The sequence below is a fragment of the Saccopteryx leptura genome, chromosome 4, assembly GCF_036850995.1.
Source record: "Saccopteryx leptura isolate mSacLep1 chromosome 4, mSacLep1_pri_phased_curated, whole genome shotgun sequence".
NCBI lineage: Eukaryota > Metazoa > Chordata > Mammalia > Chiroptera > Emballonuridae > Saccopteryx > Saccopteryx leptura.
Genome location: NC_089506.1, coordinates 198,278,482 through 198,422,660, shown reverse-complemented (window position 1 = coordinate 198,422,660; position 144,179 = coordinate 198,278,482). Strand labels below are relative to the sequence as shown.

The following is a 144,179-nucleotide window of genomic DNA, read 5'->3' as shown; positions in this document are numbered from 1 at the left end:
ACAGTAAAGTACAAAGTATCATTATTAATAAAAGTAGACAGAGATGACCATGAGTCAATAGTACTTTGCACTTCAATCACCTTCCAACAGAGCATCTCAAAGGGCTGGATATATCTGAACATCAAACTCGTTCATATATATCAGGAGGCCCCATAATTATTACTTCTCTTAAGACCTAAGTATGACTCTTACCAGGTCATAATCAGCAGCTATTTCCCAAATCACAGAGATATTGGATAGCTACTTTGGTCAGGAAACAGGTATTGCATTTAGCTTGTCATGACAAGTTCCTGGCCTACACAGCTGGAATATTGCAGAAATGTGTGTGTGAACGCTCATGAGCACACAGTGGGGCTGGCGGGGTTGAACTTGATAACGTCAGCAGGAAGCAGGCTGGTAGGAGAGACGTTAGTGTTCTGACCTTGTCCTTACTAGCTGTGTGATGCTAGAAAGTTAACAATACCATGGATCTCAGTTTTCTCTTCTGGAAAATGAAGATTATAATTCCTACCTAGAGTTATATTTGGATTAGACAAACCAATATGTGTAAAATATCCAGTACATAATAGATTCTGAGTAATATTTCCTCTAACTCCCTCTTAGTGACTACTTAATTTTAAAAATGTTATAATGACTATTGTTTTTGCAAGAATAATTTGTAATTATATAAATGAAGTCATATACAAAAGTACAAAGAAGAAATAATTATGAAATTTCCTATCACCAAGAAATAATTGGTTTAAACATTAGGTGATAACCATTTCATACCTCTTTCTGTACAAGTGTAGATAGATGAATGGATTAAAAATAACTTGACAGCCTGACTTGTGGTGGCGCAGTGGATAAAGCTTTGACCTGGAATGCTTAGGTCGCCAGTTCAAAACCCTGGGCTTGCTGATCAAGGCACATAGAGGAGTTGATGCTTCCTGCTCATCCCCCCTTCTCTCTTTCTCTCTCCTCTCTAAAATGAATAAATAAAATCTAAAAAAAAATAACTTTACAAATTGTATATGTATTTTAGTTTAAAAACACGTTAACTTTAATTTTGCTTAATATAACAGAAACTAATGAAACTAAAGTAGGATGAAAGATTTTCTGAACTCCAGATAAATGCTTATGTCAGTGATATTTGTTTTATCTTTTAAAAAAATGTTTATTTTCTTGATTTTAGAGAGAGAGAAATGGAAAGAGAAAGAGAGGACAGGAACATCGATCTATTCCTGTATGTGCCCTGACTGGGGATTGAACCGGCAACCTCTGCACTTCCAGAGGATGCTCTAACCCAGTGGTCCCCAACCCTTGGGCCGCGGACCGGTACTGGTCCGTGGGCCATCTGGTACCAGTCCGCAGAGAAAGAATAAATAACTTACATTATTTCCGTTTCATTTATATTTAAGTCTGAACGATGTTATTTTTTTTTGTTTTTGTTTTTGTTTTTGTTTTGTTTTGTTTTGTTTTGGTATTTTTCTGAAGTTGGAAACGGGGAGGCAGTCAGACAGACTCCTGCATGCGCCTGACCGGGATCCACCCGGCATGCCCACCAGGGAGTGATGCTCTGCCCATCTGGGGCATTGCTCTGTTGCAACCAGAGCCATTCTAGCGCCTGAGGCAGAGGCCATGGAGCCATCCTCAGCACCCGGGCCAACTTTGCTCCAATGGAGCCTTGACTTCGGGAGGGAAAGAGAGAGACAGAGAGGAAGGAGAGGGGGAGGGGTGGAGAAGCAGATGGGCACTTCTCCTGTGTGCCCTGGCCTGGAATCGAACCCGGGACTCCTGTACACCAGGCCAACGCTCTACCACTGAGCCAACCGACCAGGGCCTGAACGATGTTTTGTTTTTAAAAAATGACCAGATTCCCTCTGTTACATCCATCTAAGACTCATTCTTGACGCTTGTCTCAGTCACGTGATACATATATCCGTCCCACCCTAAAGGCCAGCCCGTGAAAATATTTTCTGACATTAAACCGGTCTGTGGCCCAAAAAAGGTTGGGGACCACTGCTCTAATCAACCAAGCTATCCAGCCAGGGCAATGTTTGTTTTTTTTTAAGATTCATTGAGGTTATAAAAAAGATAATAGAGAATATGATGATTCTTTTTCATCTGCAGTTTGCATTTTAGCTCACATGTGCTTTATTTCCTGAACTGGTGCATGTTTGAATTTCTGCTTAATGCTTTTAACTTGGATGACCTCAGAAAGGGTGGAATAGTCTTTTGTGTGTGTGTGTGACAGAGTTGGAGAGAGTCAGAAAGAGGAACAGATAAGGACAGACAGAAAAGAAGGGAAAAAGATGAGAAGCATTAATTCTTTGTTGTGGCCTCTTAGTTGTTCATTGAATGTTTTCTCATATTTGCCTTGACCTGGGGGCTACAGCAGAGTGAGTGACCCCTTGCTCAAACCTGTGACCTTGGGCTCAAGCCAGAGACCATGGGGTCATGTCTGTGATCCCACACTCAAGCCAGCGACCCCACGCTCAAGCCAGTGAGCCTGCACAAGCCAGCAACCTCGGGGTTTCAAACCTGGGTCCTCTGTGTCCCAGCCCAATGCTCTATCCACTGCGCCACCACCTGGTCAGGCAATGGTGCAATAGTCTTGACTGACTTTCCTTTTCTTCAGTTCTCCATTTGAGCTATGACTCTAGTAGCACCTGGCATTGGCTTTGGCTATGGAAAATTCTAAGGCTAGCTGAAGGGTCTTCTTGTGTAGGCCATGTTTTTCTGCCCAAAGACATGTGGGATGCTTTTTTTGTTTTTGAAGTTCAATAGATTAGCCAGGATTGGCTCTGGGCCAGTCATTCTATATTAACTTCTTCAGGTATATGGTGTGCCCTTTGATTGCTGATTACACTCTTCTAATATCTCTATATACTTTTCTTGTTTCACATTTTAGGTTTTCTGCCTCAGGGTCACCAGTTGACAATCTAGAGTTGGATCAGCTCTAATTTCCATAATTATTCATTTTTCAGGTGCTTTAATCTCTTTCTTTTATCTCCTGAGTTCACTATCTCAAGTATTTTCTCTGTTAATAATTTTTATATTTTATTTATTGATTTTAGAGGGGAGAGAGAGATAGAGAGATAGAAATAAATATATATAGAGAGGTGGGGGTGAGGAGCAGGAAGCATCAACTCATAGTTGCAAGCCCAGGGTTTCAAACTGGAGGCCTCAGCATTCCACGTCAACGCTTTATCCACTGCGCCAACACAGGTCAGGCTCCTCTGTTAATAATTTTTATTTTTGATCATGTTGGCTCTCTTCCTTGTTTCTAATTGATTAGATTTAAATGGTGGTATTTTGGGCCTTTTTTTGCTTCCTTATTTCTATAATCTCCCTTTTCATCTCATTCAGTGGTGTCATTTTCTTGTCCTCGTGCTCTTATTTCCTGATTCACTCAGAGTGCAAAGCACGGGTAGGGATATTTTCTTCTAACTTTGGGCTACATTTTCTTGCAAATGTGGGTCTAACTATTGTAGCATCTTCAGGATTAGTCCTCTTCTCTATCTACATCTTCTGGCGAAGTGATCTCTTCTACCGTTTGACTTTGAATGCCATGTATATGCTAATCACTGGCATATTCATTCTTTTACCCCATACCTATCTCTTGAACTTAAACTAAATTTTAACTGATTCCTTGATATTTCCACTTATATCTCTAATATGCATCTCAAAATCTATTGTACATGTCCTATATGAAATTCTTGCTTTTTGTCTGCCACCTCCCAGTTACCTATTTCTCCCTCAGTCTTCTCTATCAGAGTAAATGGCACCAGTACTCACCCTGTTACTCAAGCCTAAGGCCTCAAAGTCATCCATCCCCTCATGCCTGAAATATAATCCACAACCAAGTCCTGATATTTCTATCTTCCAAATGTGTGCTAGCATTCTGCCTATTACTCATCTCCTCTCTACTGTCCTTTCTTGCCTGGATACTGCACTGACTCACTGACTCCTAGCTGGCCTCCCTTCTTCTACTGTTGCCCTCCTATAATCTATTCTCCACTTGGGAACCAGGATATGGCCCTGACCGAACAGTTCAGTTGGTTGGAGTGTCATCCCAATGTGCAGAGTTGCAGGTTCAATTCCCAGTCAGGGCACATACAGGATTGGATGTATGTATGTTTCTGTTTCTCTCTCTTTCCCTTCCTCTCTCTAAAAATCAAGCAATTAAAAAAAAAAAAAAAAAAGAACCAGGATGTGATGTGGTTTAAAACATGCCTGCAGATTCTTCAACACTTCTGTCATCAAGAGATGGAATCCAGTTCCCCTTTCCTTGAATATGGACTTAGTCACATGCTTCTAAGAATAGAATGCCCATGACTTCCAAGGTTAGGTCATAAAAGGTGGTTGGCTTCCACCTGGCTCTTTTTCCTGGGATGGTTGCTCTTGGAATCCATTTACCATTTCTTAAGAGAGCTCAGATCATGTGGAGAGTTACGTGTAAGTGTTCCATCTGATAGCCTGAGCTGAGGTCCCAGCAGACAGCTGATATATATTAACCAGATATTTGAGTGAGAAAACCTGACTCCAGCCCTTGTCACTGTTTAAAGGCAGTAAGAGACCTTGAGCAAGAACCACCTAGCTGAGTCCAGTAAACCTCCAGAATTGTGAGAAGATTATGAGGTCTGTTGTTTTACACCACTAGGCTTAAGGTGGCTTGTTACACAGCAATAGATAATTGATATGAAGAATGATTTTCGCCTGATCTGGTGGTGGCGCAGTGGAGAGAGCGTCGGACTGGGATGCGGAAGGACCCAGGTTCGAGACCCCGAGGTCGCCAGCTTGAGTGCGGGCTCATCTGGTTTGAGCGAGGCTCACCAGCTTGGACCCAAGGTCGCTGGCTCCAGCAAGGGGTTGCTCGGTTTGCTAAGGCCCGCGGTCAAGGCACATGTGAGAAAGCAATCAATGAACAACTAAGGTGTTGCAACGCGCAATGAAAAACTAATGATTGATGCTTCTCATCTCTCTCCGTTCCTGTCTGTCTGTCCCTGTCTATCCCTCTCTCTGACTCACTCTCTGTCTCTGTAAAAAATAAATAAAAAAAAAAAAATGATTTTCAAACATAAACGATATTATGTCACTTCCCCATTGAGAACATTTCATGGTTTAGTATTAAGATTAAAATAAAACCAAATCCTAGCATGATCTGGGCTTGCCTGCCATCTTCTACTTTTTCTCTCTTGCTCATTGTGCTGCAGCCACATGGGCTTATTTTTCTGCTCTGGGAAACACCAAGTGTTTTCTCCTCTCAGGACCTTTGCACATGCTCTTCCCTGCATGAAATGGACTTCCCATACTTCTGCCATGGTTGGATCTTTCTTATCTTTCAGGCCTCAGCTCAAGCATTATCTCTTTAGAAGATTTCATTCTCATCCGGTCTGAAGGCAGAACGTATCCTCCTTCCCATCACATTACCCTGCTTCGTTCCCCTAGAGAAGAGACCACACTCACAAATGAGCTTGTTACTTTTTTTTTTTTTGTATTTTTCTAAAGCTGGAAACGGGGAGAGACAGACAGACTCCTGCATGCGCCCGACCGGGATCCACCCGGCACGCCCACCAGGGGCGATGCTCTGCCCACCAGGGGGCGATGCTCTGCCCCTCCGGGGCGTCGCTCCGTTGCGACCAGAGCCACTCCAGCACCCGGGGCCGAGGCCAAGGAGCCATCCCCAGCGACCGGGCCATCTTTGCTCCAATGGAGCCTCGGCTGCGGGAGGGGAAGAGAGAGACAGAGAGGAAGGAGAGGGGGAGGGGTGGAGAAGCAGATGGGCGCTTCTCCTGTGTGCCCTGGCCGGGAATCGAACCCGGGACCCCTGCACGCCAGGCCGACGCTCTACCACTGAGCCAACTGGCCAGGGCCTTGTTACTTATTTTTTAATTTTTTTTTAATTTTTTTTTTTTTTTTTTTTTTTACAGAGGCAGAGATAGACAGGGACAGACAGAAAGGAACGGAGAGAGATAAGAAGCATCAATCATTAATTTCTCGTTGCACGTTGCGACTTCTTAGTTGTTCATTGATTGCTTTCTCATATGTGCCTTGACCATGGGCCTTCAGCAGACCGAATAACCCCTTGCTGGAGCCAGTGACCTTGGGTCCAAGCCAGTGAGCTTTTTGCTCAAACCAGATGAGCCGGCGCTCAAGCTGGCAACCTTGGGGTCTCGAACCTGGATCCTTCTGCATCCCAGTCCGACTCTCTATCTACTGCACCACCGCCTGGTCAGGCTTGTTACTTATTTTTTTTAAATGGTTTTTCCTTCATCCCAAATTGGAACATAAGCTCCATATGGCAGGAGTCTCATCTTGTTCATTCTCAGAACTTAGTATGGTAGTTGGCACATAATAGGCACACAATAATTGTCTTTAGAATGAATGAACATCAAGGGAAGGAGATTTTGTGATTTACGACCTTTATATGGAAATCCTACCTAACTCTAAAATGTTCTATCTGATAGCATTTCCTATTATTGAATCTGAACTAATTAGAAAAACCTTTTGTTGGTTGTTCTCTCTCTTTTTTTTTTTTTTTTTTTTTCAGTGAGAAGAGGGGAAGCAGAGACAGACTCCTGCATGTGTCCTGACCAGGATCCACCCGGCAAGCCCATTACGGGGTGATGCTCTGTCCATCTTGGGCCTTTGCTCCGTTGCAACCAAAGCCATTTTTTAGCACCTGAGGCAGAGGCCATGGAGCTATCTTCAGCGCCTGGGGCCAACTTGCTCTAATCAAGCCTTGGCTGCAGGAGGGGAGGAGGAGGAGAGAGAGAGAGAGAGAGAGAGAGAGAGAGAAGCAGATGGATGCTTCTCCTGTGTGTCCTGAGCAGGAATCGAACCTGGGACTTCCACATGCCAGGCCGACACTCTACCACTGAGCCAACTGGCCAGGGGATTATTATCACTTTATCTACTCATTCATTCATCAAGTTCAAGCTTCCTTCTCCTAGAAAGTAGGGTAAACAAATAATAAACATTAAAGATATAATATAATGTTAGGATGTCATAAATCTATGGATTAAAGTAAAGCAAGGAAAGGGAATAAAGAGTGACAGGAGACTGTTAGATATGGAATGGCCTCTCCGAGGAGGTGACTTGAGCGGAGACCTGAATGAAATGAGAGTGTGAGCTCTGGGCAGATAGAGCATCTCTATCTGGTTAGAGCATCTCTCTGAAGCACAGAGGTTGCTGGTCTGATTCCTGGTAAGGGCACAGACAGGAACAGGCCAATGTTCCTCTCTCTCTCTCTCTCTCTCTCTCTCTCTCCCTTCCTCTCTCTCTAAAATCAATAAATAAAAATTTAAAGAAAGAAAGAAATGAGAGAGTTACATGGAGACACAAAGTGTCTTCTGGCAGAGAGATCTTCAAGTGTGAAATTCCCGAGAAGTGTGCCTGGTGTGTTTGAGAAGTAATGGGGAGGTCCGGATGGCCAGAGCCGGAGGGAGAGGCAGGAGGTGAAGTCAGAGGGATCACAGGTGCCAGTCAGTAAGAGTTTCTGAGATTCTAGCAAGGTCTTTGGTCTTTATTCTAAGAACGGTAGGAGGCTGCTGGAGGGCTGTGAACTGATCTTTACTTTAAAGGACATTTCAGCTGCTTATCAAGAAACTAGACATGAAGGGGTCAGAGAGGGAAGAGGACAACTAGTGAGGAGCCGTCACATCAACCGCTTCTGATCACTGCAGGCCAGAGTTTGGGCAGGTAAGGCCCAGCCCCAATCCTTTCATCTTCACAGTCAGTGCCTATGGAGGCTCAGTGGGGCTGGGCTCTGGAGGCTTCTTGGGAAATTGTTGGTTCCTCAAAATCAACATCTTGATTCATTCCCTTGATATTAGAGACAATGGCCAGTCTCTTCTTATTTGATTGCAAACAGAACAGAGTGTGTGTTGCTTAAGTGTTCACACAAACAGAAATCATTGTTACAGGCTCCCAGTAGATGTGTCTTAGTTGTGACTCAAAATAGCCCTTCAGCAGCAATGGGCTTCTAAATAATGAAAATTCCCCTAACACCTCGTGTCCCTACACTTTGAAAGGGAGGAAATAATAGGGAAGAGAGAAGGCCAGGAAATGAACCAGGCTCACCTACAAAAGCTCTAAGTCCCTTAAAATTGGTTTTACTTCTACTAATACATCTGAAGTGTTTTTTTTCAGTTTCTTTGAGTTATGTCTGTTTTTAAAAGTTCCCAAATGGTATTTAAATTGTCTTTCTTCCCAGTAAATTCAAACATTGAGTGTTCTGCCATTGAATGAAGCAAATACTGTATACCTGGGAAATCATTTTTATTTTTATTTATTTTTATTTATTTTAAACATTCTTTTTATTTATTTATTTTACAGAGACAGAGAGAGAGAGAGTCAGAGAGAGGGATAGATAGGGACAGACAGAGAGGAACGGAGAGAGATGAGAAGCGTCAATCATCAGTTTTTCCTTTGTGGCACTTTAGTTGTTCATTGACTGCTTTCTCATATGTGCCTTGACCGTGGGGCTACAGCAGACAGAGTAACCCCTTGCTCAAGCCATTGTCCTTGGGTGCAAGCTGGTGAGCTATTTTTCTTTTTTAAAACCAGATGAGCTCGCGCTCAAGCTGGTGACCTCGGGGTCTCGAACCTGGATTTTCCGCATCCCAGTCTGACGCTCTATCCACTGCGCCACCGCCTGGCCAGGCATGGGAAACCATTTCTAAATGATTGGATTATATAAATAGAAAAGAATGAACAAGACTGATGCCAAGGCAGAAAAGAGTGTCACTGTGGCTGTGCCCCTCTGCAACTTGCCCACCTCCTGAGTCCCTTCCTTCCCCAGGGCTCTCCCAACCTGCCTTGTGTGTGTGTGTGTGTGTGTGTGTGTGTGTGTGTGTGTGTGTGTGACAGAGACAGGGACAGAGACAGACAGGCAGCAGGAAGAGAGAGAGATGAGAAGCATCAATTCTTCTTTGCAGCACCTTAGTTGTTCATTGATTAGTTTCTCATATGTGCCTTGGCTGGGGGGCCACAGCAGACCGAGTGACCCCTTGCTCAAGCCAGCGACCTTGGGCTCAAGCTGGTGAGCCTTGCTCAAACCAGATGAGCCCGCGCTCAAGCTGGCGACCTCGGGGTTTCGAACCTGGGTCTTCCACATCTCAGTCCAACGCTCTATTCACTGCACCACCACCTGGTCAGGCTCTCCCAGCCTGCTTGATAAGCAAGTAGCACAGCGTGTAGGAGGGGTTACTGAATCAAATAGCCAACAAGCATTATTCTTGGTTCCATGGACTTCACTTGCTTTTCTCTAGTTTACTTATACAGTTCATTCAATGTGCATTGTCTGAGGGCTTCAGAATATCTAGACCAACTATTAAACACAATGATGTTGTTGGATCCTTAAAACAACTTCATTTTGTCATTGTGAAGACAGGCAGTCAGGGTGGGTAATTGTCTGATTGCCCACAATCGGGCAGCAAGCTGGAAACACAGGGCCCTGTCCTGACACTGGGGAAGAGTGTACTGACTGGCGGCATGGCAGCAGGCACCGTTCTTCCTCCATTGGGCAGCTCAGTGACTGGCACACCATGCACCATACCTGGGGACCTGGGAGCCTTCTTGGGTTCTCCCTTCACCCTTGCCACCACATCCACTTGCTCTCCAAGTCCTATTTGGTTGTAGATTTGAACCATTTCTCCTTCCTGCCTTCTCCTTTCCTTCATTCCCAGCATCATTGTTCAAATCTAGCTATGGTCACCTCTAGAGCACTGCCATAGTTCCTAGCTGGAGTCTTTTAAACTCACTGTTTAATCAAAGGTAGAGCTCTCTACAAAACAGCTAAATTTAGACATATGATAGTATTATCACACACTGCCTTTCAAACGATCCAGGTAGCATTCCTGTATGTCTAAAATGTGTAAGCATTTAATTATCATATGATCAGAAAAGGACACAATTTTATCCCAACATCATCATACATTAAATATATACAGATTTTGTATATCAAACATACCTTAATAAATAAAGTGAAGGAGGGGAGGATACAACTTAAAAACCAAAATATGTAGGTAGGCACCTTTTTCATTAACTTTAATCATTATTAACTTATTTCAACCATGGTCTCATTAGATCATAATGAAAATGATTCTTTGTTAATTATTGGATTTTCTTAGACCCCTTCCCCCAAAGCTATTGCTAACGCATTTTACTATCTCTAGAAGTGGAAAATCATTTTTCATTTCTAATTTGTTTAAGTTGCTCTCTGGCATATTTAGTTAAGCTTCCTTCTGGTTCACCAGAACAAAGGCATCCTGGGCTGCCCTGGAGTGAATGTTTGCATTGTCTGACTTTATTGTGTCCTAGTTCCACGGGGAAAATTCCAGAAGTGATGGGGGGGGGGGGGGGGCAGATTGTACTAGCTCACAGGCATGGATTTAGGAATATGACAGAGAGCCAAAACAGGGCTCGAAATCCTTTCTTGTGCAAAATACAATTGGAAGGAAAGCAGTAAAGCAAGAGTTTGATCCACCCTTCACTTTCTTGGGGATTTCCCCAGTTTTTGCTTCTATCTTCTTTTTCTCTTTCCTTCCCCTGTCTTTCTCTCCCCTCCTTTTTTTTTTGTATTCTGGAAACCATCGGGAATAAATATTAATCTTGTTTCCAGGGCCAATATTTTAATGGAGGAGAGTCCAATAAACACCATTTCTGATAAAAAAAAAAAAAAGGTTACCTGCTCAACTCTCAAATTGTCCCTCTCTTCACTCTCTATTTTCTCCTGTCCTCATCTCTCAGTATTGAATTTCACTGAATGCCTCTCTACACAACTTTTTTTTTTTACAGGGACAGAGAGAGTCAGTGAGAGGGATAGATAGGGACAGACAGACAGGAACGGAGAGAGACGAGAAGCATCAACCATCAGTTTCTCGTTGCGACACCTTAGTTGTTCATTGATTGCTTTCTCATATGTGCCTTGACCGCGGGCCTTCAGCAGACCGAGTAACCCCTTGCTTGAGCCAGCGACCTTGGGTCCAAGCTGGTGAGCCTTGCTCAAGCCAGATGAGTCCGCGCCCAAGCTGGCAACCTCAGGGTCTCGAACCTGGGTCCTCCGCATCCCAGTCCGACGCTCTATCCAGTGCGCCACCGTCTGGTCAGGCTCTACACAACTTTCTTCCTGTCACTTTTTGGTGTTTCCAATGTGCTGTCTTGCATTTCTGTGTTTTGCATTTTACATGTGGAACTAAAGTTGTTTCATTGAGGCTGAAGGAAAACATATAGGAAAGCAGACATTATTTCAACCTTCGCTAGCATTAGCATCAGATATGTATGTTTTGGGTTTATCCCCTTTCCTACGTGTTCTCGGCCCTTTGACCCGTTGTGACGTCTTATACAGAGTAGTAATCAGTAAACACTTTCCTCAGGCTTGAATGTTTTTCTTCTACTTCAAGAGTAAAGTAACATTTACTCCTTCTTGATGAGTCTGGTCTCTACGCAGCTAACCAGGAAAAGATGAGGAGTTTTTCTGTCACCTTAGGTATCTGGCAAAGGAGGATGGAGTGGAGCCAAGTCATCCCAGCCTTTGCCCTCAATTGCAAACAGAGTAGAGTGACTCTTAGTTCAGGAGTTTGCGCTGCTTAAGAGTTTGCACAAACACAAAGTTGAGAAATACTTGCTGGAGGGGGGTGCCAAAAGCAAAGGACAAACTGGTTGTTCCCTGATGTAGAGACACTACTGTGTTGGCTTTAGCTGTTCCTTACTGGACTGACCTAAGAGCTGCTCTTCTCTACTCGGTGAGTTACTCAGCTTCTTGTGTATCCAGTTCCTCATTTTTAAATTAGGGGTGAGAACACATTCCCTGATATCCTTTCATCTTGGCTGTTCCATGAGTTGAGTTAAAAAAATTGTTTTCTATAAGCACATACCCAAAATAGTACTATGTCCTCAAGGTAGACTTTACATATATCTCTATGATCTTGTAATCACCCAAAACGAGGAGGGAGCATTTGAGGAGGAGGCAGGGGTTCCCTTCTTCCTTCCTAGCTTCAGCCTAAGTTACCCTTTACAATCTTTTGTCTTTTGAAAGTAGAGTTGACTTTTATAAAGCCATTTGAATAAGTGAGTGGTCAAGCATGATCCCACAACTCTGGCTACAACAATTTCCTGGAGGGCGTGCTGTGAACTCGGAAGTGCTGGCTGCCAGTAACTGAGCCATAGTTCATAGTTCTTGCCAAATTCAGAACTGCATATGAAAATATCCTAATATTAAAGGAGGAAAGCACTAGGATCTTCTCTTCCTTTTAAACCGTTTTTATTGGTTCTGGAATTTTTAACTGATGAACTTTTAAAAAAAATTTCCCATTGATTTTGAGAGAAAGAGAGAATTGGGGTAGGGGAGCTGAGAGAAAGAGAGAGGAGGATTCATTTGTTGTTCCACTTAGTTGTGCATTCATTGATTGTGCCTATATATGCCCTGACCAGGGATCAAGCCCACAGCCTGGTGTTTCAGGAGGATGCTCTAACTGATTTTGCTAACTGGCCAGGGCCAGATTTTTGGGGGGGGCTGTGTGTGTGTGTTTAATTTATGTTGACATGGTTTTAAGTGTCCCACTCAATATAACACCGCATCATACAATCTTTGGTGTTTTATTTTTTCTTTTTCTTTTTTTTTCTTTTAGACAGAGAGAGTTAGAGAGAGGGACAGATAGGGACAGACAGACAGGAAGGAAGAGAGATGAGAAACATCAGTTCTTTGTTGTGGCTCCTTAGTTGTTCATTGATTGCTTTCTCATATGTGCCTTGACCATGGGCTACAGCAGACCGAGTGATCCCTTGCTTGAGCCAGTGACCTTGGGCTCAAGCTGGTGAGCCTTGCTCAAACCAGATGAGCCCACGCTCAAGCTGGCGACCTCGGGGTCTCGAACCTGGGTCCTCCACATCCCAGTCCGACACTCTATCCACTGCGCCACCGCCTGGTCAGGCTGATCTTTGGTGTTTTATATGTCAAAATATGTGGACTAATAATTGCAGAAACATTCTACATGTTCCAGGTTACTTTAAAAACTATATCAAATTTTTGGCCCTGGCCTGTTGGCTCAGTGGTAGAGCAGCGGCCTGGCGTGCAGGAGTCCCGGGTTCGATTCCCGGCCAGGGCACACAGGAGAAGCGCCCATCTGCTTCTACACCCCTTCCTCTCTCCTTCCTCTCTGTCTCTCTCTTCCTCTCCTGTAGCCAAGGCTCCACTGGAGCAAAGTTGGCCCAGGCGCTGAGGATGGCTCTGTGGCCTCTGCCTCAGGCGCTAGAGTGGCTCTGGTCGCAACAGAGCGATGCACCGGATGGGCAGAGCATCACCCCCTGGTGGGCGTGCCGAGTGGATCCCGGTTGGGCGCATGCGGGAGTCTATCTGACTGCCTCCCCGTTTCTGGCTTCGGAAAAATACAAAAACAACAAAAAAAACTACATCAAATTTTTATTTACAATTTAGTTTTTAGTTTTCATCAAAGCAGTTAACCATTATATGAAGAGAACAGGATCTTTTTTTTTTTTCCACCATTTTCCTAGGTTATAGGGTGCCTGTGTGGGCATGGGTGAATGTTGCAGGCTAATGTTTTGTAGTCCAGTATAAGAAGGATAACATTTCTAACCTTGTCATTGTGCAGATAGAATGAAAAGCCACTTTCATTGGTAGGGGGCTATTTGGGAATTCAGGCATCATTTGGGTGGCTGGATTTACAGGGGTTTTTCTTCTCAACCAGAAAAATTCTACAATTTCATGATTCTGTCCCTTTCCCTAGTTTCTGTACACCATCTGTGATAAGCAGCTGCTGACATGGCTCTCAATAATCCTGCCTTCTGGTATTCACTCCCTTGTATAATACCCTCCTCTTGAGTGTGGGTTGGACCTGGTGACTTGCTTCTAAAGAATAAAATACAAAAAAAAAAAAAAAGAATAAAATACAGCCATGCACCACTTAACAACAGATGTGCATCATTAGGTGATTCTTTTCGTTGTTTGAACATCATGGAATGTACTTATATAAACCTAGACAGTAGCCTGACCAGGCAGTGATGCAGTGGATAGAGCGTCAGACTGGTAGGCCAAGGACCCAGGTTCGAGACCCTGAGGTCACCAGCTTGAGCGCGGGCTCATCTGGTTTGAGCAAAAGCTCACCAGCTTGGACCCAAGGTTGCTGACTCGAGCAAGGGGTTACTCAGTCTGCTGAAGGTCCGCGGTCAAGGCACATATGAGAAAGCAATCAATGAACAACTAAGGTGTCGCAATGCGCAACAAAAAACTAATGATTGATGCTTCTCATCTCTCCGTTTCTGTCTCTCTGTCCCTCTCTCTGACTCTCTCTCTGTCTCTGAAAAAAAAAAAAAAACCTAGACAGTATAGGCTACTACACACCTGGGTTATATGGTATTGCCCCTAGGCTACAAGCCTTATATCATGTTACTGTACCAAACAACACAAGATTAATTCAAACACAAAAGAAGATGATGCAATGAAGAGGTGCAATAAACATGTATGAGGCTGCTGCTGGTGTAATATTTTACAGCAGACTTTTTTTTTTTAACGGGGAGGCAGTCAGACTCCCACATGCGCCCCACCGGGATCCACCCGGCACGCCCACCAGGGGGCGATGCTCTGCCCATCTGGGGCATTGCTCTGTTGCAACCAGAGCCATTCTAGTGCCTGAGGCAGAGGCCACAGAGCCATCCCCAACACCTGGGCCAACTTTGCTCCAGTGGAGCCTTGGCTGTGGGAGGGGAAGAGAGACAGAGAGGAAGGAGAGGGGGAGGGGTGGAGAAGCAGATGGGCGCCTCTCCTGTGTGCCCTGGCCGGGAATCGAACTGGGACTCCTGCACGCCAGGCTGACACTCTACCACTGAGCCAACCGGCCAGGGCCCAGCAGACTTTTTTTTAATAAGTAGAAAGGGTACACTCTAAGATAACGATAAAAATTGTAGTATGGTACCAGTAACATAGTCATTGTGCATTGCATAAAATTAATTGTATGTGCTATATACTTTTATAAGACTGGCAGTAAGTTTGTTTATACCAGCATCACCACAAATGCAATACGTAATGCCTGTGCCACAATGTCATGATGGCTACGATGTCCCTGGATGATGGGAATTTTTCAGCTGCATTATAATTTTATGGGACCACCATTGTCCCACAGTCTGTGGTTGACCAAAACATCATTATGCAGTGCATGACAGCACTCAAAGGTGATGTGATGTCACTTCCATAATTAGCTTATGAAAGATTGGACTTCCCTCTCATTCACTAGTACTCTCTCTCGCTGGCACTCCCTCCCATTCTGTCTGCTTGTTCACTCCGATGAAGCCAGCTGTTATATGGAGAGACTCAGAAGCAAGGATCTGAGGGTAGTCTCTGGGCAACAGCTATTTAGGAACTGAGACCCTTGGTCCAACAGCCAGTGAGGAAGTAAATCCTGCCAAAAGCACAGGTGAGAGCTTCCAAGCAGAGCTTCTGCGGTTGAACCTTCAGATAAGAATGCATGCACCGCTGGCTGACTCTGTGATGTAGCCCTGTGAGAAACCCTGAGACAGAGAACAGAGCTGAGTGGTGGATTTGTGGGAGTCTGGATTCTCAATTGAGAGAAACTGTTAGATCAGCAGTTCTCAACCTGTGGGTCGCGACCCCGGTGGGGTTGCCTAAAGCCATTGGAAAATACATAATGCATATCAGGTATTTACATTCCGAATCATAACTGTAGCAAAATTACACCACCAAAAGTAACCACCAAAATTATTTTTTGGTTTGGGGTCACTGCAACATGAGGAACTGTATTGCGGGGTCCCAGCATTAGAAAGGTTGAGAGGCCCTGGCTGGTTCGCTCAGTGGTAGAGCGTCGGCCTGGCGTGCGGAAGTCCCGGGTTTGATTCCCGGCCAGGGCACACAGGAGAAGCGCCCATCTGCTTCTCCACCCCTCCCCCTCTCCTTCCTCTCTGTCTCTCTCTTCCCCTCCCACAGCCAAGGCTCCAATGGAGCAAAGATGGCCCGGGCGCTGGGGATGGCTCCATGGCCTCTGCCTCAGGCGCTAGAGTGGCTCTGGTCACAACAGAGCGACGCCCCGGATGGGCAGAGCATCACCCCCTGTTGGGCATGCCGGGTGAATCCCGGTCGGGCACATGCAGGAGTCTGTCTGACTGCCTCCCCATTTCTAGCTTCAGAAAAATACAAAAAAAAAAAAAAAAAAAAAGGTTGAGAACCACTGTGTTAGATAATAACTATTGTTTTAAGCCACTAAAGGTTTTAAGGTTTGGGGATAATTTGTTACGCAGCAAGAAATAACCAATATATTACCAATATTGTCAATAACCCTCCCTCTCTTAACATTATTTTACCTACCATAACTTCTTTTAGTGTATCGAGTGGTAGGCTTACAGATTTCATTGTACTGAAAATTTTTATCAAAGGAGTTAGACTCAGTCATCTAGAAAGTTTCTTTCAGCTGTAAATTTTACAGTTAAATTAACCAGTCAATTACTTTGCCATTCTCTTGAAATAAGAAGGATTAATTTAATTGACTGCAGTTGCTGGTGCAAGACTGACTGGTTGGCGGTGCGGAGAGCGGATGGTGTGAGCCGACTCGAGCCATGTGTAGCCATGCCCCCCCTCAAGCTCCTTTGCTCCTCCACCCTCTGGAGCCTCACAGGGGCTCACTGTCAGCCCCCCTCTCCCATTCGGAGTGCGCCCTGACTCAAACATTGTTCTTATTGTGGTTTCTGTCATATAGCGTTATTAAAGATACTTCTGGGATTACTTTTTTGTTTCTTTTTCAAGAACATTTGAATTTATGGTAAGTTCCATGCCTCCTTTGAGGGCATTGAGACAAAGACAGGTTAAGAGGTCCAATCCTGGCCAGACCCTGGACTCCTCCCTCCGTATACCAGGGCATGCCTAATCTTGAAGTACCTTCACTGGGAAATGAACTTGAAGCCTCCCTTAGAATGGTGATGATGCTACCAGCACACCTTGAATCCCCTGACTTGGACATTTCATGCTGCTGCTGAAATTCTCTAGAACTGTATGAAAGTGATACTGTCAGCTTTAGACTAGTTTCCATCTTTCTTTTTCTTTCTATTTTCCCTACTTTCTTCCTCTCTTTATACCTCCTTATATCACCTGCTATAGGTAAAGGCATTAAAAGAGCTTTTAGGAAAAAGATTGATAGTGCTTAGTTAAAAATTTAAACAAACAATGAATTCCAGAATCCTTTCCCTCTCCTCCCCAGGCATTCTAATAAGCTTTGATGACCCCTGTTTAAAGGTTACAGTCTGTGGCCAGTGCCTGGCTAACTGGCTGTCTGGTATACAGTGGAGCTTGTTATGGAATAACAGGCTTCCTGGGGCTGCAGCAGCCTGTGAGTAAATGGAAGGCCATGTCAGTAGTCATGAAGATCCCAAATGTCTCTGGGTCTCACCCTCCCTCAGCTTGCTATCATAGGCTCTTCCCCCCTTGGAGGACATATTCTACTGGCATTCCTGAGAACTGGTAGGTTTGCTACCACAGAACATCTGTCATGTTCTTCCCTGCTCTGGCCTCTTTGAGTGACATCCACAGGCCTTACCCCTGCTGGGCCAGAGGATCCTGTAGATACTGGTGTCCCTGCTGAGAGCACTGTGCTCTGAAGCTTCTGGAGTTAAAAAAAATGCTTAAAGTGCCAGTATTAGTAAAGGGCCTGTGGGCAAGCATCACAATCAACTCTGGCTAACTAAAAGAGAAAAGGAATTCATTAAGAGAATATCGGATAGTTTGCAAAATTCCTGGATGGCCAAGGAAAACATGATGGAAAATTATAGACAGCAACAAAGGCCCAGTCCAATCTGCTCTGGTAAAGACACCTCTCCCTGGTTGGGCACCTGTCTTTCTCCCCCTGGCACCAGAACCCTATCACTGTCACCTTCAGAAACTAGACATAGATGCTGCCACTGCATCTACCCGTTCTAACACAAGGCCTGTGGGGCTGCCCACATTCTATCACCAACAGTGCTGGGAAGACCAAGTGTCTGGTGTTCTCAGCGTTTTCAGTAGGATGTGGGCTCTGTGGAGAGGTTTAGATCCTAGATACCTAGGAGAGAACCAGATGTCCACTGCAGTGGGGCTAGATCCCCTGATGCTGTTGATACGTTGAGTCCCAGCCCTATGAACCACACTGACCCTTGTGCATCAAAGTGCATGGTGTGGGCCCCAGTGCCCATAGAAGTCTGTGTGACAACTACTTCTTCAGCCTTCACTGCGGTCCCTACTTCCCCAGGGCTGAATCTGACTCTGGGTGAACTAGCTCTTCATGCCCCTCCTCACCTCCTTCAAAACACCTACTGAAATCTGTTCCTGGTGGGGCCATCTCATCTGTCCAGGGTAACAGTTCTTCCACCACATCGGAAGTCAAGGAAATCACGAAAACTCCCTCCCAAATACATGGCTACCTCCAGAACAGGAAAGTGATTGTGGGGGTTCGGGTTCTGATAAGTATGATAGGGCATCCTGGCAAGCAGGAGCTGGGACATAAATGTGTTCATATCTGTGCCTCAGAAACTCTCTTTGTCCTAAGTACCCATCTGCATCTACTGACTTAAATGGGGAAGCTTTGGGGGAAAACCAACTACAATCCTGTCTACTATTTAGAACTATGCGAATATGTAGAAAGGACTTGTCGAGATCCAGTGGAAGCAGACTGTGGAATCTACTATATTCCTAACAGTGCCTGCTGTGCTAGCCAGATGTTTAAATAGAACCAGGTGAGGCGAGAGGAGCAGGAGTACAGAAGGAACAGCAGTGGGTCCGATGTCAGAAGCCATCCGAGGAATGTTTTTGCTCCAGAAGAGAGACAATTGAAAAAATGATTTTATTACACATTTCATCACTTTGGGGCCCAGACACAGCCTCCACAGCTGAGCATAATACTGAGGGAGGGAGGCCTGACATGGTGGCACCGTAGATGGAGCGTCAACGTGGAATGCTGAGGTTGCTGGTTTAAAACCCCAGGCTTGCCTGGTCAAGGCACATATGGGATACTACGAGTTCATGCTTCCTGCTCCTTCACCCACCTTTCTCTCTCTTTCTCATCTCTCTAAAATCAACACATAAAATCTTTAAAAAAAAAACACTGAGGAAGGGAATTGTTTGATTTTTTTTTTTTTTTAATGAGAGAGAGAGAGACAGAGCTAAGGACACACGCAGAGAGAGGGACAGACAGACAGGAAGAGAGTGAGATGGGAAGCATCAATTCTTAGTTTGGCACTTTAGTTGTTCATTGATTGCTTCTCATATGTGCCTTGATCGGGGCGGGGGTGGGGGAGATCCAGCCAAGCCAGTGACCTTTGGGCTCAAGCCAGCGACTTTGGGGTCATATCTATGATCCCACATTCAAGCCGGTAACCCTGCGCTCCAGCCAGATGAGCCCGCCCTCAAGCCATTGACCTTGGGGTTTCTAACCTGGGTCAGGCTATTTTATTTGCTCTTCATAGACATTCATGGCTGGGGAACCAGCAGGACTTTGTAACAGCATGATACGCAACAGGTCAGCTCAGAAATGGCTCCTCTATAGAAATGCTGGTTTGCCTGCCTGGATTTGGGTTTGGTAGCAATAATTACGCTGAGGCAAATGGCAGAAGTGGATTGCAACTAGTCAATGTGGGAGCTACTCACTGGCATCTCTGAGAAACTGTGTAGACCAGCAGCTACATGGGCTTGGCTCAGCCAGCTGGGACACTAGCAATAGGGGACAATTTACAGACAGTGACAGTGATTCAGGGAAATAGAGGCCAGGGGCAGTGGTGTATTGGGGATCAGAGAAGCATTTTTGAGGACTTGTAGGGACCATGACTGCACAGTCTTGGTTAAGTGAGCAAAGAAAAGATTGATGATGATAATGGTGATAATAATAGCTAGTGTCTATGAAGCATGCCAGATACTATTCTAAGTGATTTCCATGTATTTATTCATGTAGTTCTCACTACAACCCTATTAGGTAGATATTATTATTATCCTCCTTTTACAGATGAGAAACTTAAGTTTGGATCGGTTGCGATGTGGCAGATTGCGGTTTCCAAAGATTGCTGCCATATCTCCTAACCCACATGTTATTCTGCAATGTGACCTTGATCTTCCTACCACTGAGAGATGAGTTCATTCCTTTCCACTTGCATCTGTGCAGGCTTCTGATTCTCTTGTAACCTATGGAATGTAGCAGAAATGAGGTAAGATGACTTTTAAGGCTAGTTCAGAAAAGAAAATGTGCTCTTTACTTTGTTTACTGGAATACTTATCCTGGAGCCCTGAGCTACCAGGGAAGAAGTCTGACAGCCCTGAGGCTGCCATGCTGGGAGAAAGCTCAAACTAAGCCACATAGAAGGACCACACAGCCTGACCAGGCGTGGCGCAGTGGATAGAGTGTTGGACTGGGATGTGGAGTACCCAGGTTCGAGACCCTGAGGTCACCAGCATGAGCGTGGGTTCACCTGGTTTGAGCAAAAGCTCACCAGCTTGGACCCAAGTTCGCCGGCTTGAGCAAGGGGTTACTTGGTCTGCTGAAGGTCCACGGTCAAGGCACATATGAGAAAGCAATCAATGAACAACTAAGGTGTCACAATGAAAAACTGGTGATTGATGCTTCTCATCTCTCTCCATCCCTGTCTGTCTGTCCCTGTCTGTCCCTCTCTCTGACACTCTCTCTCTGTCCCTGTAAAAAAAAAAAAAAAAAAAAAGAAGGACCACACAGAGAGGTCCTGAAACTACATGAAGAGGGAGAAAGAGGTACCCAGCCAGCCCACCTGTTCCATCCCTGTGCTGTTCCCATTCTAAGTGCTGTCTGATTTCAGCCACACGAGAGACACTGAACCAACCAAGCTCTTCCTAAACTTCAACCCACAGAAACCATGAGAAATGATAAAATGATTGTTGCTATTTGAAGTCAGTATATTTTGGCATAATTTGTAATGCAGCCATAGATAAGTAACAGGTAACTTGCCCATAGCTTGTATGTAGTGAAGCTGAGATTTGAACCATCAGTCTGGTGAAACAAAAGACAATACATGCACACATGAAGACACTTTTTTTTGACATCTCCAGATCTACCTGGGGAGGGACACTTGATTCTTGCATAATCATCCAGTGTTTAAAATTCAAAAGATTCAGTTATACCTTTAATATGATCTTGTTTATACCTATCAGCTGATGGGGTCTGCATTTTAAATTAGTTGTTAAGTGTTCTTCTAAATAACTACACAAATTAATCTGTTTCATAGAGTTATTAAAATATAGTCCAAAATTAAATTTTGGATAGCATTTACCCAATATGATTATTTTGGTTTTCAAACAGCAGTTTATTTTAAGACATTGCTTCTGGAACAATTTATTTTCACTGAATGCTGCATTTTTCTTTTACCCATAGAAACAAAGATTAAGATCACACAACTGTTAGCATTTATTGAGTACTTACTGTGTGCCAGGCACCACGTGTTTAACTCTCTCCAAAGCCTCTGAGGCAGGTACTATTTCCATCCCCATTTTATAAATGAAGATACTGAAGCAGAGGGAGGTTAAGTACCTTTCCAGGCAAATGCAGCTAGTGAAGAGGTAGAGTTGCATTTCCAACCCATGTTCTAAACCAATTGCCTCTCTGCCCTTAGTCTAGACCAATTCCTCTGATGCTCAAATGTACCTTCAGGCCCTGGCCGGTTGGCTCAGCAGTAGAGCGTCGGCCTGCCATGCGGGGGGCCCGGGTTCGATTCCCAGCCAGGGCACACAGGAGAAGCGCCCATTTGCTTCTCCACCTCCCCCCCTCCTTCCTCTCTGTCTCTCTCTTCCCCTCCCGCAGCCAAGGCTCCATTGGAGCAAAGATGGCCCGGGCACTGGGGATGGCTCCTTGGCCTCTGCCCCAGGCACTAGAGTGGCTCTGGTCGCGGCAGAGCGATGCCCCAGAGGGGCAGAGCATCGCCCCCTGGTGGGCAGAGCATCGCCCCTGGTGGGCGTGCCGGGTGGATCCCGGTTGGGCGCATGCGGGAGTCTGTCTGACTGTCTCTCCCCGTTTCCAGCTTCAGAAAAATACAAAAAAAAAAAATGTACCTTCATGCACTATGCTTTTGTGAAATGTATTTCTAATATAAAAGATCAGGCTTAGTTTGTGCTGTGTGCAACTCATGGCCAAAAGGTTGCTAGAAGAGACCTTGTTCCTAACACAGAGGCCTCTTCTACAAAATAATTCCTATGCCAGCAAGAAAAGGTCACCACTAAATTATGAAGGAAGGTAAAGCCTTTTGTTAATTATTTTTGAATAATTTATTCTTGGACATCCTGTCAGTTGTTGAGGTGTTCATAGAGTGTCTTGGGAAATCTCTAGGAAGTTTAAAAATAATCAAAAAAATAAATATTCATAGTAGCTATATTTGAAGACAAGTGTTTATTTTTTTAAAACATAGTCCTACTATGATGAGTTCAGCATCTTGGCAGGTAAAATATGTTTTACTTTAAGCAGAAAATATGCACATTGATTAGCTCAAAAGTGTTCTTGTTTTCATACAGTAAAGAAAATGTATGCAAGAAAAGGTGTGGTCTGACCTGTGGAGGCTCAGTGGATAAGGTGTTGACCTGGGATGCTGAGGTCACTGGTTGGAAACCTTGGCTGGTCAAGGTATATACAATATGCAACTATGAGTTGATGCTTCCTGCTCCTCCCCCTGCCTTTGTCTCCCTCCTTCTCTCTCTCTCTCTCCTCTCTAAAATTAATAAAATCTTTTTTTAAAAAAAGAAAAGGTATAGTGTGCAGAGAAAACAGGCATAGTTGGCATTTGGTTTCACTACCGGCAAGAGTGTAAAGCATGAGAAATTAACTTACTTCTTTATGGGTGGCATATAAGTCTCCACAGAGAATCTCAGAAATCCTTAGGGATGGAACCCCGTAAAGTCAGGACTTGCTGCAGTCACATCAACTGAGTATTCAAGATGATAGAATACAGGAGATATAGGGATATTTAGGTTAGCCAAGCAGGATGAAAAGTAGTCTGGAAATAGACATACAGAGGATGAAGATGTCCCAATCTGTCTCCTGCGAGGACTATAGAGAAAACATTGATTAGGGCATAGCTGGTTTCCAGGGGGAGACTAGGTTTGGTGAGTAAGAGAACCAGAGAGCTAGAAGGAAAGAAAGATGTTTCAGTTACTCTTGCTGCATAACATATAACCCCAAAAGGTTAGGGGCTTAAAACAACAATTTTTTTTCCCCATGGTTCTGGAAGTTGATTGAATTCAGCTAAGTGGTTTTCACTAAGGTCTGTCATGGTGTTGCCAAGACCAGGACTGGCGTTACCTCAAAGGCTTCTTCAGCCCCATGTCTGGCAACTGAAGTTGGCCGTCAACTGAGGCCAGACGGGTTGTTGGCTGGAAGATCTACGTGCCGCCTCTCAGAGTGGTATAAGCTTCCTCACAGCATGGCAGCCAAGTTCAAAGAGCAAGCATCCCAGGAAGATCACAGAATAGTGTAATTACCTTTTATGATCCAGCCTGGGAAGGTACAGAGCATCATTTCTGCCACAGTCACCAACCTTCATGGATGCAAGGGGAAGGAACATAGCCCCAACCTCTTCATGGGAACAGGGGCCAGTGAAGGAGAGCATGTGGGATGGGAGATCTTGTTGCAACCATCTTGGAAAAATGCAACCTTTCATAGAAGGTAAGTACAAAGATCAGAAGATTAGAGCTTAAGATTTCAGAAATCTGGCCCTTCAAAAGGATCACAGGGCTGCTCCTGTGGGCAGCTTATGTAGAATGGAAGCAAAGGTCATCAGAGTTGAGGAAGATATGAGATGGTGAGTCAGGGGAATTGCATGGCCATCTGCATGGACACTGACACACTCAGGAAAACAGAGGACTCAAGAGAGGTGGAATGAAGGCAGAGAGGGCAAAGGCTATTGTAAAACCTTTCTGAGTTTTTGCCTTTTGTTCTGGAATGGTGAAAAGACTAATCTCTGTAAGGAGGACTTCTCTTTTATTTGGGAAAAGATATTTGCTGTGGGCCCATTGTTTGTGCAGAGGTACTAGTAGTTGACATATCTTCAGTAGTCATTAATTAATTCACTCAAACTATACTTACTGAGTACCTACTCTGTGGTCAGGTCCTGTTCTAGATGATGGTATAGTAATTAACAAAGCAGACAAAGATCCCTGCCCTTGTGAGGCTTATATTCTGTGGGAGAAACAGAGATAAAAGAGATTTTTTGTGTGTGTGACAGAGACAGAGACAGAGAGAGGGACAGATAGGTACAGACAGGAAGGGAGAGAAATGAGAAGCATCAATTTTTTATTGCAGCACCTTAATTGTTCATTGATTGCTTTCTCATATGTTCCTTGACCGGAGGGCTACAGCAGACTGAGTGACCCCTTGTTCAAGCCAGCAACCTTGGGGTCAAGCTGGTGAGGTGTGCTCAAACCAGATGAGCCCATGTTCAAGCCGGCGACCTGGGTCTTCTGTGTCCCAGTCTGGTGCTCTATCCACTGCACCACTGCCTGGTCAAGCTAAAAGAGATTTTTTAAAACAACTATAATACATATTAAGTTAAATGGGGACAAATTCTAGTGGGAAAATCCAAATTCTCTGTGCATTTTATTTTTAAATTACAGTTGAAATACAATATTATATTAGTTTCAGATGTACAACCCAATAATTAGACATTTATGTAACTATGAAGTGTTCACCCTGATAAAACTAGCTCCCATCTGACACCATATATAGTTATTACAATATTAATGACTATTCCCTATGCTGTACTTTACATCCCCATGACTATTCTGTAACTACTAATTTATACTTCTTAATCCCTTCACCTTTTTCACCCATCCCCCCCCCCCACCTCACTCCCATCTGGCAACCATCAAAATGTTCTCTGTATCTATGAGTGTTTCTATTCTGCTTGTCCATTTATTTTGTCTTTCTTTGACCCATTTCATTTAGCATAACACCCTCTAGAACCATCCATGTTGTTGCAGATTTCATCCTTTTTTATGGCTGAGTCATATTCTATTGTATACATGCACCAGTTCTTTATCCATTCATCTACTGATGGACACCTAGGTTGCTTCCATATTTTGGCCATTGTAAATAATGTTGCAGTGAATATTACGATGTATATGTTTTTTCAATTTAGTGTTTTGGGTTTCTTTTGGATAAATATCCAGAAGTGGAATTGCTGGGTCCTTTTCTGGCTCTTGTTATAACCTTTCTTTTAAAGTCTGTAAGTATTGCTACCCTAGTTTCGTTGTTGTTATTTCCATTTTCTTGAAAGATCTTTTTCTATCCCTTTACTTTCAGTCTGTTTTTGATCTAAAGTGAATCTCTTGTAGACAGCATATGTAAAGATCTTGTTTTGTTATCCATTCAGCCACCCTATGTCTTTGGTGGGAGCATTTGACCCACTTGAATTTAAAGTAATTGCTGACAGATATGTATTTATTGTCATTTTATTATTCTAATTTTTAATTTATTTTTTTCTTCCTCTTAAAAAAACTCTTTAACATTCCTTGTAATACTGGTTTGGTGGTGATGAACTCCTTTAGTTTCTTCTTGCTTGAGAAGCTCTTTATCTATCCTTTGATTCTAAATGATAGTCTTGCTGAGTTGAGTAATCTTGGTTGTAGGTCCTAGTTTTTCATTGCTTTGGATATTTTGTGCCAATTCCTCCTGGCCTGAAATGTTTCTGTTGATAAATCAGCCTACAGTCTTATGGGAGCTCCCTTGTATGTAACTAACTGTTCTTCTCTTGCTGCTTTTAAGATTGTCTCTTTGTCTTTAACCTTTGACATTTTAATTGTGATGTGTCTTGGTGTGGGCCTTTTTGGGTTCATCTTGTTCGGGACTCTCTGTACTTCCTGGACTTGTATGTCTTTTTTGTTCACCAGGCTGGGGAAGTTTTCTGTCATTATTTCTTTAAATAGGTTTGTTTGTTTGTTTGTTTGTTATAGAGGCAGGGAGAGAGAGAGACAGAAACATCAAGCTGCTCCTGTGTGTGCCCTGACCCGGGAATCAAACCAGCAACTTCCACGCTCTGGGTGGATGCTCCAACCAACCAACCAAGTTATCCAGCCAGGTCTAAATAGGTATTTTTTTTGTTAGATTTTATTTATTGATTTTTGGATTGAGGGGAGAGAGAGAGAGAGAGAAAGAGAAAGGGGAAGAAGCAGGAAGCATCTACTCATAGTAGCTGCTTCCTATATGTGCCTTGACCAGGCAAACCTAAGGATTTGGACCAGCGACTTCGCATTCCGGGTCAACACTTTATCCACTGCTCCATCACAGGTGAGACTAAGTTTTTAATTCCTTGCTCTCTCTCTTCTCCTTTTGGTATCCCTATGATGTGGATGTTGTTACATTTGATGTTTTCCCAAGAGTCCTTTAAACTATCCTCATTTAAAAAAAATTATTCTTTCTTTTTGCTGTTCTGATTGGGTGTTTTCTGCTACCTTGTGCTCCAAATCACTGACTTGATCCTCTGCTTCAGCAAATCTGATGTTGATTCCTTCTAGGGTATTCTTCATTTCAGTTCTTGTATTCTTCATTGCTGACTGGCTCTTTTTTATGGTTTCTATATCTTTTTTAAAAAATCTTATTGCAGTTCTTATTAAGTTCCTAGAACATCCTTATAACTCATGAAATTTGTATCTGGTAGTTTTCTTGCTTCCATTTTATTTAATTATTTTTCTTGAGATTTTTCCTGTTCTTTCATTTGGGATATGTCTCTTTGCCTCCCCATTTTGGCTGCCTCTCTGAGTCTGTTTCTATATATTAGGTAGATCTGTTATGCTTCCTGCTGTTGATAGAGTGGCCATGTATTAGGTACCCTGTAGGGCCCAGTGGTGCAGCCTCCCCAGTCACTGGAGCTGCATGGGCTATGTGCACCTTCCTACTGTAGTTGAGCCTTGATTACTGTTGGCAAGTCAATGGGAGAGAGTGACTACCATGCTGATAAGCTATGAGTACTGGCTGTGACTCCAGCCGAGGGGCTGCTGTGCGGGGCTGACCCCACAGATTCCCTTCAGCAGGTCTCTGGTGCCCCCAGGTCCGCCTCTTGAGTGTGTCTCTCATGAAGGTAGTTGTGCAGTGCTTCCGGAATGATCTGAAGGGGGCTGAGGGGTGGGCTGGCTCTGTGCTTTCCAGGTGGTGAGGTCAGCAGCTGCCTGTGCCCTGCTTTGGGCTAATCTGCATGAGCTACAAAGTGATCTGCAGATGGCTGCTATTTGTCCTGGGCTTGGAGGTGTCCAGGAGAGGCCAAGCTGCAAACAGATTGTGGCTGCCACTAGTGCCTGGCCTAGAACTATTTAGCAAAAAGAATGGGGCATGCTGAGGCCAGATGCTGCTTTTCTTCTCTTTTATTTTTTATTGCTTTTTAGAGAGAGAAAGGAATGGAGAGAGGTAGAGATAGAGAGAGGGAGAGAACATTGACTTGTTGTTCCATTTATTCATGCCTTCATTGGTTGATTCTTGTATGTGCCCTAACTGGGGATCTAACCCACAACCTTGGCATGTTGAGACAATGCTCTAAGCAACTGAGCTACCTGGCCAGAGCCCAGACACTGCTTGTTTGAAGTTTGTGACCCTTTGAGAGAATTTAGGAAAGTCTGCAGCATGAGCCAAGGTAGCCCATTTATTTAGAAAAGCCACTGGAAGGGACTTGGGTGGGCCCAAATGGTGGTTGGGGTGGGGGTCTCAGGGAATCACCAGGGTAGGGCCAGTGATATTAGTCAAGTTGATGGAGGCTCAGCTAGGGTGTCTGCCTGCTCCCTTTGTGGGAGGGGGTAGGCTCAGCACAGAAACAAGGGATTCAGCTAGCCCTACTATCTGTCTGGGAGAAAGCTGCCCTTCTAGCCCTTTGCACCAATGCCAGACAATTCAGTTCCTTCCCATATGTCCCTGGCACCTTTAAAGCTGGTGCCTCAGTGCTGAAGCTCAGAGTGAGTGAGTCCATCAGCAAAGAAGTCTATGTGTGGGCCCTTTAAGAGGAACACCTGGGACCCTGGCTGGTGGCTCAGTGGATAGAGCGTCAGCCCAGCCTGTGGACATCCTGGGTTCAATTCCTGATCAAGACACACAGGAGAAGTAACTATTTGCCACTCTCCCCCTCCTCCTCCTCACCCTCTTCTGCTCCTGCAGCCAGTGGCTTGATTGGTTTGAGTGTGGCCCTAGGCACTGAGGATAGCTCCCTTAAAACTCATCAGCCTCAAGTGCTAAAAATAGCTTGGTACTACTTGAGCATCGGTCCTAAATGGGGTTGCTGGGTGGATTCCGGGGTGCATGCAGAAATCTGCCTTACTATCTCCCACTCTCTCACCTAAAAATATAAAAAGTAAATAAAAGAGGAACACTTGGGACTCCAGCAGCTTTTCATCTCGCTCAACCACAATCCCTCCTGATTTTCACAGTCAGAAGTTATGGGGAGTTCTCTTTCTGGCTCTGGAACCCTAGACTGGGGGGCCTGGTGTATTGCTAGGACTCTTTGCTCCTTGGAGGGACCTCTGTAGCCGAGATATTCTACCAGCCCCAATTTTTAATTACCACACCTTGGGGTGGGACCAGCCCATTCTGCCTTGCTGCCCCTCCTACCAGTCTCAAAGTGGTCGGTATGTCCATAGTTACAGGACTTCTGCCTAGTTAGATTTCAGGTGGTTCTCAATGATGGCTCTTCTGTAGTTTAGTTGTAATTTTGATGTGGTTGTGGTAGGATGCCAGTACTGCATTTACCTACTCTGTCATCTTGATCATAACTTAAATTCTCTGTGTATTTTAGCTCATATCACAGTAGTTGAGAGCAAGGATCTGAGGGCTAGACTGCTAGAGCTTAATCCCAGTTCTACAACTTACTGGCTATGTGATTTTTAGCAGGTTACTTAGCCTCTCTGAACCTCAGTTTCCTCATCTTTAAAACAGAAAATAATGGTTTTTCATCAAAAGTTCTTGTCAGGATTAAATGAGTTAACACAGATAAAGAACTTAGAACAGGATGACGAGGGACTTGAGGCCTGGTGGGGGAAGTCACAGGCTCTAGGGTTCCTGTGGGAGCCTTGGGACCAAACTTAGGTTGGTGAACAATCCATTCATTACATCTGGTAACAAACTGAGACTCCATGTCAAATTGAGAGATGGTTTCTCAGAGGGAAGCCACACATGCTGGTGGGAAGAGGGGTCACATTTGGGTTATAGGCCTGGGTATTAATCGAAGCTCTCCCTCTTATGGTAATTTGGCAAGTTACTTAACCCTCTGAGATTTATTTTTCTCCCATGAAAACTGGGGATAATGTTACCTACCTTGTATAGATCTTATAAAGTTTAAATATAACATACAATATCAAGAAGCTGATACAGTGTCTAATATGTAGACATGTGATGAGTGAATTGACTCTTCCCCTGGTGAGTGAGCAGGTCATTTGTGTATACTGCTCACAAAAATTAGGGGATATTTCAAAACGAAATGAAGCAATAAAATATCTCCTATTTTCTGTGAGCATTTTATATAGAATGGTCCACTCCTTGTGCAGTGTTTTAAAACGAGCATTTCCTCTGTACTGACAATAATGAAATAATACCAGAATTCGATATCCCTTGAATGAGAAAATGAAACATCTTTCTCCTCTTGATAGGACATTCTCTTTGAGTGGTGTTTTCTTGAAGGGCATTGGGAAGCCTGGATTTTCCCAGACTGCTAGAGAAAAATTTCTGGCCAGTGACTGCCACATCTCAAGGATCCTGCTGTATTTTTGTATAACCTTTTCCAAAACTTTGGCAGAAAATGTATAGTATTCTAACCCAGCAAAGCAAGTATAGGGTAATGAACAAGCTTATGGATATGTTTTTGGATATGGTTCTGGTATGGTGGATTAAGCCAACACAGAAAATACAGAGATACAAATAGAGAAATACCAGATAAAATATTCTAAGTAAAAAAGCTTAAACACACAGCTTAATTGGGCAGGAAGAAAAGCCATATGAGAGAGCTTAGAAGAGGATTCTCCAATTTTGAGATGCCTGCAAGCTTGCCAACACCTTGACTGCAGCTTGTGAGAGACCCTGAGCCAAAGGACCCAGCTAAATACCACTCAAATTCCTGACTCACAAGAACTGTGAGACAATAAGGGGTTTTGTTTTAGGTTGCTAATTTTGGGGCAATTTGTTACCCAACAATAGGTAACAAAAGGACAAGGATTACTAAAAATCATCAAATAAAGCTTCTGAAATATCTTTGAGAGCTGCAACCAGGTAGAAGCTAACCATCTCCAAGAATGGTTTGTTTCTTTCTTAGAGACAGAATAACACACATGTGTTTTCCTTTTAGTTTTGGCCACTAGGAAGCTCAGAGCCAAATTTATGGCTCAACTGTAATAATTATACAAGACCCAAGGTTTGCTTATGTGTGTTCTTCCTCCTGATTGGTCTTTTATTCTGACTTGTTTTGTTCTTCATCCTGATTTTTCAGTTCATTTTTATATTTTTCTATATTACATGAATAATGCTAAGCCATCTCAAAATCAGCTTACAGAGAAACAAAACATTCAAACATACTTAAAAAAAGTTGGGTTGACACCTGTTGAACAGGAGGTGTCCAGAGGTGTTGGTGGCTCAAGAATGGGCATTTGGCCAGGGTTAATTTGGCTTGGGTTACAAAATATCAAGTGATAGTAAAATAAATAAATAAATAGATAGATAGATAAATAAATAAATAAATAAAAAGAATGGCAATTAATCACCACACCCAAGGGGAGGAGCCAAGGGCCTACTAAGTTACCTATGGTAATATCTTTTGAAATTTATTCTTTGCACGGGGTCCCCCTAAGGCCCGCCCACGACACCCTGCTCTGCTCCTCCCCTTCCAGAGCCCCGCCCCTCTCGCCTTCTGGCCCCTCCTCTCCCCTCAGCCCGACTCTCTGCGCGCGCCGCGCCGCCTCTGTCTCCGCCTGCCGGCCCGGCCTCCCCGGCAGTTGCGCTCTCCGCTCCACCCTCCGTGCCCGCGCGCGCCTTACCCGCCTCGCGGGGATCCCTCCTTTCGGGGCGGTTGGGCCGCGCGCCTGTGGGGGCGGGGCCCAGAGGAGATGGTGGAGCCAATGGGGCACGGCGGCGGTGGCGGTGGTGGCGGCGGCCGCGGAGGCGGTGGTGGCGGCGGCGGCGGCTGGGTCGGGCCCCGACGGGCGGCGGCTGCTGAGGTGGAGGCGGAGGGAGGCGGCGGCGGCGAAGGAGGCGGCGGCGGCGGCGGCGGCGGCGGAGGGGGGAAGATGGCGGCGCCCGTCCTGCTGAGAGTGTCGGTGCCGCGGTGGGAGCGGGTGGCCCGGTATGCAGTGTGCGCCGCCGGGATCCTGCTCTCCATCTACGCCTACCACGTGGAGCGGGAGAAGGAGCGGGACCCGGAGCACCGGGCCCTCTGCGACCTGGGGCCCTGGGTGAAGTGCTCCGCCGCCCTTGCCTCCAGGTAGCCTGGCTGAGGGGAGCGGGCCGGGAACGGCCGAGCGGGGCGAGGGCGGAGGCTGGGGGTGGGGAGCGCGCGGCGGGAGCTCGGGCCTGGGGGTCGGGAGGAACGGGGCCGCGGAGGGACCCACGGTCGGGTCGTTGGGGCTGGGCGTGGGGGCGGCGGCCGGGGGCTCTAGTCCGGGGGGCGGCCCAAGACCAGGCCGCCGGGGCGGAGGTGGCGGGGCCGCGAGACCGGCTCGGAGGGATGAGGTGGCAGAGTGCTTCTGGGAGGCCGGAGCGGACCGGGAGCAGTTGGGCAGGCTGGGGCCGGGCTGGGAAGGAGCGAGAAGGGGGTTCGCGGAGGGTGGGTCCCGGGCGGCTTGACAGGTTTCCTGGTTCTTGCCACCTCTGGCGGGTCAGGGGTGTAGGACCCTGCCCTGGGGAGCCGAGAGGTCAGAGTCCACCCGTGGGATCGCTGCAGTCCGAGGCTGTGCGGCCGGCATGGGCTCAGGGCTTGCATTTCCCACTGTCTTCCCGGTGCTAGGACAGGTGTTTCCGTGGTCAGGCCTCTTTGTATTCTATAGCGCTAATGAGAATTTGCAGACTTCTTCAGACCGTGACATTTGCGGGCAAACACGAATTTGACCCTACTCTGGAAGAAGATACCAGCACTTAACATATCTGATTTCTTGGATTCCCCCTCGTATATTTCAGTGTGCCTGGCACGGGGAAATGGTCTAAGTTTGAGTCTAGTTTAAGCTTCGTTTAAGATTAGAAGTACACGCATTGTTAAACTGCAGGTATTGGTTCCTTTTGCTGATACTAGGTTTTTAAAAATGTAGTTGATTTATATTTTATTTGCATTAGATTTATTTAGGCAGACTACTTAAAAAAGGAATTTGCATCTTAAAAGTGGTTGCTTTTTTAATTCAGGGAGGTTCATTTTTATTTTAATTTTTTGTTTATTGATTTTAGTAAGAGAAAGGGACAGAGTGAGAGAGACAGGAACATAGATCTGTTCCGGTATGTGCCCTGACCAGAGATGGAACCAGCAACCTCTGTGCTTCCAGATGATGCTCTAATCAACTGAACTGTCCGGCCAGGGCTAGGAGGGTTCATTTTAAAAAGTAGCAAAAGTGAAAGAAATTATTTCAAAGTCGATAGGTTACAGTTTTAATGGAGACATACTATACCTAATATTTTGAGTTTAACAGTAGTCACCTTTGAACAGTTTCTTCCCCTCCTATTGATGTGTTAAATGCTAGGTAGATAGTATTGTATAAGCTTACTAGTTTTATTTTGACCTATATATTGGTGATTACATGAACAGGCTAGTATTGGAGTTTGCCTTGTGAGTATTTACAAACTTCATCTATTTAATGGAAATAACAGAAAATTGGAAATTAAAGTGGCTAGAGCCTGATTTATAGACCAGTTATCTTTTGGAAATGGGCAGAATAAATATTAAAAGCTTTTATTTTGTTAAAGTGAAAAAGACTTTAAATAAAAGCAGATTATTGAAGACCTCAAGTAGTTTTTTTAATTTGACCTAAGTATTGATTACCATTTAGCAGTAGTATTTTAAAATGTGACTACAGTATTTAGAAAAAGAATGTTTGAGCTGAGGTTTGAATGGAGTTGAAAATAAAGAATGAGAAAAGTAAACCAATGAAAAGAATCCTGAGGAAAGTCCTTTACCAGAATCCAGCGTTAATTCATGTGACTTGCTCAGTTTATTTTCATTTCTCAATCCTTAAGTGTCCTAATTCAAATAGAATGAAGTAGAGATTGAGATTGATGAGAGTCATGAGTGTGTGTGTTTGTGTGTATGTGTGTAAAGTCCTCTAGTATTTTGGGAGGCATCACTGCCTAAGGGAGTAGTTCTAAGACTTTTGGATTTCAGAAGAAATATATTTCCTTAAAATTGGAAGACTGTAATAGAGTCGGAGAGTTTTTTTTAACCTGCCAGATATAGCCAATAAAAACAGCACTAATAATCCACACCACTCTTTACTGTCACCATCTTTCATTTAAATAAAGGATATACATATATATATATATATATATATATATATATATATATATATATATATATATATATATGTGTGTGTGTGTGTGTGTGTGTATTATATATATAATTTTTTTTTTTTTTAGTGAGAGGAGGGGAGATAGTGAGACAAACACCTGCCTGTGCCCTGACCCGGATCTACCCAGCAGCCCTCTTTGGGGCCAATGCTTGAGAAAATCAAACTATTTTTAGTGCCTGAGGCTGATGTGCTTGGACCAGCCAAGCTATCCTCAGTGTCCTGGGCGACACTCAAACCAATCAAGCCACTGGCTATGGGAAGGGAAGAGGGAGAGAAGCAGATGGTTGCTTTTCTTGTGTGCCCTGACAGGGAATCGAACCTGTGATGTCCATACTCTGGATGGATGCTCTCTCCATTGAGCCTACCAGCCAGGGCCAAAAAAGCATATTTTAACTCAGTTTGAAAGAACAGAATCTCAGAATAAAAGCTTTTTAAATGGGATCATTTAGCTTTATTAAAAATTTTAGTTTCTTCTACTTATTAGAATTTTCATGTAGTAAATTAGTAAAAACTGGCAAACCTGCATCAGCCTGCCAGCCAACATGAAGTAACCCCTGGTGGACTCCTAGCTCAGCCACTAGTTAGACTGTGGTCTCAAGCTAGTCACCTATCTTCCTGGAGCTTCATTTTTTTTCATATGTTAAATGGGAGTATTTTTAAAATTTACTTTAGCAGATAGATCATAGGATTAAAGGTGATAATGGTATCAATACTTGGAAGAAAGTATGTACTCAATTAGTTATAACTATTAATCATAGATTAAAGGTGTTTTGTAGTTTATTTAATAAACACCATTAAATAATATACATTCTTGCTCATAGTCATTTATATATTTTAAATGAAAATTGTGTTAGTGTTTATTGCTCGTTTCATGATAGAGTATAAAGATTTAAAGTATCTTTAAAACTATTTTCAAAGTGTGATAGCCCTGGCCGGTTGGCTCAGTGGTAGAGCGTCGGCCTGGCGTGCAGAAGTCCCTGGTTCGATTCCCAGCCAGGGCACACAGGAGAGGCGCCCATCTGCTTCTCCACCCCTCCCCCTCTCCTTCCTCTCTGTCTCTCTCTTCCCCTCCCACAGCCGAGGCTCCATTGGAGCAAAGATGGCCCCGGCGCTACAGTGGCTCTGGTCGCGACAGAGCGATGCCCCGAATGGGCAGAACATCGCCCCCTGGTGGGCGTGCCGGGTGGATCCCGATCAGGCGCATGGCGGGAGTCTTGTCTGACTACCTCCCCATTTCCAGCTTCAGAAAAAAAAAAAAAAAAAAAAAAAGTGTGTCAAGAGAAACAAAATAATGTGAAGAATATTCTTCATAGGTAGTTCTAGTAAGTTACATTAGAAATCTTATAAGAAAGGTTTCTATGTAAAAGTAGTACAAATGATCTTAAAAGATGAATAGGCTTGACAATTCTACAGTTCTTAAAACTGTAAAAATAGTATTTGAAAACCATCAAGTACTTAAAAAGTTGCCTTATTTTGCAAAATGTTGGACTAGTATTTCTCACCTGTTTTTAAAAAAATTAATACCATATGTTTACTATTCACACCCCCCCCATTGAGATCAGATATTTTTAGAACTTGTCCAATTGCCCAAGGTGACACAGTTAATGGCAGGTTGAGGCTAGAAGCCTGGCTTCCAGAATATTATTTAGAGTCTCCCCCTGCTTCTATTTTTTCAGTTAAATTTTTATGTAGGTAATACATTCATTGCTTCAAATTCAAAAGATGCTAAAGCATATACAGTGAACAGTCTCCTTCATCCCCCTTTCCCCAGACATGCAGTTCTCCCTTTCCATAAGTAGCCATGCAACTTTCCAGAGCCGTTGTATGCATACACAAGTGTAAATATCATATTCTTCTCCCCATTTTAGAAACATAAAATTATATGTTCTGATCTGTACCTTATTTTTGCTAGCATTTCCATCACCATACTTTTAAGTATACTGCTCACAGGAATTAGAGGATATTTCAAAATGAATATGAAGCTATAAAATATCCCCTAATTTTGCCTGACCTGTGGTGGCGCAGTGGATAAAGCGCCGACCTGGAAATGCTGAGGTCGCCGGTTCGAAACCCTGGGCTTGCCTGGTCAAGGCACATATGGGAGTTGACGCTTCCAGCTCCTCCCCCCTTCTCTCTCTCTCTGTCCTCTCTCTCTCTTTCTCTGTCTCTCCCTCTCCTCTCTAAAATGAATAAATTAAAAAAAAAAAAAAAAGCCTGACCTGTGGTGGCGCAGTGGATAAAGCGTCGACCTGGAAATGCTGAGGTCGCCGGTTCAAAACCCTGGGCTTGCCTGGTCAAGGCACATATGGAAGTTGATGCTTCCAGCTCCTCCCTCCTTTCTCTCTCTCTCTCTCTCTCTCTGTTTCTCTCCCTCTCTCTCTCCTCTCTAAAAATGAATAAATAAAATTAAAAAAAAAAAAAAGCCTGACCAGGCGGTGGCGCAGTGGATAGAGCATTGGACTGGGATGCGGAGGACCCAGGTTCGAGACCCTGAGGTCGCCAGCTTGAGCGTGGGCTCATCTGGCTTGAGCAAAAGCCCATCAGCTTGAACCCAAGGTCCCTGGCTCCAGCAAGGGGTTACTCGGTCTACTGAAGGCTCGCGGTCAAGGCACTTATGAGAAAGCAATCAATGAACAACTAAGGTGTTGCAATGCACAATGAAAAAAAACCTAATGATTGATGCTTCTAATCTCTCTCCATTCCTGTCTGTCTGTCCCTGTCTCTGACTCACTCTCTGGCTCTGTAATAAAAATAAATAAATAAATAAAATAAAATATCCCCTAATTTTGCCTGACCAGGCGGTGGCGCAGTAGATAGAGCATCGGACTGGGATGCTGAGGACCCGGGTTCAAGACCCCGAGGTCGCCAGCTTGAGCGCGGGCTCATCTGGTTTGAGCAAGAGCTCACCAGCTTGGACCCAAGGTCGCTGGCTCAAGCAAGGGGTTACTCGGTCTGCTGAAGGCCCACGGTCAAGGCACATATGAGAAAGCAATCAATGAACAGCTAAGGTGTCGCAAAGTGCAACGGAAAAGTAATGATTGATGCTTCTCATCTCTTCGTTCCTGTCTGTCTGTCCCTGTCTATCCCTCACTCTGACTCTCTCTTTGTCTCTGTAAAATAAATAAATAAATAAAATATCCCCTAATTTTTGTGAGTAGTATACATACTACATTCATATTTGGTGGAATGTTAATAACTACTAGTATATAAAAGGAAACTTGTTCTAGTAGTTTTTTTTAATAACTACAAGAATTTTTAATTACTGTTGACATAAAATATATTAGTTTCATAGTTATTAGACACTTAACCTAATTTACAAAGTGATCACCCCAGTAAGTCTAGTACCCATATCTCCTCAACCCCCTTCCCTTCTGGCAACCATGTTTGTTCTCTGTATCTATGGGTCTGTTTCTGTTCCACTTGTTCCTTTATTTTGTTTTTCAGATTCCATATATAAGTGAAACATACGATATTTGTTTTTCTCTGATTTATTTCAACTGGGTCCATCTAAGTTGTAGCAGACGGCATGTTTTATTCTTTTTTATGGCTAAGTTACTTTCCATTGTGTATCTAAGGTAGGACAAAGTAGGTTTATAGTTGTATGTGAAACAGTTTATTTTTATGTTGTTATTTATTAGATAATTTTCCATTCGAACAACTGTAAACCTACTTTTGCCCTACCCTGTATGTACCACATTTGATTCCTGCCTGGCACTTGGGTTGCTTCCATATCCTGGCTATTGTAAGTAACGCTGCTGTGAACATCAGAGGGGCACATATCATTTTAATTATTTACTTATTTATTTATTCATTTTTAGAGAGGAGAGAGACAGAGAGGGAGAGAGGAGAGAGAGAGACAGAGAGAAGGGGGGAGGAGCTGGAAGCGTCAACTCCCATATGTGCCTTTGACCAGGCAAGCCCAGGGTTTCCAACCGGCGACCTCAGCATTTCCAGGTCGACGCTTTATCCACTGCGCCACCACAGGTCAGGCGGCACTTATCATTTTAAATTAGTGTTTTGGATTTCTTCGGATAAATTCCCAGAAGTGGAATTTCTAGGTCATATGATAGTTCCAGTTTTAATTTTTGAGGAACTTCCATGCTGCTTTTCCCAGCGGTTACACCAGTCTGTATTTCCACCAACAGTACACGAGGGTTTCCTTTTTTTTCATATCCTCACCAAGACTTTTTTAAAATCATGATAGCAATTCTGACAGATGTGAGGCAATATCTTTTGTAGTTTTAATCTGCATTTCCCTGATGATGAATATTGTTGATCATCTTCTCATATGTTTATTGGCCACCTTTGGAGAAATGTCTATTTAGGTCCTCTGCCCATTTTTAAATTGGATTTTTTTTGGTGTTATATGAGTTGCTTATATGTTTTGAATAATAACCCCCTTCCTTTATCAGTGTATCCTTGGCAAATATCTTCCTCCATTCAGTAGGTTGTTTTTTCATTTTGTTGCTTTTCTTTGCTGTGCAAAAACTCTTGAGTAGATATAGTCCTGTTTAGTTTTTCTTCTGTTTCCCATGTTGGAGGAGACATATTCACCAAAATGTTACTGGAGAGAGTTTTCTAGTAGTTAGTTTTGACTAAGATGAATTCAATAAGTAAGATATGGATTCTTATGTTATTGTTTCTTAGTATGGAAATTTCAGAAGCAGTATAAACTCAAAAAAGAGTTCAAGAGGAATAGAAAGATATCACAAAGAAGTGAATTGGACTGCCATGCATTAGAAATACCTGTTAGTACTTAATAATGCTTACTGTGTTCTAAATGCTTTACACATATTATTTGTCTTAATGGTGCTGTGAGGTACTTTTATCACCATTTTACAGATGAGAAAACTGAGTTACACAAAATGTAAATGAAACTTGATTTAGATAGTATAGTAGCAGGGGCCTGATTCACACCTAGGCGGTCTGCCTCAAGAGTCCAAGCTCTTTACCACTACTTTAAAGTCTATTTAGATCTAATATTGATACAGCAATATACATATTAGCCAAAATTTTTAAATATGCAAACATTGGTGCCATTCTTTTTTTACATCTGTATGCCAAAATGCTTGTATTGTATATAGCTTTTGTATGTTTAGAGCAATTTTAAAGCAAGGACATTATTATGAAGGCATGGTGTTCAAGAAGTAAGTTCCTTGAGTGTTTACCTTCTAAGACTAAATTTATGAAGATAATGGCATTTGTAACACTTAGAGAACAGATATATAATGGGGTGATTTATCAGGAAGACTTACCAGAATGCCAAGGGAAGAAAGGTAAAGTGGATCTAGATACGGAGTGGAGGGGAGTAATAAGTTAGTCTGTATTTGTATTAGAGTGGGGTAGCACTTTCCAGCAGAGGTGATGAGTCATGTGGACCTACTACAGGAAAATTGGGCCTGAGATGTGGTGCTGGCTAAATCACTATGCAGAACCAGGAATTAAAGAGGGATTCATTTCCTTGATGATTCAGAAGAGCTCTAGGGAACAGCATGAGGAAAAGCAGAACATGGTGGCCATTTGGGGGAATATCAAGTCATATTTGATACATATATATATTTTTTAGGTTTTATATATATATTATTTATTTTAGAGACAGAGAGAAGGGTGGGAGGAGCAGGAAGCATCAACTCCCATATGTGCCATAACCAGGCAAGCCCAGGGTTTCAAACTGGTGACCTCAGCGTATAGGTTGACACTTTATCCACTGTACCACCACAGGCTCAAGTGGTAATTTTTGGTTTTGTTTTTTAATTTTTTTTTTTTTTACCGAGACAGAGAGAGAGAGGGATAGATAGGGACAGACAGGAATGGAGAGAGATGAGAAGCATCAATCATCAGTTTTTTGTTGCGAGACCTTAGTTGTTCATTGATTGCTCTCTCATATGTGCCTTGACCGCGGGCCTTCAGCAGACAGAGAAACCCCTTGCTCGAGCCAGGGGTTACTCGGTGGTGAGCTTTTTATTTTTTTGCTCAAGCCAGATGAGCCCACACTCAAGCCGGTGACCTCGGGGGTCTTGAACCTGGGTCCTTCTGCATCCCAGTCTGATGCTCTATCCACTGTGCCACCGCCTGGTCAGGCTCAAGTGGTCATATTTGAATGTAGCACAGACCCATCTCTGTTGGGAAGGAACTGGGATCTATAGCTTGCCAAGAAAAATGCAGAATCAGGCATTCCTATAAGCCACATGTTCTTGTAAACAGATAAGATTTATAAGCACTGAACTTCTATACAGTATTTGTACGAAAGTGCACTAGACTTGTACTAGGTTATCAGTTTTTAAAATTTGTTCCCTAGAATCCTAGTTCTGTGGTGGTACAATAGGAATTTCTTAAGCATTTGGTTCACATTTTAACATTTAAAGTTTTAAAACACTGTAAGCATTTATATACACTCAAATGCATGTCATGCTAAATTTTAACGCATTAGAGACCATGGATTTGTACTGCTAGGCTCTCTTAAAGGAGTTATGCTAGGTGAAAAAAAAAAGCCAACCTAAAGTTTACATGAGATAACATTGCATTTATATAACATTGGAATGACAAAATAATAGAGATGGAGAACAGATCAGTGGTCCCCCGGAGTTAGGAATGGGGGGAGAGGAGATACAGTTTTGGAGATAATAGGAGGGAACCTTGTGGGGAGGGAACAGGTCTGTATCTCAATTGCAGTTACTGGACGTTACAAATATAAAATTTTGTAGAACTACACACAAACACATACAAGTACAAGTAACGTGAAATCTGAGTAAACTCTGGATTGCATAGGATCAGTTTTCTGGTTGATATTATTGTACTAGACTTATGCAAGATGTTACCATTGAGGAAGATTTATAATTGTAATTATAATTATTTTAAATTAAAAAGTCAAAAGGAAAATAAAACAATGTATTTAGAATATTGGAGGGAAATTAAGTAAAAGTTAAAATTACCCATAATGCCAACACCCAGGATAACAATTCTTAACAGAGTTTCTTGATTTTTTTGTGCATATACATAAATCTTAAACAATTCTACTGAAAAGAAAGATTGTAGCTTTATATCGGTACTTTAAAAATTCAGGCCAGTGCTTGTTTTCCAATGTAAAATCATATCATTACATTATTCAATAACATGCACGATATCCTGATGTCATGGTTTATATTTTAAGATTTTTTTTGTTTGTTTGTATTTTTCTGAAGTTGGAAACGGGGAGGCAGTCAGACTCCCGCATGCGCCCAACTGGGATCCACCTGGCATGCTCACCAGGGGGCGATGCTCTGCCCATCTGGGGTGTTGCTCTGTCGCAACTAGAGCCATTCTAGCGCCCCAGGCAGAGGCCATAGAACCATCCTCAGCGCCCGGGCCAACTTTTCTCCAATGGAGCCTTGGCTGTAGGAGGGGAAGAGAGAGACAGAGGAAGGAGAGGGGGAGGGGTGGAGAAGCAGATGGGCGTCTCTCCTGTGTGCCCTGGCCAGGAATCAAACCTGGGACTCCTGCACGCCAGTCCTACTCTTTACCACTGAGCCACCCGGCCAGGGCCTTAAGATTTTTTTTTTCTCCAGAATATATGTGATTACCAAGTATTCTCATTCCATAATGTTATTAGAAATTTAACTTAGTACTGTTCTACTTGACTATATTGGCACAGGTATAGTAATTATTAGATAGCATTAATGTACTATTTTTAAAAATCTTATTTGCAACTAATATGTGTGAATCAGGTTTTTCTTGATATTTTTGTGCAATCAAAACAAAATTAATTTGCCCAGTCAGCTGTTATTTAAAGTTTGTGTTCATCAGAAGAGCTTCATTGTAAATGCTATAAATTTGAGCTTTTAAAATACGCTAATAAAATAAAATACTGCTTTAATCTGTTTTTCATTTTTCAAATTCACATAAAATTTTACTTAGAAAAACGTTCTTTTGCAAAAAGAGTATTTAAAGTCATGTATTCTAATCTATGTTTCTTTTATTATTAATATTCATGTACATACAGTATTAGTATTAGCAAGGATGCTATTGTTGCTATTGTCTGATTGCAGTATTAACCTTTTTCAAAACAGTCATTGTGTAGTGCTCACAAAAATTAGGGTATATTTTATCACTTCATATGTAAGCAGTATATTTGAAAAGTAAAATAGTGGAAGATCCATGACAAAGTAGAAATTAAAGTTGAGTATACTCAACTCTACACTGTGTTTTAAGAGTTTTATTTATTTCCTCCTATGCTTTGTGGTAATAGCTAAGATCACAGTCTCTAGAGCAGGAGTACCTGGGTTGAAATCTTGGCTCTATTACTTGGTCTCTTTTGTCTCAGTTTCCTCCGTAAAGTGAGGAAAATAATAGTGTCTAATTCAGGATTACTGTGACTGTGAAATGTATCATTGCACCAACACCTGCAAACAATTTAGCACAACTCTTGTCTGTCACAAGAGTGAGTACTCATAAAACTTCTTATTTTAAAATGTGGTTGAGATTATACTGTATGTATTTTGTATCCTTTTCCCTTACAATTATTTCTCATGTCATGATTCTACCAGTAATGTAAGAGAATGCTAGCTGTCCTGTATCATTACTGCTTTTGGGCATTCTCGTTTTTTAGACCTTTACCATTTCATATATGAAAATGTCAGTCATCTCATTGTTTTGTTTTGCATTTTTGGTTTTCACATTTTTATTTATTATTTACTAAGTGAGAGGTGGGAGGCAGAGACAGACTCCTGCATGCGCCCTGGGATCCACACGGCAAGCCCCCTACAGAACCATGCTCTGCCCATCTGGGGTCGCTGCTCTGTTGCTCGGCAACCGATCTATTTTAGCACCTGAGGCAGGCCATGGAGCCATCCTCAGTTCCTGGAGCCAACTTGCTCAAACGATTCGAGCCATGGCTGTGGGAGAAGAAGAGAGAGAGAGAGAGAAAGAGAAAGGGGAGGGGGAGGAGTGGAGAAGCAGATGGTTGCTTCTCTTGTGTGCCTTGACTGGGAATGGAACCCAGGACTTCCACATGCTGGGCTGATGCTCTACTGCTGAGCAACCAACCACAGCTGGTTTTCACATTTTTATCTGTTTGCATTTCTTCTCTTGAGTCTTGCCTGTATATATCTTAGAATTTTTTATATTAATATAGACAAACGTTTTATATATTTAAATATATGAAGATCTTATTATATTTGTTAATATTTTTGCCATTTTAGTTGTTTTACTAATTTTATATATAGGTTTACTTTTTTATTATTAAGTGAGAGGCAGGGAGGCAAGAGAGACAGACTCCCATATGTGCCCCAATTGGTATCTACCTGGCAAGCTTTCTATGGGGCGATACTCTTTCTGCTCATCTGGTACCACTGCTCCATTGCTTGGCAACCAAGCTATTTTAGCTCCTGAGGTGAGGCCATGGTGCCATTATCAGTGCCTGGACCAACTTGCTCGAATGAGCCATGGCTGTGGGAGGCAGGGGGAGAGCTGGAGAAGCAAATGGTTACTTCTCTGTGTGCCCTGACCAAGAATCGAACCCGGGACTTCCACATGCCGGGCTAATGCTCTACCTCTGAGCCAACCGACTAAGGCCTAGGTTTTCTTAATATATAAAAATTAATTATTACTTTATTTATTTATTTATTTTTAATTTTTCTGAAGCTGGAAACGGGGAAAGACAGACAGACTCCCGCATGCGCCCGACCGGGATCCACCCAGCACGCCCACCAGGGGCACCGCTCTGCCCACCAGGGGGTGATGCTCTGCCCCTACGGGGCGTTGCTCTGCCGCGACCAGAGCCACTCTAGCGCCTGGGGCAGAGGCCAAGGAGCCATCCCCAGCGCCCAGGCCATCTTTGCTCCAATGGAGCCTTGGCTGCGGGAGGGGAAGAGAGAGACAGAGAGGAAGGAGGGGGGCGGTGGAGAAGCAAATGGGCGCCTCTCCTATGTGCCCTGGCCGGGAATCTAACCGGGTCCCCCGCACGCCAGGCCGACACTCTACCGCTGAGCCAACCGGCCAGGGCCTAATTATTACTTTTCTTTGTAATTTTTCCCCATAGGTTTTAAGTTTATAAAGCCATTTCTCATTCTGACATCAGATGAATGTATGTTTATAATTTCTTTTAGTTTTGAAGAAAAAATTAATAATCTAGAATGTAGTTATCTACATTAGACGAGTCTATAACCTTAATTTTTGTAGAGATGTATGTTTAATGAACATTTGTATTTTTTCTGGATGTTACCTGTTTATACCTTCATCTTTCCCTCTTCCAGGTTGTCATATTTTTTTCCTTATTGATTAGCAAGAAACTTTTAGCTATCACAGTAGTTAGTCCTCTGTTATAAGTATATGCTATACATATTTTCTCCTAGTTTCTCACTTGTCTTTTTTTTGTTTTTATTTTTTTTACAGAGACAGAGAGTCAGAGAGAGGGATAGACAGGGACAGACAGATAGGAACGGAGAGATGAGAAGCATCAATCATCAGTTTTTTGTTGCGCATTGTGACACCTTAGTTCAGGGGTCTCAAACTCAACTCAGCATGTGGGCCGCAGAGCAAGATCACAGCCGTTCCGCGGGCCGCATTAGGTCTACAAAAGGCAACTGTTACGCAACACTTTTCTCACTGCAGTTGAAAACAAAAAAAAATCAGTACAACAAGCACAATCCGGGCCGCATGCGGCCCGCGGGCCGCGAGTTTGAGACCCCTGCCTTAGTTGTTCACAACTTGATCGCTTTCTCATATGTGTCCTGACCGCGGGCCTCCAGCAGACCAAACAACCCCTTGCTAGAGCCAGTGACCTTGGGTCCAAGATGGTGAGCTTGGCTCAAACCAGATGAGCCCGCGCTCAAGCTGGCGACCTCGGGGTCTCGAACCTGGGTCCTCAGCATCCCAGTCCGTCGCTCTATCCACTGTGCCACCGCCTGGTCAGGCTTTCACTTGTCTTTTAATGTTATATTTTTATTCACATAGTTTAAACTTTACATGGTCCCATCTTTGTAGCTTTTGAGTTTTTAAATGTTTTGCAAAACCTACCATTCCAAGGCTTTATTTATTTATTTATTTATTTATTTTTATAACTCCTATTCCCTTTGAAATTTATTTAGCTCTTTTAATTTGTGTGGACTTTACTTTTGCTTCTGGCATGAGGTAGGGGTCTTACTTTTTTTCCTGAGTTAATAGGTTTTTGCCTATTTCCATTTATTGACTTGTCCATATTTTATTTATTTTTTTAAAGGTGTTATTTTTATTGATTTTAGAGAGAGAGAGGAGCAAGATCATCGTTGCTTCACTTTAGTTGTTCATTGATTGTTTCTCGTATATGCCTTGATGGGCAAGTCTGAGGCCTAGAACTGGCGGCCTCCACGTTCCAGGTCAACACCCTATCCACTGTGCCACCACAGATCAGGCCGTTGACTTGTCCACATTTTAAATGCCATAAGTATTTCCTCATATACCTAGGGCCTCTTTCTGGATTTTCAGTTCTCTTTCACTGATAATGTTTGTTTATATTTCCGCACAATTCCATTATCACGTCCCTTCTTGCCTGTAGCTTTTATATAGTAACTAATAGGGCAAATATTTCATTTTTTAAAAGATTTTGCTTATTGATTTTAGAGGGGAGAGAGAGAGGCAGGGTGGGAGGTGTGGGAAGCATCACCTTGCAATTACTTTTTTTTTTTTTTAATATTTTTCTGAAGTTGGAAACGGGGAGGCAGTCAGACAGACTCCTGCATGCGCCTGACCGGAACCCACCCGGCATGCCCACCAGGGGGCGTAGCTCTGCTGCAACCAGAGCCATTCTAGCACCTGAGGCAGCGGCCTTGGAGCCATCTCAGCACCTGGGCCAACTTTGCTCCAATGGAGCCTTGGCTGTGGGAGGGGAAGAGAGAGACAGGAAGGAGAGGGGGAGGGGTGGAGAAGCAAATGGGCGCTTCTCCTGTGTGCCATGGCCGGGAATCAAACCTGGGACTTCTGCACGCCAGGCCGACACTCTACCACTGAGCCAACTGGCCAGGGCCTACAATTACTTCTTTTTTTTTTGAAAGAAGAATTTTCTTTTTTTTTCTTTTTTTTGGTATTTTTCTGAATTTGAAAATGGGGAGGCAGTCAGACAGACTCCCGCATGCACCCGACCGGGATCCACCCGGCACGCCCACCAGGGGGAGATGCTCTGCCCATCTGGGGCGTTGCTCTGTTGCAACCAGAGCCATTCTAGCACCTGAGGCAGAGGCCATAGAGCCATCCTCAGCACCCGGGCCAACCTTGCTCCAATGGAGCCTTGGCTGTGGGAGGGGAAGAGAGAGACAGAGAAGAAGGAGAGGGGGAGGGGTGGAGAAGCAGATGGGCACCTCTCCTGTGTGCCCTGGCCGGGAATCGAACCCAGGACTCCTGCACGCCAGGCCGACGCTTTACCACTGAGCCAACCGGCCAGGGCTGATACAATTACTTCTTGTACATGCCTTGGCTGGGCAAGCCCAGGGTTTTGAACCAGCAACTCAGCATTCTAGGTTGACGCATTACCCACTGCACCACCACGGGTCAGGCTGATAAGGCAAATATTTTGATTTTGAAAGATTTCCAGGCTATTTTCTTGAATTTACTGTTTCAGGTGAATTTTTAAATTTAATAAGATCTAAAAGCATTCCATGAGACTCTGATTAGAATTACATTGAATTTATAGATACATGACTTTGGGAAGGAGGCAATCTTCACTCAAATTTTCCCATCAAGAAACAAAAATATTTTTCTATTTATTTTGGAGTTGCTGATCTGGTTCTATTTTAATCTAGCTGCCCAATGTAGTTCTGTTTTGTATGTGATTTATGTGGTGCTAGTCATTTTATGACAGTATTCCAGTTGGGGATCCGAGGAATATTAAAATTCTCTTCAGTCAGCAGCCACTATTTTCAAATCTGTAGGGCCCCTTAGGGAGTGGTTTGTATTAAATACTGTACCAACAAATGAAAAACCCAAATACTTTGCATTTTATTATTATTATTTTTTTTAATGTGAGAGGAGGGGAGGTAGAGAGACAGACTTCTGCATGCCAGCAGACCGGGATCCACCCGGAAGCCCAGTTTGGGGCCAATGCTCGAATCAGCTGAGCTATCCTCAACACCTGAGGCCAATGCACAGACCAGCGAGCTGTCCTCAGCTCCTGGGGCTGACACTCGAACCAGTGAGCCACTGGCTGCGAGAGGAAGAGAGAAAGGAGTAGAGGGAGGGGAAGAGAAGCAGATGGTCGCTTCTCATGTGTGTCCTTACCGGGGATTGAATGCGGGACTTCCATACGCCAGACCAATGCTCTATCCAATGAGCCAGCCAGTCAGGGCCAGCATTTTATTTTTAACTAGGACTTGGATACCAAACTTTTTTTAAAATTTATTTTGTTGACATGGTTTCAAGTATCCTACTCAATATAACACCATCTACACACTGCATTCTGCTCCTCCCACCTACCTCTTAATACAGGAAGCTAGAATGAGCCTAGTTCATGTGGAGATGCTCTTTTTAAATCCGGTTAAGCTTAATTTGTTTCAAACTGAACCAGGCCATGAGATAGACCCTCTACCTTCCCACTTCTCAAACTCGGCTAGATCGCTCTTTGTGATGTGAGCAAAGCCTGCTCTCACTCACTTCTATCAGTACTCAGGGCCATGTAACCAGAGAGAACCCATTTGCCTTGGCTGACTGCTGATCTGGCCTTGGTCACCTGCCTCCAGCCTTTTCTGCCCAAGTAGTAGGTTTGGCCCTGGCTCTCACTTGGACAAGAAAAAGCCCTGTCTTAAAGGCTTCCCATACCACTTTAGTCACAGGCAAGAAGCAGAAAAGTGAGACCGCACCTGTGTCCTGACCTTTTAATGGTGATTCTACCCAGTAGTACACAGGTCCAATTAATATTCTTAAATCTGTCTTTTTCCATCTGGGAGAAAGAAGAATGAGAGGGGCCTTGATTTCTCACTTCTCAAGATAACAAAAACTTTCGGCCATTTTCAGAAGCATTCTTTCTTGGGTTGTTAAGCTTGTCTCAAATCAACCAGAAAGAGGTGGAGTACAAACTGGCTTGCTGAGTATTGCACATAACCCATATCCTTTCTTAACTATGCATCGACCTGCAGTGAGTGACTTATTACTCATGATATGTATTCTTTCCTTGCTTAATGATTCATGACATATTCTTCTTTTCTCCTTTTTATTGAGTTTATTGGGGTGACACTAGTTAACAGAATTATACAGGTTTCAGGTGTACAGTTGCACAACACATCATCTGTACACTATTGTGTGTTCACCTCCTCAAGTCAAGTCCCCATCCATCACCATTTGTCCTCCCTAAGCCGCCCTCCACCTTGCACCACTCTCTCTCCCTCCAACTCATGACGAGTTTTTCATTTTCCTCCTCCCACTTAGTTCCTTCTCAGTTTTCTTTACTGGCTTATCCTCCTGTACCTGTCCATTAAATGTTGATGTATGCTCTCCTGTCAGCCTTCTTTCCTAAACAATTATATCCATGTCCATGGCTTCACTTACAGATGAATCCAAAATTTATATTCGAGCCTGGACCTCTCCTTTCAGCTTTAGTTCTGCTTATCTAATTGCCTCTTGGACATTTCTACTTGGATGTCTCAAAAGTACTATAAATTTAACATATTCAAGATGTTGTTTTTTATTTCAGTGAAAGGCAACCACCCAAGCAGTTGTGCAAGTCAGAAACCTGGGAGTTGTCCTTGGTGGTTTCTCCACCCTCCCCTCCCCCACCAAATCTAATCAGTCACCAGGTCCAATTACTTTTTTTAACCTTTTTTATTTGGATTTGTAGTATACATACAGAAAAGTCTTTGAACTTTGCATATTTTTTTGATGTAATAATTACAAAGCATAACCTTTGTAACCAACATTCAGGTCATCAAATACATGATTGTCAGGGTACCAGAAAGCCCTCCTTAAACTCTGTTCTCATTTTCCAGAGTAACCTCTGTCTTGGATTTTATGATAAACGCTTTCTTATTTTTCTACCTAAGGTTGCATCCAAACTTGGTACTTCACTTTTGCCTGCTTTTTCAGTGTTATATAAATGGAACCATATAGTTTTTATCCTTTACTCTGGCTGCTTTCACTATTTTGTGAAATTTATATTCATGTTTTATGGAGCTGTAGTTTGTCATTGTTGAATATTCTATTAAACAAATATGTCACAATTAATTTACTTACTCTTTTTTTTGGTTGGACATTTAAATTGTTTTTATTTTGCAGCAATTTTGAATAATGCTGCTCTGAACATTTTTGTGTGTCTTCAAGTTTTGTTGCTAATGCCGATTGTTTTCCAAAGTGGTGATATTATATAGTTTAGATTCTTCCCAGCAGTATATAAGAATTCCTGTTTTTATTTGCCTCTTTGCCAAGCCTGTTAAATTTTATTAACCATTCTAATATATATGTAATGGACATTTACATGTAATTGAGGTATATTTTCATGTACAATAAAATGCAAAAATCTTAAAATGTATAAGTTGAATACATTTTTACATGTACATATACCATTATTACCCAGATGAAGATATATTGGGTTGGCAAGAAAGTATTTTCTATGTATTGGGTTGTAATTGTTTTGAAGGACTTCTGTCAGTGTTATGGCATTTTCCTTTTGACATTTGATATCAGTCACATTTAGGTTACTTTAGAAGCAAGTTGTGTGTAATTTTGTTTATAGCTGTTAGTTTAGGGTAGGTTTTAACATGGAGTGCAGAAATAAACATTTTTGTCATATTTTACTTTTTATTTACATAAAGGAAGAAAGCTGCTGAGGCCCACAGAAAGATGTGTGTGAAGTTTTGGTGTTGATTGCATAACAGAATGCACATGTCAGAGTTGGTTTAAAAATTCTGTTCTGGTGATTTTTCACTCAAAGATGACCAAAGTTCTGGTCGACCTACTGAAGTTGATGATAAGCAAATCAAAGCCATAATTGAAGAGAAACATCATAACTGTCCGAGAGATTGCAGAGAGGTTAAATGTATCGCACACAACAATTGAAAGTCACTTAAAATGTCTTGGACTTGCTAAGAAGCTCGATATTTGGGTTCCACACGAATTGAAAGAGATTCACTTAACACAACGAATCAATATTTGCGATATGCATCTCAAGCGCAATGTAACCCACCCTTTTTTGAAAAGAATCATCACTGCTGATGAAAAATAGGTCATCTACAGTAACATCATTCAAAAACAATCATGGTCCAAGCGTGATGAACCAGCACAAACCACATCTAAAGCTGAATTGCATCTTTAGGTCATGCTGTCAATTTGGTGGGACTACAAAGGTGTGTATTTTGAGTTGCTTCCAAGAAACCAGATGATCAATTCAGATGTTTACTGTCAACAACTAAAGAAACTAGATAAAGGAATCAAAGAAAACAGCCAGAATTGGCAAATCGCCAAGGAATTGTGTTCCACCATGATAATGCAAAGCCTCATACATCTTTAGTAACTCATAGGAAATTATTGGAGCTTGGTTGGGAAGTGATGTCGCATCCCCCATACAGCCCTGACCTAGCACCATCTGATGACCATTTATTTTGAAGTTTGCAAAACTGGTAAAACTTTCACAAATGATGATGACCTTAAATCACAGTTTTTTGCTGATAAGGACCAAAATTTCTATGAATGTGGAATCATGAAGCTGCAAGAAAGATGGCAAAAGGTCACTGAACAAAATGGGAAATATATAATTGATTAAAGTTTATTTTTTAATCAATAAAAAAACCGAGTTTTATTTCACACTATAAAACCGAAATTACTTTCTTGCCAACCTAATAGAACATTTCGATCTCCCCAGAAAGTTCCGACGTGCTCCTTTTCAGTCAGGAGCTGGTATTCTGGCATACTGTTTTGACATCTGCAGCTGTAAACTTGTTTTACCTGTTCTTGAACTTCATGTAAATGGGCTCATAACAGCATTTGCTCTTTTGTGTCTGGCTTCTTTTGCCTAGCATAATGGTGTTTTGTTTTTTTGTTTTTGCATTTCATCCAAGTTGTTGGTTTTATCAGCTATTTCTTTTATTGCTTAGTTTCATTGTGTGGTTATTTTCTTATTATTTCTGGGGTTTGATTAAATTGAATCAAGCTGCTGTAAACAGTTTCATGCAAATACATATATGTATATATAAAGGGGTGGACAAAGGTAGATTTACACTTGTGAGTATGTGACACACAGTTTATTCTTTTGAGTTAGTAGAGCTATTGTGATAATCATAACTTGTATGTCTTTTCCATACAAACAACAAAACCTACTTTTGCCCACTCCTGTATATAATACTCATGTCTCTTGGATATGTATTGAGGAGTGGAGTTTTGGGTCATAGTGTAGGTGTTTAATTTTATTAGAAACTACAGAACAATTTCTCAGAATGGTTGTACTCTTTAACACTCCTCTTTGGTTTTAATTTGCATTTCCCTGTTTACTAGTGGGATTGAGCAGCTTTTTGTATATTTGTTGACCTTTGGATGTCTTCTCTTTGAAAGGTTTATTAAGGTCTCATTATAGTCTTTTGCTCATTTTTCTACCTGGTGTTTTGGCTTTATCTTATTCATTTGTATTGTAGACATCTTCTTTCACTGTGACCTGCCTTGTCTTTCCTTTTTTAAAAGATATTTTTTGATGGACAGAAATTCTTAATTTTTTAATTTTTTTTAGTAGGAGAGACAAAAAGGGAGAGAAATGAGAAGCATCAACTCATAGTTGTGATACTTTAGTTGTTCATAGATGGCTTCTCATATGTGCCTTGACTGTGGGGCTCAAGCCAGCAATCATGGGATCATGTCGATCCAATGCTCAAGTTGGCAACCCCATGCTCAAGCTGGTGAACTTCTGCTGAAGGTGGCTACCTCAGAGTTTAGAACCTGGGACCTTAGTGTCCCAGGTCAACTAGCCACTGCACCACTACCAGTCAGGCAGAAATTTTTATTTAATGACGGTAGATATGACCATCTTTATTTATTTATTTATTTTAGTGGGAAGCAGAGACAGACTCCTGCATGTTCTCTGACCGGGATTCACCTGGCAAGCCCACTAGGGGGTGATGCTCTGCCCATCTGGGGCCCTTGCTTTGCTGCAACTGGAGCCATTTTTTAGTGCCTGAGGCAGAGGCCATGGAGCCATTCTCAGTGCTCTGGGCCAGCTCGCTCTAATTGAACCTTAGCTGCAGGAAAGGAGGGGAAGAGAGAGAGAGAGAGAGAGCTCGCGCAGTGAGGGGGGAGGGGTGGAAAAGCACATGGGTGCTTCTGTACCCTAACCAAGAATCGAACCCAGGACTTGCACATGCCAGGCCAATGCTCTATCATTGAGCCAGCTGGCCAGGGCCAATCTTTTCCTTTATACTACATGTTGTATCCTGGTGATGAAGATATTTTGTATTATATGTGGAATTTTTAATGGTGTGAGACAGGTCAATTTACTTCTTTTTCCTATATGACTTCCAATTTATCCAATTGTTGTGACACCACCACTTATTGAAAGGACCATTCTCTCCTTCTCTGCAGAGTCACATTCAGTATATATCAGGTGCTTGTATATATACAAGGGTTTGTCTAGGCTCTCCCCATCCGTCTTTGTCCGTCCATGTGCCAGTGTACCGCTGTCTTAAGTACTCTTATTTCTGTAGTTCTCCTGGGATCATATCAGGTTCTGAGACCTTTTTAGTAGGTTTGAGGTCAAAACTATTTTCATCGTGATAAGATGTTATATGCCTTACTCTCATTCTTTCATGAGTGTTCAGTAGATTTTCCAGAGGCTGTGTGCATGACGTGATACTGAAACAGATTGCATGTAGAAGCAGATAAGAGAATCCAGCTGTCTCCTCTTTAGCTAGATGAAAAGAGATTTTTAAAAATGTAAAACAGTACCACTCTTCTAACTAAATTATTTTTGTTTTGAAAAATATTTATTCTTCTTAATAAATGTTAGCATGTATTAGGTTTCTTGTTATTTTTAAATGAATAAACTTCAAAATTTTCTGTTTTTAATCTGGAATGTTATAAATATAATAGATAAACTCACATAAACTAAAGCTCTTTAGAGTCTCAGTAATTTGTAGGATTGGAAATTACTCAAAACAAAAGTTTGAGAATTACTACTCTAGTTTTATAAATCTTGATATACAGTAAAAAATAAGTCTTGGTTATTTTTGACCCCTGGCATTTGCATATACATTTTAGAATCCATTTGTGAAGTCCCACAAGAACACCTGTTAGAATTTTGATTGAAATTGTATTGAAAAAGTTTAGGGGCCCTGGCCGATTGGCTCAGCAGTAGAGCGTCGGCCTGGCGTGCGGGGGACCCGGGTTTGATTCCCGGCCAGGGCACATAGGAGAAGCGCCCATTTGCTTCTCCACCCCCCCCCCCTTCCTCTCTGTCTCTCTCTTCCCCTCCCGCAGCCAAGGCTCCATTGGAGCAAAGATGGCCCGGGCGCTGGGGATGGCTCCTTGGCCTCTGCCCCAGGCGCTAGAGTGGCTCTGGTCACGGCAGAGCGACGCCCCGGAGGGGCAGAGCATCGCCCCCTGGTGGGCAGAGCATTGCCCCTGGTGGGCGTGCCAGGTGGATCCCAGTAGGGCGCATGCGGGAGTCTGTCTGACTGTCTCTCCCCATTTCCAGCTTCAGAAAAATACAAAAAAAAAGAAAAAAAAAGAAAAAAAGAAAAAGTTTAGGGATAATTAAAATCTTTATACAGATGAGTCTTCCAATTTATGAACATTATCTCTTCATATGTTTTAGTCTTTAATTTTTTCTCAATAGTGCTTTAATAAAGTTCTAAATACAGGTTTTGTACATCTTAATGGAAATTTTAAATAAAAAGTCTACATAGAAATTTAACAAGAAAATGAAGGATATTAAAAATATATTATGAAACTTTATTGAGGGACATGAAAGAATTGAATAATTGCTGAAACAGAATTTGTTCTTGGATATGGTAACTCAAATTAGAAAAATAAGTGTCCCCTCTAAATTGCCATATTTCATATTGTTAGATACACTTTTGCATTTTGTCATTTCTAAAAATTCAGATACGTCGTAAAATTTATGGCGTCTTCCTATCACTTCTGGCCATGTGGTAGTGGTGAAGAAATGTTAGGAATATAACCAATTGCACTTATTTTCCTTTCATGATAAGCCCAACTCATGTGATATAAAAACAAAATAGTATTTAAGTCTAACCAGGCATTGTCACAGTGGATAGAGCATTGGACTGGGATGCAGAGGACCCAGGTTTTTTTGTTGTTGTTGTTTTGTTTTTGTATTTTTCTGAAGTTGGAAACGGGGAGGCAGTCAGACAGACTCCCACATGCGCCCGACCGGGATCCACCCAGCACGCCCACCAGGGGGCGATGCTCTGCCCACCAGGGGGCGATGCTCTGCCCATCTGGGGCTTCGCTCTGCAGAACCAGAGCCATTCTAGCGCCTGAGGCAGAGGCCACAGAGCCATCCTCAGCACCCGGGCCAACTTTGCTCCAATGGAGCTTTGGCTGCAGGAGGGGAAGAGAGAGACAGAAAGGAACGAGAGGGGGAGGGGTGGAGAAGCAGATGGGCGCTTCTCCTGAGTGCCCTGACCGGGAATCAAACCCGGGACTCCCGCATGCCAGGCCGACGCTCTACCACTGAGCCAACCGGCCAGGGTGAGGACCCAGGTTTGAAACCCCGAGGTCGCCAGCTTGAGTTGCTGGCTTGTAGCCCAAGGTCACTGACTTGAACAAGGGTTCACTCGCTCTGCTGTAGTCCCCCTGTCAAGGCACTTAGGGGAAAGCCATCAATGAACAACTAAAGAGCCACAACAAAGACTTGGTGCTTCTCATCTCTCTCCCTTACTGCCTGTCCCTTTCTCTTTCTCTCTGTATCACACACACAAAAAAGGTATCTTGGGGTTGATAAAATTAGTATGTGAATTCAATGTTATCTCAATATCTTAGCAGACTTTTTTTTCTTGTATTTTCTGAAGTGAGAAGTGGGAGGCAGAGAGACAGACTCCTGCATGCACCTGACAGGGATCCACCCAGCATGCCCACTAGGAGGCGATGCTCTGCCCATCTGGGGAGTTGTTCTGTTGCAACCGGATCCATTCTAGTGCCAGAGGTGGAGGCCGTGGAGCCTTGGCTATGGGAGGGGAAGAGTGAGAGAGAAAGGAGAGGGGAAAGGTGGAGAAGTAGATGGGTGCTTCTCCTTTGTGCCCTGGCCAAGAATCAAACCTGGGACATCCACATGCCTGGCTGACGCTCTACCACTGAGCCAACCAGCTGGGGCTTCTCAGCAAGCTTTAAAAACTCTATTCTAACATTCATATGAAAGAATAAAAGTGGAATTTTTATGAAATTCAATATTTGTGAAGGGAAGGTTAGTGCTACTAAAGTCTGTATTAAAGTAAGAGCACTGGAGTAGATATGTTATCACTGGAACAGAGTTGAGAGTATTGAAGTTGCCTCATTGATAGAAATGCTATATGTGTTAAAGATGAAAACAATTCTTCAATAAAGTGTATTGAGTCAGCTGAGTAGCCATTTGGGAAAAAAAGAAAGCTAGCCTATTATGTCACTTAGAGAGAAACTTTTATTAAAATGTAGTTCACAGGTAGAAAAGTACACAGATTTTAAGGATCCAGCTCAAAATACATATATATCCACAAAATATCCACCACGTAAATGAAGATATAGATTATTTCCAGTATCCCAGATTTTCCCTATCTTTTCCAGGTCTATACCTTATTCAATGGTAACCACTTTTCTGACCTCCATCCATAGATAGTTTTTTACCTGTTTTTGATCTTCAAGTAAATTAAATCATGTAGGAAGTGTTCTTTTGTGTCTAGTTTCTTTTGCTTAACATGTCTGTGAGATTTATTTAGATTTCATATAGCTGTTGCTATTTTTAATTGTATAGTATTATGTTGTGTTAATGTGCCACACTTGATTGTACTATTGATTGAAATTTTGGTTGTTACATTTTTTTGGCTAAAAATGAATAAAACTGCTAAGAACATTGTTGTACATGTTTGATGGGCACAAGTGTTTCTGTTGTAATTGAGTGGAACTGCTGGGTCATAGGATATTTTTATGTTTAATTTTAGTATATGTTGTTCAACAGTTTTCCAGAGTGACTATACCGCTTACCTTCCTATCAGCAATGCAGGCGAGTTTCAGTTGCTCTAGATTTTACAAAACCCCAAAAACTATAAGGAAAAGTTGGTGAATTTGCATAAAGACACACAAACCTATATATAACAAAAACTAATATAACAAAGTTGAAGCTGTAAAGATGTAATAAGAAAGAATACTTGCCATGCATCATGTTCAAGGAAGTAATTTCCTTTAAAAATCTGGAGTCCTTTTGAGTCAATATGGAAAAGACAACAACTCAATAGAAAAGTAGGCACAACACATTAGAAGACAGTTGAAAGTAAAGACAAACAGTTCAACAGGAAGTGATTCTCAATTTCTGTCATAAGAGAAAAGCAAATTGAAACTATATTGGAAGCATTTTTAATGTGTCAGATTGGCAAAGAAGAGAAACAGCTACTTCCATATATTATTGGTAGGATTCTAAACCATGGAGAGCAATTTGATAATATCCACTATAATTAAGAATGCATATACTGTACTTCAAGAGCAGTATGATAAATATATTATATTTACACAATGTAATATTAAACAAGAATTAATTATAATTCACACACAATATAAATGATTCTTACACATAAAGAGTGAAAGAGCCAGACATAAAAATATAAGTTCAAAAACAGACAAAATTAATGCTGTTAGAAGTCAGGCTAGTGTTACCATTGGAGGAACTCTCTTAAAAGGAACACGGGAGAGACTTTGGGGGCTTGTAATATTGTATAACTTGATTTGGGTGCTTATTACATGGTTGTGTTTACATTGGGAAGCTTTATCAAGCTGTAAACTTAGTATGTATTTTTCTGAATGTATGCTATACTTTAATAAAAATTTTTAAGTTAAAATAGTGTGTATATACACAGTCATAAAGAATGTACATACCCTTTGTTTTGACAGTTCCCTTCTATGCTTGTAAACACATACATATACATATATGCTTGTATATGTGGGGGTTACATAGTATGAAGACATTCATTGCTGTGTTTTTAATAGCAAATTTTTGGACGAAACCTAGTTACTCATCAGTAGGAAACTGGTAAAATAATTAATAGTGTAGTCATACAGTAAATTAGTAGCAGCTCTTAAAAGGACTAAGTCCTGTGTGAGCTAATTTAGAAACATCTTAAGATAAATGAAAAGACCAAGGTACATGAACAATGTGTGTAGTGTGCTACTATTTCTCTGTGTATTTTTTAAATAATGTACATATGAGCATATATAAATAGAACATCTCTAGAAGGAGAGAAAAATATATTAATTCTGCCTCTGAGGAGAAGTGGGCGGCTGGGGGACAAAATGGGAGATACTTTCTCTGAATTTTTTTTGGTAAGCTTTAAATTTTTTGAGTTCTTAATTATGTTGAAATACATATATAATTTGCTGTGTATGTAGTTCAGTAGTACTGTTAAGTATATTCACACTGTTGTACAACCAGTCTGCAGAACTTTTTCATGTCTGTTAAACAACTAATTTCCTCCTCCTGCTGACCCTTGGTAACCCCCATTCTACTTTCTGTTTCTATGAATTAGACTACTCTAGATACTTCATAAAAGTGGAATCATAACACTATTTGTCTTTTTGTGACTGGCTTATTTTACTTAGCCTAATCATTAGGCTAAGTATGATTGAATCATTCATTCTATTTTGTGACCATTGAATTCTGTACCGTGTTCATTTATTACCTGTGTTTATTTTTATTTATTTATTTTTTATTTTAGAGAGAGAGACAGGAAAGGAGATGAGAAGCATCAACTCCTAGTTGCTTCACTTTAATTGTTCATTGATTGCTTCTCCTACGTGCTTTGACCAGTGGGCTCAAGCCAAGTTAGTGACCCCTTGCTCAAGCCAGTTACCTTTGGGCTCAAGCCAGCAACCATGGGATTCATTTTGATGATCCCACTCAAGCCAGCAACCCCACGCTCAGGCTTATGAGCCCATGCTAAAGCTTGTGACCATGGAGTTTCAAATCTGGGACCTCAGTGTCCCAGGTCGATGCTCTATCCATTGCGCAACCACTGGTCAGGCATTATTACCTATTTTTAAAAGGGTATTAAAATAAAAAGGTTATGACCTTATTCAGAACTAGTTTATATGGTAAAAAGTGGATAGTGTTTGTTACTCAGCTCAGCCAACATTTAATGCCAATTTGGGCAGCAAAATAACTTAAACTGAAGTGCCATTTGAAGCTATTTCACTACAAATTCCCCCTTTTTCATCTATGGGTGCCAACCACAGTGCTGGTTTATCAAGTCCCCAGCCTCTTCTCAGTCTGCTTAGTAATTTTCCCCTGGGTTCATTGTTTAACTTTGGCCTCCTTCTTAAAATTTGCCTCTTTACCCCATGCACAGTCTGATTCTGTGCCAAGTATAGTTGCTTCCTTTTTGCAGATTTTTCCTGTATCTCTTACTTGGGGAAAAAAAACGGGGAGGAGGGTATAATTCTGCTAGCCATTAAGTGATACTTGAGGTTATTATATTCTTTAGCCTTGTGTGGTAATATTGTTTGCCATGAATTGAAACTCATTGTTTCTATTAGGATTGTTGACTGAATGTGGGGACAGAAGAATGAGTTTAAAAAGCCCTGAAAGTTTATAGGAGGACTTTGTACCATTAATTAGAACAGAGGGGTACAGGCAGACTCTAGTGCAGTGGTAGTCAACCTGGTCCCTACCGCCCACTAGTGGGCATTCCAGCTTTCATGGTGGGTGGTAGCGGAGCAACCAAAGTATAAATAAAAAGATTTAACTATAATAAGTTGTTTTATAAAGATTTATTCTGCCAAACAGCGAAAATCGGACATAAAGTACTTGGTAAGTAATTATTATTATATGCTTTAACTTGCTGTAACTCTGCTTTATAAATTTTATAAAGTCAAGTTACTTCCCTACTTTATATATAAATCACCATTACTATGGAACCAGTGGGCGGTTAGAAAATTTTACTACTAACAGAGATACAAAAGTGTGCAGTAAGTATAAAAAGGTTGACTACTCTTGCTCTAGATGGAAGATAAGTGACTGGCTTTTTAAAATACAGATTGGAGATGTTGGTTTATGAAACAGCTGGAGCTGTGAGCTAGAAATGGGGGTTTGGATATAATGTCTCATAAATTTGTGAGTGTATGTATGTGTTTGTGTGTGTATGTACAAAACAAAAAATTATAAAACAATCATTCTTTTTGAAGTTTATTTTTATTTCTTTCTTTTTTTTTTTTTTTTGTATTTTTCTGAAGGTTGGAAATGGGGAGGCAGTCAGACAGACTCCCGCATGCGCCCGACCAGGATCCACCCGGCATGCCCACCAGGGGGCGATGCTCTGCCCATCTGGGGTGTTTCCCTGTTGCAACCAGAGCCATTCCTAGTGCCTGAGGCAGAGGCCATGGAGCCATCCTCAGCACCCGGGCCAACTTTTTGCTCCAGTGGAGCCTTGGCTGCGGGAGGGGAAGAGAGAGACAGAGAGGAAGGAGAGGGGGAGGAGTGGAGAAGCAGATGGGCACTTCTCCTGTGTGCTCTGGCCGGGAATCGAACCTGGGACTCCTGCACGCCAGGCCGACACTCTACTACTGAGCCAACTGGCCAGGGCTCTTTTTATTTCTTTCTTTTTTTTTTTTTTTTCATTTTTCTGAAGCTGGAAACAGGGAGAGACAAACAGACTCCCGCATGCGCCCGACCGGGATCCACCTGGCACGCCCACCAGGGGCGACGCTCTGCCCACCAGGGGGCGATGCTCTGCCCATCCTGGACGTCGCCATATTGCGACCAGAGCCACTCTAGCGCCTGAGGCAGAGGCCACAGAGCCATCCCCAGCGCCCGGGCCATCTTTGCTCCAATGGAGCCTTGGCTGCGGGAGGGGAAGAGAGAGACAGAGAGGAAAGCGCGGCGGAGGGGTGGAGAAGCAAATGGGCGCTTCTCCTGTGTGCCCTGGCCGGGAATCGAACCTGGGTCCTCCGCACGCTAGGCCGACGCTCTACCGCTGAGCCAACCGGCCAGGGCCTTTTTTATTTCTTTAAAGATTTTATTTTGATTTTACAGAGAGAGGAGTGAAAGAGGTAGGGAAATGAGAAGTATCAACTCATCGTTGCTTCACTTTCGTTCATTGATGACTTGTCTTTATGTGTCATATCTGGCCAAGCCCTGGGTTTTGAACCAGAGACCTCGGTGCTCCAGGTTGATGTTCCATCCACTGTACCACCACAGGCCAGGCCAGATAATTATTAACATTTTAATTGAATTACCTTTTGTTGTTTCTGTTTTGTTTTGTTTTTATAATTAAGTGAGAGGTGGGAGGCAGAGACAGAATCGTGCTCTGACCCGATCTACCCGACAAGCCTCCTACCAGGCAATGGTCTGCCACTGCTCCATTGCTTGGCAAGTGAGCTGTTTTAGTGCCTGAGGCAAGGCCATGGAGCCATCCTCAGCACCCAGGGCCAACTTTGCTTTAACCATTTGAGCCACAGTGTGGGAGGGGAAGACAGAGAGATAGAGAGGGGGTGGGGTGGAGGAGCATATGGTCGCTTTTCCTGTGTACCCTGACTAGGAATCAAACCCAGGACTTCCACACACTGGGCTGACTCTATACCACTGAGCCAGCCCGCCACAGCCACCTTCTGGGTTTTTATTTTTCTGGTTATATACATATAAAAGTACATATATAGACTCACATTTTAAAATGTAGTGGAGGCCATGATCAGATAGTTTGGCTGGTTAGAGTGTTGTCCCAATATGATATGCAACAGTTGTGGGGTTCAGTTTCTGGTCAGGGCACATATGATGTTTTTGTCTCTCTCACCCCCTTCCTTTCTCTCTAAAATCAATAAATTAAAAAAGTAAATAAGTGCCTTAATAAAAAGTAATAAAATATAGTGGAGGTTTACACTTTGTATTCTGCTTTTTTTATTTGTGTTCTAGTCATGAATGAAGAAGTCCAAGGCCAGTTATGTTTGTGCTTCTGTTGAGATTCAGCAGCAAAAGAGGTCATAAAGTTGTGGGGCTTGTTGAAGTTATACATGGTGAGATCCTGCACAGATGGAGAATAAAATGTGGTAAGGATAGCCTTTGGAAACTTGCCTATATTTAAGGATTCGAGAACAAGAAGTCATAATCAGAAAAGTAGGAGAATTAAAATAGTGCCAAGTTAAGAGTGGAGCAAATTCCAAGAAGAAAGAAGTAGATAGCATTGTCACATATTTTAAAAGGTAAAGCTGGATGAAGGCTAAGATGAAGACTTTAAGTAGGAAATAGTGAAATCACTAGTTGATTTACAAAATCTGTTCTGTCCAGCAATGATGGAATAACAAGGACTGAATTTATCTGGCTACCTTTAATAACTAGCAAACTAAAATATATATAAAGTAACAGTTTGCAAACACTGAATAACAGGCAACACTGGACTGTGGTCACTGAGATAAGAGAAAAGCCACTGAGTTATATGATTGCCCCAGATTATTGTCTGGAGGTAGTTTGCAGGTGCAGAGCAGGGATGGGAAACCCAAATAGAGCCTTGTGGTCTCATGGAGTTGAAAAACAGAGATAGAAGTTTGAGGAGCCAAAGCAACTATAATTTGTAGGGCAGAGTACCAGAGAGGAGGATGTTACACAGAGACCTCCAGAAATATGCAGAGGTGTCTCCTAAGTGTGGCTGAGTACTTATCTGCACGCACAATGTGAGGAAAGCACCTGAAGCCAGAGAACCAACAATGCTACAGGGAAACAGTCGGCTGCAACTCAACAGATTGGGCACAGTCTGTGTTCTCAGTAGCCAGGGTAAACACAGGGCATCAAAAAGGTACTGCCTTTTTGGTGATAGGGCTAAATTAACCCAAAATTAAAGGCTGCTCTGGATCTGCCCTAATAAAATATAAAAACAAACCTTGGAGGATACAGCTTATTCCAAGAAACTGGATGGTATAGCACAACAAAGTCAAGCACGGTTTAAAGGAATATGTCAAAATCCAGCACTCAAAACATAATCTGGCATACAATAAAAAATTACCAGGTATGCAAAGAACCAGGAAAATATGACCTATAATCAGAAAAACCAACCAACAGAAATAGACTCAGAAGTAACAGAGATGATGGAATTAACAACAAGGACATTAAAGCAGCTAGTATAAATATGGTTTATATGTTCAGGTAAAGGAAATGATTAACATTAGGGAGAGAAATGGAAGATATAAAAAATACAGAGAACTTACAGAGATGAAAATGGAATGAAAAAATACACCAATGGGACTAACAGCAGATCAGTGAACATGAAGATGTAACAATAGAAACTATCTAAAATGAGACAGGAAAATGGGGAAAATTACTAAATTATCAGTGGCAAAAAACAGGCTAACACAGTGATGGGCAATCTTGAGCTTAATGTGTCAAAATTCGCCTAAAAACCGAGCATAACTCGGGTGGTATGTCACTTTGAGAAAAAAACCCATAATTTCGCGATATTTATAGTTTAAATAACAAAAATGTATAATTATAATATATAACTGTATTTAATAAACCAAAAACTAATTATTTAACTTACCTGCTTAGTGACTTCTTTGCTCATCTGTCAGATGGTTTCTTTTGTTGGTCTTGATATTATTTAACTTTTGTGGGATGCTGTGAACTAAGATAAGTGAGGGGGAGGGGGAATTCTTTAACCTGCCTATTAGTGACTTTTTGGTTGCTGAATTTCATTGGCTAAATCTTTAATTGAAAGTTGGTATTTTGTACACTTCAAGCCCAAGCAAGTGCTATTAACTTCATCTGTCAATCTGTTTCTTTTGTTGGTTTTGATATTATTTAATGCTGAGAATAAGATCTCATAAAAGTACGTACAGGGAAAAATTGTGAGTAAAGCCATTGCTATATTTTTCAGGGTGCTAAAAGTGTTTGGTAATCAGTTCCAGGAAATCACTCCAAATTTCCTGTTTGTAGTGGCACTCTTGATTCTCCAAGCGGCACCTTTCTAGATTCTCAAGCTTTGACCTCAAGTCGACAAACACCTGAGCCCAGATGCTGTCTTGAAATTCTGCAAGTTGCATATTATGTAAATTAAGATGGCTGCCGCTGTGCAGGAAAGGAAATGGCACCCATAGCACAGGCCCTCGCCTCTCCCAGCCTCCCCCTCACTTATCTCAGTAATGATGGTCAATTAGAAATCCACGACACCCCTGAACAGTAGATTGGATGATGGTTGCTGTGGTTATGTGGTTTCTGGTAATGGCTATCACAGGGCCCCCAGAGATGCGTCCCCCGCGGCATTCTGCTGCTCCCGGCTCCGCTGGCCAGAAGTGAGGTCAAAGATCCCCTAACGGCCTAACTGGAAGTTCCAGAACTAGACGCTCTGTGCCGGAGTTCTGTTGTTTTGGCCTACAGACCTCTGGCACAGAGTGTCTACACTACAGCAAATATTTTATCCTTGGCTACTTACTGCACCTGGCTGTGCAGGAGCCGAGGATGAAATGTCCTTCTCGGCATGCGGCCCCATACTTCTTTGGTATGTGGCCACGTGTCATTGAAAATGGCTACACGTGTCAGTGCTGACACGTGTGTCATAGGTTTGCCAGCACGGGGCTAACATATATTGGTGCCCAAAAAACAAGAAGATGAAAGGACCAAAAAGATTTTTAAAAACCAGAAAATTTCCTGATTTGATGAAACCTACGGATCCAGGGAGCTCAACAAGTTCTAAGGAGAATAAATAAAAGGACACCACACCTAGGCATATCATAATCAAATTGCTGATAACCACTTATAAAGAGAAAATTGGAAAGCAGGCAGAGAGAAAAGACATTGCGTACATATTAACATAAGAACGTCAGCAGATTTTTTATCAGATATTGAGCAGATTAAAAGAGACTTGGCCCTGGCCGGTTGGCTCAGTGGTAGAGTGTTGGCCTGGCGTGCAGGAGTCCCGGGTTTGATTCCCGGCCAGGGCACACAGGAGAAGCGCCCATCTCCTTCTCTACCCCTCCCCCTCTCCTTCCTCTCTGTCTCTCTCTTCCCCTCCCGCAGCCAGGGTTCCATTGGAGCAAGGTTGGCCTGGCACTGAGGATGGCTCTGTGGCCTCTGCCTCAGGAGCTAGAATGGCTCTGGTTGCAACAGAGCAATGCCCCAGATAGGCGGAGCATCACCCCCTGGTGGGCATGCCGGGTGCATCCCAGTTGGGCGCTGCGGGAGTCTGTCTGACTGCCTCCCCGTTTCCAACTTCAGAAAAATACAAAAAAAAAAGAGACTTAATTTTTTTTTCTGATTTGACATACCATATTAGTATCAGGTGAACAACATAGTGATTAGACATTTATATAACTTAGGAAGTGATCATCCCAATAAGTCTAGTATCCATCTAATACCACACAATGTTAGTACAATATTATTGATTATATTTTCCATGCTGCACCTTATATCCCCATAACTATTTATAACTGGCAATTTGCTCATCTTAATCCCTTCCCCTTGTCTAACCCTCTTGCCTCAACACCCTCCCATCTGGAAACCATCAAAATGTTCTTTGCGTCTATGAGTGTTTCTTTTCTGTTTGTCCATTTATTTTGTGTTTGTCCCATATGTAAGTGAAATCACATGGCATTTGTCTTTCTCTGACCCTTTCACTTCTCATAATACCCTCTGGATCTATCCATGCTGTTGTAAATGGTAAGATTTCATTCTTTTTTAATGGCCAAGTAATATTCCATTGTATATAGATACTACATTGTCTTTATCCATTTGTCCATTCATGGACCCTTAGGTTGCTTTTATTTCTTGGCCATTGTAAATAATGTTGCATTTAACATAAGGATGCATATGTATTTTCAAGTTAGTGTTTTGGGTTTCTTAAGAGAAATACCCAGAAGTGGAATTGCTGGTTCCTTCATTGTCTCTTTAAGTTATAGCCTTTGCTTTAAAGTGTATTTTGTTTGATATAAATATTGCTACCCCAGTTTTTTGTTGTTTTCATTTTCATAAAAGATCTTTTTCCATCTCAGTCTGTGTGTCTTTTATCTGAAGTGAGTCTCTTGTAGACAGCATATAAGTCTTTTCTTACTCATTCTACTACCCTGTGTCTTTTGATTTGAACATTTAATCTATTTACATTAAAAGTAATTATTTTTTTAAGATTTTATTTATTGATTTTACAAAGAGAGGAGTAAGTGGGGGAATCAAGAAGTATCAACTCATAGTTGCTTCACTTTGTTTGTTGCTTGCTTGTTGCTCATCGTATATGCCTTGACCAGGATTTAGAACTGGTGACCTAAAGGTTCCAGGTTGACGCAATCTACTGCACTACCACAGGCCAGGCTAAAGTAATTATGATAGGTATGTATACTACTCACAAAAGTTAGGGGATGTTTCAAAATGAATATGAAGTGATTAAAAAAGAACACATTATATATTTTATTTATTTATTAATTTTTTTTTTACAGAGACACAGAGAGAGGGATTGATAGGGACAGACAGACAGGAACGGTGAGAGATGAGAAGCATCAATCATTAGTTTTTCGTTGTCACACCTTAGTTGTTCATTGATTGCTTTCTCATATGTGCCTTGACCATGGGCCTTCAGCAGACCGAGTAACCCCTTGCTTGAGCCAGTGACCTTGAGTCCAAATTGGTGAGCTATGCTCAAACTAGATGAGCCCGTGCTCAAGCTGGCGACCTCGGGATCTTGAACCTGGGTCTTCCGTGTCCCAGTTTAATGTTCTCTCCACTGCACCACCGCCTGGTCAGGCTGATATATTTTTATCAAACAAGAACATAAGAAGAGCAAACAAGTCAAAGAAAGTTCAATTATGCAAATGAGATGCAAAACCAGCTTTTATTTAATTGGTGAAAATGCACTATACAAAAAAGACTGAAAGTACTGGAGTATCTGCATGTTCCCTGATTCCCTAATTTTTGTGAGCAGTGTAGTTATTGCCATTTTATTTTATTTATTATTATTTTGGGGGGTATTTTTCCGAAGTTAGAAACAGAGAGGCAGTCAGACTCCTGCATGCGCCTGACTGGGATCCACCCAGCATGCCCACCAGGGAGCAATACTCTGCCCATCTGGAGCATTGCTCCGTTGCAGCAGGAGCCATTCTAGGGCCTGAGGTGGAGGCCACAGAGCCATCCTCAGTGCCCAGGGCCAACTTTGCTCCAATGGAGCCTTGGCTGCGAGAGGGGAAGAGAGAGACAGAGAAGAAGGAGAGGGGGAGGGGTGGAGAAGCAGATGGGCACTTCTCCTGTGTGCCCTGACTGGGAATTGAACCCAGATTTCCACATGCCAGGCAACGCTCTACCACTGAGCCAACCGGACAGGGCCACCATTTTATTTATATTTTTTTATCTTTTCTCCTTCTTAAAGAAGTCCCTTTTACATTTCTTGTAATATTGGTTTGGTGCTGATTTGTCACCAAACCAATATTTGTCCTTTAATTCTATATTTTAGCCTTGCTGGTTAGTGTAATCTTGGTTATAGGTCATTGCTTTCATCATTTCAATGTTTCATGCCAATCTCTTCTGGCCTGCAAAGTTTCTTTTGAGAAATCAGCTGATAGTCTTACAGGAACTCCCTTGTAGGCAACTAACTGCTTTTTTCTTGCTGCTTTTAAGATTCTCTCTTTTTCTTTAACCTTTGACAGTTTAATTGTGATATGTCTTGGTGTGGGCCTCTTTGGGTTCATCTTGTTTGGGACTCTCTCTACTTCTTGGACTTCTACGTTTATTTCTTTTACCAGGTTAGGAAGGTTTTCTGACATTATATCTTCAAATAGGTTTTCAATTCCTTGTTCTCTTTCTAATACCTCTGATGAAAATGTTGTTTTGCTTGATGTTATCTCAGAGGCCTCTATCCTTTTCTAAAATATTTCTAAATATCCTTTTCTTAAACTATCCTTTTCTAAAATATTATTGGGTGTTTTTTGCCTGTGTTTCAAATTGCTGGTTATATTCTCTGCTTTATCTTACTTACTGTTGATTCCCTATAATGTATTTTTCTAAAATAATTCTGCAGTGTATTTTTCACTTCTGATTGGTTCTTTTTAGTGTTTTCTATCTCCACTTTTTTGTTCCCCATCTCTTTGTTAAAGTTTCATTGGGTTGATATCCTCTTCCCCTAAGTTCACTGAGAAGCCTTATAATAAGTGTTTTGAACTCTGCAATTGGTAGATTGCTCATCTCTGTTTTATTTAGTTCTTTTTCTGGAGTTTGGTTCTGTTCTTTCATTTGGGACATGTTTCTTTGTCTCCTCATTTTGGCTGACTCCCTGTGTTGTTTCTCTATATTAGGCAAAGCCACTATTCCCCCCAATCTTGGTAGAGTGGCCTAATGTAGTAGGTGTCCTGTGGGACCTAGAGCCAGGTATTCCAAGTGTGTCCTTTGTGTGGGTTATGTGTGCCCTCCTTTGTAGTTGATCCTTTTTTTTTCTTCTGTACAGTTGAGCTTTCATTGCTATTGGAACATCAGTGTGAAGTGTTGACCCTCTGGCTCATTGGCTGTGATTACAGCAGAGGAGCTGTTATGCAGGTCTAAGCCCAGGAACAGAATTTGCTTCAGCACGGCTTTGGTGCCTGCTGAGTCTGCCCTTCGGGTGTGTCATTTATGGAGGTGGTTGAGTGATGTTTGGTATGGTCTGAAGCTTGGGACTGGGTGTGTTGGTTCTGGGAAGGGACTCTGGTGTAGGCCAAGGTCACCTGCTGCCTGTCAGGGCCATCTGGTGTGATCTACAAGGTGATTTGCAGATGGTTGTCACTTGTGCTGGGCTTGGGTATGCCTGGTAGAGGCTAAGCTGCGAACCGAGGCTGGCTGCCATTAGTACTGGACTTAGGGCTGCTTATCAAGATGAATGGGCATGCTGAGGCTAGATGCTGCTTATATGGGGATTGTGAACTGTTGGGAGATTTTAGGAAAGTCTACAGCATGAGCCATGCCACTGGAAGTGGTTTGGATGGACCCGCAGGTTGGTTGGGACAAGGCCTTGGAATCACCAGAGGTAGGTGAAGGGTGTTAGCCAGGTTGATGGAGACTCAGACCCGATGCCTGCCTGTGCCTGCAGGCTGGGTGTGGAGAGGAGCAATGGCTTCTGCCAGCACTTCTGTCTGAGAGAAAGCTTCCCCTCTAACTATTGCCTTGAAGCCAGACAATTCAGTTCTTTCCTGTAGGAAGGTCCCTGTCGTTTTTCCAGATGCTCCTCCAGCACTGCTACTCAGAGCAAGTAAGTCCATTAGTCAGTGAGTGTAAGTCCGTGCATCGGTGCTTTAAGAGGAATGCCCTGGTTGGGTAGTTCATTTGATTAGTAGAGCATCGTCCAGCTATGCCAAGGTTGTGGGTTCCATTACTAGTCAGGCACATACAAGAATAAACCAATGAATACATAAATAAGTGAAACAATAGATCAATCTATCTTTCTCTGCTTTCCTTCTTCCCTCTCTCCTTCCTTCCCTCCTTTTCCCCCCTCTCCCTCTCTTCCACTCTTTCCCTCTCTCCCTCCCTCTCTTCCTCCATATCATTCAGCCACAGTCATCGCTAGTTTTCACAGTCAGAAATTATGGGGATTTTTTTTCAGGGCCTGGAACTCTTCACTGGGGAGCCTCGTCTGGGGCTGGGACCCATTGCTCCTCAGAGGGGTCTCCACAGCTAAGATATCCTGTCCAATTTTTTTTTTTCTTCATTTTTCTGAAGCTGGAAACAGGGAGAGACAGTCAGACAGACTCCCGCATGCGCCCGACCGGGATCCACCCGGCATGCCCACCAGGGGCGACGCTCTGCCCACCAGGGGGCGGTGCTCTGCCCATCCTGGGTGTCGCCATGTTGCGACCAGAGCCACTCTAGCGCCTGAGGCAGAGGCCACAGAGCCATCCCCAGCACCCGGGCCATCTTTGCTCCAATGGAGCCTTGGCTGCAGGAGGGGAAGAGAGAGACAGAGAGGAAAGCGCGGCGGAGGGGTGGAGAAGCAAATGGGCGCTTCTCCTGTGTGCCCTGGCCGGGAATCGAACCCAGGTCCTCCGCACGCTAGGCCGACGCTCTACTGCTGAGCCAACCAGCCAGGGCTTCCTGTCCAATTTTTAACCGTGATAGGTTACACACAGGTGTGGGACCAGCCCAGTTCCATGGCTTCGCCCCTCTTACTAGTGCTAATTACTCTCTTGAAAAAGAGTGGCTTAAATTTGCTTTCTCATTCCAGAATGATCCACAGTAGACCTCCCAGAGTTCCGTTTTGATTAGCAGTATATACTACTATGACTATTACTTGTTTTGTTTTGTTTGTTTGTTATAGCCATGAAAGAAAGTTCTAATATTTCATTGATGTTAGCTAGGTTCATGATCTTTTAGATCTCTGAGCCAGGTATTTGTTTTTCAGGTTTATATTTACTTGAACCTCAGGGAGTCTGAGATTATAATAGAAGATCTTGGTATTTCCAAAGACAATTTTTTGTTTGTTAATCTAAACTAGATAGGTCTTGTTTTTAAGAGAATCTTCCTTTATCAGTTTTCCCCCTATCAGAGACAACAGTTTCAATGACTAGTACTCTGGATTAAATATGAAAATGTGCTGTAGTCCAGGCTTGATGACAAACAAAGACTGTGTATCAGACCTGTTAACTCCTCTGATAAATGGAGGCCACAGCTACTCTGCATGTGAATATCAATAACTGGTTGAGACATTTTCCTATACCCTTCAAACTTCCAAATACTTAAAAATTTGTTTACATCACGTGTCCACAAAATCTCAATTAATAGAGATTTATTTAGGATTTATGTAGATTTACTCTGTTGAAATAAACTCAAGATACAAGTAGCTACTTAAAAACTAGCCCAGTGCTTCTCAAAATGCGATGAAGGATAAGTTTTTTAAAGTTTTCCCACCAATTATGCACTGATACGTTTGCAAAATAAATTATTTAAAAAATAGCTTTACTGGTGGTGATACAGTGGATTGAGTGTTGGGCTGGAACACTAAGGGCGAGTTTGAAACTCCAAGGTGACTGGCTAGAGTGTGGGCTCCTTGGCTTGAGCATGGGGTCCTAGACATGATCTCAGAGTTGCTGGCTAGAGCCCAAAGGTTGTTAGCTAGACGCCCAAGGTCACTGGCCTGAAGCCCAAGGTTGTTAGCTTGAGCAAGGGGTCACTGGCTCAGCTTGAGCCTCCGTCCCCAGTCCAGGCATGTATGAAAAGCAATCAATAAACAACTTAAGTGAAGCAACTGCAAGTTGATGCTTATCTCTCCTTTTTTCTCCCTTCCTGTCTCTCTCTCTCTCTCTCTCTCTCAAAGAAATAAAAAAAATAAATAAATAAATGAAAACAACAGATATACTAAATACAAGCTCAAGTAATTTACTCAACTGACAAAATTACATTTTAAAGATACAATCAGAAAAAAATAAATATGAAGAATTATAAAAACTACATGTATAGCCTGACCTGTGGTGGCGCAGTGGATAAAGCGTCGACCTGGAAATGCTAAGGTCGCCGGTTCGAAACCCTGGGCTTGCCTGGTCAAAGGCACATATGGGAGTTGATGCTTCCAGCTCCTCCCCCTTCTCTCTCTCTGTCTCTCTCTCCTCTCTCCCCCTCTCTGTCTCTCTCTCTCTCCTCTCTAAAAATGAATTAAATAAATAAATAAATAAACTCTTAAAAAAAAAAAAACTACATGTATAGCCAATTACTACTGCAACTTTCTCTTACACTGTTAACTTCATGTATTTTGCAGTTGTAACTAAATAAAGTTATGAAATAGTAATTGGGTGATTTTAAACTTAACACAGTACTTTGAACAAACACTGTTTTATAGTTACAAATGAGCTTGCCTCTTGCTTGTTCACCTGTCTAGGTTAAATTGAAGACAGCACTACTTTCATGGATAACATATAGCTAAACTGTTGCTATGCTTTGGTTTAGTAACACTCATTTACAGAAGCCATTATTACTGACTTATATTGGTGGGATTGGAAGAAAAAAATCTTAAAAAGTAGTTTCATCAAGCTCAGCATATTCATTTAGCATTTTATCCAGGTCTATCCTTTATCTTTCAGCAGCAGCCAATTCCAACAGTTTCTACTCTTGATAGTTAAGTTATCTTTAAATGAAAAAAATGGGCTCAATTATATTATATTTCCTATCTGTGGATCTCCTTTGATTAGAAAATTAAATTTCAAAATGTTCTGTTACATTTATAATATATATGGTAATAATATGTAGAAACTGTTCTAAGCTTCTAACTTTTGTTTTTCCCCTTTACCCTTACCTGCCATTGAAAAGCATATTGCATTTCTTCCTTATAAGGAAGTCTGTTTTTTAAAATATTTTCTTTTTTAAAAGATTTTATTTATTAATTTTAGAAAGAGAAGAGAGAGAGAGAGAGAGAGAGAGAGAGAGAGAGAGAAGGTGGGGAGGAGGAGGGAAGCATCAACTCAAAGCAGTTGTTTCTCATATGTGCCTTGACTGGCAAGCCCAGTGTTTAGAACTGGCAACCTCAGGATTCCAGGTCGACACTTATCCACTGCACTACCACAGGCCAGGCTAAATATTTACTTTTCAGTTACAGTTTACATTCATTATTATGTTGTATTAGTTTGAAGTGTACAGCATAGTGGTTACAAAGTCATACTTGACAAAGAGTTCTTCACAATATTATCAGTATCCACCTGGCACCACACATAGTTATTAAAATATTATTGATTGTATTCCCAATGCTGTCCTTTATATTCCTTTGCCTATTCTGTAATTACCCATTTGTAATAGGGGTCTTATTACAATCTTAAAGATCATTAAAAATACAGAAGATACTACATACTGGTTTATTCAGTTGACATCTTTTATTAGAACCAAACTTATTTTTTATCTTGCAGAATCACTATGTTCTATAATTTAACTTTCTTTGAATAACCAATATTTCAATATTGACATTGTTTTTTTTTTTGTTGTTTGTTTTTTGTTTTTTGGGTTTGTTTGTTTTTTTTAACAGAGACAGAGAGAGAGTCAGAGAGCGGGATAGATAGGGACAGACAGACCGGAAAGGAGAGAGATGAGAAGCATCAATCATCAGTTTTTCGTTGGGACACCTTAGTTGTACATTGATTGCTTTCTCATATGTGCCTTGACCATGGGCTTTCAGCAGACCGAATAACCCCTTGCTCAAGCTAGTGACCTTGGGTCCAAGCTGGTGAGCTTTTTGCTCAAGCCAGATGAGTCCACGCTCAAACTGGCAACCTCAGGGTCTCGAACCTGGGTCCTCCACATCCCAGTCCAACGCTCTATCCACTGTGCCACCACCTTGTCAGGTTTGACATTGTTTTAACATTAATTCATTAGCAGTCATTTATGAGGTACTTCTTTATAAAGAGAATAATCTATAATTCTTTAGCATTTATATTTTATTATTTTTATCGTGATTCTACATATACTGTGTTCAACTTTTTTTGTACCAACATTTTGTCATTGAAAGAAGCAATGTGTTTGTTGACTTGCTTTCTGGTACCCTTTAATCTGGGAAATTACTCCAGAATGTTTTCTTGTAATTGCAGGTGTGCCATTGGGAACATTCTTCTTTACAAACTATAGACCACTTTTGTTGATGGTGTAATTCATAGTTTTGCTCAGTTCAAAGCTAATTGTGTTAGTTGGCTGTAAAACTGAGAACAAGAACTCTTCCTTCATACCACCGTCATATTCCGGTAGCACAGTAGTGGTATCTGTGAACTTGCCAAGATGCAATGAAAAACACTTTGCAAATACTGTTTTGTAAATTGGTCTTCCATATCATTAGTTTATAAATGTGGCGAGCTGCACTGTCATTGGAAAGTGAAGATTTAGTTAGTATTTTCAATGAATATTTTTGATGTAATTATTTGCTTGTTCTTTTTTTTCTTGTGAATTTGTTTTTATTGGGATATAAAGGATGGGTCAGGAAGTGTCACTGTGGGAGGTTATACCCCACCAGGGAACCGTTCATTCTAATCTTCCTGGGATGGCTTTCCGAGCTTTTTCTTAGAGCTGCTGCTCTTGCTGCTGGCAGCCTCTTCAGGTCCACTGCTGAGGGAGTCCTCTTTGGAAGAGAATGTCCTTTCACTTGGGGACATTTCCTTTTTCCTGCCTCTTCAGGATCACTAACTGGTTCCTCTTTGGGGAAAGATTTCTTCTTATTGGGAAGACTTCCACTTTAAAATACAGCTTTGTTGCACTGCCAACTATCTCCTTAAGATCACAACTAACTAACCAATTTCTTCTTGGAAAAAATTTTTTTTCTTGGATTTGGATAAAGAGACAGGTGGGTCTTTAATTCTCCTCAGGTGCGTTTGCTTTTTCTTCTTGGGTATTTCACTTGTCTCCTCTTGTTGAGGACTCCTGAGAGGTAGCTGAGGACAGAACACTTGCCCAGTGGACTGGTGTGTGCTCCAACCAGCTCTCTGGGCTCTTGAGCTAGTTCTCTCAGCACCTGTCTCCTTCCTTGCACTCCTCCGTACTGCTGCTGCTTTCAGAAGCCTGAGAGCATTTGCAGCTGGTCATTTCTTTTCTCTCTTCAAGCATTTCTTATACTTTCTCCAGCTTCCTAATAATCTCAGCAGCCGCTTCCTCTGAACGGTTCACTCCTTCATGACCACGACATTCTTTCATGGAATCTCTCTAACACAGAAGGATAGCTGTTCCTCCACTTGCTGTCAAAGCTTCTTCCCAAATAACCTTATGGGCACCTCAAAGAAGCAATCAATTCATGAGGCAATACTACATTTGTTTGCCAGGTATCCAGAGATATAGCCTTTGTTCTTGGCAGCTGCTCAGCCAGTGAAAGTAAAGTGGAAAATGAGTCCCTATTTTGGGGTGTTAGCCCTTGTCTTCAGGGCTCTGGAAACCTGGTCCCTTTGCTGGGCCCTGGGAATCACTCAGACACCAGGACTGGCCATCCCTGCATGGCAGAGGCCTGTACAGGTCAGGTCATGTTCATTTGTTTCTTGACAGTACTTGTATTTAGCATTTTAGTCTTAGCAATCCAAAGTGCTAGTACAGGAAGTCTGTAAAACAAACATTTATGGATGAAATATTGAGGAAACAGGAGTGTTCCCAAGAAAAAGAGGAAATTCTCTTCAAAGAGGAGCCTCAGCAGTGGACCTGAAGAGGCTACTGGCAGCAAGAGCAGAAGCTCCAAGAAAAGAAAAAGCTCCAAAAGCCATCCAAGGATTAGAATGAACAGGCCCAGTGGGGCATGACCGCCCAGCGACCCCTCCCCTGCATCCCAATAAGAACAAATTCACAAGAAAAAAGAATATTGGATATCTATTTCTGTTAGTTTTTTTCCCTTCTTTTCCAAGTGACAGGAGGGGAGATAGACCCCCACATGCGCCAGAACAGGGATCCACCCGGTAACTCTTGTCTGGAGCCGATGGTCTGCACATCTGGGGCCATGCTTACAACCGAGCTATTTTTAGTGCCTTAGGAGGAGACTCCATGGAGCCATCCTCAGGGCCCAGGGTAATGTGCTTGAACCAATCGAGCCATGGCTGTGGGAGGGGAAGAGAAGGGCCATGGAGAAGCAGATGGTTGCTTCTCCTGTGTGCCCTGACTAGGAATTGAACCCAAGACATCCACATGCCAGCTGATGCTCTACCACCAAGCAAACCGGCCAAGGCCTCTATTAGCTTTTTTTTTTTTTTTTTTTTATAGAGACAGAGAGAGGGCTAGAGGGATAGATAGGGACAGACAGGAACGGAGAGAGATGAGAAGCATCAATCATTAGTTTTTCGTTGCGACACTTTAGTTGTTCATTGATTACTTTCTCATACCGTGGGCCTTCAGACCGAGTAACCCCTTGCTTGAGCCAGCGACCTTGAGTCCAAGCTGGTGAGCTTTTGCTCAAACCAGATGAGCCAGCGCTCAAGCTGGCGACCTCGGGGTCTCGAACCTGGGTCCTTCTGCATCCCAGTCTGACGCTCTCCACTGCGCCACCAGCTGGTCAGGCCTCTATTAGCTTTTTAAATTAAGTGTTCTTAAATTTTGATGGTTTTGTTGTTCCATTTACCAGTATATCTTAGTATTTAACATACTGTGATGTTGGTACTTTACCATCCATTCTGGGTACAAAACTGAACTCAGTGTATAAGGAATTATACCCCTGGGTGAAGTAGGCCTTGTTTGGTCTTTATCTGTTCAGAATCACTTTCTTCACCCTCCTTTGGCTTCCTGCCGTGGTACATTCAGAAAAAGTATGTCTTTTCCACCAAAAGATGCTGAAAAATCCACTGAAGCTTGTTTGTCCATATGTTTATTAGGTTAAAATAATATGAATTTTCTTTTCTAACATATCTAATGATGTTAAATTATAAATTAAAAACCAGGATTAAGATTAAAAATGTTTGTAAAATTAACTAGTTATAAAAATGAATAAACCTGTGCATTTTCAAGCTTTTTATAAACCTTTAGGTAGTTGACATGTAACCCGATTCACTATGTCTAATACACATCATGCTATATGCAACTCACCTTGTGACTTTGAAAACATCTTTCATATTCTGATCAACAAGACACATCTACAAATTATGCGCTTTGCTGACACGACAATGTCAAACTTCTGTAAAAAGCTTCTAAGTGCTTACTGTCAGTTTATGAACTGATCTCATCATGAATTCATAACAAATAGTTCATAGTCCTTTACTGGTTTGAGACTCATGCTTTGAATGGCAATGGACAGTATCACCTCCAATAAAATCATAGGCTAATACTTATATGTAGAAAATAACCAGTTTCACTGTATCTTTTTAAAGGATTTGATACCTATTATGTAACACAGCAGAGCACATTATACACTATTGAGATACATTTCTATATAATAGTAAGATAAAAGAATACCTGATTAGAAAATAATAAGACATACCATAACTTATAGTCATTGTTGCACTTTAATTTTTAAATATTTGACAATGTATTTATGAAAGAATCTTTCAAGTATCTACTGTTTTAACTGAAATTTCAGAGCATTTAAAGTTGACGTAAATGGTTCTTAAATGTTTATAAGGTGTTATTTTACAAATGTAATTTATTAGTGATGCCAGTGTACTTCCTTCTGCAAGAAGTCATTAAGAACCACATACTGAGTGGTGTAACTGTGGCTCTCTCCACAGTCTCACAGTATTTACTCAACAGCTGATACTTTTCGATGGACATGTTTCAGCTGGCTTCATTGGGAGTCTTCTGATTAATGTAGGTAGTTAGAAAATGAGACTTACCAACATTTTATTATGAAAATGATCAAACATACAGAAAAGTTTAAAGATTTTTATAGAGTGCCTATATACCCATCACTTATATTCTACCATTAACATTTTACCGTATTGCATTATAACATGCTTATACAAATCACTGTCCAACCATCTCTAAAAACTTTCTCCTAAATATTTTAGCATGCATATCATTAACTAGAGCTTATTATTTATTTACAGTTTTCTTTTGAGTCAAAAATACATACAATACAATGTGCAGATTTTAAGTCTGTTCTCTGATCTTAGACATGTATAGACCTGTGTGAGCCAAAACTCTATCAAGATATAGGGCAGCCTGATGTGGCGCAGTGGATAGAGTGTCAGACTGGGATGCGGAGGACCCAGGTTCGAGACCCCGAGGTCACCAGCTTGAATGCGGACTCATCTGGTTTGAGCAAACCTCACTGGCTTGGACCCAAGGTTGCTGGCTTAAGCAAGGGGTTACTCGGTCTACTGTAGCCCCACGGTCAAGGCACGTATGAGAAAGCAACCAATAAACAACTAAAAGTTCCACAACGAAAAAAAATCGATGCTTCTCATCTCTGTTCCTGTCTGTCCCTATCTATTCCTCTCTCTGCCTCTCTCTCTTGTCTCTGTTAAAAAAAAAAAAGATATAGGGCAGTGGTACTCCTTCAATTAGGGGTGATTTTGCTTCCCAAGGAACATTTGACAATTTCTGGAGATAGTTTTGGTTGTCTCAACTGTGGAATGATAATGACCTCTAGTGGGTAGAGTCCAGTCATAATTCTTTGTTCATAGTGTCACTTTTCAGAGATCTTAACCATGGTAAGTTTCATCATGCCTCTTGCCAGTCAATCCTCCACTCCACACGCCCAACCTCTCAAAGATAACCAACCATTGGTGTGATTTTTTTTTTCTATTTTAGCTTTTTTTGTTCTAGAACAGCGGTCGGCAAACCATGGCTCATGAGCCACATGCAGCTCTTTGGCCCCTTGAGTGTGGCTCTTCCACAAAATACCATATGCAGGTGCTACCTCAATAAGGAATGTACCTACCTATATAGTTTAAGTTTAAAAAATTTGACTCTCAAAAGAAATTTCAATCGTTGTACTGTTGATATTTGGCTCTGTTGACTAATGAGTTTGCTGACCACTGTTCTAGAAGATATAGACAAGATCAAACATTATATATACTTTTTGGCAATCTTACCTTAGAAACATTGCCTATAAATCTTCAGGAAAAGCTAAATTTTTCCCATTAATTATAAAATAAATCTCTTGTAGGGGTTTCACATAAAGAACAATGTTTTCAGCAATATTCCTATAGCAAACAAAGTAAAGGAATTAATATGGCTCCTTTAGAAATTACCAAGACATAATTGCCAACATGAAACTTGGTGTAAGCAGCTTTACATAGGAGAGACAATATTAATATTGTTCAAAGACATACATTTCTGATGATCCAGGTTCATTTCCAGTTAAAACCTATAAAAATGGCCTGACCTGTGATGGCACAGTGGATAAAGCGTCAACCTGGAACACTGAGGTTGCTGGTTCGAATCCCTGGGCTTGCCTGGTCAAGGCGCATAGGGTAGTTGATGCTTCCTGCTCCTCCCCCCTTCTCTCTCTCTCCTTTCTTTCTAGAAATGAATAAATAAAATCTAAAAAAATAGCCTGACCTGTAGTGGCGCAGTGGATAAAGCGTCAACTTGGAAATGCTGAGGTCGCCGGTTCGAAACCCTGGGCTTGCCTGGTCAAGGCACGTATGGGAGTTGATGCTTCCAGCTCCTCCCCACCTTCCCTCTCTGTCTCTCTCTCCGCTCTCTCTCTCCCTCTCTGTCTCTCTCTCTCCCTTTCTCTCTCCTCTCTAAAATGAATTTTAAAAAAAGAGAAATGAAACCTATAAAAATGAACAGTTGGGATGATCTTCAAACATTTCACAAAGGGTACTTTGTTTCAGCCAGCATTTGATATGATATGTACACCATCCATTTCAAGTATAATATAGAGTGCAGGTAGCATGATGCCAGTTTAAAGGGAAATCTACCAACTTTGGAGAACAAATTAAGAGGAAACTTCCCTTGCTTTAACATTGGCTATTTTTAAAAAGCTTATTGGGATGACATTGGTTCACAAAACCATACAAATTTCAGGTGTACAACTCAACACCATCTGCACACCACATCGTGGACCTTCCTCCCCAAGCAAAGTCTCATTCATTTTTTCTGTTGCCCACCTCCACATACTCCCCCCACCCCGCTCGCCCCCACCTTCCCTCTGGCTTTGCCACCCTGTTGTCTTTGTCTATGTGTTATGAATATATATTTTTTGACTAATCCTTTTACCTCCTTTGAACCCTCGCCCTCCCTTCTGATTGCTGTCCATATGTTCCATGTATCCATGCCTCTTTTTCTATTTTATTCATCAGTTTATTGTGTTCACTAGATTCTACATTTAAGTGAGATCATATGGTACTTGTCTTTCTCTTAGTGGCTTATTTCACTTAGGGTAATAATCTCCAGGTCCATCCATACTGTTGCAAAAGGTAAGATTTCCTATTTCCGGCTACATAGTATTCCGTTGTGTAAATGTACTACAGCTTTTTTATCCACTCATCCAGAGATGGGCACTTGGGCTGTTTTCAGATCTTAGTTATATTGTAAATAATGCTGCAGTGAACATGGAGCTGCATATATTCTTTTGAATTAGTGTTTCAGGATTCTTAGGATATATTTCTAGCAGTGGGATTGCTGGGTCAAAAGGCAATTCTATTTTTAATATTTTGAGGAAACTCTATACTGTATTTTTTCATGAAGGTGGTATTTGGGAATATCTGAAGACAAAGATTTTTTTTAAAAAATAAAACAAACATCAGGCCCTGGCCGATTAGCTCAGTGGTAGAGCATCGGCCCTGCATGTGGAAGTCCCAGGTTTGATTCCTGGTTAGGACACACAGGAGACTCACCCATCTGCTTCTTCCCCCTTCCCCCTTCCCTCCTCTCTATCTCTCTCTTACCCTCCTGCAGCCACGGCTCCATTGTAGCAAAGTTGGCCCGGGCGCTGAGGACAGCTTCATGGCCTCTGCCTCGGGCGCTAGAATGGCTCCAGCTGCAACCGAGCAACACCCCAGACAGGCACAGCATCACTCCCTGGTGGGCATGCTGGGTGGATCCTGGGGGCGCATGTGTGTGTCTGTCTGTCTCCCCGCTTCTAACTTCGGAAAAATACAAAAAATAAAAAATAAACATCATAGTTGTGATTTCACTTCAACAGAAGCACAAGGCCTCAAAGTTCCACACCACTTTTTCAGCTTTGAAAACTGTGATGGCTAACAGTCATGTGTTTACTAGTTATTGGTTGATAAATTGATTCTTTTATCAGAGGTTACTTGATGATATCATGTAGTCTCATGACTTTAAATACCAGATTTTTGTTTCTAGCTTAAACTACAAATTCATATATCCAGTTGTCTACCTGACAAATCTACTTGGATATATAAAAGACAAGTCAAATTTGATGTGTTCAAACTGAATTCTTGAATTCTCTCTGATTATTTTCCCAAAGTTTTGTGAGCAAGGCTTGGTGGCTCTACCTTCAAAATTTATTCTGAGTATAACCATTTCTCACCACCTCCATTGCTGTCATCTGGTCCAAGCTGCCGTAATCTCTTTCTGAGATTATTTCAGTAGCCTTGTGACTGAACTCCTTGTTTCCACCTTTCTACCTCATAGACTGTTTTCAACACTACAGCCAGAGCAATCCTTTTAAAATGTAACAGTGGCCCAGCCCTGGCCAGTTTGCTCAGTGGTAGAGCATCAGCCTGGTTTGTGGAAGTCTTGGGTTCGATTCCTAGTCAGAGCACACAGGAGAAGTGCCCATTTGCTTCTCCACCCCTCCCCCTCTCCTTCCTCTTTGTCTCTCTCTTCCCCTCCCACAGCCAGGGCTCCATTGGAGCAAAGTTGGCCCAGGTGCTGAGCACGGCTTCATGGCCTCCACCTCAGGCGCTAGAATGGTTCTGGCCGCAATGGAGCAACGCCCCAGATGGGCAGAGCATTGCCTCCTGGTGGGCATGCTAGGTGGATCCTGGTCAGGCACATATGGGAGTCTGACTGCCTCCCCGCTTCTAATTTTGGAAAAATACAAAAACAAACAAACAAACAAACAAAAAACATTGGCCTAAGCCACAAATTAGGTCTCTTATTTCATTCAGAGTAAAAGGCATAATAGTGGCCTAGACACATGATCTGCTACCCTTCATCCTGATTTTTTTTTAATTTTGTCTGTTACTTTTCCGTTCTTCCATTTGCTCAATCTGTTCCATTCATACTTCCTGACTGTTCCTCAAACCTGCCAGGTAGGCATGGTTTACTTTTTCACCCCAGGGAGGCCTTCCCTCACCATCTCACTTTAAATTTTAAATGTAGTGTGTTAAACATAGTGTTTAAAATGAACAAATGTAGTGTTATTGGGAAAAAATCACTTTTCCCTGCTTTGTTTATCCTCATCTGACATATATTTTACTTATTTGCTTGTCTCTCCTTCCATTAGAATGTAAACTCCATGAGGGCATAGAATTTTGTGTATTTTGTTCATTGTATTCTGAGCACCTAAAATGGTACCAGTTACAGGGTGAGCACTCAGTATTTGTTGAATAAATGATTATTGAGTCCCTACCCTACTACATGCATTGTGCTAGACTTTGGGTACTAAAATAGTGAATGACCCCTCCACATGGAGCATAGACTAGTACAGTAGACACAGTAATTCATTAGCACAAAACGTATGTACAGAATGTGAGATAAAAGTTCTCACAGAAAGGAGCTTGGTTGAATGACAGTATGAAACCTAGCAAGCTGACGAGGTGTGGAGAAGCTGTAACCTGGTCAAGTACCAGAAGCTGGGATCTCAAGATTAAGTAGCTTTTGTAAGTGGTGTGCCCTTTTTCATTCCTGATACTGTTTTTCTCTTTTTTAAGTTAAAGATGGGTCTTCTAGGCAGTAAACCCTTTTACTATCTTTGATATGTGCCATTATACTTTTGTTTTCTATTTCCTTGACTTCCTATATTTATTAGTTTCTTCCTCTCAGGGAGGTTTAATTTGCTGTGATTTTTCTAATATTTTGAGATTGATACTTGGATCACTAATACATGCACTTATGGTTATAAAACCCTCTAAACACGGTGTTAGTTACATTCTACAAGTGTTGATAGTAGTATTTTCAGTAGGCATTTTAATAGAACTTTTATGAGGTCAGCTTAGTTACTGATATATTTGGATGATTATTATTTTTGAGAGAGAGTGAGAAGGAGGAGAAGGGAGAGAGATGCAAAGCATCAACTCGTGGCTGTGGCACTTTAGTTGCTCATTGATTGCTTCTTATACATTCCTAGACCGAGGTGGGGGTCTCTAGCCAAGCCAGTGATCCCTTGCTCAAGCCAACGACTTTTGGGCTTAAGCCAGCGACCATGGTATCCTGTTGATGATACCATGCTCAAGTCGGCACCCCTGCACTCAAGCTGGTGAGCCTGTGCTCAAGCCAGAGACCTCAGGGTTTTGGAACAAGGATCTCAATGTCCCAGGACAATGCTCTATCCACTGTGCCACCACTGGTCAGGCTTACATATTTGGATTTAAAAATAACATCTAACAATTTCTAGTTCTCCCCCCAGTTCTGTGAGGCAAAAAAAGGTATCTCATTTTTCTTTATCTTCTCTTGGATTATTCAAATATATTTTCATATTCCATTTTTACCTACTATATTATCTTAATCATTTACTTATTCATATACATTTCTTAATATCATTTCAATTACTGCCCTTAAGATTATACCAAGCATTATTGAATTATTGAAGTCTAGTATAAATTAATAGTTTTGTCATTTCTCTGTCAGTTCATGGACTTTGGAATATTTATGCTTCATCTATTTCTCTTGGACCTTTTTGTCAGTTTAGTTCTACATATATGTGTTATTTCATAAGACATCTGAATTATTTTTTGTAGTCAGTATTCATTTAGCTCTGCCTCATTTCTTTTGCCTGAAAAACTTTTTTACTGTGTGTCTACTAGTGAACAAGTTCAGTTTTTATTCATCTGAAAACAATATCTTCATTTTCAAATCATATTTAGACTTGGATATAGAATTGTAGGCTGGCCCTGGCTGGGTTGCTCAGTTTATTAGAGTGTCGTCCCAATATGTTAAGTTTGTGTGTTTGATTCCCAGTCAGAGCACATACAAGAATCAACCAATGAATGCATAAATAAGTGAAACAAATTGATATTTCTCTCTCTCTCATTCTTCTCCCTCTCCCCACCTCCCTTCCTCTTGTTAAAAGAAAAAGAAAGGCCCTGGCCGGTTGGCTCAGTGGTAGAGCGTTGGCCTGGCGTGCAGGAGTCCCGGGTTTGATTCCCGGCCAGGGCACACAGGAGAGGCGCCCATCTGCTTCTCCACCCCTCCCCCTCTCCTTCCTCTCTGTCTCTCTCTTCCCCTCCCGCAGCCAAGGCTCCATTGGAGGAAAGTTTGCCCAGGCGCTGGGGATGGCTCTGTGGATTCTGCCTCAGGCGCTAGAATGGCTCTGGTTGCAACAGAGCAACGCCCCAGATGGGTAGAGCATTGCCCCCTGGTGGGCATGCCGGGTGGATCCCAGTCGGGAACATGCGGGAGTCTGTCTGACTGCCTCCCCGTTTCCAGCTTCAGAAAAATACAAAAAACAAACAAACAAACAAAAACAATAGAATTGTAGACTGGTCATTCATTGTTTTTTTACTTCTATTTCTGTTGGCTTTAGCTGTCAGTCTTGTTACTGATTGAAGATTAATGTGTCTTTTTTCCCCCCTCTCTGGTGCTTTTTTTTTTTTTTTCCAGAGACAGAGAGAGAGAGAGGAATAGATAGGGACAGACAGGAACGGAGAGAGGTGAGAAGCATCAATCATTAGTTTTTCGTTGTGACACCGTAGTTGTTCATTGATTGCTTTCTCATATGTGCCTTGACTGCGGGGCTAGAGCAGACCGAGTAACCCCTTGCTGGAGCCAGCAACCTTGGGTCCATGCTGGTGAGCTTTGCTCAAACCAGATGAGCCAGCGCTCAAGCTGGTGACCTCGGGGTCTCGAACCTGGGTCCTCCGCATCCCAGTTCGATGCTCTATCCACTGCGCTACCGCCTGGTCAGGCTCTCTGGTGCCTTTTAAGATGTCTAATTTTCTTTTGTTTTCTGCAGTTTTAGTAGGATGTGCTTGCATGTGTTTTTCTTTATATGTCCTGTTTGGGAATCAGCACTTCTTAAATCTATGGTTTGATGTCCTATTGGTAACAACAGGGTGGAAGGTTTGGTCATGGGAGTGGATAACTGAGTTGGGGTTAGTAAGGGGGTAATTGATGTGGTTGGATAGTTCATCTATGTGATGTTGAAGTCTCACAAAAAGATGATTGGAATTGGGAAGGACAGGAAGCCTGAGCAAGAAGCTAAGGGCTTCCTTGAGTGAAAGGGTGTGAGAGCTTGACAGTAAGTGTGCTTATAAGGTTGGTAACAACAGGAGTGATGACTGGGGCATGTATAATTATATTGCGACACACCTGCAGGAAGTTTTGCAAGAAGGAAAGAGCAGCAAAGTCTTGAAAGCAAAAATGAAAACGGAAAGAATTTTCTGGCTTTGACAAATGAGATTGAGACAAAAAAAAGTATCTCCATTTGAATGAGATGAAGGGGAATTCATGTTAGGGAACAGCTAAAGAAGGCAGAAAAGACTTTAAACATTAAGAGCTTGTTGATCAATGAGTAGGAATTTCAGGGGATATACAGAGGGCTGGGTGATAGGGGAGAGGAATTGAGAAATGAGATTTTATTTTATTTTATTTTACAGAGACAGAGAGTCAGAGAAAGGGATAGACAGGGACAGACAGACAGGAACAGAGAGAGATGAGAAGCATCAATCATCAGTTTTTCATTGCGACACCTTAGTTGTTCACTGATTGCTTTCTCATATGTGCCTTGACCGTGGGGCTACAGCAGACTGAGTAACCCCTTGCTCAGCCAGTGAGCTTGGGTCCAAGCTGGTGAGCTTTGCTCAAACCAGATGAGCCCACGCTCAAGCTGGCGACCTCGGGGTCTCGAACCTGGGTCCTCTGCATCCCAGTCCGACGCTCTATTCACTGCACCACCGCCTGGTCAGGCAAGAAATGAGATTTTAATGGAAAGTACAGAGCAGTATGAGATTCATGTGATGATGAATGACTTAGGGAATTTGACCTTTTGGCAGTGACAAATAAAAGGGATGATGTGAGGCATACTGAGATCAGTCCTGATAGTTTCTGAGATAAGATGGTCAATCAGATTTTCTACCCTGGTTATGAAGCCTTCCCCTTCATGTGTGGGAGCCCGTGAGGTGGTGACTTCCTAAAGCTTTAATGGATTGAACCTGTTGGATAGGGTGATCTACCAAGGCAGGCTTCCTGTTCCTAGTAGGGACTCATTAAGCTCTGGTATCTTTATACATGGCTCATAAGGCTGGATATAGCAACTTCTCAAGGCTTTTCAGTTTTGAGATTTTATTTTTGTGTAGGAGGGGAAGGAGATGATGGTTAATTTTTTTTTCTTTTTTCAATTAGAGTATACATTTAGTATTATTTTGTATTAGTTTTAGGTGTACACCATAATGGTTAGACTGTCACGTACTTTACAAAGTGTTCCCCTTGATATTTCCAGTAACCAGCTGGCTCCATACAGTTATTAGAATTTTTTTTTTTTTTTTTTCATTTTTCTGAAGCTGGAAACAGGGAGAGACAGTCAGACAGACTCCCGCATGCGCCCGACCGGGATCCACCTGGCACGCCCACCATGGGGCGAAGCTCTGCCCACCAGGGGGCGATGCTCTGCCCATCCTGGGCGTCGCCATGTTGCGACCAGAGCCACTCTAGCGCCTGAGGCAGAGGCCACAGAGCCATCCCCAGCGCCCGGGCCATCTTTGCTCCAATGGAGCCTTGGCTGCGGGAGAGGAAGAGAGAGACAGAGAGGAAAGCGCGGTGGAGGGGTGGAGAAGCAAATGGGCGCTTCTCCTGTGTGCCCTGGCCGGGAATCGAACCCGGGTCCTCCGCACACTAGGCCGACGCTCTACCGCTGAGCCAAACGGCCAGGGCCAGTTATTAGAATATTATTTACTACATTCCCTATGCTGTACTTTACATTCCTGTGATTGTTTTGTAACTAACAATCTGTACTTCTTAATCCTTTTATGTTTTTGTTCTTTATATGAGTCTGTTTCAGTTTTGTTTGCTCTTTAGATTCCACGTGTAAGTAAAATTGGATCGTGATTGTCTTTCTCTGATTGACATATTTCACTTAGCCTAATACCCTCTTGGTTCATTCATGCTGCTGCAGATGGTAAGATTTCATTCTTCTTTCTTTCTTTTTTTCTTCCTTCTTTCTTTTCCTTTCCCTTTCCCTTCCCTTCCCATCTCTTCCCTTCCTTTGCCACACATGAGATAGTCAGGCAGGCAGGAAGGGAGAGAGCTAAGCAGCATCAACTCGTTGCAGCATTTTAGTTGTTCATTGAATACTTCTCATATGTGCTATGACTGTGGGGCTCCAGCTGAGCCAGTGACCCCTTGCTTAAGCCAGCATCCTTGGACTTCAGGCCATCTACCTTTGGGCTCAAGCTAGTGATCATGTCTATAATCCTAAACTCAAGCTGGCGACCCCATGCTCAACCGGGTGAGTCTGCACTCAAGCTGGCAATGTCAGGGTTTCTTTTTTGTTGTTGCGACACCTTAGTTGTTCATTGATTGCTTTCTCATATGTGCCTTGACCGCGGGGCTACAGCAGACCGAGTGACCCCTTGCTCAAGCCAGCGACCTTGGGTCCATGCTGGTGAGCTTTGCTCAAACCAGATGAGCCCATGCTCAAGCTGGCGACCTCGAGGTCTCGAACCTGGGTCCTTCTGCATCCCAGTCTGACGCTCTATCCACTGCGCCACTGCCTGGTCAGGCAACGTCAGGGTTTCAAACCTGGGTCCTCAGCGTTCCAGGTCAGCACTCTCCACTGCGACACCTCCTGGTCAGGCAAGATTTTATTCAAGATTTTATTCTTTATTATAGCCAAATAATATTCCATTGCATATATGTCCCACAACTTCTGTATCCAGTCATTGTCTGTTGATGGGACTTGGGTTGCTTCCATAGCTTGGGTATTGTATAATAACACTGCATTGAACATAAGGATGCATATATTCTTTTGGATCAGTGTTTTGGGTTTTTTTCAGATATATATCCAGAAATAGAATTGCTGAGTCAGAAGGCAGTTCCATTTTTAATTTTTGAGGACCTTTCATACTGTTTATAGTGGCTGCACCGATCTGCATTCCCACCAACAGTGCATGAGAGTTCCCTTTTCTTCACATCCTTGCCAGTACTTCTTGTTGATACGTATATTGATGAGCGCCATTCTGACAGGTGTGGGGTGATATCTCATTGTGGTTTTAATGTGAATTTCTCTGATGATTCGTAACATTGAGCATTTTTTCATATGTCTTTTGGCCATCTGTGCTCTTTGGAGAAGTGTCTATTCATCATTAAAAAATGCTCTGCTCATTTTTTTGTTTTTTTTGTTTTAATGTCTTTCTTTTTATTTATTTACAGAGACAGAGAGAGAGTCAGAGAGAGGGATAGACAGGGACAGACAGACAGGAAGGGAGAGATGAGAAGCATCAATCATTAGTTTTCCGTTGCACATTGCAACACCTTAGTTGTTCATTGATTGCTTTCTCATATGTGCCTTGACCGCGGGTCTTCAGCAGACCAAGTAACCCCTTGCTCAAGCCAGTGACCTTGGGTCCAAGCTGGTGAGCTTTGCTCAAACCAGATGAGCCCGCGCTCAAGCTGGCTACCTTGGGGTCTCGAACCTGGGTCCTCTGCATCCCAGTCGGACGTTCTGTCCACTGCGCCACCGCCTGGTCAGGCTCTGCTCATTTTTTAATTGGATTTTTTGGTGTTAATTTGTATGACTTTATAAAAATTTGGATATTAACTCCTTATCAAATGTATCATTGGTGAATATCTCCCATTCAGAAGATTGTATTTTAATTTTGTTGATGGTTTCTTTTGCTGTTCAAAAACTTTTTGTTTGATGTAGTGCTGTTTGTTTATTTTTTCTTTTGTTCCCTTTGCCCCAAGAGACATATAAAAAATATAACTAAGAGCAGTGTCAGAAAGAGTTCACTGCCTGTGTTGTCTTCTAACAGTCTTTTAGTTTTGGGTTTTCATTTAAGTCTTCAATTCATATTAATTTTATCTTTGTATATGGTTTCACTTTTTTTTTTTAAGAGATTTTATTTATTGATTTTTTTTATGGTGGGGTAGGGAGCATCATGAGAAGTATCAACTCATAATTGGTTCACTTTAGTTGTTTCTTGGTTGCTGTATGTGCCTTGACCGGGCAAGCACAGGGTTTTGAACCAGCGACCTCAGCATTACACGTTGAATGCTTTATCCACTGTGCCACTACAGGTCAGGCTCACTTTTTTTTTTTTATGTATCTATCCAGTTTTCTTAACACCATTTATTGAATAGACTGTTTTTATCCCATTGCATATTGCTACTTTTGTCATATATTAATTGACTGTGTAGATATGGATTTATTTCTGGGCTCTCTGTTCTGTTTCTCTGTGTGTGCTTTTATGCCAATGCCATGCCATTTTGATTGCTATAACCTGTAGTATAGTTTGATATCAGGTAGCATGATACCTCCAACTTTGTTATTTCTTTTCAAGATTGCTGTTGCTATTGAGCTATTCAGGGTCTTTTTGTGGTTCCATATAAGTTTTAGGGTTATTTGTTTTAGTTCTCTAAAATATACCATTGGAATTTTGATAGAGGTTGCTTTGGGTAGTATGGTCATTTTAATGATGTTAATTCTTCCTATCTGTGAGCACAATATGTGCTTCTATTTACATATTTGTATCTTCATCAATTTCTTTCATTTCTCAAATTTTCTGAGTATGCATCTTTTACCTTCTTGGTTAAATTTATTATTATTATTTTGATGCACTTGTGAATAGGTATTTTCTTAATTTTTCTTTCTGATATTTCATTATTGGTGTAAAAAATGCTGATTTCTGAATATTTCTTTTGTATTCTGCTACTTTTCATTTATCAGTTCTAGTAGTTTTTGGAGGAATCTTTAGGATTCTCTATTTACAGTATCATGTCACCTGCAAATAATGACAATTATACTTCTTTCTTTCCAAATTGGATAACTTTTCTTTTTCTTGTTTTATTGCTGTGGCTAAGACTTCCAATACAGTGTTGAATAAAAGTGGTGAAAGTGGACATCCCTGTCTTGTTTCTGACCTTAAGGGAACCACTTTTAGTTTTTCCTCATTCATTATATTAGCTGTTGGTTTGTCATATATGGCTTTTGCTATTTGAGGTATTTTCCGTCTTGTCTCATGTTGCTGAGAATTTTTATCATAGATGGATGCAGGATTTTGTCAAATGCTTTTTTTGCATCTATTGATATCTTAATGATTATTATCCTTTATTTTGTTTATGTGGTGTCTCGCATTAATTGATTTGCAAATATTGTACCAACCTTTCATGCAGGAATAATTTCCATTTGATCATGGTGTATGATATTTTTCATGTATTGCTGGATTCAGGTTGCTAACATTTTGTTGAGGATATTTGCATTTATGTTCACTACTGATACTGGCCTATCATTTTCTTTCTTTGTAGTGTCTTTATCTGGTTTTGAAATTAGGATAATGCTGGTTTCATAAAATGAGCTTGGGAGTCTTCTGTTCTCTTGAGTTTTTTGGAATAGTTTCAAAAGAATAGGTTTTAGTTTTTTTAATGTTTGGTAAAATTAACCTGTGAAGTCATCTGGTCCAGGACTTATTTGTTGGAATTCATTCGTTTGTTTCAGTTGTTTCAGTTATAATCAGTCTTTATATTTTCTGTTTCTTCTTGATTCAGTTTTGGAAGATTGTATGTTTCTAGGCACCTATCCATTTCTTCTAGATTGTCTTATTTGTTGGCATATAGTCATTTGTAATATTTTCTTATAACCCTTTGTGTTTCTATGGTGTCGGTTGTTATTTCTTTTTCATTTCTTATTTATTTGGATACTCTCTTTTTATTGATGAGTCTGGTTAAAGGTTTATCAATCTTGTTTATATTTTCAAAAAACCAGCTCTTGGTTTCATTGATCTTTTTTTTTTTTTTTTTTTTTTTTTTCCTGAAGCTAGAAACTGGGAGGCAGTCAGACAGACTCTTGCATGCGCCCGACCGGGATCCACCCGGCATGCCCACCAGGGGGCGATCCTCTGCCCATCTGGGGTGTCGCTCTGTTGTGACCAGAGCCTCTCTAGCGCCTGGGGCAGAGGCCAAGGAGCCATCCCCAGTGCCCGGGCCATCTTTTGCTCCAATGGAGCCTTGGCTGCGGGAGGGGAAGAGAGAGACAGAGAGGAAGGAGAGGGGGAGGGGTGGAGAAGCAAATGGGCGCCTCTCCTGTGTGCCCTGGCCGGGAATCGAACCTGGGACTTCCGCACGCCAGGCCAATGCTCTACCACTGAGCCAACCGGCCAGGGCCGTTCATTGATCTTTTGAATTGGTTTCTTGGAGTCAATTTATTTATTTCCACTCTGGTCTTGTTATTTTATTTTTCTATTGACCTTGAGTTTTGTTTGTTGTTCTTTTCTAAGTTTCTTTAGGTATAAGATTAGATTTTCTTATTTGAGTGTTTCTGGTTGCTTAAGGTAGATCTGTAATGCTATAAATTTTACTCTTAGAACTGCTTTTGCTTTGTTCCATAGATTTTGGGTCGTTATGTTTTCATTAAGGTTTTGAGATTTTAAAATCCAAAGCTAGACTCTGGACAAAGGTGAATGCACCAAGCTAAAATTTGGGGGTGGCTTGGGGCTTAGTCTTTACCCTCTGTTAGTCCAGGCACTCTGTCTTCAAATGCAAATGCATACTTATTGTCAATAGTGTCATTGTTCTGGTCAGATATGGGGTTGGCTGATTTTTCTTTAAAGGGCCAGATGCCAATTATTTTAGTTTTGCAGGCCATATGATCTCTGTCCCAATTAATATTATAGTGTGGAAGTAGCCAGAGACAATATGAATGAGAATGGCTATGTTTGAATTAAACTTTATTTACAGAAACAGACAGTGAGCTGAATTTAGCCCATATATTGTAGTTTACCAACCTCTAATTAAATAAAATCTCCAGGATATTTTTCACTGGTGTCATTGCCAGACTTTGCCAGTGTTCTTCATAGTAAATTTTTTGTATGCCACATGGTCTTCAAATTTTGTGCAAATCTGCCTAGCAGTTTTTGTAAATGTAGTAACAGACAAATATTCACATGCTTAGTTTTATTTATATGAATTTGATGACTGACAGGTATGCCTACCCATTCTTTTAAGTCATGGTTTATCACTAGCATAATTGCCAAATCGAGGAAGTACTTTTATTATTTTCTAATCTTTTCCTCAGGATTTGATATTGAATATTGTATTCTTTCTTAAATTCTCTCTCATGCCTTCCTATAATTATGCTCTCTCTTGGTCTACTGCTCTAGCCCATTTTAAGTCACCCTCATGGAATCCTCCATAATCTTTTTTTCTGAATACTCTCTCTGAATTCTTATTTATGGCCTTAGAACCACAATTCTAAATTCACATTGCAGATCCATTTATAAACCTTCAGGTTTTTTTTTGTTTTGTTTTGTTTTTAATTTTTATTTTTTTACAGGGACAGAGAGAAAGTCAGAAAGAGGTATAGATAGGGACAGACAGACAGGAATGGAGAGAGATGAGAAGCATCAATCATCAGTTTTTTGTTGAGACACCTTAGTTGTTCATTGATTGTTTTCTCATATGTGCCTTGACCTCAGGCCTTCAGCAGACTGAGTAACCCCTTGCTTGAGCCAGTGACCTTGGGTCCAAGCTGGTGAGCTTTTTGCTCAAGCCAGATGAGCCCGTGCTCAAGCTGGCAACCTCAGGGTCTCGAACCTGGGTCCTTCCGCATCCCAGTCCGACGGTCTATCCACTGCGCCACCACCTGGTCAGGCTAATTATATTCAGGTTTTTATATTCAGCTAATTATTAAACATAATTATCTTTGTGGTTCAGAGATATATGATACACGTTGATAGTAAACTCAATCATGTATTGTTCCTTCTATGTTCTTTGTCTCATAAATTGCCTCACTTTATACCCAGACATCTAGGAACCTGGGAGTCAGTCATCCTTTCTCCACAATTCAGTCATTTATCAAATCTCTCGATTTTACTTTCTAAATATCTTTTGAATTTCTTTTTGAGCTCTTAGTCCTAAATCGAACCTTTGTATTTCATCTACACTATTAATAGTAGTCTCCTCATTGGTATTACTCTTTTCAGTTCTGACCCCTCTGATCAATCTATGCTGTATAACAATGCCAAATTACTTGTTAACCTCTTAGGCAAAATTAAGCCCTCTTCACTTAGGTACATAAGTACTTTACAGTATTTATTACTTTGTATTTTTTATTGTATTTCTGAATATGGTTTTTCTTTTTGTTCATTAAAAACTAAGCTTCTTGAGGATAGGGACTGTGATTCATGTGTTTATATGTCCTTTTGCAATCTCTACTGCTTCAAACATCTGCTTGGCATATATATATATATGAGTTTTATCAAATATATATATTTGATAAATTTTGAGTAATTGAATTTTAGATCTTCACATAAACATAATGTATATATTTATGCATGTATTTATTTTTACACCCTCATAACCCAAAGGAAATGAGAATAAAAGAAAAAAATTATATAAAAGGACAAACAGAATGGGAAAGTAGACACAGCTCTAAGAACATGTAACAACCAGGCATATTAATCAATATTACTACCCCTAGCAGTAGGAGACTGGTGGAATTTTTTTTTTAGAGAAACATTTTTTTTCTTAGAATTAACATGTATGGATACTGACATTTAAGGACCTTTAATGATACAATGAACTTTCTAATTACTCACCTATGGTAATTTGTTTTTAAGTGAGAGGAGGGGAGATAGACTCCCACATCCGCCCCTTCTGGGATCCACCTGGCAATCCCCATCTGGGACCGATGCTTGAATCAACCAAGCTATCCATAGCGCCCGGTACCCATGCTTGAACCTATTGAGCCACTGACTGCAAGAGGGGAAGAGATAGAAATGGGGGAGAAGGAGGAGAAGAGAAGCAGATAGTTGCTTCTCATATATGCCCTTACCAGGAATCAAACTCGGGATGTCTGCACACTGGGCTGATGTGTTCTATCCACTGAGCCAACTGGCCAGGGACTGGAAATATTTAATGTTGGGAAAACCACACCAAACAATAGAAATTCTATTGTTTTTTAAATTTAATTAGTTTTTAAAATTAAATTTCATACAGTGAAATTCACTCTTTAGTTTACAGTTTGTTGAGTTCAGATGCATCCAGTCATGTAGCCACCAGTACCATCAACATCAGATCAGTTCCCCTTTGTAATCAGCCCTTCTCCATCCTTAACCCTTGGCAGACATTTATTTATTTTCTGTTCTTATAGTTTTTTCCTTTTCAGAACATCATTTAAATAGAATTTTACGTAACTATCCTTTGAGTCTGGCTTTGTTAACTTACTGTAATATATTTACAGTTCATCCAAGTTGTTGCATGTATTAGTAGTTTTTTCATTGTATTACATGTATGTACCAGTTTGTTCATCCATTTACCTGTTGGGGTTGTTTCCAATTTTTAGCAATTATAAAGTTACTGTAGATTTTTGCAAACACATATTTGTATAAGCATAAGTTTTCATTTCTCATTGATAAACAGGTAGAATCACTGGGTAATATGTTAAGTGTATGTTTACCTTCATAAGAAACTGTCAATTTGTTTTCCAGAATACCTATACTATTTTGCATGACCACCAACAACATATGAAAGTTGCAGTACTTAGGTGTATATATTGTTTTATTGTTATGTTTGTTTAGCATTCTGGTAGGTGTGTAATAGTGTTATTGGAGTTTTATTTGTATTTCTCTAATGACTGAAGATATCTAGCATCTTTCCATGTGCTTATGTGCCACATACTTGATGCTGTGTTTATTTAAATCTTTTGCTTTTAAAAAAAATTAAGTTGTTGACCTGACCAAGTAGCTCAGTTGGTTAGAGCATTGTCCCGATGTGCCAAGGTTGTGGGTTCCATCCCTGGTCAGGGCACATGCAAGAATCAACCAACAAATGCATAAATAAGTGGGACAACAAATTGATGTTTTCCTCTTTCCCCCTCTCTCCCTCCCTACCTGCCTCCCTCTCTCTCTTTCTCAAATCTGTTTAAAACTTTAAGTTGTTTGTTTTCTTATGGTTGAGGTTTTTGAGAGCTTAATATATTCTGGATAAAAATCTTCTGATATGTAATTTCCAAGTAATTTCTCCCACTCTCGAGCTTATCTTTTCATTTTCTTAACAGTGTCTTTATTTTTTATTTATTTATTTATCTTGTATTTTTCTGAAGCTGGAAACGGGAGAGACAATCAGACAGACTCCCGCATGCGCCCGACTGGGATCCACCTGGCACGCCCACTAGGGGTGAGGCTCTGCCCCTCCGGGGCATCGATCTGCCGCGACCAGAGCCACTCTAGCGCCTGGGGCAGAGGCCAAGGAGCCATCCCCAGCGCCTGGGCCATCCTTGCTCCAATGGAGCCTTGGCTGAGGGAGGGGAAGAGAGAGACAGAGAGGAAGGAGAGGGGGCGGTGGAGAAGCAAATGGGCGCTTCTCTTATGTGCCCTGGCTGGGAATCAAATCCGGGTCCCCCGCATGCCAGGCCGACGCTCTACTGCTGAGCCAACCGGCCAGGGCTTAACAGTGTCTTTAACATTAAGCAAATGTTTTAAGTTTTGATAAATCTACCTTGTTAATCCATTATTAATTGTTTGGTGTGTAGTTGAGGTGGTGGTTTTTCTATTTTCTTTCTTTTTTTTCCAGCACCATATATTCTCTTCTTTTGTTCTCTGTTTCTGTTCTTCACCAGTACACAGTATTATGTATTTGTTACTGTAGCTTTAGAATGTTTTGAAGTTAGTGTGTGTTCTGTTTTGGCTTTTCTAGTTACTTTACCTTTCTGTATTAATTTTTGTTACCATCTATAAAAATACCACTAGTATTTTGATTAGAATTGCATTGAATCTATAGATCAATCTGAGGAGAATTAATATCTATATTGTCTTCCAGTCTGAACACAGTATCCTTCTATATCTATATAGGTCTTTGATCTATTTTAATGTATTATAATTTTTAACATACAGACACAACAGATATTTTGTTAGATTTATACTTATGTATTGCTGGACCTGTGGTGGCACAGTGGATAAGGCATTGACCTGGAACACTGAGGTTGCCGGTTTGAAACCCTGGGCTTGCCTGGTCAAGGCACATATGGGAGTTGATACTTCCTGCTTCTCTTCCCCTTTTCTCTCTCTCTCTCTGTCTCTCCTCTCTAAAATGGATAAATAAAATCTTTAAAAAGAAAAAGGAGTTATACCTATGTATTTTCTTTATTTGTGTGTATATGCTGTTGTCAATAAAACTTAAATATTTTTACTTTCAATAATTCATTGTTAGTATATAGAAATACAGTTGTTTTTTATACATTGATCTTGTGTTGTATGACCTCGTAAACTCACTCACATTAATTTTAGGAAGTTTTGTAGATTCCTTGTAATAAAGCCCATCCAAATGAGAACAGATAGAGCATCAGCCACCATTACTTGCATTTGGCACAGACTAAAAGGGGACTCTAAAAGGAGAGAATAAAAGCTTTATTATGGGAAAAAGGAAAAGCCTAATGTTATCCTAATTGGAAGTTGTTGGCTTGGTGAAGCTGGAAGCAGACCTAACTGGAAGTGGAACATTTTATGAGATTGGGTAGGGGAGCATATTTTCCTTTCTCTGGTTGGTCGTAAATTGGAAGTGGAGCAAAATTAGGGAAGCTGGCAATTATTGATCAAGTTCTGGCTGTTTGGATATGATGGCTACAGAAGTTGTGCTTTGGCTTCCTGGACTGGTTGCTGCAGAGGTATGAGGTTCTGTTTCTATAAGGTCTACCGGAAAGTTCTGTCCGTTTTTGGAATAAAACAAAATACAAATTTTTCTTACCGTCAATAAACTTTATTAAATAATATAATTTCCATTATTATTAATAACTTCTTGCCAGCGTGAGGGCAATTTGTATATCCCATTTTTGAAAAATGTTTTATCTTTTGATGCGAAAAATTGAACCAGTGCTTGTTTGATATCTTCTTCATTTTTGAATTTTTTGCCCTTCAAAAAGTTTTTTAAGGACAAAAACAAGTGATAATCGGAGGGTGCTAAGTTGGGGGAATATGGTGGATGTGACAGACATGCTTCTGTAGCATTTCTTCCTTGTTGAAATTTGTAAAAATTACAGTGGCGTAAATGAACTTTATCAGTAGCCATGGGTATACTATCGCTTCACACATAAGACTTACGTGAATCAACTTTGTTTTAGTTAATTTGCTACGTCAGTGTGTATACATTAAGTGATAAAAATAGAGAGGCACACATGTGCCAAATAAACATGTGCTTACATGTCGAAACTTGTGATAGAAACAGACAGAACTTTCCGGTAGACCTTATAGATATGGTGTGGCTGTTGTCTGTATATTCCATTCAGTCTTCACTTGGGATATTCTATGTAGACAGTTATGTGGTTTGAATTTTATTTTCTTGCTTTCTTCTCTGTATGACTTGGTTTATTTTCTTCCCTTATTGTAGTGGCTAGGACTTCCAAGACAATGTAGAATAGGAGTCATGACAGCAGACATATTTGCTTTTGTTCCTGATCTTAAGGGGGAAGAATATATATAGTTCCCACATTGAAGTGGTTAGCTGCACGTTCTTTATAGATGACTTTTATCAGCTCAGAGAAAATCCCTTTTCTTCATAGTTTGCTGAGCATTTTTGAAATCATGAATGGATGTTTGTCAAATGCATTATCAGCATTCCTTGAACTCACCATGTGGTTTTTCTCTAGTCTGTTAGTGAGTCACAGTGATAGATTTTTGAGTATTAAACAAGTCTTTTTGTTTTTAAGAAAAGATATTTATTATTTACACCACTGAAATAGTCCCGTAAGAACAATATACACCATGTTCATTTGAAAGGATCAGATTCCTTTCAAATACAAGAACTGTATTAAGCAATACTGTCAACACAAAACAGTGGTCACATTACATATCTGCAGCCTTAAGTATTGCAAATAATTTCCTTTAAGCTTATGGTTAGATATTTTCACTGAAACACAGTGTCTGCACTTAGACAAGATATAGCTAGAACAGAACAAAACCTTTTTGTTCATGCTTTTGATGGCCAAGCCAGAGATTCGTCCCATTTTAAAATGTATTGCCAATAACTGCTTTTATGACAATGGTTTTAGGCAGAAATGTTTCTACTTAGCCACCAAAAAGAAACACTCTTGTTCCTTAATTTCATTCTTTAATCTTATGTTTTCTATTTCTCATACTATAACATATCGGTATCACAGCTGACATGTTCCAGTATTACCCCAAGAACACTGACACACATACAACCAAGCTGAGACAGCTCAGAATTTAGAGACGTAAATGGTGGAGTAAAAAGAGAAATTGCCTGACCTGTGGTGGCACAGTGGATAAAGCATCGACCTGGAAATGCTGAGGTCGCTGGTTCGAAACCCTGGGATTGCGTGGTCAAGGCACATATGGGAGTTGATGCTTCCTGCTCCTCCCCCCCTTCTCTCTCTATCTCTCTCTCTCTCCTTTCTAAAAATGAATAAATAAAATTAAAATAAAATTTAAAAAAAAGAGAGAAATTGTGACTATGACAATGGAACAAAAAATTTTTTGGTAACTTTAAGCATACCAAACTAGGTTTCTTACTGGGGAAAAAATTTTTTTTTAAAGGAAAAGCAGTAATTTTGAGGTGGGTTTGGTCTTAGATTTAATCAAACGACAACACAATAAGGCAGGAACACAAGACATAACTTGTTTCCGAAGTCAGAAAATGACACTGTTGAGTATATACATTTTTGTCTGCTTTTCTTGTGTGTGGGGGGAAAAAAACTCAGTACTCAATGATGGAGAAAACACTTTTCAAAAGTAACAGTATATTCACATAGGGGAAAAAGATTATTTTTTAGCATATTGCTGTGATCTTCAAAAAATAGGAAATTAAATTTACAAAAGAACTGGAAGACCAAGTGTAAGCAGCATCTGCTTCAGTATCCAGCACTATTAGAGTGATTTCTAGCAGAAAAGTAAGAGTTCATGGATCTCAAATATCTTCAGCAGCGTAATACCAGCGTAACTTGGAGCTACTGTCCTTGCTTCTTTGAGAGATACCTTTCCCAATATTTGTGATTTAGGTCCAAAAAGTCATCTAATTTTGCTATTTCCTGAGGTACTGAGTTAATTTTAAGAGTTCTTTGTCTTTATCTCGATTTAGGTGTGCTTTCATTAAAGGCCTTATCTTTAGTCCATTCTGTGAGTTCATGAGAAAATTTCTTCCTATGTCATCAAACATAATAGTGTTCTTTTTGCTGTAAAATTCCGAAAACTTTCCCCATATAACACCAAGAGGCTTTATATCTATTAATCCTCTCCTTGGCGTATGTACTGTTATCATAGCGGCACTGTCCAACATGAAGGTAATCTTATAATTTGCATTTGTACTGACTCCCAGCTCTTTCATTTTAGCTTCAATCCACTTCATATTTGTTGCGGACCAAATAACAATGTCATAATCTTCATATGCAGATGTAAGGAATTCATGAAGATATGGCCGCATTAATTCTACCCCAGTCTCTGCACAAGGCCTATGGTCAAATAACGTATAATCAACATCTAGTACCAAAAGCTTTTTCCCTTCCCTGGGTGGATTCAAAATTTCCACTTTGTACTCTTTTACTCTGCGAGAAATTTTCAGTAGGTTTTCTTCCTTGTTTTCTACTTCAACTACTTCATCTTCAATATCAAAGTCATTGACAACATCGTCATTGTCAGGAGGTGGTCCTAGGACATCTTTCAAGCTCTCCTTATGAGTTCCCATCATCATGATTTTAGTATTTGGTTTCAGTTTGAGAGCTCCAAGCTTAACATCATTTTCTGCAGGTTTGCCTTTAACTTGAAGTCCAAGTAACTTATGTCGTTCTGGGAGCACTCCTTTAAGGGTCTTGAGAAACTGTTTGAGATTCAGCACAGTATCATCTTCTGAAAGTGTGGTCACTGAATATTCCTGTCCACTCCATTTTACGATAATAGGGAGAGCCATCCTTGAAACATGTGTCAAGGCAGATTCTGCTCAGAAATTCCCTGGAGTGCGGCGGCAGCGGGCACGGGAACCGGCTGTGGCGGAACAGAGGGCACCGGAAGTCTAAACAAGTCTTGAATACTGAAAATTAATCCTATTTGGTCATGATGTGTTATTTTTAAATATATTGCTGGATTTGGTTTATAATATTGTTGAAGAGTTTTGTGTCTGTTTTTCTGAGTAATATTGGTCTGTAGTGTTTATTTTTTTCTTGTGATTCTTTAAATCTAGTTTTGATATATGGGTGATGCTGGCCTTACAAATTAATTGAGTTGAGAAGTATTTCATCCTTTTCTGTTTTCTGGAAGAGATTATGTAGAATTAGTATTATTTTTTCCTTATATATTTGGTAGAATTTGCCAAAGAAACCACCTAGACTTGTTTTTGTTTTCTTTTGTTTCTTAATTTTAAACTATGAATAAGACTATTCAGATTCTCTGTTTCTTCCCAAATAAGTTTTGACATTTGTGAATTTCAAAGTGCATCGGTCCATTTCATTTAACTTACCAGATATGGGCATGGAGTTGTTTGTAGTGTTCTCTTATTGTCTTGTACTTTTTTTTTTTTTTTTGTATTTTTTCGAAGTTGGAAACGGGGATGCAGTCAGACAGACTCCCGCATGCGCCCAACCGGGATCCACCCAGCATGTCCACCAGGGGGCGATGCTCTGCCCATCTGGGGCGTTGCTCTGTTGCAACCAGAGCCACTCTAGCGCCTGAGGCAGAGGCCATGGAGCCATCCCCAGCGCCCGGGCCATCTTTGCTCCAATGGAGCCTTGGCTGCGGGAGGGGAAGAGAGAGACAGAGAGGAAGGAGAGGGGGAGGGGTGGAGAAGCAGATGGGCACTTCTCCTGTGTGCCCCCGCCGGGAATCGAACCCCGAACTTCCGCACGCCAGGCCGACGCTCTACCACTGAGCCAACCGGCCAGGGCCTCCCTTATTGTCTTTTCAATGTCTATACTTGTCTGTAGTGATATATTCTTTTTTATTTTTCTTTCTTTTTTTTTAATTGATTGATGGAGAGGCAGGGAGGTAGAGAGACAGACTCCCGTATGTGCCCCCACCGGGATCCACCAGCAAACCCCCTACAGGGTGATGCTCTGTTGCTCGGCAACCAAGTTATTTTGGTACCTGAGGTAAGGCCATGGAGCCATCCTCACCCAGGGCCAACTTGCTTGAACCATTCCAACCATGGCTGCAGATGGTTGGGACTTCCACATGCTGGGCGGAAGCTCAGTCACTGAGCCAACTGGTCAAGGCCCTGTCTCCATTTCTGATGTGATTACTTAGTGTCTCCTTCCTGTTTGCCTCCCTCCCTCCCTCCCTTAGCCCCCTCTTTCCTTCATCAAGATTTATTGATTGTTTCAAAGAGCCAGCTTTTGTTTTTCTGTTTCCCATAATGCTGATTTGTGCCCTAATTTTACTTTTTTTCCTTCTTTTAATCCTATAAACTTCTCTCTAAGCACAGCTTTAGTTGCGCACCATCATTTTTGATATATTTTTACTCTGTTCACAATATTTTCTGTTCTTCTTGAGACTTCATGTTGATTTTTGGATTTGTTTTAAAAGTACTGTATGTTGTTTAATTTCCAAATAGTGGGTCCATTTTTCAGATATCTTGCTGTTACTAATTTCTAGTTTAATTATTATGGTCTGAGGATATATTTTGTAGGGTTTCAATTATTTTAATATGTTAAGATTTGTTTACAGTATGTTTTGTTTGCAATAGGGTCTACCATGGTGAATGTTCCATGTATATTAAAAAGAATATATATTCTATTTTTGGGTGGGATGTTCTGTAAATATCAGATCAGGCTGACTGATTATTCTGTTTAGGTCTTCTGTATTTTTTTTTGTATTTTCTGTTCTATTAATTACTGAGAGAGATTTGTGGAAGTCTCAGTATAATTATGGATTCAATTATTTCTTTCAGTTTTACCACTGTTTGCTTCATTTACTTTGGAGTTCTCTTTCTAGATGCATATACATTTAGTATTGTTTTGTCTTCTTGGTTAATTGACCCATTATTATATAATATCTCTTTTTATTACCTGATACATTCCCTTGTTCTGAAGCCTACTTTTTCTTTCTGTAGACTTGAGAGGCTTTCCTTCTCTTGAATTTTTGCAATAGTTTGAGAAGCTTAGCTGTTAATTCTTTGAAAATTTGGTAAAATACACCCATGAAACTATCCAGTCCTAGACTTTTGTGAGTTTATTTTTTTAATAATTTTTAATTCTTTTCTATTACAGTTGACATACAATATTATATTAGTTTCAGGTTTACAACCCAGTGATTAGACATTTATATAACTTATGAAGTGATAACCTTAATAATTCTAGTACCCATCTGATACCAGGTATAGTTATTACAATATTATTGATTATATTCCCTATGCTGTACTTAACATCTGACTAACTATTCTGTAACTTCAGTTTGTACTTGTTACTACTCCCTTCACCTTTTCCACACGTTTCTGAAGCCCCTCTCCCATCTGGCAACTATCAAAATGGTCTTTGTATCTTTGAGTCTTTATTCTGGCCTGCCCATTTGTTTATTTTGGTTTTTCAGATTCCACATATAAGTGAAATCACATGGCATTTGTCTTTGACTTATTTTACTCAGTACAGTACTCTCTAGATCCATCCCTGTCGTAGATAGCATTGCAATTTCTTTTATTTTTTTTATGGATGAGTCACATTTCATTGTATAGATATATATGTACTGCTTTATCTCTTCTTCAATTGATGGACACATAATTGCTTCCATATCTTGGCTATGGTAAATAATGCTTTGAAGAACATATGGATGCATATCTATATAATGTTTTTTGATTTAGTGTTTTGGATTTCTTCAGATAAATATTTGGAAGTGGAATTGCTGGGTATTTTGTCTTTCATTAGAATCTGCATTTTAAAGTCTATTTAGTCTGATATAAATATTTTCATTTCTTTTCTTTTTTCTATTTTCATAAAATATCTTTTTCCATCCCTTTACTTTCAGTCTGTGTGTGTCTTTTGGTCGAAGTGAGTCTTTTGTAGATAATATATGTAAGGGCCTTATTTTGCTATAGATTCAGCCACTATATATCTATCTTTTGATTGGAGCATTAAATTCATTTGCATTTAAAATAATTGTTGATAGCCTGACCTGTGGTGGCGCAGTGGATAAAGCCTCGACCTGGAATGCTGAGGTCGCTGGTTCGAAACCCTGGGCTTGCTCGGTCAAGGCACATATGGGAAGCAACTACTATGAGTTGATGCTTCCTGTTTCTCCTCCTCTTTCTCTCTCTCTTTCTGCCCTGTATCTAAAATAAATAAATAAATAAATAAATAAATAAATAAATAAATAAATAAATAAAATAATTGTTGATAGACACGTATTTATTGCCATTTTATTATTGATATTTTTTCTTTTTTTATAGAAAACCCTTTATGATTTCTTGTAGTACTGATTTGTTAGTGATAAACTCCTTTAGCCTTTTTTTGTGTGTAGAAAGCTATCTGTCCGTCAATTCTAAATGATAGCTTTGCTAGGTAGAGTAATCTGGGTGTAGGTCCCTTGCTTTTCATCACTTTGAATATATTTTGTGCCAATCTCTTCTAGCCTGCAAATTTTCTATTGAGAATTCAGCTGATGGAAGCTCTAATGGAAGCTACCTTATAGGTAACAAACTGCTTTTATCTTGTTGCTTTTAAGATTCTCTTTGTCTTTAACCTTTGGCATTTTAATTATTATATGTCTTGTTGTGGGCCTCTTTGGGTTCATCTTGTTTGGGACTCTCTGCTGTTCCTGGACTTGTGTGTTTATTTTATTCACCAGGTTAGGGAAGATTTCTCTCATTATTTTTCCATGTCGATTTGCAGTTCCTTGCTCTCTCTTCTTTTTCTGGCACCTGCATGATGCAAGTGTTGGTACAATTGAAGTTGTCCCAGAGTCTCCATTAACATTTTTTTGAGATTCTCTTTTCTTTTTGCTGTTCTGATTGGGTGTTTTCTCCTATCTTATTTTCTGAATTGCTGGTATGAACCTCGCTTTATCTGCTCTACTGTTGATTTTCTGTAATGTATTCATCATTCTGGTTACTGTACTTTTCATTTCTGACTGTTTTTTGTTTGTTTTAACCTCTATTTTTAATGTTTTCCTATCTCCTTGTTGAAGTTCTCGCAGAGTTTTTCTGCCTTCCCTTAAGTTCAGTGAGCATCCTTATAACCAGTGTTTTGATCTCTGCATCTAATTGTGTTCATTATATTTAGTGAGTTGTTTTGTGGTTTTATTTCATTTAGCACGTTTGTTTGTCTCCTCATTCTGGCTGCTTTTCTATGTTTTTTGTTGTTGTTTTATTTGTTTGTTTTTGTATATGTTAGGTAGAGCTTGGTACATCACCCAGTCTTGGTAGCGTGGCCTTATCTAGTAGGTGTCCAGGGTCCAGTGGTACAGACTCCCAGTCACCTGTGCTGGGTACTTTAGGTGCTCCCTATGTCAGCTGTGTGCACTCTCCTGTTGTAATTGAGCCTTGATAGCTTTAGGCACGTCAAAGGGGGGTGGGATTTACCCCTAGTCAACTGGCTGTGAGAACTAGTTGTGGACCAAAGGGGAGGAGCTGCTGTGCAGGGTTAACCCTGTGGAGGAGAACTCACTTCAGTGGGTCTCTGGTGCCTGATGAGTCTGCCCTTTGAGTGTGTTGCCTGTGAAGGTGGTTGGGTTGTGCTGTGGCATGGTCTGAAGCTGGCCAGCAGGTGGGCACCTTGGGGGTACAGGCCAAGTCAGTTGTCACCTGTGCCATGCCCAAGACCAGCCACCTGGCCTGAGCTACAGAGCGATCTGTAGATGGCTGCTACTTGTTCTGGGATTAGAGGTGCTCAGGAGAGGCCAAGCTGTGAACCAAGCAAGGTCAGCTGCCACTAGTGCTGGGCCTGGGACTGCTTAGCTAGAGATGTGGGGCATACCAAGGCTAGATGCTGCCTGTTTGGAGTTTATGAACCTTTAAGAGATTTTAGAAAAGTCCACATCATGAGCCAGGACAGGTGGTTTATATGGGAAAGCCACTAGAAACAGCTTGAGTGTGCCTGCAAGTTGGTTGGAGCATTGTCCCAGGGAATCAACAGGGTGTGTGATTTTAGCCAGGTTAATGGAGACTCAGAAATTGTGCCTGCCTGCCAGCTATGAAGGGAGGGCTTAGCATGGACAATGGCTTCCGCCAGCACCTGTGTCTGGGAGAAAGCTGCCCCTACAGCCCTCAGAAGCCAGATAATTCAGTGTCTCCCGTATGTCCCTGGTGATTTTCAAGGTGTTGCCTCAGCTCTGGAGCTCAAAGCAAATTAGTTGGAGTAAGTTTATGAATGGGCCCTTTAAGAGGAATGCTTGGAATCCCAGCAGTCCTCCATCTTACTCATCTACAATCCTGGCTGCTTTTCACAGCTAGGCTTCTCTTCCTGGCACTGGAACCCTGGACTAGAGGGTCAGGTGTGGGGCTGGGACCCCATGCTCTTCATGGTGTACACACAGCTGAGTTATCGCTCCTAATTTCTATCTGCCACACATGGTGTAGGAGTAGCCTGTTCTGCATCCTGTTCGGTTTCTTTTCCCCTTTTCTCAGTCTTGGTATGGCTTCTTCTGTATACTTTTAGTTATAGGACTTCTGTTTAGCTAGATTTCAGGTGGTTCTGAACGATGGCTCTGTGATTTTGATGTGGCTGTGGTAGGATGCAAATACCGCATTTACCTACACTGCCATCTTGAACATACCTTCGGGAGTTTTTTTATTAATGATTTGATTTTGTTAGTAGTTATTGGTCTGTTCAGATTTTCTGTTTTTATTTAGACTCAGTTTTAGATGATTGTATATTTCTAGGAATTTATCCATTTCTTCCATATTGTCTAGTTTGTAGCCATATACATGTTCATAGTATTTTCTTAAAATCTTTTGTATTTTTGTGGTATCAGCTGTCACTTCTCATTCATTTTTAAAATTTTATTTATTTTTAATTTAATTTAATTTACTTATTTATTTTTTACAGAGACAGAGCGAGAGTCAGAGAGAGGGATAAATAGGGACTGACAGACAGGAATGGAGAGAGATGAGAAGCATCAATCATTAGTTTTTCGTTGCGACACCTTAGTTGTTCATTGATTGTTCTCTCATATGTGCCTTGACGGTGGGCCTTCAGCAAACCGAGTACCCCCTTGCTCGAGCCAGCGACCTTGGGTCCAAGCTGGTGAGCTTTGCTCCAACCAGATGAGCCAGCGCTCAAGCTGGTGACCTCTGGGTCTCGAACCTGGGTCCTCCGCATCCCAGTCTGATGCTCTATGCACTGCGCCACCACATGGTCAGGCTAAAATTTTATTTTTTAATTGCAGTTTATGTTCACTATTATTTTGTATTAGTTTCAGGTGTACAGCATAGTAGTTAGACAATAATATACTTTACAAAGTGTTCCTGCCAATATTTCAGCTACCCATCTGGCACCATACATAGTTATTACAATATTATTGATTATACTACTCCCTATTCTGTACTACAGGAGAGTGTGGCTTCAAAGAGAGGGCTGTAGAAAACAGCTGCCAGTATCTCTGCTGAGTTCCTCTCCAGTGCAGTCCAGAGTCCATCTTTCCTGTGTTGAGCACTTTCCTTTATATGGCATCTGCCTGGGGAGACGCACTAGCTCCACCTTCCCTACTCTCTGAGGCTCTGCGTTGTCCTACCAAGCTCACAGCCGGCAGATGAATCTGCTGGCTGCAGCCAGACTGGGCTCACGTTGTAGTTCTTTGAAAAATTCCAGGAAATCCAGGCACACTCATGGGGCATCAGAGACACGCAGGGAGAGACTGAGTTGTGTTGCTTTGGGTTGAAGACCATTTTTCTTGCGCTTCCACTGTTCCTGGTTGGGCCTGCCTTCTCCCTATGCATCAGCCTCAGGAGGTGTACTACTACCACTCTACTGACTCTGAGGCCCTGCCTTTCCAAGCTCACACCCTAGGAGAAGTCTGTGGGCTGCAGTCCGGCTCAGACTGTGTTGTGGTTCTTGTAAAACTCTTGAGGAAATGTGGTCAAAGTTAGGGAGTGTCAGAGACACATAAGGACAGACTGAGTTACGTGGCTTTAGGCCAAGGACCATTTTTTGTTGTGCGCCTGATCAGTGCCAATCCCCCATGGCATCAGCCTGAGGAAATGCTGTAGCTCTACCCTCCCGACTCACTCTGGCCCTATCCTGGGTCCATGTTACAGTCTTTTATGAAAAACTCAAGAGAAACTTAGAAGGTGTCAGAGACGCACAGGGAGAAACTGAGTTTTGTGGCTTTGGGACGAGGGCCATTATTCCCCAGTGCCCAACCAGGACCACCATCCCTGTGATGGGTCTGCTGGCTCCCTAAGGACCTTTCCTGCCAAGCTTCCACCCTTTGGAGGTATCTGCTGGCTGTGCCCAGCCTGGGCCTGTGTTTCAGTCTTTCTTGAAAATCTCAAGGAAATCTGGGTAAACTCAGGGGGTGTCAGAGACACACAGGGAGAGATTAGGTTGTGTGGTTTTAGGATGAGGGCTGTTTCCCCCTGTACACTCAACTGGTGCCAACCCCCACAGCATTATTCTGGGAAGATGCATTAGCCCCACCCTGCAGACTTCCTGATGTCTCTCCCTAGCAAGCTTGAACCTTGCAGATGAATCTGCTGCCTGCAGCCAGCTTTGGCCTGTGCTGTAGTCTTTCTTGAAAAACTCTCAAGGTAATCTAGGCAAACTCACTAGGTATCAGAGACGCAGAAGAAGAGACTGCTGTGTGGATTTAGGATGAAGGCACCTGACAGTCACTAACCTGAAGCACTCGACAAGCACTAGCATTCCTGTACAGAGCCAAGTCTTACGGGTAATCTGTTTTTAGCCTGATGAACTCTGCCAGCTTCACCTCGACAGTCCCTGAGATGCTACCCCTACAAAGGTCCACATTCCTCAGGTGGGTGGCACCCGGCCTGATGTATCCTGAGACTTTTGCTGATTGGCCTCAAACCCAGAACTGTCAAGGATTTTGAATCTGTATCAATCTCCTCTTTCATTTCTGATTTTATTTGTGCCCACCCTTTTTTTTCTTATGACTCCAGTTAAAGGTTTATCAGTTTTATTTATCTTTTTAAAGAACAAGCTGTTCATTTCTTTGATGTTTTTAGACCCTATTTTGTTTATTTCTGCTCTGATCTTTATTATTTCCTCCCTTCCACTCACTTTGGCCTTGTTTTCTGTTCTTTTTCTAATTCCTTTAGGTGTAAATTTAATTTTTTTATTTGAAATTTTTTTTGTTTGTTTCTTGAGGTAGATCTGTAACCCATGATGTTGGCAGTAAAACGGCACCAGTCGTTACTGGCAAAGTTGGAAGTTCAGCAAAGAAAAAATTCAGAGCCAAGAACTCAAAGTATAAGAAAAAGTTTATTTAGAAAGTTACAAAGGTAGTAAAAGTGAGCCAGCTGGGCTGTCTAGGCTCAGGAATCAAGTTACAGAGGCAGAAGAAGGGCTCTTGGAGCTTAGGAAAGTATATTCAAAGATTTGAGCAGGTGTGCTCTGGGAGTGAGAGCAAGAGAGAGAGAGAAGGAGCGAGAGTGTGCCCTGGGTCCTTTGTTTTGAGGGTTTTAAAGGCCGGAAGTTTAGCAGAGGTCTTAAGCATCCTTGGTTAGGGAAGATAGGATTTTGCGATTTATTAGATGACTGTAAACTTTTTGGCCTTTTTAACTATCTGTCTCAGTTTCCCTATTTCACTTGTTCTGGCTTACTAGACAGCTCAGATCTATATTACTATGAATTTCCCTCTTAGGGCTGCTTTTGATGAGTCTCATAGATTTTATATTGTCTTCATTTTCATTTGTCTCAAAGTATCTTTTGATGTCTTTGATGTGTTTGGGAGGAGGCAAGTACAACAGAGTTCCTGTACCACCATCTTGACTGGAATCTTGAATATCTTTTCATATGATGTGATGTGAGGTTGTTTACTTGGGATCTCTCATTTCCTGATGTTATTGGTGAATTCAGTCCATTTACATTTAGGATAATTATTGACACTTGAAGATTTCCTTTAGCAATTTTATGTTTTGTTTTCTGGTAGCTCTGTGTCTCCTTTGGTTCTTCTCTTGTGTTTCTTTTCCGTCAGTTGTTTTTGTTTGGTGGTATTCCATACTTCTTTCTCCCATTTCTTCTTTTCTAAGCTATGTGTTTCAGCAGTAGCTTTTTCATAGGTAGTTGCCATTAAGTATTAAGAGAAAAATTGTCTTACGTACTAGAGTCCTTTGTCTTATGAGTGGTTCTGCACTCCATCCTCCTTTTCTATTGCAGATCTTTATCCTCTCCCCTTTTATGTTATTGTTGTCACAGTTTCATCCTTGTTTTTATTGTGACCTTGTTGGAGCTTTTACTTATAGTTTTGATTTGATTTGTTTTGTTCTTGGTATCTAGTTGAATAAACCCCTTAAGTATTTCCTGGTGACAAATTCCCTCAGCTTCTGTATATCTGGGAGAGTTTTTATTTCTCCTTCATATTTAAAGGATAACTTTGATGGATATTGCCTGGTAATTCTTCTCTTTCAGTACTTTGAATGTTTGGGTTCACTCTCTTCTGGCTTGTTGAGTTTCTGCTGAGAAGTCTGTTGATAACCTAATGGGCCTTCCTTTACTTTTTATGTTTTTCTTTTCCCTAGCTGCCTTGAGGTTGCTTTTTTTGTCATTGATTTTTGACAATTTTATTACAGTGTGCCAAAGAAGGTCCGTTTGGGTTGAGGTAACTCGGTGTTCTGTTTGTTTCTTGGATTTGAGGCTCTCTCTCTCTTTCCATAGGTTTGAAATTTTCTCATCAATTATTTGTTTGAATAGGTTCCCTATTCCTTTCTTCTCTTCTTCTTATATAGCCATTATTCTTATATTGCTCTTTCTGATGGAGTCAGACAATTCTTGTAGAGCTCTCAATTTTTAAAATTCATAATTCTCTTCTCTCTGTAGTATCTCTAGTTGCCTGTCTTCAGTGTCACTGATTCTTTCCTCTATCTGGCCTGTTCTATTAGCTGAATTTGCTATCGAAGTTTTCAGGTTATGTGTTGAGTTCTTTGTCTCTGTTTTTAAAGTTTTGGTCTCCTTGATGAGGTATTCATTTTATTTTCTGAGCTCATTAAGTTGCCTATTGGTGTTTTCTTGCATCTCATTGAGTATTTTCAGAACTTCAGTTTTGAATTCTCTGTTATTTAAATCCAAGGTTTCCATGTGATTGATATTTTTTTCTGGAGATATTTCATTTTCTTTCTGAACTATGTCTTTGTCTTAGGTAGCCATGGTATTCGATTTCTTCTTTGTTGATGGCATTTGAGAGTGTTATTGTTAAGAACTCTAACAAAAAAACAACTAAAAAAATAAAAAGTGCACCAGACCAGGCGGTGGCACAGTGGATAGAGTGTAGGACTGGGATATAGAGGACCCAGGTTCGAGACCCCGAGGTCGCCAGCTTGAGCACGTGTTCATCTGGTTTGAGCAAAAGCTCACCAGCTTGGACCCAAGGTCGCTGGCTTGAGCAAGGGGTCAGTCTGCTGAAGGCCCACGGTCAAGGCACATATGAGAAAGCAGTCAATGAACAACTAAGGTGTCGCAATGAAAAACTGATGATTGATGCTTCTCATCTCTCTCCATTCCTGTCTGTCTGTCCCTGTCTATCCCTCTCTCTAACTCTCTCTCTGTCCCTGTAAAAAAAAATAAATTAAAAAAATAAAAAGTGCAAGTGAAAAATACAATGAAAAATACAAAAAATTTAAAAATAATGACAAGTAAAAAAAAAATCACAAGAAAACAAAGCAACAACAAAAACCCAAAAAACAATACCCACAAAAAGAATAAAAATATAAAAATTAAAGAAAATGAAATTCAAAAGAGAAAAAGAAGGAAAAAATAAAAAGAAAATTTCAGTTTTGAGAGGTTTTAACTGTTTCCTGTAGGTGTTGCTGTATTACAAGTTTAACTCTGTGAAATTCCTGGGCTGACCTTGGCTGAGACATTGTTGCAATGAGGTAGGCAGGCGCAGTTGCGTTGGTGGGTGGGGTGTGTTGTGAGGGCTTTATTGCTTTATGGTTTTAGCAATGATGATCCCAGGTCTGGGCCTTCCTTCCCATGTCTTAACAGACTAGGGGACCAGACATGGAGCACCTCTGTTTTTCAGAGGAGAAAGTGTCTCTGCAGAGCTAGCTGTGTGGTCTGTCTATGCTACTCTCTATGCCGTGAGGTAAGGAAGGCAGGATCTGGGAACCCGGGTGCTGCACTTTTGTTTTCTCTGCCTCTGCCCAGTGCAGGCTGTAGGCAGACCCCACGAACACTGGCCACGATCCTTTGTTCTGCTGCCACTTTGGTTAGTACCTCCCCCTGCTCCTCCTCTCTCCACTCCTCCTGGCAGAAGGAGACCCAGTTACTCCAGGCTTCTCCCCTCTCTGTAGGACTGGCGGAGAAAAACCCAGTCACTCCAGGCTTCTCTCCGGAGCCCCAGTGGGTGAAATGCTGGACAGTCTGGGGTTCTCTCCTTTCCAAAGCCAACTGTGAGTGCAGCTTATCTCCTGCCTTATTAGTCCTTTTGGCAGATCTTTCGGGTGTGACTGTGAGCCCAGCTGGGGTTCCTTCACTGCGTCATAGCTGTTCAATTTGTTGTAATTTTAAGAGGAGAGACCAAGGGTATCTCTCATGCCGCCATTACTCTGATGTCTGTATAAGAGGTATCTAAAGTAAAGTAGTCAAATTCATAGGAACAGAAAATAATCAAAAGGCGGTTTTCAGGGGATGGACATAGGGAGAAAAGGGAAGTGTTTTTAAATGGGGATAGAGTTTCAGTTTTGCAAGAGGAAAGGTTCTGGAGATCTGTTTCACAACAATACAAATATATTAATATTCTTGAACTGTACACTTAAAATGGTTAAAATGGTAAGTTTTATATTACATAGTTTCTACTACCTTTAAAGAAGTTTAATCTAGGGCCCTGGCCAGTTGGCTCAGCGGTAGAGCGTCGGCCTGGTGTACGGGGGACCCAGGTTCAATTCCAGGCCAGGGCACATAGGAGAAGCGCCCATTTGCTTCTCCACCACCCCCCCCCCCCCGTCTTCTCTGTCTCTCTCTTCCCCTCCCGCAGCCAAGGCTCCATTGGAGCAAAGATGGCCCGGGCGCTGGGGATGGCTCCTTGGCCTCTGCCCCAGGCGCTAGAGTGGCTCTGGTCACGGCAGAGCGACGCCCCGGAGGGGCAGAGCATCGCCCCCTGGTGGGCATAGCGTCGCCCCTGGTGGGCGTGCCGGGTGGATCCCGGTCGGGCGCATGCGGGAGTCTGTCTGACTGTCTCTCCCCATTTCCAGCTTCAGAAAAATACAAAAAAAAAAAAAAAAGTTTAATCTAGGATGCAGCTTATTTAGGTAGAGAGAGCCCAAAAAAGGAGTAGAGAAGAGTCTGATCCACAGATACTCAGTTCCTGCTTGTAAATTGTTTACCAACTCAGTTCTGATGCTGGCCTGGTGAGGAGTAAGTGAAGGGACAGGACAAGAGGTGAGGGGTATTGCTCAGATGGGGGCCTCTCCACATGGAAATTTGAGGAATAAGGAATAATTCCCCCAAACTTATTGTGTACATGCACACAATTTAAATATCTGTGTGTGTGTGTAATTTAAAAATTGTTTTTAAAGATTAAATATTGATATTGATAAAATATAATGGTAAAAGCAAGATAATTGCACATTTATTGGTAAAAAATTTAAATATCAAAGAACAAAACATGATTTCCAAAATATAAATAAACAGGTAAAGGTAATCAGAAGTTTAAACTTGAGAATATATGTTTCTGTTTCATGTTTACTATTTGTGTGGTTCTAGCTATTGTTAAAGACATTTCGGGTCTGACCAGGCAATGGCGCAGTGGATAGAGCATCGGACTGGGATGCGGAGGACCCAGGTTCGAGACCCTGAGGTCACCCACTTGAGCACAGGTTCATTTGGTTTGAGCAAGGCTCGCCAGCTTGAGCCCAAGGCCACTGGCCTGAGCAAGGGGTCACTCGGTCTGCTGTAGCCCCCCAGTCAAGGCACATATGGGAAAACAATCAATGAACAACTAAAGTGCCTCAACAAAGAATTGATACTTTTCATCTCTCTCCCTTCCTGTCTGCCTGTCCCTACCTGTCCCTCTCTCTGACTCTGTCTCTGTCAAAAAAAAAAAAAAAGGAAGAAGAAAAGACATTTAGACATTTCAGGGATTGATAGTAGAAGTATAAATTAGTGTAACTTTTTGCACAATGGTTGGCTCAGCGGTAGAGCGTCGGCCTAGCGTGCGGAGGACCCGGGTTCGATTCTCGGCCAGGGCACATAGGAGAAGCGCCCATTTGCTTCTCCACCCCTCCGCCGCGCTTTCCTCTCTGTCTCTCTCTTCCCCTCCCGCAGCCAAGGCTCCACTGGAGCAAAGATGGCCCGGGCACTGGGGATGGCTCTGTGGCCTCTGCCCCAGGCGCTAGAGTGGCTCTGGTCGCAACATGGCGACGCCCAGGATGGGCAGAGCATCGCCCCCTGGTGGGCAGAGCGTCGCCCCATGGTGGGCGTGCCGGGTGGATCCCGGTCGGGCGCATGCGGGAGTCTGTCTGACTGTCTCTCCCTGTTTCCAGCTTCAGAAAAACGCAAAAAAAAAAAAAAAAAAAAAAAAAAAAAAAAAAAAAAAATAATACAATAGTTTTTAAGATACTTACAACAGTTAATCAAGTCATTTCTCTTATTATAGTCTATCCTATGGAAATAATGTAATATACAGACAGACTTTTGCACAATATGTTCATTTAATGCTTTATAATCACGAAAAAATAGAAAGAGCCCAATATTCACCAACAATATTTTTGGTTAAGTTATAGTACTTCTACAAAATATAAAATGTAATATACAATGTTTAGGGTCAAATTTAAAATGTTAAGGCTCATAACCATTGGGCCTTGAAGAAATAATGCCAGGTAGCCAGTCTTCTGTACACATGCTATTTATATTTTGGTATTAATTATTAACAATTATTTCTCACAACACTACAATAAATTAGGTACCAAAATTATCTCCATTTTACAAATGAGGGAATTCATAGTCCAAGATTAAGTTACTTACCTGTAGTCACACCGCCAGTTAATAACGAACCCAAGGTTGTCTGACTCCAAAGCTCATACCACTTCTGGCACTGGGGTTTCTGTATGCTTATCAGGAAACTGGCCTATCGTGTATAGCCATTTCCTTTGTGTAAATTACATTGTTAGCATTTTTTTCTTGAAGGTACCAAACTTTATGTTATATCTAATAGGCCCCTTCATAATGCCCAGCCAACTTTAGAAGCCAACTGGATTTTTATTTCTATGTGCTGCAGCTTAGTAGTTTGTTCAGTAAAACATGCTCCCCAAAGTTTTATAACCATCAAACAGTATAATTTAAGATAATGTTTGAATAGATACAGTATATTGGAAGGCGATTACACACAATGCTCATATAGAATTAGAAAATTATAGGCAAAATGTATTACCTTGTCCAAGCTTGAACTTGGGGAGGGAAGAACAAGCAAGATTCCAGTGGTCTTACATACATTTGTAACTGAAAAGAATACAGTGGTACCTTGAGATACGAACAGAACAACATACGAATTTTTTAAGATATGAGCTGCGACTCAGTATTTCCGAGCGAAATTCCGAGATACGAGTCGTGATTCGGGAAGCTGCCACTAGTTGATGCGTTGGCACATGGGTTCAGTATCGGCAGTTTGATATACGAGTTGACTTACGAGCTCGGTTACAGAATGAATTAAATTCATATCTCAAGGTACCACTGTATTTGTAAGTGGTATATGTGAGCCAGCATCTCAATAAATACTTCCTCAGAGTAGGATAATATCAGGGAAACTCCTACATTGTTACTCAATTCTCCTCTTTAATATTGTATTCCTGAATGTTTTAGTCATGATATTAGGGTCTTCATAGATTTTCCATGAGGAAAGAGATTTAAATAAGAATTTCAATTTTGTTGAGGGGGAGAGAGTTAATTTGGGAAGACGTTAAGGTTCATTATTAATTCATTTAGCCTGACCAGGTGGTAGCGCAGTGGATAGAGCGTCAGACTGGGATGCGGAAGGACCCAGGTTCGAGACCCCGAGCTTGCCAGCTTGAGCACGGGCTCATCTGGCTTGAGCAAAAAGCTCACCAGCTTGGACCCAAGGTCGCTGGCTCCAGCATGGAGTTACTCGGTCTGCTGAAGGCCCCCGGTCAAGGCACATATGAGAAAGCAATCAATGAACAACTAAGGTGTCTCAACAAAAAAACTGATGATTGATGCTTCTCATCTCTCTCCATTCCTGTCTGTCTGTCCCTATCTATCTCTCTCTCTGTAACAATAAATAAATAAATAAATAAACAATTCATTTAAATGTGATTGATGCCTTGGCTGCTGGCTCAGTGGTAGAACATCGGCCCAGTGTGTGGATGTCCTGGGTTTGATTCCCGGTCAGGAGAAGTGACCATCTGCTTTTCCACCTCCCCCCCTTTCCTTTCCCACAGCCATGGCTCAATTGGCTTGAGTGCATCAGCCCTGGGTACTGAGGATGACTCCATGGAGCCTCCACTTCAGGTGCTAAAAATAGCTCAGTTGTGAGCATGGTCCCAGATGGGCAGACCATTGGCCCCAGATAGGGGTTGCCAGTTAGGTGCCAGTCAGGGCACATGTGGGAGTCTGTCTCTCTATCTCCCCTCCTCTCACTTGGAAAAGAAGAAAAAAAATGTGATTGATGAACTTAATATGGCATTCTTTTTTGCTGCAGTCATTATAAAAGTAATATTTGATCACTAAAGAAAATTTACAAAACACAACAAAGGGGAAAAGAAACCAGTTTAAATTCTTACTGGTTGATATTTTATAGTATTTATTTTTTTTCTTTAAAATAATTTATCCTGCCTGAACAGGTGGTGGCGTAGTGGATAGAGCGTTGGACTGGGATGCGGAAGGTCCCAGGTTCGAGACCCCAAGCTTGCTAGCTTGAGCACGGGCTCATCTGGCTTGAGCAAGGGGTTACTCGGTCTGCTGAAGGCCTGCGGTCAAGGCACATATGAGAAAGCAATCAATGAACAACTAAGGTGTCGCAATGAAAAACTGATGATTGATACCTCTCATATTTCTCCGTTCCTGTCTATCTGTCCCTATCTGTCCCTCTCTCTGACTCACTCTCTGTCCCTGTAAAAAAATATATGTATATCCTTTTTATGATTATTTATACATGTCCTTTGTAAAAAAAATTAGGAAAATACATAAAAATTCAATAGTGAAAATAAAAATTGCCTGTCCTCTCACTACACAAATTTTTTTCTTAAAATTGAAATTTATGTATAGAATTAATCATTTTAAAGTGTACATTCAGTGCCATTTGTAGTGTTGTGCAACCATTGTTTCTCTACGTAATAGTTCCAAAGAATTTGCATTACCCTCAAAGGAGATACTGTACCCATTAAGCCAGGGGTCCCCAAACTACGGCCCACGGGCCGCATGCGGCCCCCTGAGGCCATTTATCCGGCCCCCGCCACACTCCGGAAGGGGCACCTCTTTCATTGGTGGTCAGTGAGAGGAGCATAGTTCCCACTGAAATACTGGTTAGTTTGTTGATTTAAATTTACTTGTTCTTTATTTTAAATATTGTATTTGTTCCCGTTTTGCTTTTTTACTTTAAAATAAGATATGTGCAGTGTGCATAGGGATTTGTTCATAGTTTTTTTATAGTCCGGCCCTCCAATGGTCTGAGGGACAGTGAACTGGCCCCCTGTGTAAAAAGTTTGGGGACCCCTGCATTAAGCAGTCACTCTTCCGTCCCCCTCCCCAGCCCCTGGCAATCACTAATCTTTCTGTCTCCATGCGTTTGCCTATTATGGGCATTTCATTTTAATGGAATTTTACAATGTGTGACCTTTGTGTCTGGCTTACTTCATTCAGCATAGTGTTTTCAGGGTTCATTCATGTATTTAATACTTCATTTCTTTTTATGGCTGAATAATATTGCACTGGATGGATGTGTCACATTTTGTTTATCCGTTCTTCAGTTGATGGGTACTAAGTTGTTTCTACCTTTTGGCTATTGTGAATAGTGCAACTATGAACAGTTCTTGTACTTGCTTGAATATCAGTTTTCAAATCTTTTGGGCGTATACCTAGGAGTACAATTGCTGGGTTGTATGATAATTTTATGGTTAACATTTTGAGGAACCATCAAATTGTTTTACACAGCTATAGCACCATTTTACCTAACAGCAATGTACAATGATTCCAGTATCTTCACATCCTCACCAACCCTTGGCACAGGGTTACCAACATGGTCCCAGTGTTGCTGACACTACCCTGATCGCCAGCTTGAACTCATGGTCTCCAGCTTGACCCTGTGGTCACCGGCTTGAACCTGAGGTCGCCAGTTTGATCCTGGTCAAGGCACATATGAGAAGCAGTCAGTGCACAACTAACTATGTGGAGCAACAACTATATGTTGATTCTTTTCTCTCTCTCTCTCTCTCCCTTTCTCTGTCTCTCACTTTTCTTTTGAGAGGGAGAGACAGGAAGGGAGAGATGAGAAGCATCAACTCATAGTTGTTCATTAATTGCTTTCTCTATGTGCCTTGACCGGAGCAAGGGGGGCGGGCTCCAGCTGAGCCAGTGACCCCTTGCTCAAGCCAGCAACCTTGGGCTTCAAGCTGGTGATCCTGTGCTGAAGTGGGATGAACCCGTGCTCAAGCCAGCGACCTTGGGGTTTTGAACCTGGGGCCTGAGTCCCAGGTGGATGCTCTATCCACTGTGCCATCACAGGTCAGGATCTTCAGTTTTTTTGAATAGTTTTAGAAGGATCAATATTAATTTTTAAGTTTTTATTTATTGATTTTTAGATAGAGGAAGAGAGAGAGATACATTGATTTGTTGTTCTACTTATTCATGCTTTCATTGGTTGATTCTTGTATGTGCCCTGACCAGGGATCAAACCTGCAACCTTGTCGAATCAGGACAGTGCTCTAACCAACTGAGCTACTTAGCTGGGGCTAGGTGTTAATTTTTTAAAAATTTAGTAGAATTCACCTGTGAAGCCATCTGAGCTTTTGTTTTTTGGGAGTTTTTTTCATTACTGGTTCAGTTTTATTGCGAGTAAATTGGTCCTTTATTCTACTCAAGTTGGTTGAGCATCCTTATAATCATTTCTTTCAATTCTATATCAGGGAAATTACTTATCACCATTTCATTATTTTTGTTATGGGGTTTTTCCCTATTCATTTGAGGCATATTCTGTCTCTCCATTTTGTTTGAATTTCTAGGTTTATTCCTGTAAGTTAGATAAAATAGCTCTCTCTCCCAGTCTTGATAAAGTAACCTCTGTGTAGACTTGCCAGATGGTTTTGGCAGGCTGGTTATAGTGGGTGGGTTTAGGGTGGGGCTGTCTAGTGTGGAATGTATCCTATTGTTTTTTCTGTGGCCCGATTGGGTCTGGACAGGACTGCTCTGAGTGAGGACGTCATAAAGTCCTACTAGCTGTGCACTTTCTCTGCGTGGAACAGCTCCGTGTGTGTGCACCGCTACACTTGGCTAGCTTTGCACCTTCTCTGGTGAGGGCAGTCCCACATGTGTGGACAGCAGCATCCTCTCCCACCGCACAGAGCAGCCCCGTTGTAGGCACCACAATGCTCTGCTAGCTCCACACTTCCTTGCAGTGGGGCAGCGTGTACGTGTGCAGCAGCGCCCCCTCTCCCACCGCACAGAGCAGCCCCGTTGTAGGCACCACAATGCTCTGCTAGCTCCACACTTCCTCGCAGTGGGGCAGCGTGTACGTGTGCAGCAGAGCCCTCTCTCTCCGCACAGAGCAGCCCCGTTGTAGGCACTGTAATGCTTTGCTAGCTCCACACTTCCTCGCAGTGGGGCAGCGTGTACGTGTACAGCAGCGCCCCAGGGTCTCTGCAGCTTTTTTGGACAAGCAGCCCTCCCACAGGACAGGGTGCCACAGCATTTTGCTAGCTCCACACTCGTTCCAGCACCCTGCCATACCTACTGGATCAATCTCTGGGTGGAGGGGCCTCTTGTCCACATACTGTTACCCTCCTGTTCCTGCTGGAGCTAGCTCTGGGAGAGTTGACTGGGCACACGCTACAGTAGCCCTGCAGATTGGCCAGAGAACCTGGATAGTGCTCACCGGTTTCTCTGCTTCTGGAGAGCTCGTGCAGTTCCCCCGCCTTCTCTCTCTGGTCCCTATTGTTTGTTGTGCAGAAGCTGTTCTGTTGGCTTTCAGTTTTTTCTCAGGAAGAACTGCTCTAAATGTAGGTGTACACTGGATGTGTTCTTGGGAGGGAGCAAGCTCAGCATCCTAGGCCGCCATCTTGGACCCGCCTCTCTGTGTACATACTTTGAATGAACAAATAGGACAACTTATATCACTGGTTTTGAACTGGGGGTAGCTTTGCCCCCAGAGGATATTTGGCAATGGTTGGAGGCATTTTTGGTTGGCAGAACTGGCAGGGTACTACTAGCATATAGTGAGTAGCGGCCAAGGATTCTGCTTAACACCCTGTGATGAACTGCCGCCTGCCATAGAGAATTAGCCCATAATGTCAGTGGTGCCACTGCTGAGAGACCCTAGCTGAAATTGAGAGTCCTTCCTCTGCAAATACTAATGCCATCAGAAAAAGAATACTTTGTCCTACCTTTTGGAAAAGAGACTAGATAGAAATTGGCAAGTTAGAGATTCCGATGGGTATATTGGCATAATATTCTCAGATAATTTTTACATTTTTCAAAATAGGAAAACTCAAATATAGGGTTACTGGTTTTCCTTATTTTACAGATGGGGTCGAGGATTTGGTCTTTTGGGTTCCATTTTTGGAAAGGATGGTGTATTAAACCAGCCAAACAGTATCTTTGGACTTATATTTTATATACTACAGTTATTACTTGGTAAGTATTATACAGCAATACAAAAGTAAGGTTTTTTTTTGTTACATTCCATTTAGAACTTTGTGTCTTTGCCCTGAAGTGTATCTTTATATTAAATAGAAGTATATGTTAATGATAAAACCATTAGTTTATTAACATTTTTGTGTTGCAAAACTTGGTTCACTACAATTTTGATGGTGCTAATGCTGAATTTGGTATCTCTTGGTGTTTAGTCAGGGACAGCAGTGTCCTGTGATGTCCATAAAAACCAGTCTCATTCAGGAAGTTATTACTCCAGTCTTCCCTGGAAACCGTTTTCCGTACTATTTTATATACTCTTTAGGTATTTTAAAATATGTGCTTTAGGAAAACATTAATGGTTAATGATATTTATAATTCCATCACCTTTACATTTACATATCTACTGTTTCCATTGTCTTCTGATTTTTTCACTTATTTTTATATAAACTCTTATATTGTCTATTCTCTTAAGTGTTTTGTTATTGTTGATATCAGGTTTCAAATTTTTATGTCTAAATAACACTGTGATCAACTTTATGTAAAACTCTCCTCACATATACAGTTTTCCCTCTTTAAATTATTTCTGCAGAGTACATTTCCAAACAAGGGATGAATGAGTCAAAAATCGATTTTTAAATGGAGTTTAATAGGTGTTAGTAAACTGTCTTACCCTCAGTTGTTGGGTTTTGCCAAAGTTTCATCCATCTTTATTTCTAAAAACTGTTTTCTGTAAAATACCTAATTTAGTAGTTACTTATAAGTAGCTATCATTTTTATTTTACTGTTTTAATTTACTCTTATTGTCAATATAGTTATTAGGATCCTGACTATAGTCCATTTTCATATTTGTTACAATCATTTAATCCATTCTTTATCCTTTTTTGTTAGTTTTGTGAATTTTGAATGTATAAAAGTTATGATTTTAAAGTGAACTTCATTCATTTTTGCCCTTGCTTTCAATTGTTATTATTTTGTCCTATCATCTGCCAGTTCTGTGCTCTTCTATCAGAAGCTGATTTTGTTATGAAGCAAATTGTGAATCTGAATTTTTCTGAATAGTCCTACCTCAAGTTTATTGAATTTCATATTATATATCTTACAGAAATACAAAAATATGCACAATGATATTCATAACGGTACAGCTTAAAACAGCAAAATATTGGAAGTAGCTTAGCAAAACCTAATGGTTGAATGAATTAGGTTACATCTATACTAGAAAACAGTAGCAATTAAGGGAAAAAGTAGCTCTACGTGTGTTTTCTGAAAAAATAAAGGCATAGTTTAGTGAAAAAAAGCAAATTGTGGTATAACAGGCCTAGGATAACTATATGTTTATGCATATGCCGGTAATGCATAAGAAAGGTTCTGATGGTTCGGGGTCAGAGGTGAAACTTTCACTTTCTGTTCCATTTATTTGTTTTGTTTGGATTTCTAATGATGAATATAAGTAAGCCCAAATTAAAATAGCCTAAGAAATGATTTGGACTATGTTAAGTTTTGGAGATAGAGGTGGAAAAAATTTCTATTTATAATATTTAATTTTTTTATAGATAATTTAAATCATATGTATCATATGTGGTTTTTCCTGTTCACATTTTGTGCATTTTTAATATCAGTGTCTGTACCATTAGAGGCACACTTGAACTCATCTGTAGTTTTCTAGCACTTCATCTTTACTTTCTTTAAAGTTGTTTGAGAAACATTAAGTTAATTTTTCCATAGGTAGTGCATTCACATGGTTCAAAGTTTAAAATATATATATGTGTGTGTGTGTAAAATGCTACACAGTGAAAAGTCTGACCCATCCTTGTTCCCTTCTGTCCAGTTCCCACTGCTTCTCACCCGACTGGTGGTAGCTTCTTGTTATTGTTATCATAGACTTTCTTTAGTTTTAGACAAGGAAATACAGTAAGATCATCTTAATTTCCTCCTTTTCTTAAAAAGGCAAGTACTATCTGTACACACTGTTCTATATACTCTTTGTTTCATTTGGCTAACACACATCGCATGATCTCCCCATAGCAGTACACGAAGTGTTTTCCTTCTTTTTTACAGCTGCAGAATACTCCTTTGCTTGACTGTACAATCATCTGTTTAGGTTACAACGTATCTTAAATTCCAGTGGGAATTTTAGCCCAAGCCACCAGTTACATTACATTAGGACAAGTTCAGTCTGATAGTATTTAACTAATAGCTAGTGTTTATTGAAGTATTCTAAGTGTTTATACCTATTAGCTCTCTTAATCTGCACAGTAGTATTAAGATATAGTCATGATTATTATCCCAATTATACAATTAAAGAATGGCACAGAGAAAGTAAATAACCTGTCCATATCATTTTGAAACTAACCTTCTTAGGTTAAAATTAAAGTGGCAGCATAATTTTTTGAAGTTTTAGATGTTTAGCATGGGTAAAGATCAGCAAACTTTTTTAGTAAAGATCCAGATAGAAAATAGTTTAGGCTTTGCTGACTCACAGCTACTCAGCTCAGCCATTCAAGTGTGAAAGCAGTGACAGGCATTACAAGTCAATGAGTGTGGCCAGGTTCCAGTAAACGCTTACTTACGAAATCAGGTGGCTGGTCAGTTTGCTAGTCCCTGGCATAAGTAATCCAACAGCATCTTAGTCTTGAAGAACCTTCTTAAAACATCATCCTTCAGTACTGACTGGAGTCCGGGCAAGTCAGGCCTGCGTGGCCAGGCTGCAGCCCACGGGCCCCTTCTCTTTAACAGGCAGCATAGATTTTAGCTCTTTAACCTCCTCAAACCTATTACCACCTATTCTTATTTTTTCCTGTTTCTGTTATTCTTACCCATTAGTAGTTGGGTAAGAGGACAGTAATATACTGTGCCGTGCCCTTGACAATAAATGCACGTTTTCAGTACTGTTGGTTACAGGGAATTACAAAACAATACACGTAAAAATGTCAAAAGTATCAAGAATTCAAGCAAGTTTTTGTCACGAGAACCCCAGCCTCGCACACGTAACTGCCCTTTTTCATGATCTGGTTTGATCCACATGTGGTTTTCCTTATCTTCCAGGGTGAGCCCTTTCTGCAATGTTTTGGGGTTTTGTTTCTTTTCCTTCTGCAGCAGCGTGTTGGTATAATCATCTCCCATTATGGATTTTTGATAAATTTGGTCTAAACATGGGAAAGCAAATTTTATTTCCTACATACAGGGAGCTGATAGTGAAAAGGCCAGGGAAAATGTGTCTTGTTTGGAAGAAAAGGTTGTGGTCCTAAGATTCCTTTATTCATTAAGAAAAGCGAGGCTATCAGTTTTACAAATCAGCTTTATTTAATAATGTGACTGCAAGAGTACATACTTGTGAACAATATAGCCTTAACTAAGGTTAGTTTATGAAGTAACATTTCATCTAGAATATTGACGAGTCAAAAACATTGCAGCTATTAAACTGTTGTCCTGTGTGCAAAGTCTATCTGCATAATCTTAACGAAATAGGCTAGTAGTTTGTGTTCTCAAATTTCATTGTGTTTTGCTATAAGATCAGTATTTCAACACAAGCAAATCACAAAATGTTGCCTTTTAACTCAGAAACGTTTCCTCCAGTGTCAAGGTCTGATTGAGCCAAGCGTCTCTTTCTCTTGCAGGCATGACAGCAAGTGCAGTTGCAGCTTTAATCCTCATGACATCCTCCATCGTGTCTGTGGTGGGTTCTTTGTACCTGGCCTACATTCTGTACTTTGTGCTGAAGGAGTTTTGCATCATTGTCGTCATCACATACGTGCTGAACTTCATTCTTCTTATCGTCAACTACAAACGACTAGTTTACTTGAATGAGGCCTGGAAACGGCAGCTGCAGCCCAAGCAGGACTGACAACCTGACGAACTCCTAACTGACAGTCTGAAGTCCCTTTTTCCATTAAGTTAATTTTGCAGCATTTTTTTTTATTCTTCACAACAGACACTTTCCCTAAGAATCTTAAACTGATTTTTTAAAATCTTGTAAATTAGAAGGGTATTTTCTGTGTCAATCTTCATTTTCAATATGGATACAAAAAAAAAGCATAAGCGGAGCCAATCAAAGACAAGCTTTAACTTTCCTTTGAAGATGTTTCTGAAATAATTAAATGTAGCCCTCAATTGTAAAGTGAGCAAGCATTGCTAGTAATTCCCAATATGTATAAATTCAATTTCAGGTATAACAAATGTGATCATGACATGAAAATATTTTAGAATAGATACTGTATTAAGTATTGCCATGTTTACAATCTGTAATATGTTTTTAGCTGATGGATTTCAACATGTAGATTCAACTAGAATTCCTTTCTGTGATATTTGTAAATAAAGGTAGAAATATTGGATCCATCCCTGCAGAGCTTACTGTACAGTTTAGTTGAAGAACTGTCAGCTCAACACTGACTGAAGAAAAAGTGAAAATAGCAAATCCACACAGAGCATCTTGTGCAAAGTACCGAGAGCTGTGGGTCCAGCAGTGACAGCAAAAACAATAGGGTAGTTGCTTCCTTTTCCTCTCCCTCCTCTGAAAGGAAGAAACTGTTCGGACATTCAAGTCAAACTTGTGTCTAGTCATAAAACTGGATCAGTTTCACCTTGCAGAGTGAGTCATGTGACCAAACCATTGAGTCCAAGGCCTCAGGACACTAACGATGGGAAAATGAGTATTTTTTTTTTTTTTTTTTTTTGGAGAAAAGCTGGAAATATTAATGTGGAATTTTAAGGTAAAGTTTCTTACAACAGTTGAATTTTTATTCAGATATTTTTCCTTAACATTGGTGCCAGTCAGCCAAGCAGTATTATGGCTTTGAAATAACCAGTATAAGCCCAGTCACTCCAGAGTAGGGTTGCTCTTGGGCAGCTCTGTAGTGTTTTCCCTGTTTCTTTCTGAACTAATTGGATGTCTAGTTTGTTTTAGAGTCAAATATTGGATTTGTAAGCTCTAGGGCTGACATGCTGCTCAGTTTGCTTAATCGAGAAGAGTACTACAGGTAGAAATAACCTGAAGGTGAAATACAGTAATGTCACTACTCTTTCTAATAACTACATAAATGCAGAATTTTTAAGTGATTTGAATAAACCCAAATAAAGTTGTGACAGTATGTTTCTATGGTTAACATCTTATATCAAAATGTAAAAAGTGCCTTCTGTCTTAAATCTCAAACCAAACATTTGTGTGTTGAACTTGGGCAGAAGTGTCCTCCCTTTCTTAGCCTAAAATAGACAACTTGCATTCTATAGAAAGGTTATGTATGATCATTTTATTCCTTAGATTGAGAAGTAGCAATATTTTTGCTTCCAATTCAATTAATTATTATGTTAAAAATAGACCCATAATTTAAGTGCTTTATTTGACTTTTGAAGGGAGGGGACAGGCTCTGCTCATGTGTGTAGAGTCAGCAACTGTTTCCAAATGTCATAATTGATGCAATGTATTCTTCTGGCCGAAGGCAGATATAAAATCTGAATTGTAATGAACTAAATTGTAATAAGCTTAGTTCAGATCTCATCCAGGCCGATGTTCTCCCATGAATGTGAATATTTCAATGCCTGTATTATTATGTATGTATTGTTGTTATTTCTGTAGGTAAAGAGCTCTAGAAAGCAGTGATTAGATGTCTCGTGTTTATGGAGAAACGAGTCCTAATGTTGAGGTGAACTGTACAATGAGGTCCTGTAGCAGTGCTTCCAGTTCTTCCAAGCCATTTGCTGGTTCTCTTTTCTAGGCTCCAGTGAAAATGGCTTAACAGTTAAGACCTCTGTAGTATACATAACACTGGTTGTGCTAAACAAGTTCCCCGTGTCCCAATTTAAAATTATTTTTTCATCATATTTTGTATCAATCAGCAGAGTATAGTTAAAGCTTGTCTTGATGTTGCGTTCTTGCAGATGTCTTCAACTCAAAAGAGAAAATGTAAAAATGTTCAGCCAGACCCTTCTAGTTTTTCTTTTACTTTCCTAAGCCTGGGGGAAACACCACTGTTTCTGTTGTATTAAAAAAAAATTGCCACATTCCTATGATCCTAAATGAACTACCTTTTCTCACTGAGCGATGAACGCGTGCTGCCCACATGAACAGCGTTGTAGCGCCAGCATCTCAGTAAGAGCGGGGCCCTGCTGCGTGCTCCTCGGCGTCCGTGCCCTGCGAGGATGGGGCTCCCCTCTACATCCTCTGCGTCACCCCAGAAGAGGGGGAAGCACTGTCCTATAAAGTTTAAGGGTTGTTATGACTCTTTTAGACTGAATATTTAAACATTGCAAAATTACTAGCCACCAACATTGAAGAGCACATTAGGGAAAAAGTTTAGGTTATGTTTTTGGCCGTAATTCCATGCTTCTTGGTTTCTGAAATGATTTGTAACAAATGAAGCCTCTTATTAAATTGATAGTCACATCATTTGAAAAAATAAGTGGTTAGATGAGAAATTCTGGGGAATCTGAGTGGTTTGGAGAATGTCATTGCAGCTAGTTGCCATCAGTGAGGATAAACTTAGGGTGAAATAACTCAGGTCCCTACCTGTGTGCCAGGAATTACTTGTACTTGATGTATGTGGCCTGTTAAGTCCATTGCTTTTAAAGATAGTGAAAGCATTGACAATTTTCATTTGAAGAGACAAAGATCTTTTGGTACAAGAGATCTCTGGACCTACTAGGTAGGATAGACTAGAGGACCAAGACTACAGTGAAGGTACACGATTTCATTGGTATTTACTTTGAAGACTATCAGCAAAAGTGCAAAGTTACCTGCAGCAAGTACTTCATAACATAGATTGGTGCCACTGCTTGACACCGAGCAGTGCTGACAGATCTTGAAAATCAGTATTAAACAGATGCCAACAAGAACCCCACTATCTTTTTTGGAAACCTATTTGGGAAGGAGCATCCAATATGCAACCTTTGTCCTCGTGTATTTTCCCCCAACATGCAAACACTGGTAAACCATCTCTATTCAGACATGTTTGGCAGCACTTATGATTCCTAATGTGAGAACTACCTTTCAATAGAATAAAGGAGGCATGGGTGGGAGTCCACGCTACTTGGTTAAACGTTTTTTGACAAATTAGCCCCAGAAAAGGTGAAATGTTTTGTAATAAAACTGTATTAAGCATGGCCTAAGTATGAGGTGTATGTTCCATCAAAAATATTTATCACTAGTGCTTTAAACTCCAGAGGAAACATTCGTTTAAAACGGAGTTCACTGGGCAGATTTCCCCTTGAATATATAGATAGGGATATTCTTTATCAGAGATTTAGGACAGTTTTGCTAACTGGTAAAAAACAAATGTAAATATGTAAGAATGTTTATTTGTTGCACATAACTTTTTTGGTATAAAATAAATGTAGAAGTTACCTGTGGAAGTTGTGCCCCATCATTCTTACACTGCAGTCTTGCATTACAAGAAAGAAGCGGAAATGAATTCACTCTTATCAACTATTCTGGAAGTAACCTCATACTCTAGCCTCATTCCTACAGGTGTACTGAGTTGATCTTTTTTCTCTTATATTATGTGTAACTTGTAGAAGACACAGCAGAATTATTAGAAATTCTAGTGCTTGGAATTCCTGTAGGTGTGTGATTATGTGCTTGTCAGAGTCGATGAGAAAGGTGTTCCGCTTTCAGTTCTGTAAGCACCTAGACTGCAGTAACCAGCTGTTTTTCTACTTTAGTTCACCTTGAATACTCCATTTTTGCAGTTTTCTATAAAATTAACATCTGCAAGAAATATTAATCCATTTGAAATATAGTTTAGCAATATTTTATTGAATAAAACAAATGAGTTCTATGCTGGAACCTTAGGATGTAAGAAATGGGCCTTACAGATAAATTACTTGTGTTGCTCATTGAAATGTTCTTTGCAAGAATACATTCCCTTCTACATTAAAAGGCAACATAGGAATTATAAAGCCTGAAAACTGAAACTATCTATTCAAAACTTATCCTTATTTCCTTTGTCCCAATTTGGATATTCATCTCAGAAACTAGAAAATAAAGGATGACAAAATGCCTCACAGTAAAATTAGCCTTAAAATTAGCAGCGATGGTGATAAGGCATCAAAAATGAATGGGACCCAGGTGGGGGAAGGTAAAAATAATTTGATCCAAGAATTAAACTGTATCAAGAATTTATCTAAATGTAATTATCTGCCTGCAAGACAACTCAAAAACAGCATACCCTGTCTGTAATATAGAGGCATCTCCCTAATGAAAATAATGTTCTCCCATCTATCATTAGCGGACATTCTAAGCCCTGGCCAGATAGCTTGGTTAGTGTTGTCCTAATACGCCAAGGTTGTGGGTTCAATCCCTAGTCAGGGCTCACAAAAGAATCAACCAATGATGCATAAATAAGTGGAAGGATAAATTAATATTTCTAAAACAATTAAAAAAACTTTTTCAGTGGACAGTCTAAATCTTAAACTATGAAAGTAGAAATAACAGTAGGAGAGAATTTGCAGTGAATGGGCATGTTGAAAGACAAATGTAAAAGGGGAATAGTCTGTTTTGGCTTTTTTTAAAAAGTACTGATTTTAGAGGAAAGGAAAGAGGAACATTAATTTGTTGTTCCACTTATTCATTCATTCATTGGTTGATTTCGTATGTGCCTTGACTAGGGATGATTTGGTTTTTAGGAAACAGAAAGGGCCCTGGCCAGTTGGCTTAGTGGTAGAGCATCAGCCCAGCAAGGGGAAGTTCTGGGTTTGATTCCCAGTCAAGACACACAGGAAAAGCGACTATGCTTCTCCATCCTTCCCCCTTGCCCTTCTCTTTCTCTCCTCCTCCCACAGCCATGGCTCGAATGGTTCAAACAAAGTTGGCCGTGAGCAGTGAGGGTGGCTCCATGGCCTCCCTCAGGCACTAAAATAGCTCGGTTGCTGAACAACAGAGCAGTGGCCCCAGATGGGCAGAGCACTGCCTAATAGGGCGCTTGCTGGGTGGATCCCACTTAAGGCACACGCAGAGTCTGTCTGCCTCCCTGCCTCTCACTTAATGAAAAATAAATTAAAAAGAAAACAAAAGACTTGAAGATCTAATTCAGTATTTTGCCTTCATTTTTGTTGACAGAAAAATCACTGATTGGTGGGCAAGAGATATCAAGCTTACTATTTTATTCTGTTGGTACAAAAGGATGCAACACCAGGCTAACAAAGCAGCTATGCATTAATTTATGATTAAACATTTTCTGTTGACAAGGCATTGTGCTGGGTACCCTAATGCTACAATAAGTAGGTAGATATTTCTTCCACTGTAAATTATTGGGGGTTTAATACAAAGTTAGCTTCACGCCCACTCTGAGCAGCCCCGGGGGAGGTCACCCCTAAATTCCCAGAGTCGTAATTCTCTTACCCAAGGAGTTACACTTGGGAAAAAGAAAGACTCAGATTAAAGAAGAGTTGGCCATCTCTTCAGCATTCAGAGGTGAGTCTAAGACACTATCAGTTTGGAGGTTTGTGGGTATTTAAAAAAAGAACTAATCCATCTCTGGTAGCATTGAGACTGTACTTACATGTTGAATGGATTGTTCTATTTCTTAAAAGATAAATAGGTTGCCCTGGCCAGTTGACTCGGCAGTAGAGCATTGGCCCTGGCCAGTTGACTCAGCAGTAGAGCATCGGCCCTGGTGTGTGGAAGTCCCAGGTTTGATTCCCAGTCAGGGCACACAGGAGAAGTGCCCATCGGCTTCTCCAACCTTCCCTCTCTTCTTTCTTTCTGTCTCTCTCTTCCCCTCCCTCAGCCAAGGCTCCACTGGAGCAATGTTGGCCCAGGCGCTGAGGAGGGCTCCATGGCCTCTGCCTCAGGCACTAGAATGGCTCCGGTTGCAATGGAGCAAACACCCAGATAGGTAAAGCATCACCCCTGGTGGCGTGTCGGGTGGATCCCAGTCGGGCACATGTGGAAGTCTGTCTCTGCCTCCTCGCTTCTCACTTCAGAAAAATAAATAAATAAATAGGTTATGAACAACTAGTTTATATTAACACATTTTTAAAAAATGTGTAAATAATACATTGTAGTAATAGAATTATATACTCCTTAGCTATAATTCCCAAGTACAACTGTTTTGTGGAAACTCTAGAAGTTAAAATATAAAATATGAGCCCTGGCCGGTTGGCTCAGTGGTAGAGTGTCGGCCTGGCGTGCAGGAGTCCCGGGTTCGATTCCCGGCCAGGGTACACAGAAGTGCCCATCTGCTTTTCCACCCCTCCCCCTCTCCTTCCTCTCTGTCTCTCTCTTCCCCTCTCGCAGTGAAGGCTCCATTGGAGCAAAGTTGGCCCGGGCGCTGAGGATGGCTCTATGGCCTCTGCCTCAAGCGCTAGAGTGGCCCTGGTTGCACAGAGCAGCGCCCCAGATGGGCAGAGCATCACCCCTGGTGGGCATGCCGGGTGGATCTCGGTTGGGCGCATGCGGGAATCTGTCTGACTGCCTCCCCATTTCCAACTTCAGAAAAATACAAAGAAAAAATATATAAAATATGAGAAAAGGCTTTTTTACAGTGGGTATAACTGGAGAATGACCCACATAAAAAAATTTCATAGTTCCAGAGATACTGCTTACATCTAGTGCTTGGATCAAATCTTAAAAATGGAAGGTGAGATTTGCATGAGCCTTCTAAGAAGTATAGTAATAAATGCAGGGCCAGCTGGTGGAAAAGTGAGGCGGCATGGCATTTGTTTGTAGATTTTCTGTTAACAATGATAAAAAATGTGCTTTACAGATTGAGATTTATTAAATTATAAATACATAGTAATGATATAACGTATTTTAAGTTATACCAAAAAAATGTAGGGAGTTTTGTGTCTTTTTCTCTGTTTCTGAGAGGAAACAAGTCAATGTCCAATAAAGCTATATACTCCTTTGCTCTAAGATATTAAAATAAAAGAAATGGGCCTTACGCCTAATTTGTAAAAGCATTTAAGCATATCTGTTATGTTTAATATTATTTAAATGTTTGTCAAGTAAAGAGTCTTACATATTATTGCTTGATGTTAAACCAGAATACACAACTTGATTCCTTCAAGGAACTTAAGTTCAGTGGGGGGAAAATATGTAACCCCAATTTCTATATTATTTAAACTGACTATACTCGTTTATTAATAGTCTAATGATGGCCACTAACAGGTCAGATTACTTTTATCGTTTCTGTCACGGAGCTTGGAAAGGTAGGCTAAAAGGGGGCGTGGTCACACATGTGAAATCCACAAGAGAATCAGGTTCTATGTTTGTTTCAGTGGGTTCCCTGGGAGCATGCCCACGCCTTTCTTTCCTGTCAGTTGTGCATCTCCTAAACTCCAAGGGACCCCACAGACTTGCAACCAGGGGAGCAGTGGGCAGTGGCAGCTTGTCCCGGGCTCACCCCCTGAACCCGTGTCCAGTGTCGCCTTTTCTGACTTCCCAGGGAGCCAACGCAGCCCCACTTAGCCTCTCCTGTTGCTGCTTCTATCCTAAGCCCGTGTTTCACTGTCCCCAGCTTTAATAAGTGTACGCTCAAAATAATTTTTAAAAAAAGGTATTGGTTCATGGTCTTTCATTTGACTGGATACCAACCAATAAGGAGTATTTTTCCAAAGCATTCAGCTTTCAACCAGGAGAGAGGAATACTGAAATTTTAGGAATAATGTACCTTACTTGCCTTAATGGAGCTTGTGAAGAGGAGAAAGGATTCCTTAAGGAAAGACCACCTTCAAGGAGCAGGGAGTACAGTTGGTCCTTGAACAACATGGGAGTGGGGATCCCAACCTCCTGCACCACCAAAAATCTAGTTATCCCTCTCTACATGTAGAATCCCAACTGCAGAGCTGACCCTTGGGCAGCATGGGTTTGAACTGCATGATCAATGTAAAGTTGACCCGTGTTGTTCAAGGGTCAACTGTACATGTCCACAGGCCCAGCCTGTTGAAAGAGGTCTTACAGTCAGTGGTCAGTTATGATGAGGTCAGAGGGCTTGTATGCCCATTCCACTTCTGCAAAGGCTAGACTTTGGCTGAGGGTGGAAGGAACAATGTTCTGGAAGAAATGGTCACCTCAGCTCCCTTCCATTTTGGACACTTTAATTCAACATGGACCTTGTTCATTATTCCAGCATGAGATCACTTTCTGTACATTGGGACTTCAGCTCATCTGTGATTTTTATAGCCACTTTTTTTTTTATATTTTATTTATTCATTTTAGAGAGAGGAGACAGAAAGAGAAAGACAGAGAGAAAAGGGGAGAGCAGAAAGCATCAACTCCCATATGTGCCTTGACCAGGCAAGCCTGGGGTCCAGGTCAACACTACCCACTGTGCCACCACAGGTCAGGCCCAGCCACGGTCTTACTCTCACTCAGTCAAGGCTGTCCTGGTCTGGTGCATGCAGGGCAGCCTAAGGCTGTGGGACTGTGCTGCAGAGGCAGTCTGTAACCAGCAGTTGAACGTGGTTTGAGTGTTGAAGTAAATGTTTCTCAAAAGTTCACACAGTTAAGGCTATGTAAACAGCTTGATGCATAAAAATAACTTCAGATGCATTTCAGTAGTACAGATCGTTCAATTTATGGATGGTCACTTTTGAGCCAACTCTTAATTCCCATAAGTCTTTATTTTCCCCTCTAATATCCCCTTCCAGCAAATGACTACAAAATCCAGACCAGAAACTTTCCAGTCTGCCACACACCGTCCAGGAGGAGCTTTCTGTTTGCTGCTGCAGTCGCCCCTTACTTGGGAAGGAGGGGCTGACGGCTGGTGTCAGTAACGAGGTACTGAACTCACAGCTGGCTGGTAGGTTTCATTGGCTATTCTCCAGTATCGTTTTCGCAGAAAGTACGCTGCACTCTTTGGTTGTCTCTCGCGAGTGAAGATCCCCTTTTTATTCCCTAATATTCTCAGCGGCGCTGAAAAGAAGGCAAAAGATGTTTCAGATGGTTTCTGGTGGGCCAAATTGGAACCAAGCTGGGTCCAAGCTGGGCACTAAATAGAAATATTCTCTTAATGGTTAAGGATTATTTGGTCTGATGTGGCCACTTACTGATTGAAAGAGTTAACTACTGCTGTTCCCCCAGCACACCTCAGCTCCCTGGCGCGTCAATTTCTCATCTGTTAGAGGAAACTATCCAAAGGTGTTTACCTTTTACTTGCAAACTAAGATTTAAAACATTAGGGTACCAGTTGCCTGGTAACTGGGGGTGGTGGGAGACAAAAAGTAACTCTTGGAAAGATGACTCTCCTAGTGGGAGCTAGAGTCCTGACCAGTCCAAGGCACCTGGGTAGGATCTACTACGAGATGTCAGAGTCCGCCTGGGTGGGCTTCCCGCTGGGTCCCACTTCTGGTGGTGGGTCTGCCAGAGTGGAAGCCGGAGGAGAGCAAAGCTGGCAGCAGCCGCAGGGCTGCACTCTCAGCACACTTTTCTACCCCCTAGTTCAGGGGTCCCCAAACTTTTTACACAGGGGGCCAGTTCACTGTCCCTCAGACCGTTGGAGGGCCGGACTATAAAAAAAACTACGAACAAATCCCTATGCACACTGCACATATCTTATTTTAAAGTAAAAAAACAAAACGGGAACAAATACAATATTTAAAATAAAGAACAAATAAATTTAAATCAACAAACTGACCAGTATTTCAATGGGAACTATGGGCCTGCTTTGGCTAATGAGATGGTCAATGTCCAGTTCCATATTTGTCACTGCTAGCGGTAACAAGTGATATGACACACTTCTGGAGCCGTGACACGTGTGTCCCACGTCACTGGAAGTAGTCCTGTACGTGAGCGACACCACGCTTTGCGGCGCTGCCACATACAGTACTCTAGCATCAGCATCCTGTACTCCTCTCACTGACCACCAATGAAAGAGGTGCCCCTTCCGGAAGTGCAGTGGGGGAGGATAAATGGCCTCAGGGGGCCGCATGCGGCCCGTGGGCCGTAGTTTGGGGACTCTAGCCATAAAACCAAAGGGAGGTTTTTCCTGAGAAGTTGTTCGAGATAATAGTAATTTCTTCCATGGTAAGCAAATTCCAGGCACCAAGTGCTTCATCAAATGGAATCCCTATATCAACCTGCAAGGTGGAAGGCATTATCCCCACTCTGTGGGTTTATGAAAAGGGTAGGGAACTTGTCCAAGGTCCCAAAGCCAGTGCACCTATTCAGGAAGCTAGGTTGCCCTCCAGGGTATTTCCAGAAGCCACTAATGTCATTTACCACATTCTTCTGTTTACCTCTTTCCATTCGAATCCTTAATTAAACTTCAATCTTCCAGAGACCTGTCTTTTCCCATAAGTAATGTATTATAATCCCCACTACTACCAAATCCTTCTCCACTCCCCAACTTGCCATCCTAACTTCATGGCATATTAAGAAACTGGTAATCTGGAGTAGCCCTCATCTATCCCCGCTTGAGAAAGAGTACAGCTGGTATTCTAATTGAATAAACACCCCCACATTCAAAATGCTTTGACGTTTCCCTGTATTTGGCCAACTTGCCTTCTACAAGGGAACAATATAAACCAGACTGAAGTATCTTAAGCCCCAGGCTCTCTGCCTACTCTGGAATAAAGAGTGTATCCCACAATGTACACTTTTTCCTCATACTACAGTATTATGAAATAGACAAGGCAAGTTAGCCATCTTGCCTCAAGATAGTAGGCTCTCCCATTTACTTTAATTTTACCATAAAATAATTGGGGAAGCCCTACTCCGGTAGCTCACTCAGTTGGTTGGAGTATTGTCCTGAAGCCAAGATTGTGGGTTTGACCCCTGGTCAGGGCACATACAGGAATTAACCAGGGAATGCATAAATAGGTGGAACAAGAAATTGATGTTTCTCTCACTCTGTCCCTTCCACTCTTTCTAAAATCAATAGATAATTGAGGAAACAGACCAGTGATTACTGCTTGCTAAATGAAACGGACTTTTCCTAGCCTACATTGATTAGATCAGCTTCCCCCCTCTAGAAACGGTGTATTCCACCAAACTGCCAAAACCAAACTGCCACTTACTCTGGTCAGTCATAAAGTCAGCAAAATGCCAGATGAGCTCTCCAACCACGTATTCTTTGCGTTTTTGATCCAGAACCAAGTGATACTCCTCGAGCAACCTATTCTGGTACTCTTCACTGTACATCAGAGGTGGATCCTGGAGTCCAAGGCAAAGTGAAAATGTAAGAGTCAGAACTGGCAGAACTGTAAATGTCAGAAAAATGAAGACCCATGTGCTGATGACCAGAATACGCCCGCAGGGTGCGCTGCAGGACTCGCTGGTGCTGGGCAGACTCAGCCAGGGGTGGTGTAGCCCAGAGTCAGAAAAGGAGATTTTAGAAACCCTTAATTAGTAACTACTTTATTTTAAACATAAATTGATACTTGTTTTATTTTACTTTTCCATCTCTATTCACCAGCTGAACTACCCTGGGAGTAAAAATAAAAATGTCTGAATAATAAATTTAAAGCGCCTTGTATAGCTGCCTGTTGTAGCTGCCACTGTGTAATTTGAGAACTAGTGTGACTCAGATTTAAGTCACCTCAGATTCACACAACAGTTGATGCTTCTCATCTCTCTCCTTTCTTGTCTCTCTGTCTATATGTGTGTGTGTTTCTTTCAGCAAAAAACCAAAAAGTTGCTTCAAGATTTCACTCATTCCCACCTGACCAGGTGGTGGTGCAGTGGATAGAGCGTTGGACTGGAATGTGGAGGACCCAGGTTCAAAACCCTGAGGTCGCCAGCTTGAGTGCAGGCTCATCTGCTTTGAGCAAGGCTCACCAGCTTGAGCCCAAGGTCATAGGCTTGAACAGGGGTCACTCACTCTGCTGTAGCCCCCCAGTCAAGGCACATATGAGAAAGCAATCAATGATCAACTAAAGTGCCACAATGAAGAATTGATGCTTCTCATCTCCCTTCCTGTCTGTCTGTCCCCATTTGTCCCTCTTTCTGACTCTCTGTCTCTGTAAAAAAAAAAAAAAAAAAAAAAAAAAAATTCAGCCTGACCAGGCGGTGGCGCAGTGGATAAAGCGTCGGACTGGGATGTGGAAGACCCAGGTTTGAGGCCCCGAGGTCGCTAGCTTGAGCGTGGGCTCATCTGGTTTGAGCAAAAATTCACCAGCTTGGACCCAAGGTCGCTGGCTCAAGCAAGGGGTTACTCGGTCTGCTGAAGGCCCGTGGTTAAGGTACATATGAGAAAGCAATCAATGAACTAAGGTGTTGCAACGCACAACGAAAAACTAATGATTGATGCTTCTCATCTCTTTGTTCCTGTCTGTCTGGCCCTGTCTATCCCTCTTTCTGACTCTCTGTCTCTGTATAAAAAATAAAAAATAAAAAAAAAGATTTCACTCATTCCCTTAACAAATATTGTTTAGCATCGCTGTGTGCTGACCACTGCTTAGAGCTGGATAAGCAACAATAAATAGGATTAGTCTCCCTCCTTGAGCCACAGTCTGGTCAAAGAGAGAGCACAAGAAACAGTGATAGTGCTCAGAGAGAAACACCAAGACAGAGGCCACACAGGGGGACGGTTTCCTCTGGCTGGGCACATGGGGAAACCTCACCAAAGAGGTGAGAATGAGAATCCATTCACTGGTGACCGTGGTGCTAACAAGGGCTAGAATTCTAGGCACAAGGAGGCCAGTAAGCTATAAAGCGGCTGCCTCTGAGGCCAAGCACGAGGGACAGGCCTGAGTCGTGGGCAGCCGTGAGTATGGAGGGGAGGCCAGTGAGTGTGAAAAGCTACAGGGACATCATCAAGACAAGTGAGGGACAGGGAAGCAGGCACATTTCTAACTCGGGGCAATGAGAGACATCACTGCCTATGAGTACAACAATGAAAGGTTCTGCAGTGCTCACGTGGTGAAGTCCTACTATGGCGCCGGCTCCGTACTCGCTCTGAATGATCGGCTTCTCATAGGTCCTATACCAGTCCTCAAACTGGGTTTTCAGCTGCGGCTGAATCACCTCCAAGTGCCCACAGTCATGATACCAGGAGTAGTAACTATTCACACAGATGACATCCACATACTGCGCCTAGGACAAGAGCGTTAAAGTTTGCTCATGAACCAGAAGATTGCATATTAGTGCTGGGACTCTCACACTCGGGGGTTCTTCTGGCAGAGGACATAAAAAGGGGACACAGAAAATGACTCAGAGGCTGATCTGTGTCGGAAATAATCAGGAAGTGGCCTGGACGGAACAAGCTGTAATTCTGGACTGAGGTCCCCGCCCTGGCGCAGCTCTGTGAGAGCTGAGCACAGCAGGGCGCAGTGCCCCGGCCTTGGGGGGCGCCCGGGGCCCGTCCACCTGCTGTCTGTTCCTCTCTAGGTAATGCTCCTATTACTGGTCCTCCCTCACCTGGCCCTGGAGAAATGTTCGCAACTGAGGGATCCATGCAGTGTTTCTCCTCACAAAGACTTCATTCACCATACCCTTCCTGACTAGTAGCATGGGCCCCAAAGTGGCTGGAAAATTCCCTCCCAGGGGGGTAGCCGAGATGATGGTGTGGGGCTGCCTGGAGTCTGAACAATGCTCGGGACTCAGCAGCAAAGACCAGACGCCCGATGTCGTCCCCAGTGCCACCTGAACACACGCTCGCCTCCAGAGCCTGCACTGGGACTGATGTGGTCTGTCTTTCCCAAGTGACTGTAGCCTCTTTCCAACCTGCGGTGGTGCAAGAGGAAGCTGGGGAGGGGACCTTTGGGTGGACACATGCACATGGTCACACATCCCGGCAGATGAGTGGTACCCTTCTGTGGAGGCCAGGCACAGGTTTCCTTCCCTGTCCACACGAAAGACGAACTGAAGGAGATGCCACTTGGGCTCTGAGAATGCCCAGGGCTTCCTTGCGCCGGGCTGGTGTCTCACCACAGCCTCCGTGCTTCTCTGAAGAGGGGTATTCTCGACAGATGGCAATCAAGCACCCGCTACATCTATCCCTATGAAACCTTTCTCCATCCATATGAAAATGACAGTGTTCACAGTTTATATTTGTATACACTGCAGTGTTTTCTCATTCATTCTTTCTCTGGATTTATCTTCCTACGGCCCTTTCCTCCTAAGTCCTGGCCTTCAGCACCAGAGAAGGAGCATTTGCTCTGCTCCCACGTTCTTCAGCTGCATCGCAACAGAACGCCTTGTCCCTGAGGGGCTGCTGTGCCTGGGGACAGGGAGGGAGGCCTTGTGGCCCACTCCGCTGTAGGAGCCTGTCCCTGCGGTTCTTAACCTGGTTCTAGTCAGTGGTTTCCAAAACTGGTTGACTGGAATCACTGAAGAGCTTTTTTAAAAACTCAGATTCCCACCCTGGACTGACCAGTCAGAATCTCAACACCCAGACATCTGTACTTTCAAAAACTTCTCTTAGTGGTTCTGATGATCAGCCAGGTTTGAGAAACAATGCACAATGATGACTTTAAGCCCCCTTAAACCTTTGCTATTTTATGAGTACAATAAACTGAGGCGCGTGAAATTAAACTGAGGCACATTGAAGCTGAACTGAGAACAAATTAAATCTCCTTGTGCCCATTCTTCTGGGACTCAGGAAGCCACACTACTGGGTGAGTAGGCCTAAAGCCCATCTGTGAAAATGCTGGACTGGCAGCTCAGGGTTGTTGTACTCGCGCTGGCCCAAGAGCTCCTCTCTTGCCACAGAGGCTCCTGCTGTTCCCCTAATGACCCGGGCCCCGCAGCAGCAGGCTCAGACCATACACAGTGTCCCCTAATGACCTGGGCCCCGCAGCAGCAGGCTCAGACCATACAGTGTCCCCTAATGACCCGGGCCCCGCAGCAGCAGGCTCAGACCATACAGTGTCCCCTAATGACCCGGGCCCCGCAGCAGCAGGCTCAGACCATACAGTGTCCCCTAATGACCCGGGCCCCGCAGCAGCAGGCTCAGACCATACAGTGTTCCCTAATGACCCGGGCCCCGCAGCAGCAGGCTCAGACCATACAGTGTCCCCTAATGACCCAGGCCCCGCAGCAGCAGGCTCAGACCATACACAGTGTCCCCTAATGACCCGGGCCCCGCAGCAGCAGGCTCAGACCATACAGTGTCCCCTAATGACCTGGGCCCCGCAGCAGCAGGCTCAGACCATACAGTGTCCCCTAATGACCCGGGCCCCACAGCAGCAGGCTCAGACCATACAGTGTCCCCTAATGACCCGGGCCCCGCAGCAGCAGGCTCAGACCATACAGTGTCCCCTAATGACCCGGGCCCCACAGCAGCAGGCTCAGACCATACAGTGTCCCCTAATGACCCGGGCCCCACAGCAGCAGGCTCAGACCATACACAGTGTCCCCTAATGACCCGGGCCCCGCAGCAGCAGGCTCAGACCATACACAGTGTCCCCTAATGACCCGGGCCCTGCAGCAGAAGGCTCAGACCATACAGTGTCCCCTAATGACCTGGGCCCCACAGCAGCAGGCTCAGACCATACACAGTGTCCCCTAATGACCCGGGCCCCGCAGCAGCAGGCTCAGACCATACACAGTGTCCCCTAATGACCCGGGCCCCGCAGCAGCAGGCTCAGACCATACAGTGTCCCCTAATGACTGGGCCTCGCAGCAGCAGGCTCAGACCATACAGTGTCCCCTGTTGCTGCAGGGCTCCGCGTCAGGAGGTTCATCTCATAGATGGTGTTCTTTGGAACATTAAGACAGGACTAGAAGACAGGGTGGAGAAGATGAGAGGGGTGTGGGGATCCCCTCGGACTCACCCCCAGGTCTACATCATACTTGGTGTTGGTCACAAAGGTCACAGGCCGGGAAGGGTCCAAGGCTTTGGTGTGGGCAGCCAGCATCCTGTCCACGGAAGGCAGAAGACAGGGCTTTATCAGATAGGCACCTCCCACCTTCTCTTCTACGTTACCCCCTCCCCCCATAAAAACCCCACTGCTCTCTTCCCTACCTGTAAGTGTATTCTAGGTAAGAAGCCATGCTCTAGTCTGAGATCACATTCCCTGATGGCATTGTTCTCCCTTCATAACCCAAGCCCCCTCCCCTGAAGAGGCCACCTCCAGGGAAAAGCAGCAGGCATGCCAAGCCGAGCGGAGGTCCTGCCTGCCAAGCCGGGCACTGCCAAGAGCTTGGTTCTGAATCTTTGTAAAAGCTCTTGAAAACAAGAATGAATGGGAGTGTGGATTAGGATGAAGGTTAATTCAACAAATAATTAGGGAGTGGTGCTAGGAGGTAGGGTGTGTGCTCTGTGCGGGGCACTCACTCCAGTGAGTGACTTGACAGCTACTTCCGGAGCTTCAAGGAGCAGGGGGAGATGTCAGAAACTGCAACTACAAGTGAAAGCAGGAGAGAGGGTTCCGGGAGGCAATAACAGGGTATATAACTGACAGTGGCGCGTCGGTGACAGCCCATCTGAAGAAGGCACCAATGCTGAATGGCATTTACACAGGAGGGACGGCAAGGAGAGACTTCCCAACAGGAGCCTGCCAGCGGGCTCCTCCGGACAGGTCACCCTCAGTCACTGTTTAAGTGTATTTTTCTCCACTCTTCCCTCACAATTTGGCTCGTTTTCTTTCCTTTACACTCTCTCCCCCTAATTGCTCTTCTCATTCGAAGGCTGTGGTTTACCCAGGCCAGAACAGTAGCCCTTCTCCTCCAGTCTCAAAGCCACACCCGAAATGGCCTGTGCTCAGCTCCCGTACCCAGGCAGCTCTCTCCACGTCCCACCCTCCGCCCTCGACCCTGCTACCCAGGCAGCTCTCTCCACGTCCCGCCCTCAGCCCTCGTCCCTGCTACCCAGGCAGCTCTCTCCACGTCCCACCCTCCGCCCTCGACCCTGCTGTTCCAAAACCCATACATCTCCTCCTTCTACCTCCCAAAAAAGCCCATTCAGAACCTCAGCACTCATTCCTAGGAGTCTACATATACTCCTTTCACCCTCACAATAGAAATTGTCCACCAGCCTTGGCTCAACACAGCCCTGTGCCCCCTGCACTCTGCGTGTTCACAGCTGTGGGTCTTTTTGCCCAGATAGGTGTAGAGCTTCTACAGATGTGGCTCAGCCAAGACACTCCATGAAACTGGCATGCAGTGTGCCTCAGAGTGTTTTGATGGCCTCCTGCAGCAGCAAGTGAAATAACTCTCCTTTGCAGACCAAGTTACAACAGGCAGGACATAAGAGAAAGAACCAAACTTCAGGTGAGGGGTAGGGGGGCAAGCAGACTTCCCACTGCAGAAACACTGCCCCCAAGTGGTGTTTCCTTCAACTGCAATGGAGGGGGCAAAGAGGGAGGGGCTGCTGATGGCCTGGTCCTGTCTAACAATATAATTTTAGAATAGTTAGAATATGCATGTCATTGAAAAACCTGTTTGTAATTATGAAGGCAGATAAGCTGGTTTTATGAAGTTGAACTCTACAGATGAACCCACAGCATCATAAGGTAGTTTTGTTTTGTTTTTGTATCGTTTTAAGTTTTAACACACACTGAATTTCCCAGGAACAGAGACACCATTTAAAGAGAGGGAAGAGCCCTGGTGGGGTAGCACAGTTGGTTAGAGCATCACACCCATACACCAAGGTTGTCGGTTTGATCCCCAGTCAGGGCACATATAAGAATCAACCAATGCATGCATAAATAAATGGACAAACAAACCGATGTTTCTATTTCTCCCTCCTTTCCTTTCTCTCTAAAGTCTCTAAGTAAAATTATTAAGAAGTGAGGGAAGGCCCTGGCCGGATGGCTCAGTGGTGGAGCGTCAGCCCGGCATGTGGAAGTCCCAGGTCCAATTCCTGGCCAGGGCATATAGGAGAAGCGCCCATCTGCTTCTCCACCCTTGCCTCTTTCCTTCCTGTCTCTCTCTTCCCCTCCTGCAGCCAAGGCTCCACTGGAGCAAAGTTGGTCCGGGCACTGAGGAAGGTTCCATGGCCTCCACCTCAGGCACTAGAATGGCTCCGGCCGCAACGGAGCAACGGCCCAGATGGGCCGAGCATCGCCCCCTAGTGGGCACGCCAGGTAGATCTCAGTTGGGCACATGTGGGAGTCTGTCTCTCTGCCTCAGGGCTTCTCACTTAAGAAAAATATGAAAAAGAAAAAAAAAAGTGAGGGAAGATTATACTTGGTTTTGTTTGGAACCAGACTTAGAATGGCTCACCATTTTGGAAATGCACAGCGCTGAGGGGAATGCCGCTCTAGTATCAGCACCAACATGGCGCCACTACTGTCAGCTCTTGGAGCTATGCTTTCAGGGGATTCCACATCTAGATAGAAGCATCTGACCCCTTCACTGACCATTCATGCATTATTTTATACATGACTCTCCTATATATCAGTTAGGCCACACCACTATTTTATTTTTCTAATTTGAAGTTATATGTGTAAATAGGTTAGGTTACCTCTAGATTTCATTTCAGGGTAAAAAAGCGGATACTGAGTCTCAGTGGGTTGAAATCACAACCTAGGTAGGCAGGGGTCCCCAAACTGACCAGGTCTGGATGCTCTCTCAAGTCTGGGCTGGGAGCTGGACGCTGACTCTCACACAGCACACCCCGCCAGGGAGACCTCAGCCCTCCAGTGGCCACCAGCCTGGGCTGGGCCGCCCAAAGTGGGCTCTCTTTCCTGATCAAGGCCAGGACCCACGGGGACACTCACTTGAAGTAGTAACCTGCGGGTTTCAAGAAGGAAGAGGGCTCATTGGCCAGAGACCACATCACAACGGAGGGGTGATTCTTGTCTCTACGCACCAGCTCCTCCATCACCTCCAGGTGGTGCTGCAGAGACACGTTGCTGAAGCTCTGGCTACAGGGCGGGAAAGAAAGGGAGTGAGGGCATCATCGCCTGCCAAGATGGCAGCTGAGCAGCATGGGCAGTGGGCACTCACGGCAGCTTGATGCCCGCGCCAGGGCTCTCATCGATGACCACGATCCCGTACTGGTCACAGAGCTGCATCATCTCCTCCGCGTAGGGGTAGTGGCTGGTGCGGAAGGAGTTGGCACCAAGCCAGAGAAGCAAGTTGAAGTCCTTCATCATCACTGCCCAGTCAAAGCCCCGCCCTCGGATCTAGGAAACGGCAGAGGACAGTGACTTGTGACCCCTGCCCCTGTCCAAGATGCAATTTTGTAGAGCTGGAGCCATCAGCCCTCTGTCCAGCCAACCACAGGCCCCATCAGGGAGTGGTTCTGAGCAGCTTACTTAACTGCTCTGAGCTGTTCTCACCACTTCAGGGGCGTAGAGAAGGTAAAGATGAAAAACAGCCCCCACCCCCTGGAATCCAAGAGCCCCAACTCACGTCTGCATCCTCATGTTTGTTGACCCCATGGAAATAGAAAGGTTTCCCATTAATGCGGAACTGGTTCTTTGTGACAGTCACAGTGCGAATCCCCACAGGGAGAGTGTAGAAATCGGACACCGGCCCAGCTCCCGTCTCTACGGTCAGTCTCACCTATGAAAGCCAAGCACTGGCATGAGGCATCCTTGATGTAATGAATGCCACACAGCCCACTCACAGCGGGAAGACTCCTTGTAAACCACAACAGCCCACCTAAGCAGAGAGATTGAGAAAGTACAGGCTTCTCCCATTAGCAAGGAAGAAACCACCCACCCTGCCACTGGGACCTGCTCTTCAAATCTGGGCTGCCTAACCAAGGACTGAAAAAAATTAGGCTGGGAACACTTCAATCCAATTCACTAGGAACCTCCAAGGACCATGGCAGCCTACCCACCTGTCCTGCACCCCTGCTAGAGCAAACAGGGCTGCTGGATGGGGGCAAAGGGCCTCCCATAGCCCCAGTCTTCACCACCATTACCTCCAATGAGTACAAGTAGGCAGGGTGCTCGTGCATCAGGTATGGCCACCAGAGGTGGGCATTGGGCACCTGCAGCTGGCCCTGGTCACCAGTCTCCCGGGCCACGATTTCGCCTTCCTTATTCACAAGATACACTTCCACATGGAAGTGTTCAGTGCCCTGGATGAAAATATGGTAATCCACTAGCCCTGTGGGAGACAAGAGAGATCAGAAAAGAGAGAAGGAAGGATGTGACCTGGGTCGTAGAGATGAGAAAACCTTGAAGCCACTGCTCTGAGGAGTCCTCTTAGGCCCTGAGACCCCAGCCAATAATTGTTTATTTCTTGAGCTTGATCTGCAGTGAGGAGAGATTGAGTGATGACAACACAGTGGCGAAGGGACATGGGGTCCCCATGTATACTGCGTGATGTGATTTTAGGCAAGCCTCACTTCTCATTGGGCCTTATTTCCTCATAAAATGAGGTAAGGCCAGATGGGTATTTCAGAAGCCCTTGCTATCTTACACCGGCTGGATTTTAGCTTCCAAGGGAGATGAGAACCTGTGAGGGTTAGGAGATGCTGGAAGAGCCTTTCCCCTGAGGCCTCTTTCCACACAGGGAACAGAGCTATTTGGGCCTGGCTGAGAGCAGATACTCCTGGAAGCCCTCACCAGTGTCTTGGTCCACACCAGTGGTGACGCTGATGTCATCAATGAAGGTGGTGGGCGTGGTGTAGAGGAACACAGACCTGTGCAGACCCCCGTAGTTGAAGAAGTCAAAGTTGATTTCCTGGACAAAGAAACCCTTGGGGTACCTAGAATGGGAAGACAATGGCCAACTGGGGCTGTGCCCTGAGGCCACCCTGCCCCCTAGTGGGAAGACCACTGGGCTGGGTGGGGATTGGGATGGGGAGCAGGGTGATACTCACTTGGAGGTATCCGTCATATAGTCGATGGTTCCCGGCGGCAGGGTGTGGGGGGTAAGTGTATTGTTGATGGCAATGGTAATTCGGCAGGAGGTCAGGGGCCCAGTCTGGACCAGCTTGCTGATGTCAGCCTCGAATGGAAGATGGCCCCCCTCATGGTCTATCACATGGACCCCATTCACCCACTGCAGACACAGGAAAATATGGGCAGGGGGCAGGAGACCAGAGCATGAAGAAGGGGCACTATCTCAGGCACTCCCTCACATAGGGGTACCCTGTCATCTACTACCTTCCTTGCCACCCTGATGGGCCGAATGGAGCTCCAGTGGAGACCAGGCAACCCTCCCCAACCCAGGACACAAACCCCAGTGTGAGGCATGAGTGTCTCCCCTCATCCACCCAAGAGGTAGGCTGTCAGGTGACAGCTAGCAGCTAGGCACCCCAACGCAGCCCCACGTGTGCTCAGCAGCTGCACCCGCCCACTCGCCCCGCCTGCTGCTCGATGCACTGACCACAATGGCATAGTAGTGGGCACTGCCAATCCTCAGCACCACTCTCGTGCCCAGGTCCTGAGTCCATCGCTGGGGCAGGGCCACCTCCCGTTCATACCACACCCAGCCGATAAAGCTACGCAGCCGCTCATCTTGACCCACGTCATTGAAGCTGGAGGGAACAGGCATGTTCAGGGTGGGACCCGTCTAGGGAAAAAAGGGCCAGGATCAGGTCCAGGCCAGCCTGGAATCTAAAACTAGGGCTCAGGCCTGACCAGGCGGTGGCGCAGTGGATAGAGCGTCAGACTGGGATGCAGAGGACCTGGGTTCGAGACTCCGAGGTCGCCAGCTTGAGCGCGGGCTCATCTGGTTTGAGGAAAAGCCCATCAGCTTGAACCCAAGGTCGCTGGCTCCAGCAAGGGGTTACTCGGTCTGCTGAAGGCCTGCGGTCAAGGCACGTATGAGAGAGCAATCAATGAACAACTACGGTGTTGCAATGCGCAATGAAAAACTAATAATTGATGCTTCTCATCTCTCTCCGTTCCTGTCTGTCTGTCCCTGTCTATCCCTCTCTCTGACTCTCTGTCTCTGTAAAAAAAATAAATAAATAAATAAATAAAAATTAAAACTAGGGCTCAGGCAGCCCCCTTTCCCAGAGGCCAGGTCCCCCAGCAACTTTCCCTGCAGTAAGAAGGCTCCTCCAGACCCTGGAATTCTAGGCCACTCCACCCTGGTTATTCTTTGCCAGCAACTGACCAATGCCTTTTATGGAGCTCGTTCAATTCTCACAACTCCATGAAGTAGACATCACTCACTCATTCAATGGATAGTGTACAGTGAACAACTACAATGTTGTTCTGTCCTAGGAATAAAACAGTGAACGGGCCTCTGCATAGCTCCATGAAAAGAGTGCACAGGGACCGTCTTCAGAGTAAGGGAACGCCTTTTGGGACCAGGGCCAGTGGGATACTACCTCAGGAAACCTGGCAGAATTGGGTGAACCCAAACCCCACAGGGAATC

At 42.3% G+C, this 144,179-nt stretch overlaps 2 protein-coding genes, 2 non-coding genes and 1 pseudogene across 4 annotated transcripts in view; 1 reads left to right on the top strand and 4 right to left on the bottom strand.

Moving 5' to 3' along the window:
* Positions 1 to 30,920: 30,920 nt before the first annotated feature.
* Positions 30,921 to 125,414, top strand: VKORC1L1 (vitamin K epoxide reductase complex subunit 1 like 1). The gene is made up of 3 exons (XM_066382488.1): positions 30,921 to 31,416; positions 117,968 to 118,077; positions 121,692 to 125,414. The coding sequence occupies exons 1-3, from the start codon at positions 31,043 to 31,045 to the stop codon at positions 121,916 to 121,918; spliced, it is 711 nt and encodes a 236-aa protein (XP_066238585.1). The 5' UTR covers positions 30,921 to 31,042; the 3' UTR covers positions 121,919 to 125,414.
* LOC136404744 (small nucleolar RNA SNORD86) lies at positions 73,430 to 73,513 on the bottom strand. Its single transcript, XR_010751440.1, has one exon. It is a non-coding gene; the product is annotated as a small nucleolar RNA SNORD86 (small nucleolar RNA).
* On the bottom strand, positions 84,821 to 84,896 carry TRNAT-AGU (transfer RNA threonine (anticodon AGU)). Its single transcript has one exon. It is a non-coding gene; the product is annotated as a tRNA-Thr (tRNA).
* On the bottom strand, positions 96,629 to 98,145 carry LOC136402493 (ubiquitin-like domain-containing CTD phosphatase 1 pseudogene; annotated as a pseudogene).
* Positions 125,415 to 130,610: 5,196 nt separating the features above from the next.
* Positions 130,611 to 144,179, bottom strand: part of GUSB (glucuronidase beta) — a 14,635-nt gene continuing 1,066 nt past the window's right edge. The window contains exons 2-12 of the mRNA XM_066382487.1: positions 143,180 to 143,365; positions 142,671 to 142,852; positions 142,414 to 142,556; positions 141,765 to 141,952; positions 141,248 to 141,400; positions 140,840 to 141,018; positions 140,611 to 140,757; positions 137,722 to 137,806; positions 134,864 to 135,040; positions 133,024 to 133,159; positions 130,611 to 130,921 (exon numbers count right to left, since the gene is read on the bottom strand). Coding sequence (XP_066238584.1) covers positions 130,776 to 130,921; positions 133,024 to 133,159; positions 134,864 to 135,040; positions 137,722 to 137,806; positions 140,611 to 140,757; positions 140,840 to 141,018; positions 141,248 to 141,400; positions 141,765 to 141,952; positions 142,414 to 142,556; positions 142,671 to 142,852; positions 143,180 to 143,365 — 1,722 coding nt within the window. The 3' untranslated portion in view covers positions 130,611 to 130,775. The remainder of the gene's footprint in view (positions 130,922 to 133,023; positions 133,160 to 134,863; positions 135,041 to 137,721; positions 137,807 to 140,610; positions 140,758 to 140,839; positions 141,019 to 141,247; positions 141,401 to 141,764; positions 141,953 to 142,413; positions 142,557 to 142,670; positions 142,853 to 143,179; positions 143,366 to 144,179) is intronic.

Excerpts from the sequence above, each read along its gene's own strand:
- VKORC1L1 (XM_066382488.1), top strand. The coding sequence starts at position 31,043 with ATGGTGGAGCCAATGGGGCACGGCGGCGGTGGCGGTGGTGGCGGCGGC. Across the intron at positions 31,417-117,967 it reads TCCGCCGCCCTTGCCTCCAG|ATGGGGTCGAGGATTTGGTC; the intron begins GTAGCCTGGCTG and ends CTTATTTTACAG. Across the intron at positions 118,078-121,691 it reads TATACTACAGTTATTACTTG|GCATGACAGCAAGTGCAGTT; the intron begins GTAAGTATTATA and ends TTTCTCTTGCAG.